The sequence below is a fragment of the Eschrichtius robustus genome, chromosome 3, assembly GCF_028021215.1.
Source record: "Eschrichtius robustus isolate mEscRob2 chromosome 3, mEscRob2.pri, whole genome shotgun sequence".
NCBI lineage: Eukaryota > Metazoa > Chordata > Mammalia > Artiodactyla > Eschrichtiidae > Eschrichtius > Eschrichtius robustus.
The window spans coordinates 117,188,055-117,330,256 of record NC_090826.1 but is presented as its reverse complement, the minus strand read 5'-3'; the positions used below and the strand labels follow the sequence as shown (position 1 = coordinate 117,330,256).

General features: G+C 45.8%; 5 protein-coding genes across 6 annotated transcripts; 2 read left to right on the top strand and 3 right to left on the bottom strand.

Moving 5' to 3' along the window:
* Positions 1-9,564: 9,564 nt before the first annotated feature.
* Positions 9,565-18,023, bottom strand: VANGL2 (VANGL planar cell polarity protein 2). Its single transcript, XM_068538309.1, has 7 exons — positions 17,948-18,023; positions 17,686-17,806; positions 15,145-15,752; positions 14,241-14,377; positions 13,592-13,727; positions 10,720-10,951; positions 9,565-9,902 (listed from the first exon to the last, which is right to left on the bottom strand). Exons 1-7 carry the CDS (start codon positions 18,016-18,018, stop codon positions 9,642-9,644), a joined length of 1,566 nt encoding a protein of 521 aa, XP_068394410.1. The 5' UTR covers positions 18,019-18,023; the 3' UTR covers positions 9,565-9,641.
* A 35,564-nt stretch (positions 18,024-53,587) lies between these two features.
* On the bottom strand, positions 53,588-53,977 carry NHLH1 (nescient helix-loop-helix 1). Its single transcript, XM_068538308.1, has one exon. It carries the CDS (start codon positions 53,975-53,977, stop codon positions 53,588-53,590), a length of 390 nt encoding a protein of 129 aa, XP_068394409.1.
* Positions 53,978-65,025: 11,048 nt separating this feature from the next.
* NCSTN (nicastrin) lies at positions 65,026-79,841 on the bottom strand. Its single transcript, XM_068541107.1, has 17 exons — positions 79,676-79,841; positions 78,339-78,443; positions 74,443-74,566; positions 73,892-74,013; positions 73,317-73,462; positions 72,398-72,548; positions 71,994-72,103; positions 71,582-71,734; positions 70,805-70,909; positions 70,544-70,621; positions 69,503-69,675; positions 67,947-68,049; positions 67,738-67,833; positions 67,342-67,429; positions 66,923-67,077; positions 66,472-66,684; positions 65,026-65,827 (listed from the first exon to the last, which is right to left on the bottom strand). Exons 1-17 carry the CDS (start codon positions 79,758-79,760, stop codon positions 65,705-65,707), a joined length of 2,130 nt encoding a protein of 709 aa, XP_068397208.1. The 5' UTR covers positions 79,761-79,841; the 3' UTR covers positions 65,026-65,704.
* A 35-nt stretch (positions 79,842-79,876) lies between these two features.
* COPA (COPI coat complex subunit alpha) lies at positions 79,877-130,683 on the top strand. Its single transcript, XM_068541105.1, has 33 exons — positions 79,877-80,026; positions 83,082-83,195; positions 83,384-83,457; positions 87,000-87,080; positions 89,126-89,202; positions 89,935-90,044; positions 95,256-95,365; positions 96,753-96,852; positions 97,789-97,924; positions 98,589-98,671; positions 110,588-110,738; positions 111,668-111,734; positions 112,680-112,755; positions 114,654-114,736; positions 115,562-115,701; positions 116,271-116,356; positions 116,472-116,610; positions 121,589-121,751; positions 121,854-122,000; positions 122,762-122,951; positions 123,074-123,169; positions 124,329-124,417; positions 124,611-124,734; positions 125,964-126,053; positions 126,234-126,343; positions 126,747-126,824; positions 126,988-127,056; positions 127,618-127,754; positions 128,020-128,206; positions 128,305-128,415; positions 128,734-128,895; positions 129,557-129,751; positions 130,015-130,683. Exons 1-33 carry the CDS (start codon positions 79,987-79,989, stop codon positions 130,072-130,074), a joined length of 3,675 nt encoding a protein of 1,224 aa, XP_068397206.1. The 5' UTR covers positions 79,877-79,986; the 3' UTR covers positions 130,075-130,683.
* A 3,201-nt stretch (positions 130,684-133,884) lies between these two features.
* On the top strand, positions 133,885-140,775 carry PEX19 (peroxisomal biogenesis factor 19). 2 transcript variants are annotated; one of them, XM_068541103.1, is made up of 8 exons: positions 133,885-133,968; positions 135,389-135,498; positions 135,931-136,096; positions 136,534-136,619; positions 136,835-136,996; positions 137,727-137,903; positions 138,070-138,114; positions 138,283-140,775. In XM_068541103.1, exons 1-8 carry the CDS (start codon positions 133,899-133,901, stop codon positions 138,364-138,366), a joined length of 900 nt encoding a protein of 299 aa, XP_068397204.1. In that variant the 5' UTR covers positions 133,885-133,898; the 3' UTR covers positions 138,367-140,775. The 2 variants fall into 2 exon arrangements, with proteins under 2 accessions (XP_068397204.1, XP_068397205.1); XM_068541104.1 differs by having other exon boundaries at positions 138,248-140,775.
* The last annotated feature ends 1,427 nt before the right edge of the window (positions 140,776-142,202 follow it).

The window sequence follows — 142,202 nt, the reverse complement described above, 5'->3', positions numbered from 1 at the left end:
GTTTCCTCACTGAAGAGAAAGAGAGGCTCTTCCTGGTGAAAAAGTTCTTGCGCCCCACGTTTTCAAGCAGAAGTTTTTCCATGGAGATGAAATAACATTTTTTCAAGGAAACCTTCCCAGTTGGCCCCTCTTGGTTAGGTTCCTATTATAAGGTCCCATTATTCCTTCATTACATTCATCACATTTGATATTATGTGATCAGTATCTGTGAACAAAGACCACATCTATATTATTCATTGCCATATCACCAATACCTAGCATAGTTCCTGGCACATAGAAGATGCTCAACAAATATTTGTTGAATGACTAAAATGAATGGAAAACACTGGACACAGATAAGGCAGCTTCCAGTAACATAATGAACATGATCATTATGATCTCAAAGACTGCATAGTAATCTCAATGACTTTCACAAAGAAACTTGAGAAGGCATGTGTAAATTATTGGTATATTGTTACAGTTTATTTTCATTCTATGCCCATAGCAATTAATATAAGTATTGAAATACATTAAAGAAGCTTATCTGAAACTCTCTAAACTTGGTAAAATTCTTGAATTTCCTCTGTTTTATTGATCATGTTGGCAAGAAATTTATGGTCAGATAATTTTTATTGTAAGCTGTTCCTTTAATTTCTGTGGCCTCTAGTGATAAAGTCTCACTAGCTTGGATCTTTTCTATGTCATTATGAATGTCTCTCTGGGTCAGTTAAGAGGTCCAATGAATTGCTTTGCATAAACTCTACACATAAGGCCATATCACAACATATCATTTAAGAGTCTCATAAATGACAATTTGATGTAGATGGTGCGATTCTATAATATAAGGAACAATGAGTTTACCAAACTATTTATTATACTCATGAAATTTAGATCTCAACATATCTCCTGGATCCAGCATCTCAGTGTTAAGTAAGGGATGTTTGGGCCCCTCAAGCTGTCATAGGAACACAAAGCTTCTTTTAGGGTCTTACTACTTAAAGTAAGTTCTGCAGAACAACAGCAGCAGCACCTGGCACTATGGACTGAATTGTGTTCTCCCCAAAATTGATATGTTGAAGTCCTGACTCCCAATGTGATGGTTTTGGAGTTGGGGCCTTTGGGAGGTAATTAGTTTCAAATGAGGTCTTATGGGTAGAGCCCCCATGATGAGATTATTGTCTGTATAGGAAGAGGAAGAGGCCAGAACTCACTCACCCTCCACCAAGCCAGGAAGAGAGCTCTCACCAGAACCTAACCACACGAGCACTCTGTTCACAGACGTTCAGCCTTAAGAACTGTGAGAAAATAAATTTTTGTTGTTTAAGCCACCCAGTCTACGGTAATTTTTATGGCAACCTGAGCTAAGACACCTGGGAGCTTGTTAGAACTGCTGAATTTCAGACCCTATCTCAGATCTGTTGAATCAGAATCTGCGTTTTTATTAAACCTTCAAGTGATTTTCATGCTTGCTACATGGCACAATTAAAGTTTGAGAAGCTCTATTTTAGGGACCTCCTTCAAGATAGAATAAAAACCACCTGAACATTTCAATTCCAGGTAGCAGATTCCCTGGTATCAAATTCTTCGATATGCTGCCAACCAGAAGCACCAAACTACTGACGGGTCCTGGAAAATGAAATCTTTAGAGTCAGCTTTCCCTGCTTCCTTTTTAACTGGATTTCACTTTTGAGAACAGAAATAAAGTGTTGGGATGTAGGTAAACAGGCAGAAGACAAGTAGTTCTTCAACAACTGTTTTTCAGCTTTATTAAAGTATAATTGACAAATAAAATGTTATATATTTAAAGTGGACAACGTGGTGATTTGATATATGTCTACTTTGTGAAATGATTACCACAAGCAGGTGACCACATCCACCACCTCACATAGTTACCACTTTTTTATGTGTGTAGTGAGAATGCTTAAGATCTTCTCTCTTTACAAGTTTCAAGTTCACAGCACAGTATTATTAACTATAGTGACCATGCTGTACATTAGACCCCCAGAGCTTATTTGTCTCATAAGGGAAGGGGCATACCCTTCAACAACAGTTATTTACTGCAGTAAAAACTATCCCAGTCAACTCTCCCTAAAGTCATACATTCATATACGAAAAAGAACAAACATTAACAGGAACTTGAAAGAACCCGAAACTGGAACTAAGTTAAACGGCTGTGGACGCATGCAAATTTTCAGCTGTCACTATGTTGATGGGTTCCCAGACGCTCCTCTTCCGTTGGCTTTATCAGATTTTCAAACTTCATGGTGACACACTTTGAGGAACCCAGGGGAAATTGCATACGTTTTCACTTTTTTTTTTCCTGAATCACAAGTGCCTATATTATTTCTTTTATTAATAGGCCTGTGTCTAGAACTAAGGTTATGCTTGGTTTTATTTTGTTTTTAATAGGCTTTATTTTTCCTACCAGTTTTATTGAGATATAATTGACATACAGCCCTGTATAAGTTTAAGGTATACAGCATGATGAATTGAATTACACGTATTGCGAAATGATTACCACAATAAGTTTAGTTAACATTTTTCCTCTCATGTAGATGCAAGAAAAAAAAAAGAGAAAAACCATTTTTTTCCTTGTGATGAGAACTTTTAGGATCTACTCTCTTGGTAACCTTCAAGTATACCACACAGCAGTGTTAACTATTGTCATCATGTTGTATATTACATTCCCAGTACTTATTTATCTTTTAACGGAAGTTCGTACCTTTTGACCAGACTTTATTTTTCAGAGCAGCTTTAAGTTCATGGCAAGATTGAGCAGAAGGTACAGAAAGTTCCCATATGGACCCTGCTCCCACACATGCATAGCCTCCCCCACTATCAACATCCCCCACCAGAGTGGTCCATTTGTTACAATCGATGAGCCTATATTGACCATCCAAAGTCAGTAAGTTACATTAGGTTTTACTCTTGGTGTTGTACATTCGATGGGTTTGGACAAATTTATAATGACACGTATCCACCATCATAGTGTCACACAGAGTATTTTCACTACCCCAAAAATCCACTTTCACTTTTAACCACATATTTGCCCCTGGTGAAGCAGCTGCACTGGTGAACTGTGCCCAAAAGCAAGCAGAAGGGACAGGACACAAATGAAGATCTCATACTCCTAACTTTTTTCCACCAAAGTGGTCGCCCTTACAGGATATCAATCGTCCTGATGTCTCTTTTTTGAGTGGTGACGTCAAATAGTTTACCTATCAAGCTCAATGCACTCACCAAGTATTGACTTCAATCTGTCTCTTGCTAATGGTACTGACCACCTCTTGGGTGCCTACAATAGGCGACAAAATAATAAAATTTCCCATGAATCACCATGAACTCCTAGAGGATGGGGACCATGTTTTATCTTTTTATCTGCCTGCCTGCACAGCACACAGTTAAGTATCCTCCTAAAACATGCTGGGATGAAATGAGAGGTCAATGCCTTGCCCAACTTTCCCAAATCTAAATCAGTACCTTCTCCCAATTTTCCATACATACTTCAGTTTGGCATTTGTTATTATGAGCTCCTAGGATGACACGTCTACCCTGTCCTTTGTAACAAGGGAAATGGACACCATTCTCAGCCTACAGAGAAACTGGAGAGCTGGACAGGGATGACTGTTTCCCAACATCTTTCCACTGTGTGGGTGGTCCTGAACTCTCTCTCTAGCATCTTCCATGACCATTTGTCCGCTGATACTGTAATGGTTTTCCAAAGGCTGACTTCCTCTCATAGCAGCCAGCCTTCCCAGCACCTGGAAGAGTATTTCCATTACTGGCTTAAACTAACAAATAAAAAGCCAGGGGCTATTTTAAGCAGCCGGTTTTCTGTTTTGTAGAAGCCATTCAACTGACCCAAACAAAAAAACTTAATATGGAATCACTAAGAACTGGGTCTAAAGATTCTTACGTCTTCTCACCCAGAGCCCTAACCCCTGGTTCCCCCTTGGCTTCATTTCAAAGGCAAAGGCTGGAAATTCACATCTGGGCAGCTATGGGAAGAAGTCCCAGGCAAGATCCTGACTATCCACCAAGTTGAGTCTCTGTCTTCAGTGATAGGCACAGTACTTCCATGAAAAAATATGTCTTTTCGGCTAAGTTACAAATACCCTTTGTTACATGACAAATGGGTGGGATCATCACCTTTACTTTCAGCAAACCCTGAGAGAAAATATGATCCCATGAGATCTGGCCTTAAATCTGTTAATTCCTGGGCCTGGCATTAGAGGAGGAGATTCATGAGGTTAAATACAGACTCCTCCAGGGTCCACAAGGGTGGACTCAGAGAAGCCAGGAACATATCCACTACCTTTACCAACCAAAGCACTTTAGTCCCAGGCTGGGAACGTCATAGGCACTGAATAGAGATTTACTAAAAGGTATTTAAGAACAAGAATAGGGCTTCCCTGGTAGCACAGTGGTTGAGAATCTGCCTGCCCGATGCAGGGGACACGGGTTAGAGCCCTGGTCTGCGAAGATCCCACATGCCGCGGAGCAGCTAGGCCCGTGAGCCACAGCTACTGAGCCTGCGCGTCTGGAGCCTGTGTTCCGCAAAAAGAGTGGCCGCGATAGTGAGAGGCCCACGTGCCGCGATGAAGAGTGGCCCCCGCTTGCCGCAACTGGAGAAAGCCCTCGCACAGAAACGAAGACCCAACACAGCCAAAAATAATTAATTAATTAATTAATTAATTAATTAATTAATTTTTTAAAAAAAGAACAAGAATAATTTCAGAGGCATGGTAGGGTAGAAATTTGGTCACAGTAAGTCAAAAGCTGGCTTTGAGGTGAAATGAAAACAGCAAGTGAAATTAAAAGCCTAGTTACAGAAAGGACAGAGCTATGAGAATGGGGATGCAGTTCCAAGGGAAGGTTTTTTTAATTCATTTTCACATGAGAAGGACCTGAATGCAAATTTAAAGGGAGAAGTAAGTATATGATCTCTTTTATATGCCCCTATTGTATCATTCGTTTTTTATAATTCACTATTCATTCAATAAATTTTTTAACTGAACACCGACTATATGTGAGGAACTGGTATAGATGCTAGGAATACTTAGGTGAACAGAATAGATAAACCTCCCCTCAAGGAAGTAGCGTTACCCAGTCCTGATTCTTAAACAAACTGCTTAAATTTCTTGAAGGGAGGCTCTCTGAGCTCCTCGGAATCCAGTCAGGACTAATCTGTGCTCTGCCTGTGAACAGGCCACACAGTCTTGTGTTAGGTTATCTGGTCTGTCACCTCCCTGTGGCCTGGATCTTCCTCCAGGACAAGGATACAACTCTGGTCTTTGCATCCTCAGAGTATGGCAAAGTATGAAGCAGGGTAGAGGAGGACCAAATCTAGTAAATGGGTTAACTTCACACAGGAAAGTTTACATTTGCTGGTTCATTTGTTTTTAACCTTAGAAAGAGATTTATATGCTAAGAATTTTTCCCAAAGTCACAGAGAAGCTTGGGTCTGGGTAGAGCTGAGAGAAGGGCCCTGATCTCTCAATGATAATTCCAAGGCTTGATGACAAGCACAGTGCCAACAGAATATTTCCATTTTAAATAAATGACTACTGCCAGAAAATTCTTTTGTGCAGTATCTGAAAGATTAGAGAGATAATGGTAGAAATAAGACGATACTTAGTAACACAAGATACACTTCAGGAATGTTTCTTTTTTTTTAGAACCACCATTATTAAATTTTTATTTATTTATTTTATTTATTTTTGGCTGTGTTGGGTCTTCGTTTCTGTGCGAGGGCTTTCTCTAGTTGCTGCGAGCGGGGGCCACTCTTCCTTGCTGTGCGCGGGCCTCTCACTGTCGTGGCCTCTCTTGTTGGGGAGCAGAGGCTCCAGACACGCAGGCTCAGTAGTTGTGGCTCACGGGCCCAGTTGCTCCGCGGCATGTGGGATCTTCCCGGACCGGGGCACGAACTCGTGTCCCCTGCATTGGCAGGCAGATTCTCAACCACTGCGCCACCAGGGAAGCCCAGGAATGTTTCTTAATAAAATGTGATGAGCCATCACTATTGAATGAAATCATCAACTGTTCTCTGAAACTCCTATGAACCCACTCAGACAGGAATCTTTCCTTCCTCCTTAACCATCCCAGAGAACAGCTGAGTCCTCACGTTCCCAAGTGTCTCTCTTCTCAGAATAAGCAACTTCCTTTTTCATTCATCCTGAAAAGAGTGGAGCAATGATGAGCTCACGCTGCCCCCTCCTGGCCCACCCACTCCCTAACAAGGAGCATACATTCACTCTTTCCTGACCCTCTTTGGCTCTTTTTACTCCTGTGAAAAAAAAAGAAAAAAGCAACAGAATGCCCCCACAAAAGTCAAATGTCTTTATTTTATATAAAAAAAATTTGTACAGTTTTAGTTCCTATGTTTAAGAAAAAAAAAATCCCTAAAATTGTCATAATGTTTAGATCCACTGCAAACTGTAAAAACAAGCTTTTTATATATTAAAAAAAAAGAATTTACATTTTACAATTTTCTACATGCATGCACAAGGTCTCAGCTCTGTAACCCAAAAAAAGGAAAAAAAAAAATCTAGATCCAACAGTGGAAAATTCTACATTTACAATCTCACTTGGAAGGAACTCAAAAATTCCTCTTCCTTTCACACACAGAAGAACAAATCACAACAATCACACACCAGGACCATCAGCAGAATGCTGCCCCATGGGGAGGGCAGAGGAAAAAGAAGACAGACTGACAGACACTACAGAGGGGCAAGGGAGCTCATCCAGGCCCAACAGAGAAGAAGAGAAGCACAAACTCTGGGAAACAAACGTTTCAGATGAGAAAGAATCCCAATGTCTCATGACAGGTATTGTGTCAGGGTTTGCAACAGGACTGAGGTGGGGATGGGGAAGTGAAAAGGTAAGGGTTGAAATGGAGGGGGTTGGGAAGAAAAAAGGAGAAGCTAAAGGGAAATAAACAAGAATAGAAACAGAGAGCATGAAGAGTAGTTTAAGAGAAAGGGACGAATGGGGACGGCGACAGAGTGGCGAGGTAGGTGAAGGACTGAGGCGCAGCTTCCTGGTGTGGAGGGAAGGAGGACCAGCCTTCCAAGGTGGTGAAAAGGAAGGCCTGAGAGGTGTGGTGGGGATGAGCTAGGATGCCATGTAGTCATAGAAAACAGCACTGGAGAGACCCAGCCACAGCATCCCTGATGGTGGCATATGGGGCGCGGGTGGTAATGGGTGGGCAACACCCCCACGGGGGAAGAACGAGCAAATCCAGCATGTGATGGGACAGGCAAAGTGGGGGACACTGCTCAGAGGGACTGAGTCAGCTGCACACCCCACAGCAGTTCACAGCATGAAGACAACTTCCCATATAGGAGAAGCAAAAGACAAACACAGCCATACACTTGACAATTCATCCTGACATTTCAAAAAATAATAATAACAATAATCAAAGAAGACAAAGATACCACAGTTCTGATGCAAAGGACCAAAACACTACCATTCTCAGTCACAGCCCTTAGTGCTTACAGAGAGAGTCGGGGGGGTGGGGGGCGGGGGGGGGAATGTCTTTTTGTTTTAGGAAAAGGGAATGAAAAAAATCACAGTGATTAAAAACATGGCAGGTTCTTACAATAAACATTCCCCCGCCCCTAACCTAGGGCAGCGACTCTGATCCCAAAGACTTTCCCTCTCCCCACCCCAACTCCTCCTCAAACCACACCACATCCCACTCCTGCCCACAAAGGCAGTGACCCCAATCACCATCCAGGCCCCGTTTTCCAGGATAGTGAGGTATTTAGAAATGTGACCCAGAAGGGACTCCTCTGAAACCAGGTCTTTGAAGAGAAGGAAAAAATACCTTCCCAGGACCCCCAGGACAGGATGTATCTCACTCAGGCTTCTCCCCAAACCCACAGCCCCGGCCCAAGGACGACCTCCAGGCCCTGCCTAGATCAGCCCCATAACCCACCCAAGTGCAGACAAGGTAAGCACTGGCCGAAGAACCCTTCTCTAGTAAGCGGTGTGTGGAAAGATGTGCTTTTTCAGAAAGGACAGCAGGAGAAACAATCCCCAGGCTCCATCATGCCCAGGGCTGCCACTACACAGAGAAGACTCCCTGGTAAGGGATCAACTGTGATCTTATCCCAGGGTGCACTCTGCAAGGCAAGAACAATGAGTTTTCCAGGGGAAAGACGGGCTTATAAAGGGGCATTTGAGGACTGGCCCAGGGGACTGCTCCAGCCCAGCCACCAGAATGCTCTCCAACATGGGTGCTGGCTGGAGGTATGTGAGTACTTCTTAGTTCTATTCCCCTTGGCTAAAACTACATAATTTAAGGGTGTCTGATTTAAAGGCTCAGATTTACAGTGAAAGTAAGTATTAGAAGGCCAGCAAATTTTGCTCAAGAATTCAGATTGGGTGCAAAGACTAAGGAAGCTAAATGGGGTGAGGGGCTAAGTACCCATCAAAGGCAGCAATCTTGGTCCCTCACCCCAATACAGAGGGAGACCAGAGCCCAGAAAACCAGGCAGTGAGGGAACAGGGGGGACCCTGGCCAGCCAAGGAAAAGAGACCCCTGAGGCAAAGAAGTGGACTTAAGGCAGGGGATGAGGAGGAGCTGCTGGCTCCCCCCCAAAAAGAGATGAGGCAACAGGTCTCTGGAGCTGAGAGAAGAGACAGCAAGACCGGGGGTGGCTGGTGAAGGAAAGAAAAACATTTGGCTGAGACCACCAGGATGGGTCAGGGTCTGCAAGCCACTAATTCTGTATAGGAGTCTACGTGGCATCCTTCACTGGGAAGGGGGAGACCCGTCCCACCGTGGTGGGAACAGAGGTGAAGGAAGTTCAGAGGGTAGGGGTCAGCGATGTTCACGGGGCTCTCTCCCGACCTTCCCCCAGGGAAAGACCCCTTGGAAGAAAGGTACTGTCCCCCAGGGCCCAAGAAAAGTGGTCACAGAGGTTTTCCATCTCAGTTTGCCTGTGGTCACACGTGACCACACAAATCAGAAATGGAAGGTAGAGATTTCAGGGTAAAGGATGGGATCTTCCCTTGCTCTGAATATGTGTGGATGGGGGAGAGAGGCTCAAACAGCTGGAAGCAAATAACCCTGGCAGGGAGGCCCCGGACGCTGGGGCTGTGTGGGAGGATGCAGGAGGATCCTTGCCCAAGAACTCCGGCTTGGGGTGAGCGGGCAGGGGGAGCAGATCCACCTGCCGCCAGGAGGCAGCAGGTAGCGCTGCCCAGGAGTTTGGCACCGTGGCTCTCTGGAGTCAGATCTGCGCCCCCCAGAGAAACCCTTTTGGGGGCCGCTGGATAGAACTGCTTATAGGAACCTGGGTTCGAGAGTGGGGCTCAGGTGGGCCCTGTGCCCTTTCAGAAGAGACTGTCACCCAGGGAAAGGAGAGGGAGAGAGGCACTGATTCCTGCAGGGCCTGGAGTGATACAAAAGTGAGGAGGGTGGGAGAAGGAGAGGGAATTTCCCAGGTACTGTTGACAGCAGGATGGTCTCTCCAGGTTCACAGGGGGTAAATAAGGAAGAGGGGAGGAGACAGGTGGGGGGGTGGTTAATTCAAGTAAAAAAAAAAAACTAGAGCAAGAGGAAGAAGGTGGCAGGAATGTGGCAGGGCCTGAGGGCCACGCCCCCACCACCCTCAGGAGCCCCCACATCTCCCGCTCCCCCTGCTGTTGCACAGTCACACCGAGGTCTCAGACTGCAGCCTCATGACAAACTTGTGCGACTTGGGGTCCACAAATTCCTCGGAGAGTTTGAAGAATGGAACCTTCTTGGTGCTGACCACCAGGCTGAAGTCCTGGCGTTTCAAGAGGAAAACGATGCCATCCTTGAGCCCGTTGGTCACCGGCTCCTCGCTCACCAGTGTCCACTGTTTGGCCAGCCAGCGTTCCTTGTGGTACTGGATGGTGGGTCCAGCCGCCAGGTACCGCTCCAGGAAGGCCTGAGGAAGGGAGAAGGGACTTCACAGGAAGTTCTCCCTCCCACCCACCCAACCTCCTTTACCCCTCGGGGGGTACAGCTTCCAAAGACCACCAAGATGTGCCCAAGCTCACTCTCTGCAAACGATCTCAGAATGTTAGAGCAGGAAAGGGCCTGAGATCATCTGCCTCAGACCCTAGTTTATCAATGAGGGATCGGGAGCCCACGGAGGTGATATGGCTCAGTAGGGTCGGGCCTGGGACTCAGCTCTCCTGACCCCTCATGCCCGGCACCTGCTATGACCCGGGCAAGCCCTCCCTCGTCCTTCCTTCTTCTCCCTTCTGCTCGTACGGGTAGCGTCCAGCAGGGCTGCACCAGCAGAAAGCTAGAGGTGTCACAGTTAAAGTGCAACATCTTTAGTCACCTGTTCCCCAAAGATGGCTCAGGGGATGCAATTCTAGGAAGCTGGCCGTAGAGCTGAAGGGTGGGAATGGCTCAAAAAGAGCACAGTGCAAAGAACATCTTCTGGAGGTGAGGGGGGTAAAGGTGGGAGTTTGGATCTGAAAATTCCGGAACCCCTACAGAGATGAGAAATAGGTCTCAACCATTCCCAAAATGGTCCTGAAACTCCCTCTTCTCCTCACCACTTAAGAACTTCACCCCATGCAGAGATGGAGTGGATGGAGTACGGATGAGAGAAGAGACTATACAGAGGTAGAGATGAGAGAGAGAGGGATGGAGGGTACGGAAGGAGGTGAGAGAATAAGGGAGAAGGAAGTGGAAAGGAAGGGGCCAGAACTGGGGAAAGAGGAAGGATGCCGGGGGCAGAGTGGGCCTACCTTGGGTGTCATGTCGTGAGTGATGCAGAACTCAAGGTGCTGCAGGATGCTCTCCATGGTGTGGTAAGGCTGCTGCTTGGTGGTGCGAAGGTACTTCTGCATGGCACGGGCCATGGATGCGAAGATGGCCTGGGCTGCCTCCCGTGGGTCCATCACCTCCCTGGGGTTCTTCTGTTCCTCTTCCTGCAGCCGCTTAATGTGAGTGAAGGCCTCCTCCACGGCCACCACAAGCCTGGGGGACATGAGGAGTATGGACCAGACGCCAACCTCTCATCTTCCCCCCAGCTTCCGCCCTCCAGCAGCCTGAGCGAGGTCAGGCCTTTGTGCTCTCCCTGAAGCAATACGCACCCAACTGGAGTCAAGAACCAGGCTTTGGGGGCTGTGTGTGTGCATGTGAACATGCATGTGTGCAGCTGGGTAGAGGGGGAGGGTCTTTCCCCCTCTAGGGATAGGAAACAGTTGTAGAGCTCAGTGAGCTCAGCCCAGGGACCCAAGGAGGACAATCTAGTGTCAAACCCAGAGAGACAACTATGGATGAAACCCTAGAAAAAGCCTCCTTAAGACCCCCCAAATCACACTTCAGTGGGTGAAAAATTAATAGCTGTAACTACATCAAAATGACAGATGCCTATTCAACCATGACAGCATGGGCAACATTAACTAACACCTGGGGTGGGCAGAGGTAATGCAAAAAATATGCTGCAAATCAAGAAGGAAAAGGTAAGAACAGCATTGAAAATGGGCAAAGGAGTGAACAAATAATTGGTAAGAGACCTGAAAGGCAGAAAAATAGATGAAGTCGTCACTGGATAGTAATCAGAGAATTAAAATGTTAATAAGATACTACTTATTCATCAAAATGGAAAAAATTAGGAAGATGACCATCATCCAAATATTGGTCAGGATGGTGGAAGATTTCTCTGAGTACTATGCAGCGATGAGATGCAACAAACCAGATATACAGACAAGGGTGAATCTCAAAAATATACTGTTAAGGGGGAAGCAGGGAAAAGAAGCCAATTTACATTAAAAGCATAGAGACATACAAAACAATACCAGTATCCGGAAACCCAGGAACCTGGGGACTTCAAGCAGCTTAGGATGGGATTCTGGGCTAAGTAAACGTGTGGATCTGTGTAAGTCTACCATGTCTCTGTTTATTCTTTTGCTTCCCCCAAGTGTCTCAGTAAAGTTTCTTTTGAAAAGATCCTTTTGACTCAGGATCTGAACCAAGGGAAATAGTTTTCTCCTCGTTACAACCAAGGTAATGGGGAAGGAAAGGGTCCCCTATGGTGGTGGCAGCACAGGAGATCCAAAGACCCTAGTCAGGGCAAAGGTAGAGGAGGAAGGGAACATCTCCGGTTTCCTTCCCACGAGGGCCTTTTCTGAGACAACTGGAGACTTGCTGCAATGTCACAGAAATGGAGCTGCTGACCTTCAGTCTACTGCAGCCTCGTGTAAGAACAGGGTCAGGGCTACCTTTCTCCCTGGAAGCCTGGAGATCATGTGGGAGGAAGGGCAGAGTTCCATGACCCTCTACTCCTCCTCCGTGGAAATCCCAACAGACCAAGGTGGGCCCTGGCAAACAGTAAGCACCAAGAAAGAATCTTCAGGCATGACTAGCATTCACATAACAATGTGAACAGGAAAAAAGGAGAAGTGAGGACAGCGTTCAAGAATTTACCAAGATATGGGCACTAGAACCTCATTTTCTTTTTTCCTGGGAAATAAATGGATATTATTTTATTTTATTTTTTTTAACATCTTTATTGGAGTATAATTGTTTTACAAGGGTGTGGTAGTTTCTGCTTTATAACAAACTGAATCAGCTATACATATACATATATCCCCATATCCCCATATCCCCTCCTTCTTGCCTCTCCCTCCCTCCCACCCTCCCTATCCCACCCCTCTAGGTGGTCACAAAGCACCAAGCTGATCTCCCTGTGCTATGCGGCTGCTTCCCACTAGCTATCGGTTTTATATTTGGTAGTGTATATATGTCCATGCCACTCTCTCACTTTGTCCCAGCTTACCCTTCCCCCTCCCCGTGTCCTCAAGTCCATTCCCTAGTAGGTCTGCGTCTTTATTCCCATCCTGCCCCTAGGTTCTTCATAACCATTTTTTTTTTTTTTTTTTAGATTCCATATATATGTGTTAGCATATGGTATTTTTTTGCAGGTAAAAATGTACCATCTGCTGAGCAAGCCTACAAGATCTACTGGAAGGAGGGCTAGTCTAGCCTCAATCCCTGCCATTGCCAGGGAGGCTCACATCCTTTAATAGTCCCTGCTCCACTGTGTAGGCAGAATCAAATGCCCCGTCCACTTCCATCAGATGCCCATCCCCTGGTTATCCAATAATCTCGGTACGTTTTGCAGATGCAATGAAAGTGCTGAGTCAGTTGACTTTAAAATAAGGAGATTATCCTGACAGGTCTGGTCTCATCACATGAGCCCTTTAAGAGCAGAGTTTTCTCTGGCTGGTGGCAGAAGTCAGAGAGAGACCTGGTCTTGCTGGCCTGGAGGAAAAGGTGAACTGCCTATGGGTCCAGGTGACAAGGAACTGATTCTGCCAACAGCCAGTGAGCTTGGAAGGGGACTCGGGCTCAAACGAGAGTCATCTTGATTTCAGCCCATGAGCCCTGAGTGGAGGGTCCAGCTCACCCGTGCCTGACCCATGGGACTGTGAGACAATCAATGTGGGGTGTTTTGCAGCACCGGGTTCACGGGGATCTATTAAGGCAGCAACAGAGAGCGAATGCACACACCCCACCCATATCATTAGCAGTTACAGAAGCCGATGGTCTTCCTCTCCCCAGCCTATCCACACCCCACAGCCCCCAGCACCCCCTCCTCCCCCAGGGACCCACCTGGCCCTCCTCTTGCGCACCCTCCGCTCATGCTCGGCCTCCTCGTAGTAGTACTCGTTGTGGCTGTTGTCCCGCCTCCGGGCCGCTGCTGCAATCACAGCCCGGGACTGGCCCGTGGAGTTGTTGATGCTGTTTTCTGCACAGGAGCAGGAGAGAGAGGGCATGGCCACTTCAGAGCGTGGCCTCCTTTCTCACTCCAGGAAGTCTGGAGCCAGCAACCCGACGCATCCAGAGGAAGCTGTGTCCACCCCCCAGCAACACCTCCCGTTCCCAACCCTCCTGGCCGCGTCTGGGAGAGGCCCACAGAAAAGCAACAAGGAAGGCACCGGAGGGCAGGAGTCCCGCACACGTTCCTCCCCAGTGCAGGAGGTTCTGGAGCTCAGAGAGCGAGGGCTTAGGACCAGGGCTGATGAGCAGACGCAGAGGAGCCAGATTAGGGGGACGCACCATAGCATAAAGGGACAGCAAGTAGAGTCAGCAGCTAAGACCAGCCACCTGGCGTTAAGGGAAATGACAGAACAGAAGGGGCTGGGACACGGGCTGGGGAAAGGAGAAAGCAAGGCAAGAAGGGGGAAAGAGAAACAGGAGGCAGGAACTTGGGAATCCTGCTTGGGAAGAGACCAGGAGGCCGAGGAGCAGGGCCGCTCACCCTCTCCGAGGGAATACACCTTGAAGCCAGACACTTTCTTGGCCAGGACGGACTTGGGCAGGTTGAGGAGGGCAGGGTTGTAGACAGGGAAGTCATGGTAATACTTCTCCAGGATCCACACTGCCACGCGCTGGATGCTGTGGGGGACACGGCAGGAGGGGGAGGGAGAACGGACAGACAAGGGGCGCAGGGGGAGGGACACATCAGGGCAGGTTGGCAGGGCAGGAGAGGACAGAGGGCAGGGACAAGCTGCTTCCAAGGAGCCTGGCTCTGGGCCTGAGGTCTACTTACCAGGCTCCCAAGCCTTCCCCAGGGAGAGAAAGCCCAGGGGAGAAAGGGCATCGGGCCAGGGTCCCCAGCCAAGGGTCACCTCCTCCCCTCCATCATTCCCCCCCAAGATTCCCTGCAGGACCAGGAGGTGCTATTGATACTCTGGATGGCCAGGGCGGCCATCCTGCCCACAAGTTTAGGGGGGGCTGAAGAACTTTCCTCATTATCTTTTCCTCTGGGGAGGGGAGTCCCTCCTCTGGCCAGCTCATCTCAGTGACCACTGACTAAGTGTCCTCAAGAGGCTGTGCCTCCAAGAAAGAGCTAGAAACGTGATTCCAAAAAGCCCCTGTTCATGCCCCAAACCTTTTTCCTCTTTGGTCCATCCCTCTCTAAGATCCCCGATCTCTAATTGTCTGTTCATCTATTCACTCCCAACTCCTAACTCCCGCCTTACCTGCTCCAGGACCCTTAGCCTGACAAACGCTGTTGAAAACCTAGGATGTGCAGAGTACGCAACTCCGTCCCACACAGCCCTCCTAACCCATCCCTTCCAGCCCCACCATCACACCCTCCTACCCTACGGTCCCCTCAGCCTCCTCCCCAGGCCCGTCTGCCTGCCCCGACGCGCCCATACCTGAGATGGCCCACGTTGTAGAAGCGGCTGGCCCCGTCGGTGGAGCGCACGACCTTGAGTGTGAACTGAGGCTGGAGCTGGCGCAGCTCCAGCAGGACCACAGCCAGGTAGTGCACGAAGAGCAGGGCATCTACCAGCGACACGGCAAACTGCACCACGCCCTGGTAGCTGCGCTCGCGGGCGTCCAGGATGCGCACGCCGTAGAAGAGCCAGTAGGAGACGACGAGCAGGAAGACGAGCACCATGAGCAGGGCACGCAGCACGAAGACACGGGGCAGAGAGGCCTTGGGCCGGCGGAAGAACAGGGCCCAGCTGCCCAGCAGCAGGATGAGCAGCTTGAAGGCCACGGAGATGAAGAGGCCCTCGCAGGCTGTCCCGCACGGCTCCAGCTCCTCCCGCCACAGCAGTGGGGGCAGCAGCAGGAAAGCCAGCGGCGTGAGGAAAGAGAGCAGGGCCAGCGTGGCCCCCGCCGCCACGCCCAGGTGCCGGGAGCAGTCCAGCGGGACGCTGTCCTCCATGTCCTTGGCGATGCGTGTGAGGTCATCGTGGGAGATGCTGTGCTCCGAGGTGCCCGTTACTACTGTGGTCGTCTCCCCCCAGTTGTCGTCCTGCATCAGGAAGGGCCGCAGCAATGTGGGGAGAGGAGGAGGAGGCGAGGACACAGGAGAAAAGGTGAGCGGAGAGAAGACAGAGAGCAAAGCAGGGAGAGGAGAAAAGAGGGCAATCAACAAACATGCAGCCATCAAAGTATTTACTGAGCTCCACTGCATGCCCAAGCCTGGCCTCTGCAGGGATGGGACATCTGAGACCTGGGCCCTGTGGGAGCTTCATGCCATCAGCCAGACAGTAAAAAACTACACATGTACCCTCAGAGCAGAGGGTACAAGACAGATGCCAGGGAGCTGCTCAGCCAGAGACTGGGATCCGAGGTCAGACTCTCCAGGCAAAGCGGGCAGGCTCGAGCAGGCCACCTGCAAGGCCAGGATAAGCAACAGGTACCTATCCTCCAAGTATGGAGAGCCACTCAAGGTTTCTGGTTAAGGGAGTGACCTGACAAAGGCAGCATGGTGAAGAGAAGAGGACACCGGGAGGAAGGGTTGGGGAAGGTGAGTGACGAATGTGGGGCATGTGAGACACAGTGCAGACTCGGGGCCACTCTGGGTCTCTGGTCTGCCTGGCTGGCTCTACTGGGCCATCTGAATGCCCACCACACAGGGGCTGCCTGTTCCTGGAGGCAAGTGGGTGGACAGGCTGAGGTCCCCTGGTGCCCTTCTGAGTGTGGTCCACTCAAGCTGTTCCTCTGCAGGGGCTGGACGCCACCCCTCAGAGGAGCCCCAAGACCACCAGTGGTCATTCGTGCCTACACCCTTAACTCGTGGGCAGCCTGGGAATATGGAGTCACATTTTGACATCCAGGGGATTCAGGCTACAGGACAGAGATAGAATGGGGAGTGTAGGAGACTGCCTGGCAGGGTCATCGACTAGGGGGTGGAAGAATCTCCTCGCCGAGGAAAGGAGAAGAGTCTGACCAGAAGATGAAAAGTGGAGGCACTGCCTGCTCTCAGCTCAGGGAACCCTAATATGACCCTCAGCCACACTGCCTAGGCGCTCCAAGCATCAAGGGCCTGGGCACTTGTCAACAACAAAGAGCTGATCAGGTCTCAGGGTCGCTTCAAGAATTCAGGAGGCCAGGTCTCTGGGAGAAGATGGGATTGGGAAAGAGAGAGATAACATTTCCCTCAGGTACTGATCTGCTCCCAAGACCCAGGAATCCCCAGTGTCAGTCACAGAGATGTCCTGTGAAGTCTCCAGCTCCCTAAGATGCTCCCAAGAAGAAAGAAAAGGAGGAATGAGACACGGACAACCTCACAGTCAACTCAAATCCTGCCTCTGCCTTCTGCCAGCACTGGGTTCTGCCCCCTGACCTCCCTGCCAGGTGCACACAGTGGGCTAGAGAGGCTAGACCAGGAGCAACCTGCTCAGCCCTGTCCCAGAGAACTCTCTTCCAGAACCTCCTCCGTCTCCCCAGGCTCACTTCTTCTCCCTCCCCTTTCTCCCTCGACTCCTCCCACCTACCCTAAGACCAGAGGTGCTATTCTATAGTCCGACACCAGAGAGCGCTGGAGTGCCCATGCCTTTAGGCTCAAGGAAAACTCAGGGCTGCCACACCCCCAGCCCCTCCCACTCCAGATTCCCAGCCCCTCCCACTCCAGATGCCCAACCCCCTAACTGGCTGGCCTGAGCCCAGAGGAGTCAGGCAATTCCCATTACACAGCCCAAGTCACATGGGTCATAAAGACGAAAGAGGCTGCTGCTTCCAAAGGGATCTCTGAATTCTACTGAAATTCTACTGAATTCTACTGAAACAAGGTCCTAGCTTGGGACACTTAGCAGACGTATGACACAAGATGCCCTCCCTGATCTGGTTGCTGTTGGAAGAGACCAGGTTTCCAGGCCCTTCCCCTTTCTGATGGACCTCTAACTTCTCCAGGGATCAGTCTGGAAAACACCTGGCCTAGACCTCATCCCCCTGACGCTCACCCGCTCATCCCCTCGCGTGGACTCATTGTCCAGCAGGGGCTCCCCTGGAGCCTGGATCGTCACCGACTTGTCCCCACGGCTCCCGTCTCGGCTCTTAGAGCGGTGTCGGTCCCGACGGTCCCTGCGGCAGGAGGCCAGGGGAACAGGCACAGGAGGTCAAGGGGAGGACCCGGGTTTCTCAGCAGCCACCCCCAGTCCACCACCCCTGTGCATGCTTCCACCCCTCCCCCCCCCGCCTGCGTCGCGCCCCACGCACACCCACCTGTGCTTGCGGGAGCTGCGGGAGTGGCCCGACTTGTAGGAATAGCCCGAGTACTGGGACTCGGTGTCCATGGCGTCTGAACGCCGCGCCTTGTAGCGCTCCAGGGCCACAGGCTGGGGCCTTTTGGGGGGCCCCACTGCCACCTCCTTTAGCACCGACTTCTTCAGGCCAAGGGGCACCTTTAGAAAATCAACCGTCACCCTGAGGGACTCTATTTTGCTGGACGGGTGGGCTGGTCTCGGAGAAAATCAAGCGGCCCTCCTGAGGAGAGGAAGCAGCCGGTTAGGGGGAGCTGGAGCTTTCTGTGGGGTCAGAGTGGAGAGGCAGGCCATCCCCAAAAGGCAGCTGCAGGAAGCTCAGGTGAGCCTTGCCACTACCTGAGAATATTCCACCCAGGTTCCTGCTCTGTCCAGTGGGCCCAGTTCCTCCTGCCCTGCCTCCTAGAAAGAGCACCCCCAGACTGTGCCAAGGGCTCAGGGGTGGGGGATGATGGCCAGCAAAGGCCACCCAGAATGACCCAACACTGGACCCCCTGCAGGGGAGAACCAGGCAATGCTTTCCTATTCTCAGCCAGGAAAACTAAGACTCGGAGAAGGCAGGTTCTGGCCAGGCCAACTGGTTGGACCAGTGGAGACCATAGCAGGAGGCAGCTAGCTCTGCCCAGTGGCTACCCCAAGCCTCTCCTTCTCTCCTCTCATCTCCTCCCACTCATTAAGTTCTGAGTGGGCCCACAGGGGACTGCCTATGGCTGCTTCTCTTGGCATCCGGTCCACAGCATCTACGTCAAACACACCCCTAGTTACTGCCAGGTCAAGTTGGCGGCTCCCCCTGAGGCTGTGTATGTGTGTGTGTGTGCTTGTGTGTGCGCACAAAGCAGGGGTAAGGAATGGAAACTACAGATCACATGGTGGGGGGCAGGAGGGAAAAGCGAGTAGAAACCATTCTCTAAAAACCTAACATCCTGAACTAGGCAAGGTCATGAGCTTATCTGGCTATTTGTGGGCTGAGGGGCAGCATCTTTCTTCTATACTTTCACCTGCTAATTCTGCAGGGAGAAGGACCTCTTCCTCTCCCCTCCTCTCTCACTCTCAACCAAATCCTGCTCATTCCTCAGAGCGCAGCCCCTACCCCCTCACGAAAGCCCCCACCTCCCCAGGCACCCAATGTTACATCGTCCCCTCCAACCCCGACCCCACCGTCATCATCCCCGTGCGCTGAGCAGTCATTTCCTACCTTCACTCACTGAGTCGTCAGCTCTTGCTTAGGCTCCTTCTAGGAACCATGTACCCTGCTAGGCCCTGGGTACAGTGGTGAAAAGACACTGAGTTCACAATCTAGCGGGGCAGGTGCACGCTAAGCAAGTAAACAGGTGAGTATAAACGACTAACTACATCAGTGATGAAAGGAGAATAACGAGGACAGTATGACAGACAAGTCTGCGGAGCGGGGCTCCTTTAAACTGAGTGGTTCCAGAAAGTCTGAGAAAACAACAGCTAAGCCTGAAAGAGCACAGGAGTTAAGCAGGCAGAGCGGAGGGAAAAGCCTGCAGAGCTCAGAATGCCCCGTGGAAGGCCAGCTGCGGAAGGGAGAGGGCAGTGGAAGGTGAGGCTGAAGAGGTGGCCGGGGGCAGGGTTATTGCAAACTCCATGGGTCAGCGGAAGAGCTCATGGGAAGCCTGCAAAGGGTTTTAGCTATGCAGGTACGGACTGGAAAGAGGAGAAAGCAGAAGTAGGGAGATGAGTAAAGAAGCGACTACTGGGCTTCCCCGGTGGCGCAGTGGATAGGAGTCTGCCTGCCAATGCAGAGGACACAGGTTTGATCCCTGGTCTGGGAAGATCCCACATGCCGCGGAGCAACTAGGCCCGTGTGCCACAGCTACTGAGCCTGCGCTCTAGAGCCCGCGAGCCACAACTACTGAGCCTGTGCTCTACAGCCCGCGAGCCACAGCTACTGAGCCTGTGCTCTAGAGCCCGCAAGCCACTGCTACTGAGCCCGTGTGCCACAGCTGCTGAGGCCCGCATGCCTGGAGCCCGCGCTCCACAACAAGAGAGGCCACCGCAGTGAGAAGCCTGCACACCGCAATAAAGAGTGGCCCTCTCTCGCCGCAACGAGAGAAAGCCCGCGTGCAGCAACGAAGACCCAACGCAGCCAAAAATAAATAAATAAAATTAAAATTAAAATTAAAAAAAAAAGAAGCGACTACAGTGGTGAGGCTTGGATGGGGCAGAGCAGCAGAGGAGATGGGGAATAGTCACTTTTGCGACATACGTTGGTGGTAGGACCAACAGGACTTAACTGGACTGCGTGAGGGGGAGGGGAACGTCAAGATCTCTGGCCTGAGCAAGAAAGTAGGTGGTAGTGCCATTATTAGGTGGGAAGACTGGGGAGGAAGTTGGTGAGTTCAGTTTCCAGTGTGCTGAGTTCATGGCTGTGAGACAGGCTGCAGAACAGGCACCTGGGTGTCAGAGGAGCTGGACTCAGAAAAGAGTCTGAGCTAGAGGTATGGATGGTGTGCAAGGTCAAGGGAATGGATGAGATCACCCAGGGAGAGGGTTAAATAGGGGGTCCCGAGAACCCCAATATGTAAACGTGTCCGAGGAAAGGGATCAGGCAAAGGGGCTGAGAAGGCAAGGCCAGAGGAGCCTGGAGGCCAGAAGAGTGGGCTCTCATGCAGCCAAGAATTAGAGTGTTTCAAGGTAGGAATAAAATCAGCCAGGTGCTGCCAGAGGTCAGTTACGTTAATTTGCTTTATGTAGTTGTTAACTTTTCTCCAACTGAACTGAACCATCAGTAACTTGAGAATAAGAACTATGTTTGATACATATTTGTACCTACCACCTTCCCACGGGCAGATAGCAAGTAACTAATACCCACCTGACTCTCAGGGAAACTGCAACGACTGTAGGGAGATGAAATCAATGCTAAATCCATTCATTTATCCTCCTAACAGAGTTATGTGGAGGCACTCCATGGCCTAGTGATGTCTGTCAATAGCCCCGTGTCAAGGCAAATGTGTGACATTACATACATACTCAGGCAAACACGACAAACATACTTAGGAAAACAGAGACACAATATCTTAACCCACCCTAAACCTTGCTAAAAACTTTTGCTACAAACAAGGCCCTGTTCATCTCCCTGTCTGCAAATTACATGTTGGGGTCCACTACCCCGTCTCCCCCAAGAACCCATTCTACTGGTCTAGTCCCTGATACAGTTCAGACACATCACCTGCAGCTCTCTTGCTGTGGTTCAGCTTATTCTTTCTAGTCATCCTCCTAAAAACTGAATTTCACCAGGAGGTTCAAAGAGAACAACGGGGTTACAGAGTGAGAGAGGTGGAGAAATAAAGACGAAAAGGACTGCCATGGACTCCAGTCCAGACAGAGACACCAGAACCCAGACTCTCCATCTCCCCAGCCTGAATTCTCATGTCTGCCAGAGCCAACAGCAAAAAGAGCCTGGGATTTGCACCCGAGTAGCTGAATTCCAAGCCTAACTCTCCCACTGATGAGCTGTGTGACCATGCGCAAGTTACTTAACTTCTCTGTGCTTGGCAGCCTGGTAGGCTCATTGGTAAAATAGGGAAAATGATACACACCTCGCGGGGTTGCTGTATGTATCCTGGGGGGTAAAAGAAGTACTTTAATAAACTGCTCAGCAAGTAATAAGTTAAGCAATTAATACACTCTGGCTTCAGGATCATTCCTACTCCAATCCCCAGATACTTCCTCTGAGACTTGGGGAAGAGGTGGTATAAATAAATCCTGCTGCTTGTACAACTAAAGTCACACACACACACACACACACACACACACACGCACACACACACCAGACCAGAACCACCACTTCAAACACACCCAGGAGGGAAGCTGATGCCATTGTGCTTCCCCTACAGATACATTTCAAACCAGACAAGGGTGCCAGTCCCCTCCCAACCCTTTGTTCTAAGCTGCCCTCGCCTAAAGCTCCCTACTTTCCTCCCAGCTACTTATTGAAGACCCAACATAAACCCAGCTCCCCTGGCCTGCTTCTCCCACCCCTACCTAACAGAGGGGCCAAAAATGAACCCAATTTCTGAGGCCCTTGCCTGCTGTCCCCTCAAATACCCCAGGGAACTAATCCAAGCACTGGAGAGGCTGTGGGGAAGGATGGGAGGTGAGCAAAGAGAAGGGCAGACGTTCCCCTTGTTTAATCGGTCTCAGGAATCAGGGGTTTGGAGGGTCTCCCGGGTGGGCAGCGTTCCCAGGGAAGAGAGTGGGGGAGGGGATCGCTGGATGAGATCAACAAGTGGAAATGTGGGAGGCATGACAGGACCGGGAGGGAAGTCCGGACTTGCTGCAGGGCAGGGAGTGCCCTGCTTTGGGGGGTGGGAGGCTGTAAAAGGGAATGTGTTCCATTGCTTTTCACCTTGCCCCCACCCCACCCCAGACACACAAACACATTCACCCGGTCCCCTGCTCAAACCAACCATGGATCATCTGGGGTTGGCCAGAGAGGAGAGTGGGAGGGAAGAGAGAGGCCGTCACAAAGAGGAGACCCTTCTCCCCTCCAAAGGTCTTTCAGAAATAAAATTAATGGAATGTGTCTCAGTATCATCCCAAGAGGATTGGGAGGAGGGCTGGGGGGGAAATGTGGGGGCTTTTGTCCCTGCTGCCCAGCTTCTCCCACATTGATCACCATGGCAACCAAAGCCCCCTGTTGCCTAGGTGATGGCAGCCAGGTCCTGGAACCCATACCCAGCATCCCAAGCGAGAGAGGTTATGGAGGTGGGGGGGTAGGGACAGAGGGGGAGAGAATGGGGTTTCTCCTCTGGCGGCCCCAGCTTTTGTATGAGCTCTGGGATCGGGTTTCTTCAGGAAACAATCAGAGGCCTCTGGAAAAAATACACTCAAAACCCGGCAACAGGCAGAGGGAGTAAGGCTCTTCTGGGTGGGGTGGGAGGCATCGGAGGGGTTTGTGTTGGCCAAAAGTCAGACGAAGACTAGACCCTTCCTCACTGCCCCACTCAGAGGAGCTACCTAGGCAGACAAGGCCTTGGACACAGACACAGGCAGCCCCACGCGAGGCGCGTGCTGAGGACCGATGACCAGACGGCAGGCGGCCGTGGTCACCACCTCCCCCTGCTGCTCTAGCCCGGGGCCACCACACCACCCGGCCCCAGCTCCTTTCAGGCCTGGGGTGGGGAAAGGAGGCAGAGACAGGACCCAGATGGGGCTGGGGTAAAGAACTGTGGGAGCAGGGCAACCAGGTAGAGAAGAAGGTGGGGAGGTGACAGAACACAAACATGCACCCAGGAAGGGCGCCTGCAGTTCCTCGTCCCTACCGAGGACAGGGCTGGGAGTTCCAGACCCGAGGCGCAGCGGAAGGCGCTTGTGTGGGATTTCAGAATGCACTTCCAGCTGGAGGGGGGAAGAGGATGAGAAAGAGGACAGGAAGCCAAAAGTTTTCATCCTACAGGAGCAGCGCTCCGATAGGACCATTTTTTAAACAAATGGCCTTCCTCTCCTCAGGCCAGGATGGGGGAAGGGTGGTCCTGCCTGGACGCAAGGAAATGGACATGATCACCTCTTTAGACCCCTCCTGCAGAGGAGTCTGTGGACCCGTGCCCATTAAAGGTCTCTGATTCCTATCATCTTCAAAAATACTGAATCACTATGCTGTACATCTGAAACTAACACAACAGTGTAAGTCAACTACACTTCAATTTTTTTAAAAAGGTCTCTGATTCCTACACAAGAGCCTGAGTCTTACTGCATGTGCCCTGCACCCTCTTCCCCACTACAAATCATGGGAGGTGTGGACATGTGGGCCCCCAGCCCCATGGCTCCCTAAGCTTCACCTACCACTGCCTCTGTCCAAGGATATCAATGTGAGTTCCACCCAAAGTGCTGGATGCCCACCCTCCTGGGGGGCACCAGAAGTCCCATCTCCCAGCCCAGTATCCAAGGAGCTAGATGTCTGCCCAGAGAGACCAAGCCCCTTGCCAAGACATCAGCTAGTGTGAGGCAGAGCAGATTCCAAGTCACAACTAACTGTCCCACTTGGTTTCTCCTCTTTACCACATCACTCCCTGAGCTTCATGGACGTGCTCAATCCAGGCCGCCCTGTCAGACACTGGTAGAGGCAGGAGGTGTCCGATGTGGGGGGGAAATGCAGCACCTAACAAGCTCCCAGGGAGGAGAGGGAGGTTCCAGAACCTCTGACTGTGCCCACATCGTTCTCCACGCACCCCCACCACCAAAGGAGGAGACAGTGGATTGACCCACCCAAGTCTCGGTAGGTCCCAGCACTAAGATAGAAGAGGCCTTCCAGGTGCAACCCCAAGCTTTACAGCTAAAAAGGTAGGGCCCAAAGAAAGAAGGGTGCTAGCTCATGGTACTACATCCGAGGCAGCCCTTTCTGGCCTCCGTTGTTAGAAAGACCTCACTAACGCTGGGACTCTGAGGCGTGCTCCTCTTGGAGTGAGGCCAGGTTCCTCCACGACACTCCTCCTGGACTCTGGTTCCTGGAATAGCCAAGACTATAAGATGGCCAGGACAGGAGAGAATTCACTGGCTCCTGCCCTACCCCTTCTTCCTCAGTGACAAAGGGACAGAGACTAGACAGGCCTAAGCTTGTTGAGACAGTTGAGACTGAAGAGCCCCTTCCCCTGTAAGGGCTGGTTTCTGCCTCCACCTACCGACCACTCCTGACTGAGGATCTCAGTGTTCCTTCATCATTCCCATCCAGCCTTGCGCCACGGACGAGCCCTCCATCCCAGGAGGCCCATGCTGGGTTCTCCCTACCACGAAAAGAACTAAGGCACAAAGTGGGCCAGGACCAGCCCCAGGGCCTAGACCAAAACTGGGATTTTTGCACCCCCCATTCCTGTACCCTGAAAAAGGCCCCAATGTCCTTAAGTCACAGTGCTGTCCAGGAGGCCAGAGAGAACAGCTGGATCTCAGTGGGCTGAGGGGGTAGGAAAGAGTCGGATGCAGAAGTCCGAAAGCTGGCACCAAGCCCCGCTCCCGCCCTGTTAACGGGCACTCTCCCAGGACGGCCCCAGACATGAGCTCACCCTCCTTAGAGCCCTGGGGCAGGGGGCAGGATCCTTCTCCTCACTGGGCTGAGTAGCAGGGGAAGAGCCGTGCTTGGGTCATGCAGACAGTCTATGCCTCCAGAGCAGCTGTTCACCACCAGACCCCAGTGCAAGGAGCACTGCAGGGGAGGGCCCATGGATTGGGCTCCCGGCCAGGATACCTGAGCTTGCATGCTAACTGAAAAGGAGCTAGGGAAGCCAGAGCCAAGCCCTTCTCCACCTACTTCCTTAATTCCTCTCGATCTAAAGCAGGGGGGGGAGACTGAGGACCCTCCAAATCCACAGACACACTTAAGCACAGACACAGGCACATGTGCACCCGTACTCGTATTCCCCCTCTGAAACCTGGAATGGCTCCTGCCTGCCCCGCCCAGCTCCACCCACCCTGGCCAGGCAGGTTCTGTAGAGACCTGCTCTGCTTTCTCTCCAGCACGCCCACCCCCACCCCAGCTCTCAGAAAGTCCCTGCCCCCAACGCACTGCACACAAGTACACGCATGTTGCACACACACCATAGCGCTGCATTCCCTGCCTCCCCCAGACCCATTCCCAGTCGGTCTGGAAAGGAACACTGGGCGGGAGGAAGGAGTGCGTGGTAGAAGGGGCCAGTAATCCCTCTGGCATCTGTCCCAGGTGGAGGCCAGAGGGGAGACAGGATGCTACGCTGGGGAGAAGGTAACCGGGGCTTCTAGATGCCTGGATGCTCTGTTAAATTTGCACCAATGAGCAGGCCCCATAACTCCCACCCACCAGGCTCTGAGCTTCCTCCTCCCTCAGCTAGGGCAAAGGACTGGCCCCTACGTGCCCACCACTAAGCTGCGGAAGAGCCAAGAAGGAAAACAGGCACCTTGAGTTGTCCTCAGGGACAGGAGAAGGTGGAAACGGGAGGCGGGCAAGCCACATTGTCCCAGAGGCCAACTTCCTGTGCGCTCCACATGCCCACCCTTACGGAAAACAAAAATGCCTCCCCCTCTTCTTAGCCTACTGTCCTAGGTGGGCCCCAACTGTCCCTGACCCCAAGAGACCCTCAAAGCCTGCTCACCCAGCCCCCACCTCGGGGGGAGGGGGGGACTAGTAGAAAGCAGATGAGGAGTCAGCCAACCTTAGGTCTGCACATGGATGGGGAGAGCTGTGACGTGGGGACACTGGCAACAAAGGTCGGTTTGTGTGGGGAAAGCAGTAGGGAGGGCCGAAGGGTGCAAGACGCAGTGTGACTAGGGGTGCGGGTGGCAGGCCTGGCTCTCCCTGGGTCTCCCCATTCTGAAAACCTTCTCCTCCTGCTTCACTCCAGGGCCTCTGACCTGGTAAATCAGCCAGTTCTTATCTAGGAAAACCGAGCCAGCTGAAAGGCCCAAGCACCAGCCAACCTCCACTGTCTTGACAAACCCACCACCTGAGGTTTCCACTCTTTCTGAGGAGCCTCACATCCCCCAACCCTTATATCTGCCACCCTAATCCTGCAGTAAAGCAGGGGACAAAAATAAGTGTTTCTGTTCACACCCGGTTGCTTTCTAAGTTACTGCATTCACACCTCGGGCTCAGCACCTGTTCCTGTGTACCTCCACTCACCCTAACAAGCCAGAGCCCCCTCCCCAGACCCTCACACACACACACACACACACACACACACACACACACACACTCTCTCTTCTAGCCAGACTGGGGGAGCCACGAACTCTCTGGTGAAACTCTCCGGGGTCGGAGGGATATTGTTAGGGGGTTGCTGGAAAACTCTACAGACAACGAGGGCCAGGCCCTTCCAATCAAAACAAGACTCCATGGGTTATGGTGGCCGGAGCCCCCACATGTGAAGTGACCCAGCAGACAGGAACAGGCCAGCCCCCGGGGATGTTCTGCCCAGGTGGCAGGCCTGCCCCAGGCTGTGACAACAAGGTGCTCCTCCTAGGAGACCCCATTCCTCCAGCAGACTGACACCCTCCCTCAAGGGTAGACTTCTCTACTCCTCAGGCTGACATCTGGACTCGTGTCTGCTTTTCAGGAGATAGGGGAATTATTCAAGTTTGAGATTAAAGGCAATAATGAACAAAACCTGAACTAAATGAAACGAGAGGAGGGAAAGGTGGAAAGAGCACTTTGGAAAACAGAAGAGAAATGACATCAGATAGACCTAGCATAGCCTCTGAGGAGCTATGTAATCTTAGATGAGTTGCTTGCCCTCTCTAAACCTCAGTTTTCTTATCTGTAAAATGGGGATAATTGTGCCAACTTCAGAAGGTCGAGTGTTCAATGAAATAATGTATACAGAATATCACAGAGTCAAACACGTAACAGATGCTCAATAAAACGTTAGTTTCCACCTCTTTCTCCTATAGAGGGTGCACAGCCAATCCCCTTCACTCCCTGTTCCCATAACCTCATTGTGAGAAGTAAGACCCCACCTGGAATAAGACGGAAACAACACTTTGGCTACAGTGCTGGCCCCAGCCCCCAAATGACGGCCCCTCTCTAACTTAGACCACACCCAGGTCTGAGAGAGCAGCCAAAACCCCTCATCCCACGCTCTGCCTCTTTCCTCAGGGGCTCCTGGATCCTCCAGCCTCTCGCTTCCCCTCCCTCCTTCCACATTTACAGTGAGGCAGGGCCTGGGCTGTAATCACCTCCTTCTCTCCTGCAGGCACTAAGCTCAGCTGTGTGTGGAATGGCAGGAGACGGGGGCCCCAAGCCTCCCGCCCCACTCCAGCCCCCAACTTCTTCCCACTCTCCCCTCTCACTGCCCCACCCTGATTACCAGGATATCCTCAGCTCTGCTGATTCTAAGCCTGCTTCTCCCAAACCCGTTCCCAGCTGTCATGTCTGTAATTACCAGCCTTGCCAGGGGCATCAGACAAGCACAGCAACACCTAATTTCCAAAGGGCGCCACCACACAAGGCCTCTGCCTCCTACTCTGAACCAAGCAGTGTGGAGAAAGGGATGGAGAGAGTCTTCCTGACCCACCTCATTTCTCTCCACATCACAAGAGAAAAGGTGACAGAAGGTTGCCCAAGTCAGATCAGCAAGAGACAGGATATAAAGAGTAGGATTTACTCCCAGGCCTTTTCCTTCACCTCTGCTACCAAAATCTCCCCATGAACCAGGTTACCCACCTGGAGAGCGTGAGAGAAATTTCAGGTCAATTCAGAGAGAGGGGAAGTCAATGCCCAGTAAAACAGGAAGATGGGTACCCACAGGGATGAGGGCAGATGCATACTGGAGGGAGCTGCCCAGGAAAGAGGAAGAAAGAGCAAGTTTTAAAAAGTCCCACCTGCGACCCAGACTCTGAGAAGAGGCAATAATATCCCAGCCTCTCCTCTCCCTAATACCTCCATCCCCAGCCAGTCACACAGGACTTCATTTTATAGGCAGGGAAACTGAGGCCAAAACCCCAGTTAATACTTCAAGGTCCAGTAACACCAGCAGCATGTGGCTCACCAGCACCCCCGGTTCCTTCTAGCTCATGCTCAGCCTCTACCTGCAGCACCCTCCCCAGGCCCCTCCCTGCCTGCCTAACTCAGCCTTTAAATCCAGCTAAGGTTGATCCACACAGTGGAATATGATTCAGCCACGAAAAGGAGTGGAGGTGTGATTCTACAACATGGATGAACCTTGAAACAATTATGTTAAGTGAAGGAAGCAAGACAAAAGGTCACACATTGTATAATTCCATTTATATAAAACATCAGAATAGGTAAATCCATAGGGACAGAATGCAGATTGGTGGCTGCCAGGGGCTGGGAGGTAAGGAATGGGGAGGATATATTAACCTGTATCCTTAACGGGTACAGGTTTCTTTTTGGGGATAATGAAAGTGTTTTTAGATAGAGGTGGTAGTTGCACAACACTGTGGGTGTACAAAGTGCCACTGTTCACTCTAAAATGGCTAATTTTAGGGAATTCCCTGGCGGTCCACTGGTTAGGATTCCGCACTTTCACTGCCGAGGGTGTGGGTTCGATCCCTGGTCGGGGAACTAAGATCCCACAAGCCGCACGGCGTGGCCAAATAGATAAATAAATAAATAATAAAATGGCTAATTTTTTTTTTTTTTTTTTTTTTTGGTCACACCGCGTGGCATGTGGGATCTTAGTTCCCCGACCAGGGATCGAACCTGCACCCCTTGCAGAGTCTTAACCACTGGACCACCAGGGAAGTCCCTAAAATGGTTAATTTTATGTGATGTGAATTTCATCTCAGTTAAAAAACATCCAACTAAGGGCACATCTCCTCCAGGGACCCTCCCTGACACCCACGCCAGGACCAAGCACTCTTGCTCCACATTCCGGTGGCCTCCTGAACACACCTCCATATACTACTCACTGGGTTACAGTGAATCGGCATGTTTATGCACATTTTCCCTACGAAAGCTGGTCTTATTCACCCCTCCATCCCTTGTGCTTCACACAGCACCTGGCAAATAGTAGGCAGTGCCCAATATGGTCTGCCAGAAGAAGTGCAGAACCAAGGCCTAGCTCTCCTCCCCAACCCAGAACTCACTCCTTTAATTATCATCAATCAGAACCCAAACCATTCCAGCTAACGTTTACTGAGGGCTTCCCAAGTGCCAGGCACCATGTGAAGTACTCTCTATATATTACTTCATTTAATCCTCATAAACCTAAGAGGTAGGGCCTATTATTAACTCCATTTTACAGGTGAGGCTTCAAAAGTTATCTACTCTATCTGAGGTCTCAGAACTAGGAAGTGGCAAAACCAGAATTTAGGAGCAGGCTAAAACCCAGGGAAGGAGACCACTAGAGGTTCCTGGAGGAAGGCCCAACCTGGGGAGGGAGGATAGTGCCTTTTTTTTTTTTTTTGGTAAATATTTATTTATTTACTTATTTGGCTGCGCCAGGTCTTAGTTGCAGCAGGCGGGATCTTTGTTGCGGCGTGCAGGATCTTTTAGTTGTGGCATGTGGGATCTAGCTCCCTGACCAGGGATCGAACCCGGGCCCCCTGCACTGGGAGCACAGAGTCTTAACCGCTGGACCACCAGGGCAGTCTTGAGGATAGTGTCTTAAGACATCTAAGAGGCTGAGGAATAGGTTTTAAGAACCTGCCCAATGTCACAACACTCTTAAGTACTAATTCCAGCCAACTCTGCTGGACGCTTCCCTTTGGCCTCACAGTGTGGGGAGCTGCTCAGGGAGGAATAGCAAGGAAGACTGGAGACCCTCAAACTCAGCGGATGAGGGGCATCCCAGATCTCTTCACTGTTCCCCACAAAGCTTCTGTAAGTCAAGTTGATCCCCCTCTAACTGAAAGGACCTCTTGGAAACCAAGTAAGCAGATAAAAGTCTGTCCTGCTCTAGAGACAGGGAAGGGGGCCCTTCCTCAGATCTCGAAGGAGCAGAGGGGGCACACCAGAGAGGCCGGCCCCAGAAGAATTAGGGGGAGAGAGGGCAGAAGCAAGACAATGGGGGAGGAGGGGGCAACGCGGCCACTAGTTCCAGTATGAAGTACTTTCAGAGGCGGCCTTTCCTAATGTCTGACCACAAGTCCTCTCCTCCTTGGAAGAGCCCCCCAACACACGCCAGTATAATACATCATGCATGCAGTGAGAGGACAGGAGCGAACAAGGTACCCTGGAAGGTACCCCAGAGCACACCATCCTAGATGCAAGAGCCTCGCTCGCCCTGGGAACCTTACCCATCAGATAGGTGTCAGGTTTGGGGCAATCATGCATTTTCTTAATCCAGTCTTTTCCTTCTCTGCCCCACACCTAGTCCCAACATTTTCTGCTCTTATCCTGGGGGCTTAAGAAAGGTGGGGAGCCCTGAGGGCTAAAGAGGGAACATTCCAATTGCACATGCCCATTAGGAACTCCCATTTGGGAATTACCCAGAGACCCTAATGGGCCTGTGCATTCACAGCCTCAGCTCCTAAAACTGGGTGCCTCGATCTAACCTCTGGCAGCAAAAGGAAAATGACTGAGAGTGAGATGGGCAAACAAGGCATGCATCCCAAAGATGGCCAGCCCCTTCCCTTCACCCCAAAAGAGAAAGAATGAGAGAGAGAGAGAGAGAGAGAGGGAAAGAGACAGAGAACGTAGATGCTGCTTCTCTGGGGACAGATACATCCACTTCCCACCGCACCATCATGACGGTGAGTTCAGCCCTCAATGGGTGCCTGCCCCTTCCCCACCACAGGGACAACTGCCCTCCTGGCAAGCTCAGCCCTTATTCCTCACCCTGAAACCTGGCCCCAGACCACAGCTCCATCCCAATCATGCTTCTCACCAGCGAAAAGAAAAAGTGTGTGATAACCCACACAGACACACCTGCAGAAACTCCTGAAGAAACACCCTCCACTGCTCTCCCCAGAGCTCCCATGCTACCTTCTCAACCCCATGGGAAGGGAACCCAAGATGTTAAGCACCGGGTCTCATCCCTCCAGGCATGCTCCTTCCTCCGGCCTCCATCCCATACCAAAATCCCAGACTCCTCGGGAACTATAGGATCCTAGAGGCAGGGCAGAGTTAGTGGGCTCTGAAACAGCAAACTCCAAGGTGGCTTTACAAGAGAACTGTGGCCTGAGGGGGCTGAACTTGGGCTGGGAAGCCAAGAATGTAGCCTCTCCAAGCACTAGAACCCTACTATAAGGTGGAATAAGAGGATGTCCCTCTTATTCTTCTCCCTGACTCCTCCAATCCCCCAGATTCCTCTAGGACTACCACCTGAACCCCTGTTCCCTATTCCCCACAACACACACCCTTGTTCAAAACAGGCACCCCATAAAATGGCCCACTCACTCCCACCGACAGGTCTCAGATACTTAAGGCACTACCCTCAAAACCAGGGCAGGGCCATCCAAGAAGCCTCAGAATCCTCCAGGCAGCCCTCCTTTTGGGCTCTCTGCCAGGAAAATCTGCTTGCAGAGGCAAGTGGCAGTACCCCCAATACACACTCAGAAATGCACACACCACCTAAGGCAGGCACACGCTGGTACTTATCTATCAACACAGGTTACACACAAGAGAACACATTCACTAGCATCCCTTTCCAGTACACAGGTGCACACACACCTATCCAGGTATGCCCCATTCTGCTCTTACACACCCACCTTCCTCAGTACCTGTCTATCTCTTTCCCATAAACCCCTACCCAGTTCACACACATAGACACACACCCCTTCCCCAGAGTAAGCCCATAAATACATATCCAAACACACCACAGATACACGGTCAGCTCCTGCTTGGGTGCACACACACTCAGGCACAGAAAAACACCTTCATCTCCAAACCCACCTGCAGGAACACGCAGCACACACACACAAAAACAAAGAATCATGCACACTGATGCTCCACCAAGCCTTTAAAACTCACCGATGCAGAGCCCACAGCCCCTCAAATGGGTAAATGTGAGTGGAGAGAGAGATGCCGGCGCCTGTCCTCTGGGCCCCGATAGATAACACAGTGCCCGGGTCTCTGGCCTCCATCCCCATCCTCGACCTGCACGAACACCCCCTCTACTCTCCTCGGGCGGGTCTCCCCAGACTCCACATCACACCCTCAACGCATACCTGCCCCTGGCCCTCCCCACACTTCTGAGGGGAAGTGTGTATGCACCCCTAAACACCCTCGCCTTCCAATACCTCCAGATTTCGATCCTTCCACTGCCTCTCCAACCACCTCCAACACACACTCCCAGCCTCTGACTTCAACCGGCTCCCCCGGTAACATTAAGGTCCCCGCCGGGCGCCGGGCGCCGGGCCCCCGGGCCCAGGAAAGTCCCCGGCTCTCCAGGCCCGGGCTCCGCCCCCTCCCCACGCGCCCCTTCCTCTCCCCAAAGTTAGGGGGGCACTCCGCTGTGCAGTGGGGGAACGGACCGGAAGGGGGTTACCCCGCGCCCCCCTTCCCCCATAAGCCACCCCGCTCGCTGGGGGACCGGGCACCCCCTGACCCCTTGCATGATTGTCCCCTTTTCTGTTTCCTTTTTTTTTGCAAACTTTGCCCGCGCCCCCTCGGCCCGGCACTCACCAGCCGCTGCGAACTGCCGGGTGGGCTCCGCCGGCGCCCCACTCGACCCGGCGCCTTTGTATCCGCAGCGTTCCGGGTCGCTACGAACTCCGCGCTCCCGGACGGGCAGCGCGGACGATGGGGGGGTGTAGAGGGGGGCTCCTGAGTCTGGTCGCCCCCTCTCCGTCCCAGATCGCAGTCTCTTCCCCCTCAGGGCCCCAGGGGCAGGGGGCCGGGGGGAATGCGGGGCGCTTAAGCTCCCATGGCGGGACCAAAGATCAAGGAATCAGGGATCAGGAATCAGATCGGGAACCGGCGGAGGAGGGGGAGGGGGCGGAGGGGGAGGGGACGAGAGCCGAGGGGGTGCAGGGGGCGGGGGAGCGCGCGCTCCCGGGTGCCGCCTCCCGGCTGTTCCCGCAGCCGCCGCCCCTCCCGCCGCCGCGTCCATTGTCTGCGGCCCAGCTCTTCCACGAGTCGCCGCCCCCCCAGCCCTTCGCCTCCAGATTCCCGGCGGCCCTCCTGGATCCTGGGAATTGCCGGCGGGACTGTGACCCCGGCCCCGAAAGGTGGTCTGGGGGATGCCTCGATTCCTGGCCTGGGCCCACCCTGCAGCCACTCCTGCGGCTGTTTTCCTCCAGCCGCCTGTCGGAGACCGAGCCCCCCGACCCCGAGGGGTGGCCGTGTTCAATTCTTTAGGGCCCCAGACCCGGCTACACGAAATCCAGTGGAATCTGGGACGTGGAAAGATTGAGTTTTTGCCCCCTCTAGGGCTGCGAGAAGAGAAAGTCATCCCTGATTTTAATTAGTGGCGAGAAATGCTCCCTTCTTCCCATGCATACGGGGATTTCCCTGACACCGTCGCCACCATATCCCCCGGCTTCCAAAAATAATTTAATTACTTGGTGTTCTAGCTGCGAGCGGCGACCGCCCAGTCAGTCTGGGACGCTCTCTTCATTAACACTTTTTTCCTCCCCTCTGGTTTGAGCGTTGGGATTAATTACAAAGGAAACCCTGCCCTGGGGGAGTGGGGGAAGGGAGACGACGAGGGCGCCGGGAAGTTTGGATGGCAGGGGAGAGAGGCCCTTCTCCCAGGAAACCTCCAAGTGTAAAAATGCGTTAGCCTATCGGGTCCTAACCCCAAGTAGGCAGGGCTCTTGGCCCCAGGGTTTCACAGACACTGGAGTTGATGGCACTACACAGGGATTGTAGGGTACCACAAGTATCCGACATAATCGGGCATTTCTGCTTTAGAGTATGCCAAGAAACCAGTTGAGTTTCATGAAGTGGGGCAATAGCTTTGAACCCAGCAAGACTGACCCCTACTATAAAAGTCTAGGCTTGTGAAAAGTACATGTACTCCTTGGAGTGAGTGAAAGCAAAAGTATTATTATAATGTCATTAGTATTGTGTGCAACCCGCACTTACCTAGAATAATAATACTTCAAAAGCACCTTTGCACACTTCATCTCTGGCAGGGCAAGGCTCTCTCAACATCTCAACATCTTAGGGCTTCCAGTCCTGATACCTTCTCACCCAACCCTGTGATTAAAAAGTCTCAGGGTAGGAGACTCCCAGCCTCTCTGTTCCTGACTTGTTGGGGATTTTTCTCCTCTCTGATGAAAAAATTTTTTCTGAGACTTAGTGTCAGACTTTTTGGTCATCCATTCTAACCTGACCAAAGATGAGAACAGAGTCAACTTCATCTGCACTGTGACCATTCCAATATGTCATTCTTTAGGTCTTAATAGAGCCTTAAGACAGACTTCCCTTCTTGACCCAAACCCTTGCCTTTCCTCATACAGTACTCTCTTCCCACATCATGGGTCAGCAAGTGACTGAGCACCAAGACTGCATGAAATACGCAGAATCATCATTTCAGGTACCCAAGTCTCTGCATGCATTCAGGTGCTCATTTGCTTGGTGCCTATCATGTGCCAGGCACTGGGCTGCACTGGAGGTCCTGCCGGTGTGGCGGACGGTTGGCAGGAGAGCTGGGGAAGGGTAAAGCATGGTAGAGAGGGCTTAGGGTGCTCCCAGCCCACCCAGAGCACACCCCCGGTGCTGGGCAGCAAGTGTGTAATTTGACACAGTGTTGGGAATGTCCTAGCTGCCACAGCCCCACCTGACTATCCAGCAGATTTACTGTGAACTGTGTTCACATGATGGTAGCCTGTTTCACAGACCTCAAAAGGGCCCAAAGAATAGGAAACACTGCTTCTGATGCCAGAATTACAGATAGCTATGTAACCTCTCCCCACCTAAAGCTTGAAACCTAAGTCAGGATGTCAACAAATGAAGCGTCAGGATTAACAGAGATCAGGCATCAAACTGCAGTAAGCTACGACCCTCTTTTCTCTCTCTGAGGGTGAGATTGGGGGCTTTCCGTTATATCTCTGTAACAAAAACACTGGATTTCAGAGGAGAGGTCCAACATTAAATCTGATTGGTGTGGTGTGTCCCATGCAGCTATTCTCTGAACTGTCCTCCACCCTCACGCCTAGGATGGAAACCCATCTGGACTTCACACATCCTTAATTCACAGAATGAAGAAATGGAGACACAAAGAAGAGGCCCATGTGCCCTGGGGCCCAAGGGAGCTAGCCTAATTCTTTAGGAGGGAGGAGAATGCTGAGGTGACATCCAACCAGGATTTTCCCAAAGAGGCCAACCTACAGTGACAGAGGGAGGTCAGGAGCCTGAAGGACAACAGAGTAGAGCAGGTTGAACTTCAAATGCACAGCTCTTGGCTTGGAGCACATGGGCAAGTTTCTTAATTTCTTCAAGCCTCGATTCCTGCATATAATATGGAACTAATATGGTAACAGAAGGAACCCCCTCTGCATACCCATAGTGCCCCAGTCAATTCCCAATCAAACGTCCCCTCTCTGTTATATGACTTGGGGATTCCTGGCGCTTTGGGGAATCCTGATCAAGGAAGGGGGCGCCCAGCCAAAAGCCAGGGTCCTCAGTAAAAGCTCTTTCAACTCCTCACCAGCTCATGGGCCTGGGGCAGCAGCGATGGAACAGGCCGACCACAGGCCTCTCAGGAGCCCTGGGAGGTTGAGTCTCCCAGGGAGATGCAAAGGGCTCAAGACATGGCAGTGGACACTCTCCAAGGGAAGGTCCCAGCTCTGAAGAATTGCCTGCTTCCCATGCACAAGAAGCTGTTCCTGGAAGTAAGGCCCATACCAGAGTGTCAAAGGTTAGGTCTTCTAGTCTGGTGAAAAGTAGGGCCCTTTCCCAGCTCCACTGCTGAGAAAGAGGAATCCTTAGTATCTTGCTCAGACATAGAAACTTCACAGCCTACGGGATGGCCATGAAAGGTTTCCAATGTGAGTGATTAGCAATTTCACCCACCTCCCAGGTACAGGGGACCCCAGTAATGAACCCCCCATGTGGGACAAGAACCACCATCTTCTTGTAACCCTGTTGATAAAACTGGGGACAGTTCAACCTCTCAGGATAACTAGAGCTCTCTCCCCAGCACCCGCTTTCCTAGAAAGGCTGTTCTCAATGCTTACAAAAGTATTCCCAGACCCAGTTTGTACTGTGAAATAACTGGATTTTTTTTTTTCACTTTTAGCGGAAAAGGATACAAAATAGAAAAAACAAACAAACAAAAAACCCTTAGCTGGTTAAGAACTGTAGGATGGGGCTTCCCTGGTGGCCCAGTGTTTGAACCTGCCTGCCAATGCAGGGGACACGGGTTCGAGCCCTGGTCCGGGAAGATCCCACATGCCGCGGAGCAACTAAGCCCGTGCGCCACAACTACTGAGCCTGCGCTCTAGGGCCTGTGAGCCACAACTACTGAGCCTGAGTGCCACAACTACTGAAGCCCGTGTGCCTAGAGCCCATGCTCCGCAACAAGAGAAGCCACCACAAAGAGAAGCCTGTGCACCGCAACAAAGAGCAGCCCCTGCTCGACGCAACTAAAGAAAAGCCCGCGTGCAGCAACAAAGACCCAACACAGCCATAAATAAATAAATAAATAAATAAATATTTTAAAATAAAAAACTTAAAAAAAAATTTTAAAAAAAGAACTGTAGGATGTAATAGGTTTGTTTTGAGGTGTCTCTCTCAGATAAGCTGCTGATCTCTTTGAGAACAAAGACCAAGCCTCACTCATTTCTACATGAATGGCACAGAAAAGTCACTAAGTTAGTATTAGTCCCCTTCCCTTCTAACTTCCTTCTCTTTCTCTATTCCTAACCTATCCCCAAACTTTACTACTCCCTATTCATCCAATCTTTATCAAGCGTGAGCTTCCTCAGATCCCATCCTATTATCACCAATCTAAAAAGTCACCTACAACTAAACCAGTGGTTCTCAACCTTGACTGCAGATTTTAATCACCTGGGAAGCTCTGAAAACATACCAATACCCAGGACCCATGCCAGACTAATTAAACCAGAAACTTCTGAGTTGTGGCCCAGCTATTAGCATTTATTTTTTAAGTTACTTCAGTGATTCTAATGTGAGAACCACTAAATCAAACTCTTTTTTGATAGGCTTCCTCCTTTCTTGACACAAGGAATGCCCCCACCTCCCTTGCCTAGGACTAATCCCCCCAGGTTTCATTAGATCTTATCCTTTCCCAACTCCATTCGTTATCCCCAGTCTCTACTGTATCTAACTTCAAACTCTTATAGCAAAATAAAATACCTCCCTCCACCCTGCACCCTCCTCTTGCTTCAGCCCTCTCTTTTCTTTTCTTATCATCCAGTCTTCTCAAAAGAGTAGGTTCCTCACCACTATCCTTCATTCCTCAGCTCCTTGCAACCCAGCCATCCTCTCAATATCTTTCCTCTTCCTGACTTGGAATATCGATATTTCCCAGAATTCAGCCTTTGGCCCCTTTACTTCTCACCCTACATCCTCCCCCAAAGTAATGTCATTCTCTCCCTTGCCTTCAGTCAGTGCTTACTTATTAATGCTTTTAAATCCAGATCTCTCTTCTGAACATCAGACTCAAATTTCCAGCTTCCTACTGGACATTTTAACTTGCCTATTCTTTTGGGTACTTTAAATATAATAGGTTTAAAGGGAACATATTATCTTCCCTCCCCCATCCCAAATCCCTTGGCTTATTCAGACCTTTCTCACTTCCAAACTTGTATCATTCCCTTCCAATCTATCTTTCTATCTGTTGCCAGTGTGATTTTTCTGAAAGAGAAATCAGACTGTCCCTCCATTGCCTGAAACAATTCAATGACTCCCCACTGTCTACAAGATGAAATCGAAACTTCTTGGCACTCTATGTAAGGACTTTGAGTCTCCCCCTCCAGCCTTATCTCCTGTTGCTCCCTGGGCATTCAAAGCCCAAACATGCAATACACATACGTTCCAACTAGACCTATCTACTGGTTGTTCTGCCAGCTTAGGGCTTTATTACTGCCTCTTCCTTTCTGAGGCATTTTCTTTGCCTGAAATCCCATCCCCCTCCTCTCTGCCTAGAAAATTATGTACATCCTTCAAGACTCCACTGTGGTCTCCTCTTTGATTCCTCCCCAACTTTCCCAAGCAGAGTTAGATGCCCCTTTCCCCAGAGAGCCTCCTTTGTGCTCCCAGAGTTCTGCATTTTATGGTATTGTATGGTAATTTCTTATTTACATATCTGTCTGCCCAGCTGGTTCTGTGAGCTTCTGAAGTGAAAGAAACAGTGCTTTATATATCTTTCTACCCTCAGAACTTGGCTCAGTGAGTGGGACACAACAGTAAGTGTTTGTCTAGTGAAACCTAACAGAGGAGAAGAGACTGAGAGGAGATAAACTGGAATATTTGATGTCAAAGGAATCTTTCTGTATTTTACAGATAAGGAAACAAGGGCGGAGCAGGTAAACCCACTGCCCCAAAATCATACAGCTAATTAGTTGGCAACACCAAAATTCCCTAAGTCTCCCGATTTCTTGTTCAGTAGTCTGTCAACTATATCTTATTAACTGAGCATTAATTGTTTCGCTTGAAATACAGATACAACTCCTCACCAGCTCATGGGCCTACCAGCCTATTATAGAAAAGAAAAAAGCCTTGAGTCAAAGATATAAGCTTCCACTTTACAAAATTAGGGGAAGAGTGCAAATTAAACCCCAAGTAAGTAAAAGAAAGGAAATAATAAAGATCAAGTAGAAATCAATGAAATAGAAAACAGAAAATTAATAGAGAAAAATCAAGGAAGTCAACAGCTAGTTCTCTGAGGAGGCAGGTAAAATAGATAAATCTGGCCAGACTGATCAGAAAAACAAGAAAAAAAATACAAATGACTAATATCAGTAATGAGAGAGGTGACATCACTACAGATTCTAAAGATATTAAAAGGATAATAGAAAAATATTATGAACAGCTTTATGCCAATAAATCTGACAATTTAGATGAATGTAAAAATCCCATGAAAGTACCAAAATGTCAAACTCACTCAAGAAGAAATAGATAATCTGAATCACCCTATAGCTATTAAAGAAATTGAAGTGTAAAAGATTCCCACAAAGAAAACACTAGGTGTAAATGGCTTTACTGGTGATTTCTACCAAATATTTTAAAAAGAAACAATGCCAATTTTATACAAACTTCCAGAAAATTGAAGCACAGGGAATACTTCCCAAGTCATTATATAAAGCCAATGTTACTCTGACACCGGAATAAGACAAAGAAATTACAAGAAAACTACAGACCAATATCCAGTATGAATAGTTGCAAAAATCCTTAACAAAATTTTAGCAAATCAAATCCATCACTGTATAAAAAGGATAATACATCATGACCAAAAATGCAAGATGGATTTAACATTGAAAACATTTTAAAAGATTAAAAAAAGAAAAAACAAAAAAAAAGGAAAACACATGGTCATCTCAATATCTATCAAAAAACATTTGACAAAAATTCAATATCAATTTCTGATTTAAAAAAAAAAACTTTCAGTAAATTTGGAACAGAATGGAACTTCTTCAACTTGATAAAGGGCATCTACAAAAAACTATGGATAACATCATATTCAAAGATTGATTCTCCTAAGATGAGGAAAAAGGCAAGGATGTATGTTCTTACCACTTTTACTCAACATTATACTGGAGGTTCTAGCAAGTGCGATAAGGAAAAAAAAAAAAAAAAAGGCATCCAGATTGGAAAAGAAGAAGTAAAATTGTCTTTATTCAGAAACGACGTAATCATCTTTATAGAAAATTCAATGGAATACTTTTTTAAAGTTACTAGAACTAATAACTGAGTTTAGCAAGTTTTCAAGATACGAGATCAATACGCAAAAATCAATTATATTTCTACACACTAGCTTTATTAGTTTCCTAGAGCTGCCCATAACAAAGTATCACAAACTGGGATGGTTTAAAACAGCAGAAATGTATTCTCTCACAGTTCTGGAGGCTAGGGATCTGATATCAAGGTATTGACAGGACCATGTTCCCTCTGAAGGATCTAGGAGAGAATCCTTCCTTGCCTTTTTTAGCTTCTGTTGTTTTCTGGCAAGCCATGGGTTCCTTGGCTTGTAAATGCATCATTCCAATCTCTACCTCTGTTGTCACACAGCCATCTGTTCCCTGTGGATTTTTACATCATCTTCCCTCTCTGCATGTCTGGATCCAAATTTCCCTCTTCTTATAAAGACATCAATCATATGGGATTAAGGCCCCACCCTACTTAAGTATGACCTCATCTTAACTCTAATTACATCTGCAAAGACCCTATTTCCAAATCAGTTGACATTCATAGGTACTGGAGGTTAGAATTTTAACATATCTCTTGCAGTGGGGGGGACACAATTTAACCCATAACATTAGCAACGAACACTCAAAAAATTAAATGTAAAAATACCATTTATAATAGCATCAGAAATATAAAATATTTAAGGTAAGTCTGACAAACGATGTGCACTGAGGGACTTCCCTGGCAGTCCAGTGGTTAGGACTCCACGCTTCCAATGCAGGGGGCGTGGGTTCGATCCTTGGTGCGGGGAACTAAGATCCCACATGCTGGGCGGAGCGGCCAGAAAAAAAAAAGATGTGCTCTGAAAACTACAAAGCTTGGCTCAGATGAATTAAAGAAGACCAAAATAAATGGGGAGGTATACATTGTTCATGGATTGGAAGGCTCAGTATTGATAAGATTTCAATTCTACCAAAATTGATCTAAAGAGTCAATGCAATCCCAAACAAAATCACAGCAATCTTTTCTTTTTTTATAGAAACTGACAATCTGATTCTAAACATTATATGGAAATGTAAAATACCTAGAACAGCCAAAACAACTGTGAAAAAGGAGAATAAAATTGAAAGAGGTATGTTATATAAATTCAAGATTTATTACAAAGCTACAGTAATCAAGACAGTGTAACATATGCATAAAAAAAAGATAAGTAGATCAATGGAACAGAATAGGGAGTTCATAAATAGATCCACATACATATGGTCAACTGATTGTTGACAAATGTGCAAAGGCAGTACAATAGAGAAGGGATAGTCTTTTTAATATAGAACAGTTGGATATCTACACGCCCAGAAAAAGAATGTCAATCCACACCTTGCATCATACACAAAAATTAATTCAAAATTGATCACAAAGCTAAATGTAAAATATAAAACTTCCAGGAGAAAACATAAGAGAAAATCTTTGTGACCTTTGGTTAGAAAAAAAATCTCTTAGACGTGACATTAAAAGCATGGTCCATAAAAGACATAAAATGATAAATTGGACTTTACCAAAATTAAGAACTTGTGCTTTCAAAAGACACTTCTAAGAGGTGAAAAGACAAGTCACAAACTGGGGGGAAGTATTTGCAAATCACGTATTTGATAGAGAACTTGTATCCAGATTATATAAAGAACTCTCAAAACTAAAGAAAAAAAAAAGTAATATATGAAAATATTGCAAAGGAAAAAATAAAATTGCTCTTTTAATTTAAAAAAAGATGGATTGTTCAATGAATTGTATTGGGATAATTAGGTAACCATTGGGAAAAAGCAAAGTTGGATTCCTACCTCATTTCTTATATCTAATGAAATGCAGATAGATCAAAGGACCAAAGGTAAACAGCAACAACACCAAAACAATAATAATAATATAACTACTAGAAGAAAGCAGTGGAGTTTCTTTTTTTATCTTCTGATCTTGGAGCCGGGAAGGCCAAGGCCCAAAATACAGAATCCAGAGAAGAAAAAAACTATAAATTTGACTAAATAAAAATGTTTTGCATGGCAAAAGAGTTAGTATCCATAATCCTATAGATTTTACAATCCTATAATCCTAGAGATACTGCAATCAATTAGAAAATTCCCAACAATCAAACAAAACAATAAAAGAATACTTAAGACTTTACATTTACCTGAACAGCAAAACTTATAAGTTGGATAATATCAGGTGCTAGTGAGGCGGTAGGAAATAGAGATCATCACAAGCTGCCAGTGCAAAGATGAGTTGATATGTTTTGTAGCACAATTTAGAAGTATCTCATAAAATTGAATATGTGTATATTCTATAATCCAGTTCCATTCCTAGGTATGTATCACAAAAATGACCCTGCAAAGGATAAATAAATTGACATATTCAAGGATATCCATTGCAGAAAAAAACTGGGGGAGAAAAATCTTATATAATAAATACATGGTATTGATAGAATGTACATATGGCATATGCAGATAAAAAAAGAACTATATATTCACCATATATTGTGTTTTAAATTCCATCTCATAAGAAAAGCAGAATAGAATTTTAAAACACAATGCTCAGTAGGAATAAAAAAGAAAAGAAAAAGTAAAAGAAACAGAATGAGATGTACATCACAATATTGTCCTGAAATATAAAAACATGCAAAATAATGTAATGTACGGATCATGGATGCATACGAGTCAATAAAGGGATGAAAGGGAGATTCAAACACATGCACTAAATAAATGAGTAGATTCCTATGGGAGGGGTGGCAAGGAAAATAGGGTCAAGGATGGAAAAAGAGGAAGCAACAAAAAAGGAGGCATAGACGAATTATTTATTGTGCCACAAACTGAGGAATTAACTTGATTATAGCAGTTAAACAAAAGAAGAACGAAAACATTTTTGTTTTCCTTAAAATCAATTGTATTTTTTAAAAGAAAAAATATTGCATAAAAATTTTTTTAAGTAAACAGTGTTTTTCACTCGAGAACCAGAGAAGCTCATGAGGAGACCACCTGAGACTAGATTAAAAGAGTGCAGGTTCTGCGTGCACCCTGATCCTTATCAGCAACCCCACTCTTGAACTATTGCTATAAAACTCCTCACCAAATCCCCCCAGGTTGGGGCACACAGTTTTTCAGGGCACGAGCCTGCTGTGTCCCCATTTGCCTGGCAAAGCAATAAAGCTGTTCTTTTCTACTTCACCCAAAAATTTAAAAAAATAAACAGTTTTTTTCAATAGGCCAATGATATGAACAGGCAATTCACAGAATAAATACAAATAAGCATAGGAAATTATTATAAGCATATGAAATTATTATCATATGAAATTATCTAATAAGCATATGAAATTATTATCATCAACCTCAAATAGGGAAAATTCAAATTAAAGAAAAATTTGATATTTCTTTGGCCCATAAAGTTGGAAAAAATAAAAAAGAATGATAATACCCATTGCTATGAAGGGTGTGAAGGAATGTAGACTCTCATGTATGGTTGGATATAGTGGAGGTCGATAAAGACTTTTTGGAGGGCAATTTGGAAGAATCTATCAAAATTTTAAATGTTCATTCTCTTGAATCCAGCAGTTCCATTTCTAAGAATCTACCCTCCAAAAATGCTCACATTTGAGTGAGCAAATACATACATAAGTGCACAAATGTATGAATAGAATAATATACACTGCAGCATTATTAATAACAAAAGATTGGAATTAACCTAAATGTCCATCAGCAGGAGGATGGTTATATGAATTATCATACATATGTCCTATGCAGAAGTTTAAAAAGTGAAGTTACGGCTTCCCTGGTTGCACAGTGGCTGAGAATCTGCCTGCCAATGCAGGGGACACGGGTTCGAGCCCTGCTCTGGGAAGATCCCACATGCCACGGAGCACCTAGGCCCGTGAGCCACAACTACTGAGCCTGTGCATCTGGAGCCTGTGCTCCGCAACAAGAGAGGCCGCGATAGTGAGAGGCCTACGCACCGCGATGAAGAGTGGCCCCCGCTCGCCGCAACTAGAGAAAGCCCTTGCACAGAAACGAAGACCCAACACAGCCAAAAATAAATAGATTTTTTAAAAAAACAAATAAAAACAAGCCATTCAAAAGGTTGGCATTAAAAAGTGAAGTTAGTCTGTATGTATAGATAAAAAAGATTTTTATAGTGTGTTGTTTAAAAAAAAGTAACAGTGCATATTAAGTTAAAGTCTAACAGTAAATGTACAATATAATTTTAAATGTATGCACCTATGTATTTATATATATTTGTAATGTAAAGTTTGGAAAGATGGTTCAGACCAAATGGTTAATACAGATTACTTTGGGGGAGGGGTATGTAATTCATACCTACACAGTTGGTACATCTACTTTTAACTCTATGTATGTATGTTAGTATTATTTGAATTTGTTACAATAGGCATATATTACTTTGGTAATTTTTTTTAAACTTGCCTTTTTTTTTTTTTAATTTATTTTTGGCCGCGTTGGGTCTTCGTTGCTGCGCTCAGGCTTTCTCTAGTTGCGGCGAGTGGGAGCTACTCTTTGTTGAGGTGCGCGGGCTTCTCATTGTGGTGGCTTCTCTTGTTGCGGAGCACGGGCTCTAGGCACTCAGACTTCAGTAGTTGTGGCTCGCAGGCTCTAGAGCGCAGGCTCAGTAGTTGTGGTGCATGGGCTTAGTTGGTCTGCGGCATGTAGGATCTTCCCAGACCAGGGATAGAACCCGTGTCCCCTGCATTGGCAGATGGATTCTTAACTGTTGTGCCACCTGGGAAGTCCAGTAATTTTTTAAACGCTTTTTAAAAATGAGTAATCCTATGGCTTCCAGTGGAGTGAAAAGATAAGACACAGCTTCCAGAGGAAAATAACTTAACGAGAACCCCGTCTGAAATGTCAAATGGACTGGAATAGATGAATACGTATTCTCAAGGTGAATGGTAACAGGTAGATGTTGGGACAATACAGAAAACTGAAGTGGAAGATAACAAAAGCAATAATTTGTCTTAATATAACCACCATTTATTGAGCTTTGTTATGCACTAGCATGGGGCTAAGGGCTTAACATGTTATCTCTATTAAGAAACAGATGTTTGGAGATTTCAAGTAACTCACCCAAGTCGCACCAAAACCCATGTGATGGTAGGTAAATGATCTCAGTACCATTCAATGTGGGGAGGGCAATCATAGAGATGTGCATAGAAAGCTAAGGCGGAGCAGGAAGAGCCAACTTGAGGCTATAGGAGGGTTTCCTGGAAGAGGGGACATCTTTGTTGTCTTGAAGGTCGAGTAGGACCTACATAGGTGAAGTAGGAGCAAAGGCACAGAAGTCAGGAACAATGTGGGGCGTGCCAGAGAGCTCCTTATAATGTTAGAGGACAAAGTGTGAAGGATGCAATAGCAGTCGGGGTGGAAAGACTTGCAGGAGCTGCACCATGAAGTGAATTTCATGCCATGTTGAAGAATTTGGCTTTTATTCTAGAAATAATGGGGAGCCATTAAAAGGATTTGAATCTAGAACTGTCGTGATTAGATTTCCACTGGAGGTAGGTCACTCTGATGGCAGTCTGGAGGGTGGATTTAAGGAGAGGAAACCAAGAGGCAGGGAGACAGCTTGGCAACTGTGCTAGTCCAGGCAAAGGAAAGCAGGGGTGGCACTCGTGGAAATAAAGAAACGGTTCCAAGTCTCATTTAGAAGGCAAAATGGATAGATGTTGATGATGGGTTGGAGGTGGGAGCCAGGGCAATTGAATGCTGATGGTGCCATTTAGTCATATGAGGAGCAACAAGGGAAAAGTCGGGATGAGGGGGGGAGAGAATAAGGAGGCCAGTTTGGGGATGTGGAGTTGGAGATTTCTGGGACACGTCCTAGCAAAGAGGTCCAACTCTTTAGTCACAAACCCAGAGAGCCAACTTCCTTCTGGACAGCTCCATGGGAAGACTCCTCAACAGTTCTTGTTCAGTGTGTCCTTAGTATGTCACCACTACTGCCACCATCCCCACCACAATCCCCCACAGTTTCTCCTCCTATTTGGTCTATTTTGGAAGGCAGCACCACTGTTCATCCAGGCTTCCCAGCCAGAAACCTGGGAGTTCTCTTCTAGCCTCTCACATTTAATAAATCGCCAAGTTCTGTTGAATCCACATTTAAACAGCTTTTCCTAAATCTGTCCTCTCCTCTCCATTCCCTCTGCCACTGCTTAAATAGACTCTCTTTTTCTCTCAGCTGACCTTGCAATAGCCTTCTAAAACTGTTCCCTGCACAGATCTTACCCTTGCTCGTCTGTCTTCAGAACTGTCCTTAAAGTGACATTTCTAGAATGTAAGCCTGATGGCATTTATCTACCCTACTCGACAACATTTACTGGTTTCCCATCATTAAGTGGCAAAGGACAAGCTCCCTAGGATAACACATAAGGCCTCTCCTGCCTGGCCCCTGCTTACCTCTCCTGCCATTCTCCATCACTCTCCTGTCCCACCAGCCCCTCATATTTTATGTCCTAACAATACCAAACTGTTTATGGTGTGCTCTTGCTCACAAAGCCTCCTCAGGCCTCCATGCCTTCGTACCTACAGTGCGTTCTACCTGGAATATCGCTGTCTCAGGCAGAGTTCCCTGGGAAAGAGATTCTTACACACTGAGGTGTATGCAGGAGGATGCTTTCAGGAGAGAATACCTGTGAGGTGTGAGAGAGGCTGTATTAAGCAGGGAGCTAAACTGAAATGCAATGGGATTGCAGGAGAGGCCTCTGGCAATCCCATGGGGGATCTCAAGCTGGGACAGCCCTTCATGGTTGTCCCTGGAATGGGGCTGTGTAACCCCATGCACCAAGCAGCCCTTGCATGTACACTGCCTAGGGAGGGCGTGCAGCCTTAAGCAAGGCAGCTTTCCTCCTCCAAAGGCAATTCCTGGAGAAAGACTCCTCGGCTGTGAGTCAACACTCCTGCATGTGGGAAGGTGAATGGCCTGTCCAGTGAAGGAGGAAATTTGCAAAGGGGGTTCCTGACAGCACACGGCAGAATTTTCCGCAAGCACCTTCACAGACCTGGCAAATCCCTTTCAGTCTTTGAAGCCCAGCTCAGGTTTTACCTGCTCCCTCCTTCACCAGCACTCCCTCTGAGTTCATACTGACTTCTGATCCTTGCATATGCTTTTCACCCTCAGGAAACTGATGTGTTTCCATGTCTGTCTCCCCAGTAGATACTGAGGGGAGCCTGGGCCTGTATTTCAGAACCTAGAACAGTGTCAGGCACACATTGGCTAGTTAATAAATGCATGGTGCACTGAATAAAATGGGATTGACTGGTGAAGGAGACAGCTACAAGGTTATAAAAGGAGAAGGCTGGAGTTTAAATGCCAGTAAGGACAGCAGAGAGGTGGACGGCAAAGAGGTGGTGATCTCAGGGTTCTCCCTCTCCTCTCACTTCACTCAGGGACCAGGTTAAACCCAAGAGTCCCAGGTGAAAGCAGAACAAGGCTCTGCTCTTGGAATGATCAAAGCAGCGCAGAAGCCAGCAAAAGCTGTCACTTGTAAATAACCATGTGGCTGATGGAGCTGGAAGGCAGAGGTAAAACCTAGAGGGAAGGATGTAATGGTCTATATGGGAAGAGAATCTTAAGAAAGAGTAGATATATGCATATGTATAACTGATTCACTTTGCTGTATACCTGAAACTAACACAACATTGTAAAAATCAACTATACTCCAATAAAAAGTAAAAAACAAGACAAAACAGAACAAACAAAACAAAACAAAACAAAACAAAACAAAACAAAAAACCTAGAGGGAAGGCGAGGAAGTTAAACAGCTTCAGGTCTCTGTCCCATACCTGACAGTTGTCACTCAGATTCCAACATGAAAAAGGGCACAAAAACAAGCACACCAATGTATACGCATACAGAGACCACAGAAGCAGGCAAGCACCCTCGGAGTAGAAAACACACACACACACACACACACACACACACACACACACACACACACACACACACCCTGAATGAAATGGACACAGGAAAAAATCAATACGAAAATTATAAACCATTAATATATGTAAATGAAACACCATTTATCCCTAGACAGCAATCAACCCTCATCCACCTTCCAGAAACCTCTGACAAGAAGAGAACTTTGGATTGCAGGTCCCACCACATCTCCTTCACCCTTTGTCCCCAGTCTAGCACCATCTTCTGATTTCCCATTTCTTAGCAGCTCCCAGCCAGAGAGGGGGAAGAGTGAGAACATCTCTAATCACGGACAGCAGGGGGCAGTGCTCCATAAGCAATAATCAGACCTGGTTGCTTAAAGGAGGGAACAGGGGAAAAGGAGGAGCAAGAGGTCCGCCCAGCACAGCGTTCTGACCACATTCCCCCACCCAGGTCTCCCTCCTTTTCTGTTTCTTCAGCACCCACCCCCCTTTTCCTCAGCTGCTATGTCTCCATCCTCAGTTTATCAGATTTCAGAGTTTGGCTCTACCCAACTCTCCAGAGAAGCCTGAGCTAAGGGATCCACAGCCTCTTGTCCCCTCCCACTCTATCTTGGTTTCCAAGGTGGTCAGGATTCCTGAGTTTTTGGTTGGACTCCTGACTGATGCTCAGGAACCCACATGAGGGGCTTGATTCTAAGGCCACCTCTTGAAGGATGCATGCATCCTCACTGGCACCAGTGGCACAACTGGTGTGGTGGAACAAGGGCTGGATATCAGGCCCCTTCACTGCCATGGCCTGGCACATTGTACAGTGCACAGACTGTGCAACAGTACAGGTTGGTCCTTTTACTTGCTGCCCCTGAGGTACCCTAAGTGAGAACTTATCATGCTAAGCACTGCCACGATGATCTCGTTTAATCTTCATAACACCCCTTTGAGGCAGGTCTTATTATCTTCCCCTTTTTGCAGATGAGGAAGTTGAGGCCCAGGGAAGCATGTGCTTTGCTCATTATGGCACAAAGCGTAAAAGGTAAGTATGGAGCTGGGACACGCATCCTCCAGCTGCCAGGTATGAGCTTTCTCTCTCCTCTAGCACAATGCTGCTGCTTCTGCTGCGGCCACCACACTGCCTCCCTTCTCCCCAACTCCCTCTCTGCTCTCTTCCTTCTTCTCTCTGGCGAAGTAGCATTTGAGGACTAACCTTCCTGTTAGCGTCTTTCTTCTGTCCCCAATCCTTACCCAGTTGGATTTCAAGAGCTTAGGAAAGGACAGAAGAAAGCAAGAAAGACTCAGAAAGATGAAGGAAGGGGGTGGCCTAAGGGGCCTTCCAGAAAGAGGAAGAAGAGAAGGCAAAGAAGTCAGGCACTGCATTGGGAAGGAAGGAAGGTGGGTGAAATGAGGGAGAGGAGCCCTGTGCCCAGACTGGAAAGGGGCACAGGCAGGGCCTCCATTGTGTGGGCACAAAGGGGCCATATGCCTGGCAGCCTACACAGTGTGTGTGTGTGTGTGTGTGTGTGTGTGTGTGTGTGTGTGTGTGTAAGGGGAGGAGTGGGAGGAGTGGCTAAGAAGTCCCCCCCATTCTCTCAAACCCCTGGGGCCCTGCTGTCTGCTCTGTCACTGAGGGTGGGGTTTTCTGAGAAAAAGGGCAGAGGGGAGCAATTATGACAGACAGCATGGGAGGGTCAAGGCCAGCGGTAACTGGGGATGGAAGAGGGCATGGAAAGCTCGAAGGGGCATGATGGGGAGGGGCTAGAGGAAGGAGGGGTGAGGTGCCAGAGCCTCACTCGCCAGGTGCCCCCAAACCGCCCCTCCCCCACCCCACTGGCCCACTTGCTGGGGTTTGGAGGTTGTGAAACGAGGGCCCCCAGATGCATCCTCTTCTAACCTTCCGTTCCTCCCTCCTCCCTGAGTGCTAGCCCCGGAGCGCTCTCTTTTCCCCTCATCCAGGGACTTCCATCTCCCTGACAGTCTCCTCTCCCAGGACCTGGTCCCTTTCTCCCTTCCTCCTCCCACTCCCCACCTCCTTCCTTTCCCATCCTGTGGAGCAGAGCGGCAGCCGAGGCCAATTGATTATCTGAAGAAATTCGGAGCTAGCAGTAGAGCAGCTGCAGCTGCCCCCTCTCACCACCCCCAGGCCCTAAGGGATCCCTGAGGGGAGGGGCCCAGTAACCCCTTCTGCTTTCCAGCGGGGCAAAGTGATGAGAGGGAGGCAGGGCGCTCAGTGGACTGAGGCAGCTGTGCAGTGGAAGGCGCAAAGCACTCGGGGCCAGGTAACCCCAGTCCACCATCAAGGGTGAGTCCCATCATTTCACCTGCCTTTCAAACAAAAGTGTTGGATTCAGCAATTTCTATGCTCCCTTCCCACCCTGGTCCCTTGTAGTCCTCAGATTCTCCGTGGTCTCTGTTCAGCCCTCCCTCTTGCCAGGTTCTGGGCAGAGTACATTTCATCTAAATCAGATGGGGAAGGGAAGATGTCAACCTCTTCCTGTACGGAAGTTCTTCCCTAAGTCTAACTCAAACCCCTCTTGCTGCTGATGTCATTCTTTGCCCATCAGAGATGAAAACAGCACCCTTCAGAGACTGAAGGACATCTCAGCATCTTCCTCCCAGTGTTGGCCTTCAGCCTTCTCAGATGACCTAAAGTTTGGAAAGGATCTTCAAGTTCACCTAGCCAGGATTTCATCTGGCAGGAATGGCTCCCTGGCAACTCTGCCTACAGTGTTTTCTTCAGCCTGTCGATTTGGACTCCTCCTCCTTGAGGCAGGCGCTTCCATTGCTGGACAGCTCCAGATGTTGCAACGCTTTTTGGAGTTAAAAATCTGTTTCCTATCACTTCCACCTACTGGTCTTTGTTCTGCCTCCTGGGACCACATAGAATGTCTGTTTTTGTTTTTCTTTCAATATTTGAGGATGGGTATCATCTTGTCCCTAAATCTATTCTTGTAAAGACACATATCCTCAGTGTTTCAACTATTCCTTCTGTGAAGTTGTTTCCAGACTTTTTGCCTTCTTGGCCACACAACTCTGAATACTCTCTAGTTTATCAAAGTTCCTGTTAAAATAGGGAGTCCATAGAATGTCACCTGTCAGGCTGGCTCATTTCAGAGAAGCAGAGGGGCATTGGCAGCATAGGACAGAAAGAACCTGGCTTTGAACCTTCTCTCTGCCCTTAACTAGCTGTGTGACCTTGGGCAAGGTCCTTCTCCTCTCTGGGCTCTAGTTTCCTCATCTATAAATTGATTTTAGAGTCCCTTCCAGGATTCCTTTGATATTCCTTCAGCACTACTTTTTATCCCTTTCCCTATTCTTCTCTTAGTACCAGGTCCTCCACTGTGTTCTCTCCAGTATCTGAAAGTTGGGGAACACAAAATGGGCCAAGAACTGTGATTGCAAGGAATTTTGATCCAGCTCAGAGACAATAATGGGGAAGGCCATGTTTCATAGCCATGGCATGAAATGTTTCATAACCCAGCAACATGGACCCACAGACACATGTTTAACTTGGGTTCCACTGGGACACTCAGCTCCTTCCCTGATCCATAGGGGGCAGGAGCAGAAGCACATCAGAGGGGTCAGAAAGTTTCACTCAGTGGGTGCCAAGACGGAAGTACATGGCACTTTAGGTGGAGAGGCCTGGGACCTGTTACACCCTCCCCTTGCACCTCTTTACTGTGACCCCTTCTTCTCTCTTTTTTCATTTGCTCACCATAGTGAGCTCTCATGATCCCATCAGGAGAGCCTTCAAAGCTTAGGACCCTCAATGCCCACTCTATCATAGCCTGCAGTCCAGCTTCCCAACCCAACTGAATGATCCACAGCTGTACCTGGTGCTAGAACGAGGTCACTTTAATTTTTCTTTTTGTATGAAATCAGAACTGCAACAGGAGGAAATCACACACAGGACACAGGACACAGACCTTTAGGGCCCACTGTTGGGGGTCTTAGGAAGAAGTGAGGGTCATGGGAGAGAGCTAGTGAGAGAAAAGGAGCAGGCAGGACTGGGGTGGGGATGGAGGGAGCTGAACAAGGATCCAGGAGCCCTGGAAGTGGGGGAGGGGCGCCATCCCAGAGGACTAGGGTGTCAGGACAGATGGATCCCAGGAAGGGATACGGGTGTGGTGAGCAAAAGGGATCCCCACACACACCTGGAGTTACAGAAGGAGCAAGAAAGGGAAGGGAATAACTAGGGAGGAAGCAAGAGAGACCTGGCTAGGACGGCCAGGAGCTCCCTCACTCGACCCCAAAGTGCACGACTCGGCAATAAATAGTAGTATTTATAAATAAATAAGTAAATAAATAGATGAATAAATAAATAAATACGTAAATAAATAATATCCTTGTAGAGCTAGGAGTTTGGTGCGAGGGAGGTGGGAGCATGGGAAGTGCGGTGAGCTCATCTCTTCTACACAGGTCCTCAGGCCCTTCATTCTGCCACGGACCCTGGGCTAGTGAGCAGGGGGTGCTCAGCAACATGGGGGTAGGGCAGAGAGCCTCGAGGTGGAATGGGCTAGGGGGGTATCTTCCCTTGCTAAAGGCAGCTTAAGGAAGCAGAAAAAATATAATAAAGAGGTCCTAGGGCCGGGAGAGCTGAGCTTTCCCAGAGGGCAACAATAGGGCATCCCCCCTGCATCCGAGGGAGAAATCAGTGTGGGTTTTGCACATCTTTGTGGTGGACTGGGATGGAGGAAGCAGACATGAGATTTGGCCCACTCACTGCCTGGGCCTTTTGCAGATACTCTGGGCTGATTTGGGGGACATCACCCCCTACCCCAAGATCTAGGTTCCCTTTCTCTAGCTGCACACAAAGAAGAAAATTGGGGTGGTTGGGGTAGGAGGAGATAGGGAGGGGGCCAAATAGCTCAGAGAGGGCAAGGCACTCACTACCAAGTAAGATCCGAGGTCTGTATATGCTAAGCCTCAGGAACAAGATAGAAAACAGGAAGAGTTTTTCCATAATCCCCAGCTACTGAGATTCCCCTCACAGGAGTTACCTCACCATGCCCCTGCCTCCCAAGGGCCAGACTGAGATGTCTAGGAAAAAGCCCACCCCCTCTAACCCCAGCCTTCCCCTTTCCTGTTCCCATGCCCCCTCTCTACCACGGGTAGGAGAAGCTGCAACAGGGTGCAGACAGGATGGGAGACAGAGTCGGGGTCTGGGGAAGAGGGGTGTGTCTCTGAAAATTTGGATGTAGGAGTAGAAGAGGCAGCAGCCCATGAGCGAACCAGGGGGAGACTCCAAGACTGTATACCCACCACCCAAGCAAAAACATTTCTAACCGGCTGGGTCCCAACCACAAACTGTAGAAGGTACCCACAAGAAGAGCCCTCCGGGTGCCTGGGCAAGTAAAAGGAAGTCGCCTTCGACCAACCGACCAACTGGTGGGCACTCTGCCTCGGCCCGGGGCCAGTGGGTACATGCTATGCCAGGGTACAGGGGCTCAGGGAGGAGAGGTCGTTCTAAGCAGTGAGCGGTGAGGAGGGACCCCAGCGAAGCCCCGGGGAGAGGAGTGAATCCAGGGCGGGAGGCAGGCAGTGTTCAGACGTCCAGCACGTGGTTCAGGTAGGAGATGTAGCAGATGGCCAGGCGCAGGATCTCAATCTTGGAAAGCTTCTTGTCGGGGGGCAGCGTGGGCAGCAGCTTGCGCAGCTCGGCGAAGGCCAGGTTGAAGGCTTCCACGCGAATTCGCTCCCGCGTGGCGTGGGCCGTGCGGTACTTGGCTGTGGCGCGCCGCCGGCGCCGCCGCTCCTCACGGCTCAGGTGCTGCAGGTCTTTCCGGCCCGGCTCTCCCGGCTCCAGACCCCCTCCCGGCCCCCCCGGCCCCGCCCCGTCAGGGCCCGCCCCGCCCCCACAGTCGCTGAAGCCGGACTCGGTCTCAGAGTGGGTGGGAGGCAGGTCCAGCTCCATGGTGTCTGAGTTGAGCATCATGATGGATGCCCCTCGCCCTGTGAGATCAGGATCCCCTCCCCACCCCTCCCTCTGGGAGCCTGAAAGCTGGTTGCGGGAGGGGCAGGAAGGGCCTGGGGTGGTGGGGTCTGCCACTGAGCTCAAGGAAGTGAGAGCCACTTCAGGGTTCCATGGTCAGCGTTCTGGTCGGGAGCCTGGAAGAGAGAAGGGGAAATCGGTAAGGGCAGAGGGAGGAAGGAGGGGACAGCTCAGAGATGGGGAGGGGTGAGGAAGGTTTAAGATGGGCTGGGAGAGGGGGAGGTACTGTAAGCTTGGGGAAAGAACAGCAGAAACATGGGGAGGGGTGGAGGCAGTGAGGCAGGAGAGACAGGCAGGAGGCCATGGTGTCAAGGAGTAAGAGGAAAGATGGAGAGAAGGGAAGAGATCCAGAAAGTCGGCAACTGGAAAGGAGGAGCAATGAGAAGGACAGGGTCAGGATACAACTGAGCAAGAGGATTAAAGACCTAAATGTAAGAACGAAAACTGCAGCTCCTAAAGAAAACACAGGGGGAAAACTTCATGACATTGGACTTGGCAATGATTTCTTAGATGTGACAACAGAAGCACAGGCAACAAAAGCAAAAATAGACAAATGGGACTACATCAAACCTACAAACTTTTGTGCGTCAAAGGACACAATTAACAGAGTGAAAAGGCAATGGGAGAAATTATTTGCAATTCATATAGATGATAAGGGGTTAATATCCAGGCTATTATAAAGGACTCCCACAGCTCAACGACAAAAAATTAAATAACTTGATTTAAAAAATGGACAAAGAGCTTGAAGACATTTCTCCAAAGATGATATATAAATGACCAGCAAACATATGAAAAGATGCTCAACATCACTAACCATCAGAGAAATGCAAATCGAAATCACAATGAGATATGTATGACCTCATACCCATTAGGATGGTTACTATCAAAAAAACAAAACAAAACAAAACAAAACCCCAGAAAATAACAGGTGTTGGCAAGGGTGGAGAGAAATTGGAACCCTTTGCCCTGTTGGTGAGATTGTAAAATGGTGTAACTGCTATGGGAACAGTATGCAGGTTCCTTTAAAAATTAAAAATAGAATTACCATATGATCTAGCAATCCCACTTCTGTGTTTATGTCTAAGGAAATTGAAATTAGGATCTTGAAGATATATCTGCACCCCCATGTTCATTGCTGCATTATTCACAATAGCCAAGATATGGAAACAACCCAAATGTCCATCAATAGATACACAGATAAAGAAAATGTGGCATATACATACAATGGAATATTATTCAGCCTTAAAAAGGAAGAAAATCCTGTCACAATTCTACAACATGGATGAACCTTGAGGACATTATGCTAAGTGAAATAAGCCAGTCACAAAAACACAAATTTTGTATGATTCCACTTATATGATATATCTAAGTATTCATCTTCATAGAAGCAGTATGTAGAGTGGTGCTTACCAGAGGCTGAGGGGAGGGTGGGGACGGGGAGGTGTTGCTCAAAGGGTATAGAGTTTCAGATTTACAGGATGAAAAAGTTCTGGAGCTCTGTTTCACAACAATGTGAATATAATTAACACTACTGAACTGTACACTTAAAATAGTAAATTTTATGTTATATGTTTTTATCACAATAAATTTTTTTTAATAATTAAAAAGGGGGGGGCGGAAACTGAGCGAGACTGGAGCCACAGCTCCAAGAGAGATTGGCTGTGGCTCTAAACCTTTCCCAGTTGTGAGGGGAGCATTGCAAGCCTTGGCCCTGCCATCCCTTCCCTCCCAGGGCCTGTCTCCACCCTGGCTGCTTCTGTATGTGTGTGTGGAGGGTAGGGGATGATAAACACGCAGATTGCCCTTTGTAGAGTGGACTGGGGCATATGGAGCTCGGCACAGCTGCCCAGTTCAGTCCCTCCCAGCCCCCAAACCCCACAACAGGACCCTTGCAGACACCAGATCCTACCACCCCGACCACTAGAATCAGGGGGAGGTATCTGATATACAGATATCTCCCCTGTATCTCCACAATCCCCCTGCTCAGGACAGTCCCTTCCTCCAGCTCTGTCCTCAACACCCTCAACCCTTGCCATTCCCTGGCCCTTTCGGCAACTCTGCAAGGAAGACTGGGGAAAGGGAACATAATCAGCTTTCCACTCCACATCCTCCCCCAGCCCAAGGCCAGTTCAGATGTGGCCGGCAGAGAAGGATAGGGGTAGCTTTTGGAGGCCACCATTTGGGGCTTGGCGAAGCTTGCTTGTCCCTGGGACCAGAGGAAATCAGGGAGAGGCAGCAGGAACATGGTCTGGGGAAAGGCTGGGGAAAGGGCTTTGCTGTGGGGGAATGTCAAGTGGGAACAGTGGGCCACTCACTGTGAGCTCGGCTGGACTTAAGTGGCAGAAACAGAAGCACAGAGGCTCCTTCGCAATCAACATATCCCCTTCCTCACCAGTCCGGGTTCTCCTGCCTGATGGACACCTTCACAGGGGTCAGGACTCCCCAGCCTTGCCCCGCCCCACCATGCAGAAAACAGGCTCAAATGAGTAGTCCACTAACAGTAAGCTCTGAGGTTGGGGGTGTGAGATCATCAACATCTGACAGCATGTACACACACAGCCATAACACAAAACAGAAGGGGGTGAGGGCTGAAATTTAGAACACACCGCATATTCCAGGGTCCAAAGGAACACGAGGAGATGGATGGCAATAGCGTGGGAGGCCCCGAAGTCAGCACCTCCCAGTATGTGTTTAGTGCACCAACTCCCCACCCCCATGATCCAGGAGTTCAGCTATGGGGTTCTCGGCACATCTATCACAGCCCGATTCTCCCTCTGCCTGGTCCCCATGTTCCTTCATCCCTGGTCACTTGGCCCTCCTTTCCCCCCTTCTGCTCCCAATCTGACCCCAGTCCCACTTCCACCTGGACCCACTGTCTTCCCCAGCTCCAGTCCTGGCAGCAGCTTCTATTCACCCATCAAGTCAGTCCTCACCCCAAAATCCACTTCCGGTTTCAAAGTTGCAGGCTCCGAGGATCAGAATTCCAAGCATCCAGGATAGGACTTCCTGCCCCACTTCTGCCATCCCCAACCCGACTGAGAACAGATAGGCACAAAGAGTCAAAGGGGAGAAGTGGGGAAGAGGGAGGTGCAGGGACAGAGAGAGACACAGCGTGAGAGAAAACTAGAGGGAGGCTCTGGGAGGGGACTTGAGCCAGAGAGTGGGAGGGACACGCCCACCCCTCCCCAGCCTTTGGTTCCCCCTTTACCTAGGAGGAGCCTGTGAGGGGATCCAAGCTGGCAGGACAGGGGGGCAGCGTTGACAGCCCCAGTCTCCTCTGGCTGCTCAGAGCTCATCCGTCTGCAAAGTTATTGACCAGCTTTCTAGACCTCTCCGGGGCAGCGTGGCGTGGCTGTACAGGCTCCGGGGCATAGGAGAGGGGTACACATGTTGGGGATATAGGACCCAGGTGGAGGGGGTGAGCTTGGCCAGGTACTGGGGCCACCCACACTCACACGCACACACACACCACACGCTCACAGACACATACACACCTGAGCTGGCCCAGCCCTATGTATATATATGGAGATACACACACACCCCCCCAGCTCTCCATTGGCTGGCCCAGCCCCCCCCCCGCCTTATCAATATTAAACAGTAAGGCCAGGCAGCCATTGGCAGAGGGATCTGGGAACCCCCCTGGGAGCTGGGGGTGGGGCTGGCCCTGGGGGGGGGCGGGGAGTGGGGGAGCAGGGACATCTGTTCTCCATGCATATTTCATAAGCAAGAAATGGAGAGCTGGGGAAGGGGTGGGGCTGGGGCGAGAGCCAGGGCAGGATCACAGATGAAACCCCTCAGTCTCCCACACCAGAGGTGGCAGGGACAGAGGCCCCCAGCAAGCCAGGTTTAAGTGCCATGGTCCCATTCTGAGTCCCAGCTGGGCTTTGACAGCCCCTTCCCACGTCTCCTTTTCCCTGGGAAAAAGGCTCTCCAAGGTACTAACAGGGAAATCAAGAAAAGGGCAAGTGGACAGCACGAAAACGCAGAAGAGGTCCCTAGAGTCCTTGCCCTCACCAAGCTCTCATTCTTTGTAAAGCTGGTTCCCACCAGCCCCTTTGCCAGGCTGCCTGTGACTACTGTTCAGGCCCCTGCCCTTGTCACCCTGGGACTCAATCACCCCACACCCTCTTATCCCAGCCTCCAGCCTCCCACCTACCCCATCACCAGGGGAGGAGTGGGGTCAGATTCCTGACACAGATCCTGCAAGGAGTTTTTCTAGGCTGGCTGGCCCAACCTGACCCACTGGGAATTGGGGGCTCTCAGGAGGAAAGAGGTAAAGGCTAAAAGGAGCAGGGTACAGGAGCGCCGGGAGAGGAGGAACCAGGGTTGGAAGGACACTGGGGGAGGAGGGCAGGGCACCCAGGCAGGCTTCAAGCATGCTGGGGCATCAAATGAGCAATAAGAAAACTAGCTACAAAATCATATGCAAATGGGCATTGATTAAGTTCACATCAATAGCTCAGCTGCCTCCAGCCTGTGTGTGCATGTGTGTGCGTGTCTGAGTGTGTGTGTGTGTGTGTGATACAGGGTGGCAGGAGCAGGGAGCAAGGGAAGCACAGAGGCAGTGGGCTACATTTCCGTATCTGAAGTTCTCTTCCCCACTCAGCTGTTGAATGTCTTCATTGAACCTCTGTGAATATCCAGAATGAACCATGGCTGGGAGGACTCCAGAGACGGCTACAGTGCTACAGTGAAGAAAGCTTTGTCGGCTAGAAAGCTTTGTCGGCTGTGTGACCTTGGATGAGTAACTCAACCTCTTGAGCCTCAACCTTCCTTTTCTGTAAAATGGGATTAAATATAGCTGCCGCTTAGGTTGCCATGGAGATTAAGTGAGATAATGCATGTAATGTGTCTGGACCTTAGTGGGAGCACAGTCCACATGCAGGCTTTTGGAAGCATTTGCCATTTCCCTGTTGCTGATCAAACTTTTCTGGGCTTTCTCCAGGGTAAGGCATTCCCTAAGGGGAGTCCTGTAATTCTTCCCCAAGCTCCCCCACCCCCAGGTCTGGGAGGTGCCAACTCCCACCTGGGCAGGCCCAGACAGGTGCCCAGGCGCCAGCAGATTGGCTGAGCTGGAGGGGAAAGGAGGCTTGAGGAGGGGGGCTGGGGGGCAGGGGATCAGGTGGCATCTCAGTTCTTGCATCATCATTGCCATGGTGCTGATTAAAAACCAATCTCTACCTAATGAGCCCCCAGCAACAACAATCCTACCTCCCCCACCCTCTTGCCCTCCACCCCATCCAAGAAAATTGGGAGACAGAGAGGGCCATGGAGGAGAGGAGAGATACGGAACAAATGGGAGGTGGAGAAGAAGCAGAGGAAATGAAGGGGGAGACGTGGGGAGATGTCGAGACACACACAGAGAGGAACAAGATGAGAAAACAGAGTCATGAGGTTACAGACATGGGGAAGATGTAGAGAAATGGGAAGACTCATTACGGGGAGATGGAGACGTAGGGGAGACAGAGAGATAGAAGAGAGAAGATGGGAGCAGAATTGCCACGTTGCCAAGGCTTTGTGGAAGATTCGGGGATGCAAGATACAGGGGGATAGAGACATGGGGAGAGACATGAAAAGAGGAGATGGTTAGGGAGACACAGACCTGGGTGAATTATGGACGTGGAGAAAACATGGATATTCAGGGATGGATAGGTATTGATACTGGCAGAGGGTCCAGAGGGAGGCCCCAAGACAGGGCGGAGATATACAGACATGGGGGAAGCAGAGTGCGGACAGTTGTGAGGAAACAAAAAAATACTGGAGACAGGGAGACAAGGAGGGGAGACACGACAAACAGCTAGAGAGATGAGGGACTGTTACTGAAATGGGGAGGCCTGGTTCCCCAAGGGTGAGACATTGAGAAAAACAGAAGCAGAACCTGGAGAGACCGTAGAAGCAGAAGGGAACCATGGTGGGGTGGAGATGGGAGAGAGAAACCAAATCCTTGTTCCCGGCCTCCCTGCTTTTAGGCAGTTCGGCTCAGATACTTCAACCCTGCAACCTCCATCCTTGAAGCACCCAGCCCAGGCTGTGCCCAGTGCAAGCTGAGGGTTGATGGTACATGGGGGTGGGAGAGTGCTCTGGGACCACCTCTGTCTGCCTCCTCTGCATCTGTCATTCCAGGGTCCTGGACTCTGGGGCCCCCAGACCCAGTGTTCACTCAGGGATTCAGTTTTTGCACCTAGGGGGTGTACCTAAAAAGGACATAGCATGTGATAAAGAGGAGGAGCTAAAAGCATGGAGTGGTGGGAAGAACTACTAATTCTACTGAACTTGGGGCCAGTAGACCTGGGTCCGAGTCCTGGTGACCTTGGACACATCATTAACCTTTTTCTTTTGGCTGCGCAGCTTGTGGGATCTTAGTTCCCCAACCAGGGATCAAACCCAGGCCCTTGGCAGCGAAAGCATGGAGTCCCAACCACTGGACCACCAGGGAATTCCCTGGACACATCATTAACCTTGACTGAACCTATTTTGTCATCTGTGAAATGGGAAAAAAATTGCCTTCCTCGTAGGGCTTTTGTCCCACCGTGCGTGGGAAAGTGCTAGGTACCCCAAACCCTTACATTTGTGCAGTGATTCAAAGGTGGCAAGAAATCGTCCGTGTGTGTATATGAGGCATGATGATTGAGGGAGGCTGGGGAGAGCTCTGAGGTCAACTCAGGTTGCCGGCAGCTCCAGGCCCCGCGGGGGGAGGAGAACCCTGGGAGTTGTGTTGGGGTCTTTGCTGTAAGCAGGGCAGGAGGATGGGGAGGGGGTGGGAGGATGAGTGTGGCTCTGTGGTTTATTGTTATTTTGCATTTGATAGGTGTTCAATTTTTCAGATTGTTACTCCCCATCTTTTTTCATCGCCACACTGCCTGCCTGTGAGGTAGATGGTGGGGGAGGGAGGTTGGGATGTAGGGAAGACATGGGGGCAGGGGGCCTGGTCCTTGAGGGTGGGGGCAGGGCCTGGAGGAGCTGGGAAGCCGTGGGTTTGGCAGGAGAGGGGGTGACATATGTGGGGAGCCCTGGGGACCCAACCAGGCAAGCGGCTGGCAGAGAGAGCAGACGGCATTAACCCTCACTCTGCCACACTGCGCGGACCCGTCCGGGGAGTGGCCCGGGGCGGGGGTGTTATCATGTGTGTTCTGGGTCACAGGAGCTCCTGGGCAGGATCTGTTATATTCCTGGGAAGCGGTGGCTCGTCTTGGATCTTCTTCCCTCTTTGAAGTTCCCTCCTCGTCTGCTTCCACGTGTTCTCCCTCAGTCTGTCTTTCCCTGTCTCCACCTCTCTGTGCCTCTAGGTGACAGCGGGTCTCCACAATCTGTCCCCCTCTCTGCCTCCAGCCCGGCTGGAAGCCCCTTTTCAATGCCAGGCCCTGAGCCCTCTCTCACCCCTGGCCCCCTAGGCCTTGTCGCCTTTGTCTCCTAAGGCAGCCTCTCCTTTCTTCTCTCCTCTCTGCTCACCTCTCCCCAGCTCCAAGCCCATCCCAATCTCATTAGGCCTCCTCCGACCACTGCCCCCCCACCTCTCCTCCTCCCTCCCCCATCCATCTGTCTTCCCCGAAGCCCTCCTCTTTGTGTCCACCCATCTGTCACCACCAGCTCTGGGCCCACTCCCCACCCCACCCCCCACACCCGCCTGGCCTCTCTCCCCTCAGGCTCAGCTCCCTCAGAGCGCTCCCAGCCTCCTGCCCTCCTTCAGCCCATCAAGGATTGCCTACTTCCGCTTGCCCTTCACTCCTTTATTCTTTTTCCAGATACCCTCTTTCATCTCTGTTGTTCCTTTTTCCCCTCCAGTTTCTCTAACTCCTCCTCAGTTGATGGGGGGAGAGACAGGGGACTCTAGGGTCCTGGCCCCCAGCCCCTGAGCAGCCAGCCAGCCAGAGCCAGAGGCTGGTAATATTTACTCACAGTTGCATCATCTCCTCAAGCCTCCTGAGATGCCCCCTCCGCTCCTGCCCCATGTTCTTCCTGGTTGGAAACAGGGGCTCCAGCTGCCCTTCTCAACAACAGGAGTGTGCCAACCCCTCTACCTTCTGAGTGTGGGACTCAGAGAGGAATCAAAATCTGACCTGAGCCCACATGGACCCTGACCTTCCAAGGCTCTCTGCTTCCCAAACTCCCACCAACTCAACAACTCCCACCAAGCTTTTTTGAGGATGGGATGCTGAGTTTCAGGATGGCTTTTCTACCACATTATGCCACTACCCGCAAAGTCTACTGTCCTTGGGTTAGAGGGCAATCAGTGCCCCCCAGGCCTCCCTCTCCAGTGGGAGAACTTTCTAACTACCTTCAAAAGCTCACAAATTGGCCAACCCTTCAAGCCATCCCCCGCCCTGAGGGGTTTAAGGTGAAAGGGAGAAGGGAAGAGAGGCTGACCGTCAGAGCAGGGCGGAGCCTCAGACAGCAGCCTCGGTCTGACTCCACTTTGTGCAAATGAGAACACTGGGGCCCAGAGAGGGGAGCGCCCTTTCCAAAGTCACACAGAGCATTGGAGGCACTCCAGAAAATCTGGTCCTGACTCTTCCCACAACAACATGAAGCTCTTCCTTACCGGCCCCACCCAAAGCAAACCCTCCATCCTCTGAACTCGGGTAGAACCTTTTTATAGCACTGATTTTGCATGGAACATATGCTGCCTGGCCTGGTTATTTATCTTGTGTCATGTCCCATCCTGCCATCTAGACTCTGGATCCTAAGTCTCTAAGGGAAGGTGCCATATCTCATACCCTTTTACGATGCTGGGACAGAGTGCCTTGCCTGTAGTCAGGCTCAATAAATGTTTATTACCACTGTAGCTGCCAGTGCAGATATAAGAAATGTTCCAGTCTCTGCTCTAATATGCTGTGTAACCTTGAGCAAGCCACGCCACTCCTCTGGGCTACTGTTTCCCCCATCTATTGAATGAGTTAGACCATACACACAATTTCTCAGGGCTTATCATATGGTCCCTGGAAGAAACAAAGTCCTCTTGAAAAAGGTGAGATCTTGGTACAGAACACCAGACTCTGGGTGAAAATATCTCCTCCCAGGATGTGCCTCTGGGATGTGGGAGACAGAAAAGAGTAAACCCTTTACTCAGAGAAGCTGGGAAAGAGAAACCAGCTAATAGGAAAGCCTTCGGTGCTAGTCTCGAGGGACCAGGTGTCACAAGAGGTAGAGACATGACAGACTGGGTCCTGGAGCAGGGTGGTCTGTTATTCAACAGTCCACGTGGGTTGGGTGGAAGAGAAGGTGCCATGAGAACTAGCAGTGGGTAGGAGTAGGGAGGGAGGGAAGCCCTGTGGGCAAGGGAGGAGCTGGAAAATGACAAATTTCAGAAGGCGGCACAGAGGCAAGCAGGGCCTGGACCAAGCAGGAAGAGGGAGGCTAACGAGTTAAGTCTGTGGCCCTAAGATGCTGCTAGCCAATCGCATGCGGTCTCCAGGACACAGGAGGTGGCTGGGGAGGAGTTAAGACTGTGGTCTCAGAAAGAGGGCCCCAGTGGGTCATCTGGGGGTCTATTGCCCCTTCCATGGAGCCTGGTCTCCTCAGGAGACATGTTTTTTGGTTTTGCAATTTCTTTTGGGGCGGGGGGAGGGTGAGGTAGGGGTAGCATGGAAGGCGGAAGACAAGCTGGTGCTGAAGATTCCTCCCTAGGCGGAGGAGACCGGAGGACAGAAAACCCTGCATCCTGTACCCTTCTTTTGCCCACCCCATCTACTGATTCTGCCTAACCCTCCGCTTCCCTGTTCAGCCCTCTCACTGGTTCTCAGCCACTTCCCCGCTTCCAGAAGCTGCCAGCAGGATGAGGGAGCTTAGCGCTCTGTCCACTGGGAGACCTGTTGGCCGAGGGAGGCATGGAGTGGGCCCAGGCGATGGTGGCAGCTGTGCTCAACTCCCGCCAGCACAGTGCACAGCTTCTCCAGCTCAAACTGGGAGGGGTGTGGTGGAGGGGAAGCAGCGGGGTATATTTCCACATCCCAGAACCCCAAACATGCCCCTGAGGGAACTTGGAGAGAAACCTCGAGAAAAATCACCTCCTCTCAGCAGGATTTGAAAAAGGTAAATAGTCCAATCAGGAAACTAAGAGGAGTGCTTGGGACTCTGAAAATGGCCAGTTCTTTTCCATCGCTGCTGTCTTCAGGCACATTGGAGACAGGCCCTTGGCCAGCAGCAAGGGGAGAAGGCTGGCTTCAGGCGCCACTCCTACCGGTTCGCGTCCCCCCTTCAGCTGACTCAGCCCCTGCCCATCATCTAGCAGTTCTGCTATCCTCCAGAATTCTGCCTCCGTGAAGACCTGGGGAATTAGAGTATCGCCAAAGAGCAGAGATTCTCTTTCTAGAAGGGTCCAAAACTACGCTTGTTTTGGTCTACAAAATGCCCACTGACAGCACAAACCGCTTAGCATGCCACCCAAGGGCCTTTGTGACTTGGGCCCAGCCTGCCTGCGGATCCTTACGGCTCAGGAACACTGAACAACCTACCATTCTCAAGCGTAAGCCATGCCTTTTCTTGGCTCTGTGCTTCCATACCTGGTGAGCTCTAAATCACCACCCAAGTGCCTCCTCCTCTCTGCAGCCTTTCCAAATGCCACCCCCACTGCCCTGAACCCCTCCATGTGCTACCAGAGCACTCTGGAGAGGCTGCGATTTCTCCATTTACTACACCTAGTTGTGAGTGTATGTTTCTCCCTTTACCCCAAATGTGAGCTACTCAAGGGTCAAGGCTGCTGTATTCCCTTCATCTCTGGACCCCAGCCCAGGCCTCAGATAAGGAAAGAAATGTCTGTCGAATACAAAGTGGGAAGAAACCTTGCTAACTTCGCTCTTACAAGAGGGAAACCAGGATTTCAGGGCTCCACAAGGAACCCTTCTGCCAGAACTTCCACTGTTTTTGACACAGCCTTACTACTCGGGCTCTCTGGGGACTCAGAAGAGAGCATGTGAGGTTACGGTTCCACGACTCCAATCTGGGATCACTGAACAAGGGGGCTCAGGAAGAAGAACAGGTAATGGTACAGGACATGTGGGAGAGTCTGTTTTAATGAGACTCGTTATTTATATATTTATAAACACGTACACATACACACACAAAAGGAAAAAAGAAAACAAAAATAGATATTACAGCTTAATAAAAATTACAACTGAGCACTGTGGGCTGGAGGTGGGATACCCACCCAGCAGCACACCCACCCTGATGTGCCATCTAAGGGCCTTGAGACAGGACAGCAGGAGGGAGACAGGAGGCTCAGCCCACAGATGGCTCCTGTCCTCCTCAGGGCTTCCTTGCAGTTTGTTCCTGGCATTCACCCCTTCATGTCCTTCCTGGTCAGGAAGGGGGCGAGGGGCGGGGAGCAGAGGGAGGTATAAGGTGGGACGGAAAGAGAAGAGGGATCCTGAAGAAGGGAAAGTTAGGGTAGGTAGCTAGGAGTCAAAACAGGAGCAAGAAGCTTCTATTTGTCATCCCAGGATTTGGCAGGGGTGAGGAAGAAGACACGGGGAGGGGAGATGGGAAGGGGAAGATGTGGGCGGCAGGTAACTCGTTTATCTCTCACTGTCTCTTTTGGGCAGTTCCACTTTATGTTAATGTCAGTCCGAGCCAGGCCCAGAGAGGTTCCAGTGACAAACTAGTGGTTTATGTCCCAGTGGGACAGATGATCTAGGAAGTGAACTGCAGAGCTGGCAGGAAAAGCTGGGGTCCTCTTCAGTAAGACACAGATCCTGGTTCCCGGGGAGCAATGAAAAGGACATCGGCTTTGGCATTGATGCAGTAGGTGACGACAAGAGAGAAGACGAGGACGCCGAAGCCCACCATCAGGGTGATAAACTGCAGGAGGAGATGGGCAGGGAAGGAGAAAGGTGCTCTCAGAACTCAGTGCAGTTGTGGATAACTGCTTGGGGCTGGGAGCCAGGGCACTGGAATTCCAGAGCTGGCTCCAAGCACCAAGTACTGAGCAATCATAGGCAACATCTCCCCAGTCTGGGGACTTAGTCTCCCCATTTGAAAAGAGAAGTACCTCTGTCCTTGCTTCTGTCTTTTTTCCTTAGATTTTAAGCATCCAGAAGGTAGGGCCCATAACTTTGATTCTCTTGTGGCCAACTACGTGACTGACTCACTTGTGACAGGTGCTCAATAAGTTATTAGATTGACTCGTCCTAGCGATGGCTGGTGGACATACCGGATGGGAGTGGAGCTGCGGAAGGGCTACATAGGGTCCACAGGGGAAGGCTTATCTCTTTGGGTCTCCATGGGAACATATGTCCAGAATGAACACATATGCAAACTATCAGTGAAGACAAGCTTCCTAATGGCGCATGCTGGCTGACCAGGGACAGATTTGCAGCAGGTTTTTGTGGCAAATCTGGGGCAAATGGGAGATGGAAGGGGTAAGAGACGAGAGGCAATAGAAAGAGGTCAAATCGACCTCTGCCACCTCCCCCACGCCCCACCCTCCCCAACCCATGTCTCACCTCCAGCTCTTTGCTGGCTATCAGAAATATCCGGGCGCGGATGTCTTTCCAGCGGCTCTCAGTCCATGTAGAGTATTCAGTAGAGCCCCATTGCTTCAATTCGAAGGCAGGGGACAAGGCCCTGGCGAGTCGTGCCGTGGAACGCACACACCGGGGAAGCCGGTCTGTCTCATTGGAATTCAAAGGGCCCTGAACCCAGGTGTACTCATACAGCTGCACAGAAGACAGGCCACAGCAAACGGGCTGACAGGATCCTCTCTCTCTCACTCCCTTACCCTCTAGATGGTCCGTTTTTACCCAGGCTACTGCCTCTTCAATACTCAAGTGCAAAGGGCTGCATCCCTCTACCTCTCCATCCCAATCTCTTGTGTCCAATTGGGCCTAGGAGATCCACCAACTTTCCCAAGGGAAGGGGACGCTTGGGGCGCCTCCAATGTCCACTACCACTCACCTCCTTGTTTTCAGTGGGGACTTTACTCGGATCCTGGCACTGCTCTCGGGTAAGGTCGATCACCTTGCCAGTCAAATTTGCCAAGGCATACTGTACAACGTAAGTGGTGTTGGTGGGGCTGGAGACGGCGATGTAATGCTGAAGAGGCCCGTCACCTGACCGGAGACCACAAGGGAAGGGAGGATTTGATGGGTGGAAGGTGGGGTGCAGATGGGCAGGGATAGGAAGAGCCCAGGGATAGGCAGGAGCCAGAGAAGAGAAAGTTAAGAGAAAAGGATCCAACAAATATCAGGAGGAAGAAAGGAAAACAGGGGGGAAAGAAAATAGGAAAAAGGAGAAAGGAAAGATTAAATCAAAATGATGACTTTTTCTCTATCCCTTCCCTTCGTTAAGGGTCCCATCGCACACCAGGTGCTTACCCAAGTAGGACCTTAGGTCCGGCCTGAGGATAGACTGGAACCACGAGTTGTTGGCTCTAACCAGGAACCCATAGAGCAGGCGGGTAACCTAGGATCGGGACAGGGAGAAGAGAGACCCCTGTGACTTGGAGCCCAAGGAAAGAATTATTAGTGGAGATCCAGTCATGGGGTAGGAACCAGACTGGCCAGACACTGGGGCTGGGGAGACGGTGGCTGGCCACAGGATGCAGATGAGGCTCCCCCGAGAGCTCCCTGGGGCATCAGTGATCCTCACCTGCACATCCAGGGCCGCTGAATGCCAAGGTTTGGGAAACTAGGCAAGGGACCAGGATAAAGGATGGGGTAGCCTGCTGTGTAAACAGAGACAGAAGGGAGCCAGGGCCCACTTGCTCTTACCGTCTGGGGATCGGCCTGAATGGTGTCACTGAAGTTGGTTCCTCCTGCGAGCTGGTACAGTGCACGTCCCAGCACCGTGGCCACACCTGCCAGAGCCTGTAGTAGGTGAGGAGGGGGCTGAATGGCCCAGGTTCTCTGACCTCCAACACTAACATGCTAGCCGTCTGCACTGTGTTCCCCATGCTCCCACCCAGCCCGGGTGGTGCTACCTTGGCAGCGTCTGTCACAAAGTTCAGGTCCTCTTCAGGGCTCTGCCCTTCAGGGTAGGTCACATTAATGTTCTCAGCAGTGTCGTAAATGCTCTGGTAATAGCTGCCAGGAAAGCCAGCATGAGCCTTGGCTGCACTCAGCCAGGGCCCTGCCCTTTCCTCCCTCAACTGTCCCTTCTGCAGGAACTTGGAATCTCATTTTTCCTCATACAGGGAGGAGGGAAGAGAGAAAATCAGGATTCCATATTGAAGAAGGTGTAGAGAATGGCGAAGTAGGAGTGAGCGTGGGAGTGCTTAAATACAAAGACTCGTCTGACCGACAAGATAGAAAAGGTAAATAAGATCGCAATGCAGGAACTGTTCCTTCCTGGGAGATCTTTAAATGTAAGAGACACTTCCGTGTCATTTGGGTCGGAGATACAGGAGGGTGGCTAAGATGACTCTCAGAGAACCCTGCCATACGTTATCAGAGCAATCATATGATTGTTTCAATGTACATTCATATTGAAGGTGGCTGGGAGTAGAGGGGGACGAGCAGGTCTGTCCACAAATATGTAACACTACACTGGGTCAAACCACCCTGATGCTCCTTGGGAAGCCCCAAGGAGACAGATCTTAGAAGAGCAGCTACGAGGAGAGCACTCCCAGCCTCTACCATCACTGAATGCCTGCCCCCCACAGAACCAAGTCAGCCTCATGGCCAAGTCCAACATATGTTCAAATGATGAATCACCGCTCACCACAAAGTGATACAGAAGACAGGTTTGGAGAAGAGAGCTGACCCTATGTATCAGAACCGTCACCGCCCTAAATAAATGAGAAGGTGCTACTGGGTGGGGGCTGGAGAACCAGAGCTTATGCATTTTGACTCAGAAACTCACTTGGCCTGTTTTGAGAAGGGAAGGGAGGCTGGGGGCTTAGCAATCCAGCGTGAGTCAAGTCCCCTGTTACCCTAGGCCTCAAGTTAGGGGCAGTTTAGGAGTGCCTAGGACCAGGAGAGAGGTGACTACCAGGGCCTCACCCCTTATTGCTGGAGCCCCCTCAGCTGTAGGGACATTTTTACACCCACACTGAACCACGTGCGCTTACCACATGGCAAGAACATGTCACATTTCACAGAGTATGAGCACTGTCTGTGGCACCCTTGGGTGGGTCATAGAGAGCAGGGACAGCTCTCTGTGCTCCAGCCAAAGAACCCCCAACATCATTCCGCCGCGCGTCTGAGATGATGCCCTCTGCTGGCAGCCCTGGGGAACTCAGGCCCCTGGAGAGCTTTGGAGAGGTGGAACCACAAATGAGGAGGATTGTGCTAGGAAAGGGCTCAGGGTGAGGACTGTTTTCTAAGATGAAATGTCAAGTCAAACGAGGGGACCAGGTTAGATGTGAAAAAGACACTGAGCAAAGAACACAGATTGACCTGAGATTTTGGTGAGGGTCGTATGGGGACGGGCGAGCAGTGATCTCTCTTGACACAGAGACATTTCTCTCTATGGACCTCTGGCTGCAGAATAGATTCTCTTCGGGAACAAAGAGGATGCAGGCTAGGTGACTCTTACTGGTTATGGAAGACAGCAGAGTGGTCAGCAAGAACAACGCCAGAGATGTTTCGAGCTCGAAGAAATCGCTGCAGAGAAGATGGTGGGAGAGGCTGGGACCGACTCAGCCTCCTGAGGACTACAGTAGGGACGCCAGCACCGCTCTTCTCCAGGGTGGTCAGGAGCTCCTCCACCTGGGGGATGAGGGGCATTAGCTGATGGGACGCACTGGGGAGAGGAAGCAGGAAGAGGTCTCTCTTAGACCTGAAACACTCTCTACTTCAAGTCCCCAACCTGTTGAGCAGCCCTAAATTCTCCTAGATCTAAATCCTTCAAGCCTTTTGGGATCAAGGCTCTCTGAATTTTCCTGCAGCTCCCACCATCCTGTTTAAGTTATGGCACAGAGAACTAAGAGGCCTGTAGGTTCTTTTTTTTCATATTTACAGGTAAACCCCACTGTCCTCAGGACACTGTCCTATCCTCAGCCGATGTTTTACTTATTATTTGCTGTATAGAACTGGAGGAGCAAAAAATAATACAAAACAATGCTGAATGCCACACCAGTAGTCCACTCTGTAAGGGCTGTAAGAAGCCAGAGCAGGGATGACACTGAAGCTGGCATGGCAGGAAGAGGACCTCAGGGAAAAAACAGACCTATTTTGAGGGAGGGAGGGTCTTGAACAAGGAGTGAGGAAAGTGGAAGACAGTTTGGGTAGGGAGTCTTACACAGCCAGGATGAGGAAGGGCAGCCAGGACAGCTGGGCCCCTGGGGCAGCAGGAGAGAAAGGAGCCACTCACACCCTGTCCTTAATGGGCAGTGATAGTTCGCTAGGCACCGAATGATCAGAGAACCATCCATCCCAGGGAACCAGTGACAGGAGCTGAACTCATGGTTTTTCCCAGGGAGCTGTAACAGCTGGGGTGTTCACCCTTTGGCCAACACCCAACCTAAGGTCCTGTTTCACAGGCCCTGGAGGCTGGTGCGGATAGGGCCAGGGCGAGAGGGTGCCCATATTCTGAGCTGTTGAAACACAAAGTGAGGGGAAGAGATGCTCAGATTACCTGGTTCTGTACAGTTTCATTTTTCTGAGACATGGGGTCTGTGTGCATCCAAAGCTCTAGTGAATTTCTTAAGGCCACCTGAGGGGAAGATGAAGAAGCAACATTTATAATTAGTCTCCCATTCTGGCCCATATCGGGGAGAAAAGAGTGGGATCAGAAGTCAAGGGAAGAGGTGGTGGCAGCTGCAGTGGGGACAAGAGAACAGCAGAGGTGAAGCTTTAGGAGGTAAGAAGGAAGGGGTGGAGGATGCATGCTGCACACCTGTCCCAGCTCCACGAATGAGTCAATGTTCTCTAACTGCACAGGAAACTTGCCGTTCTCCATATCGTAGACCATTCTTGAGCTGCCAATGTAGTCAAAAGTTTCCTGAGGGATGGAGACGGGTGGGAAAGGGAACAGAGATTCCAAAGTGTTAGGGCAGCCTCAGTGCCTTGGGGCCAGATCATCAAAGCTGTAGGTACAAAGGTTACTGTCTGTGTCATCTCAACTGCTGGCCAGCTTAGTCACGTGACTCTGCCCTCCTCCCTACCCCAGCTCCCAGCTGTGGCTATGCCTCACATGTATGTGTCACAGGACTTCTCGAGCCCAGACGTGGGGAGAGCAGCCTAAGTGGAGGCCCAAGGCGAACATCAGCTGTTAAGTGTCTGCTTTTTGCTTCTCCCCCACCTCCGCCGAATGAGCCACGGCTGCTGTTCCTTTACCCTAGGGCCAGGCTGTGGTGGCAGTGGGGAGAGGCAGGAGCCTCAGGGCTCCTGGGTGGAGGTGGCAGGGAAAGGGTCCAGAGAATGTAAAAGAATGTCTCAAATAGACAGTACCCGTGGGGGAGTGAGGGAGTTGGCAGTATACCAATTCCAGGTCAGGGTGCAAAGGCTTCCTACAGTGGGGGAATCTGAAAGGGAGACACACATAGACACATCCAGAAGCTCTCTGCTGAATAACAATTAAGTCAAGTGCTGAGATCTTCCCCAAACAACAGCCACTCCCATCTTTACCACCCACTCCTTCCTGGCCATCCCACCGCAGCCAAAGAGCCCTCACCCCTTGGAAGAAGACAAACATGACATTGCGGGGCAGGGTGGTCACGTCGGGTGCCTTCTGCAGAGCTTCAGCTGCAGCCAGCTGAGTGACGAAGGAGGCAACGGCACTTTCAGCCCCTGGGGCCACATTCCAGAAAAAGGAACGACTGTCCAGCTGGGCACGGCAGACAAGGCAGAGGAGGTACACTTTGAAAATGGAAATTCAGGGCAGGCCCCAGTCCCCCTCTCCTGTTCTGGCCAAGAAAATATTCATGTCCTGCGGCGATGGCTAGAACCCCAGAGTCCCACAGCCCAGATCCCTCTCCGTCTGAGGCTCCCCACTGTAGCGACTCAGACACCTGATATGCCCAAAACAGCCCTGCCTGCCCTTTCTGTGCCAGCCCTGCCCTCCCTGATGAGGGGCCAACACTCACCCGGGTGGCAGCCACCACAACCTTGTCATCGGGCTCCAACGTCTCAGAGGTGTTTACAGGCTTTAGCATGCTCCATACGTTGTAGTCGGACAGGGGGTCACAGACGATTTCTGAGCAGGACACAGACAGTGAGAGATCAACAGGTAAGGAAGGAGGTATCTACAGAGAAGGCCCGGAAGACCTCTCTGTAAGTCACTTTCTGTCTCCACTCTTCCACGTTGGTTTCTCTGCCACCGTCCACTTCGGGCACAAGCTGCCTCGATTGTGTAGAACTGTTTCCACTTCTCCCACCCAGTGCTCCCTACCTGTGCCCACTCTGTCCCGATAGTGGTCTCACCCACGTTCCCTGGCCTGACCCCTCCTCCCCACCCCAGGGCACCCAGCTCGCCTCGGATCTGTCCTACCTGGGTTGATGCTGAAGGAGCTCTGGATGAAGCTGCGTCGCATGCAGGTGACGGTGCTGATGACGGCGTGCATGTGTGAAAAGAGCTGCATGGCGCACAGTGGGAAGGCCGGCGCTGAGCCGTTCTGACTCAGGTTGTGATCGCGGTAGCACTACAAGGGGAGACGAACCCCGATGAGGCAGCTAGCTGTGGAGTCCACCCCATACTTCCCAGAAGGAGGAGGGCCCAGCACCATCCTTAGGCCATTCCCACATCTGTCCCTGAGCTACAGTTGTCCTGGTACAACCACAGGAGCTATAAGGTCAAAGAGAAAAACTCACCAAGAGGTGCCAAGGGGCACAGAGTCAATGACTTAGTTGGGGCAGATGAAATTACCCTATACCAAATGGCCTGCCCCAACGTGGAGCTTCAGTCACTGTTCCTAATGTGATTTGCTGTGAAGAGCACCAAACTGGGAGATCAAAAATGAAATTCAAGACAGCTTGCACATCAACTCACCATGTAACTGTGGACAAACCTCTTAACTGCTCTATGTATCAAAATTAGAGAACATTAGATTAGAATTAGAGAACATTAGAGCTAAAAAGAATTTCAGAAATTACTGAATTGAATCTCTCAATTTCTAGTCCAATGCTCTTTCTTACCACACTAAGGGTTCTTATAATCTGGGTTCTATACCTTATCTCATATTAAATATTCTTTATGTTTTCTTCCAGTCTAAAAGCCTTTAATGCTATAATTTCAGGCAGGAGAGAAACAGGACAGGGGAATGTGAGAAAAATAAACCTCTTGGCTCTTCCTGCAGCAACTGTCTTTCAGAGGGTGTACTAGTAGAATGAGACTCCCTCTAAACAGGAGAACAGCCTAAAAAATAATTCTCTTTCTAAGTGGAATTGCTAGGAGCTGGCAGAGTCATTACCTGCTTAATGACATTGGTTTCATTTTCATCTTCAAGAAGGAAGATGGGGAAACTGAAGTCCTCATAAGCCAAGCCATCGCCCAGGGAGTTCCATGCTATCTCTCTGCAGTGAGCAAACTCTGGCCCATAGGAGTTGGAGTAAACACCTGAAAGGGAGGACAGGGGATAGGATGTTGGGACACCAAGCACTCAGGGACCAGGTAAGGAAGGAGGGCTAGGATATCATAGGATTGGGACTAAGAGTTCTGAAGGAGGGGGTGACTCAAAGAAGCAAGTATCAACCTATCACCACCTAAACTAAAACAGACACTGGTATCAGGGAGCCCTAAGCTGGGCAGTTAGGGATCTGAGCATGTGACAAAAAGGGAGGATGGAAGGTAAGCAGAAAAAAGGGGAGCAGGAGAGAGAAGGGATAAGTGGTAAAGACAAAGAAACGAATCTTTTGTTTGGGAGTCAGTTGCTCACACTATACACAGACAGACGCACACCTCTTCCCAAGCCCTCCAAGATGTGAGAATGAAGCAACAATGAGGCTTGGGTGACAGCAGGCTCCCCTGATCCCTTGGGGCTCTTACCAAACCCATCATTGGGACACTGCACACTAGGAGAGAAGCCTGAGGCAGGACTGGGCTTGGCTAAAGACACTGCAAGACCAGCAATTCGGCTGGTTCTCCCCTTCATCTTCTCCATCAGATTCCTGGAATAGGGTGACAATGCCATGAACGAAGGCAGGGAGGTTATCAGGCAGCCCGACATCCTGCCCCCTAGGATGGAAACAAATGGGGAGTTAGGGGAATCAACACTGTCGGCTCATTTCTTGTCTTTTCGGTCTCTTAGCTTCTGAGTGAGAACCATGACCTGATCTGAATTCAGGGCTTAATCTCATCTACCCTGTCTGTGCACCCCTTCTTCCTCCCTGGGGTCCTTATTCAACTAGAGCTCTACTTACAAGGTCACCGAGATGATTCCTTTTAATGGCCCAAGTTTTCTTCGGACGATCACTCCACCCCCTGCCCTGATCGGACCAGGGCAGCCAAGGGAAGTTTTCACTCACAAGTGTGAGGACTGTTCACTGACTCTTCCCCTCTCTGGATGCATTTCCTCCGCAGGAACACAGAGTTCTTACCTGGTAAAGAGCGTGCCCTCCAGCAGAACCACATAAGGGGGGTTAGGGCCATCGGTCAACACCCACTGTAGGTCTTCTTCCTTCTGTACTACGTGGATAACCCCTGTGTCCCCACTAACGGAAGCTGCCAGAACAGAATAGGTCAAATTAAAGCACCCACAGCTGACCATTCTGACTTTGCTTCACTGACTCTGCAGATCATTTATCCCCCCGACAAAATGTCACAAGACATTGCGTTAATGCAGCCAACTCTGGACTGGAACTGAAAGGCTGAATTGCCCTGGCTCCATTTGAAGGCTACTAGGAGGGAATGGAGGACAAAGGAGGCCCGAAGTCTACTCATTAGAGGCCTTGTTTGTTCAATGTCAGAAAGGCTCTACGATCTTCATTTTCTTGCCCTCTTCCCTCAACCTCATTTAGCCATATATACAAGATTCTGTAACAGCAGACACCAAAGTCTTTACACATGCATTTTCTCCATGAAACGGCAGGCTCTAGATCTCAAGCTTAGAGTTCTAGCGCTGAATCTTCCTTTGTGAAAACATATGTGTAGATTCCCTTGGCCTTCATAGCCTCCTTGGATCTCCATTCCTTTGCCTTATTTGGAAATGACTTTACTTGCTTTTGGCCAGTCTTGGGAAAGGTTAATCAAGAAGTTCAAGGCGTTCTGTAGAACAGTTTCCCAAATGATGGGTCTTGAATAGATTAGGTGTGCTGATATCGAGTCCTCTCATTTCTGGGGACCGAGGGTTTCCAAAAACCCTACACTGGTCACCCCAGGCCAGGAGCAGACTCATCCATTACCCCAGGATGCTCTACAAATAACATTTTCTTTTATTTTAAATGTTTGTTTATTTATTTGGTTGCACCTGGTCTCAGTTGTGGCAGTCAGGCTCGTTAGTTGCGGCATGCACGTGGGATCTAGTTCCCTGACCAGGAATCGAACCTGGGCCCCCTGCCCTGGGAGCTCAGTGTCTTAACCACTGCACCACCAGGGAAGTCCCAAATAACATTTTCTATATGTTTCATGACAAAGACTGGAAGGCACCGCTCTACAGGATGGACGATCCAGTCCAGAATGCCTTGAGTTCTATGTAGCAATACCCCTCAAGTCCCTAGTGATCCATGTAGAGACATCCTAGGGTCTCCCCACAAGTTTTCTCCCCACTCAAAACTGGATGTGTTATTCATAAATTGTTTTAGAGCAGTATTTCTCAACCCTGGTTACGTATCAGAATCACTTTGGAGTTTTAAAAAATAGAGATGCTTGTGCTTTACCTCAGATCTACTCAATTTAAATCTCTAAAGGTGAGACCCAAGCATGTGTATTTTCAAAACACGTCACATGGTCCTTTATTAGGCGTAAGAATTATGTCTCTAAACCAAGACACTGGAATACTTGTAACTTGCAAGAGACAAAAACCACAGGTACTTTTCAGACTGCCAGCCATGTAGAATTTTTCTCCCATGGGATCTGGTAAAATCTAGATAGAGAAGCAGGTCCCCAACATTCAACTAAGTCATATATAGCAAATACTTCATAAGTTCATGTTGATAGTGATAAGAGTAAAACATACGAGGAAAATCAGAATCTGGAATAACTTTGGTAAAGATTTGGCTACCAAATGGCAGTTCTAAGTAAAACAATAGACAACAGTGCGTGCCACAGCATTTAAAACACAAGAAAAGGAAAAGCTCATCTGGCAGATAAAAAATATATAACTTCAGCTCCAAGGAGGACAGGAAGAAGACAAGCTATAACACAGGCCTGAAAAAACCTGGATTGGGCACTGGGTTCCCACTGGTGACTGTGTAGTCTTAAATAACTTGCTTACTTTCTCTGGTCCTTCAATGAGGAGGAGGTTTTCCACCCCTATTCATCTCATACTGTAGGAAAAGAGTAAAAAAGGAAAGAAAGGAAGGAAAGTAAAGAAAGCTACAGATAGCCCCTTCTGAGCACTTTTAAAAGGGTCCAATAGAAACAGAGCATCAGAAGCAGAAAATCAAATCTAGGTCTTTCTCTCCAAATTTAAGCAGGTGTAGCTTGCTCAGGATGGACAGATATGAAGTAAGACTTAGAAATAAGTAGGTTGAAAAGGAAACGAGATCTTAATGAGGAAGTGGCCAGAGTCCAGCCCCTCCCCTTTCATCTCTCTGTACTGGCACCAGGCTTTATCTCTAGAGGCTACTGCTTTGCTTCCCACAGGGCTGCTCTAAGAACATGCAGCAGACTCATTCCCAAAGGGGATATTTTAGAGCTCAGCTTCAGGAGGATGGGGGCCTAGCCTTTTGCACTAGAATGGGGTTCTAGCAAGACCAGCAGTCTCATCTCAGCCCACACTGGACCTGGCTCCCTTCTACTCACAAATCTAGTTTAAGAACAAAGTCCAGGGACTTCCCTGGTGGTCCAGTGGTGAAGAATCCGCCTGCCAATGCAGGGGACGCGGGGTCGATCCCTGGTCAGGGAACTAAGATCCCACATGCTGCAGGGCAACTAAGCCCGTGCGCCACAACTACTGAGCTCACACACCTCAACAAGAGAGCCCGCATGCCTCAAACTACTGAGCCCATGTGCTCTGGAGCCTGCGCGCCACAACTACAGAGCCCACGTGCCTTGGAGGCTGCACGCCACAACTAGAGAAGAGAAAACCCGCAGGCCACAACTAGAGAGAAGCCTGTGCGCCACAACAAAGACCTGACGTGGCCCCAAAAATAAATAAAATACATAAATAAAATAAATAAATATTAAAAAACAAAACAAGGTCCAACAAAAATAATTTGGGACTGTTTGGAACCAGTTAACCTACTCCCAGTATTTCCTGTAGTAAGGATATGGACAATTACTGTAGAGTATAGCTAGGGGAAGGATGGCTAGAAAACTAGTAATTGCCACCTTGAGCAAGTCCTTCACTTCCCACTGTCTAGTTTTCTCCAACCAAACTGGAAGGTTTCAGACAATCACACTGTCCTGTTGAGACCGCACTCAGCATCATCAATAAACACCTATTAAAGGCAGTCTGACTTTCAGCTTTGTGCACTTATATTCTAACCATTTTTATAGGAGTAAATAAATTCGGAGGTAACCAATTTGATGATGAAGAAGTCAAGATCTGACTCTAAGTTTCCTGCCTCCCTGCGAAACTGCATTCTGACAAAGCTACCATCCACAGAACAAAATCTGAAGATAACAGGTTAAGCAGCAAAGGAACTAGGGATTCAGCCTTCAGATTACAACTTTTTTCCCTCTCATAGTTTTATAACCATACCACGTTGATAGGGTAGCCTGTTTTGGAACACATTTACAAAACATAAAGACAAATCTAAATGCTTTACAATTTCCTTTTGTAACTATTTGGCTTTCTCAATGCCTTCTTCTTCAAAGAGTTCACTGCCTTAAGGAAGCCCATTTCGGTTCCAAAAAGAGCATTCAGAGTGCAGGTGATGAGTGGACTTCATAGAATAAGAGGCTTTTACTCCTTAGAAAAGACTATAAGTTTCTACCTAACCAACTGGTTAAGAGTCCTGGTTTAGAACTTAGACCACTGGGGCTCAAAGCCAAGCTTCATCACTTAATAGCAGAATGATCTTAGAAAAGTTACTCAACTTCACTAAGTCTCAGTTTCATCATTTGTAAAATGGGGATAATAACAAGACCTACTTATGGGGTTGCTGTGATGGTTAAATGAGATGTACAAGTAAGAACCTTGTATGTAGCATTTCCTAAATGTTTGCTCTTATTAATTATCTCACCTGGTTTGACAAATGGTTCTCTATCACCTACTACCCACACCGCCTAATTTGTGTGCTAAGACTCCCAAGCGGGACTTGGATTATTATACCTAGGGTACAGACTGAAATATCAATGGCCACGAACACAAATCCCAACCTCAACTCACACTGGCAGCCAATCTGATGAGTAGCATTGAGCAGACGGACACAGGGAGCTGTTTTATTTAAGGGGATGTAGATCTTCTTCTCCACTGAGTTTCCTTTGCACAAACCTGATCAGAAGATAAAAAGTGTAAGAAGAAATTGAGAGACATTGGTACTAGCCTCTATCATGTCACAAATTTGTTGTATGGCTTGAGTATATCATACTTTCTAAAATGGGACTAATGCCTATTCTTCTCACCTCTTGGGCACATTATTGGAACAAATAAATGCACCCAGCTATGTACCACAGAGGGTTACTACAAATCATAAAGCAACTGACATTGAAGCTAAAAGACAAAAAACTTGATTTGTCAAAGGAGGTATTTAACCTCAGGTGTACCTGCTTCTGGTTGCCTGGACAACCACACTTCTGCTTTTCTTTTCTGTATGTACATGACTAATTAGTTAATAAATGGGTGCCAGTCTAAGAATATAGAGCACAACAGCAACAAAATCTTCTTGTGACATTTTTCCAGGGGTCTGAACAGAACTGGGAGAAAACTTATGCCAAACACGCTGTCAGTTAATCTAACATCAGTAAGTCGTTTGTGTGTGCCCACAGTGTGAGGCAGGTAGTTTCTCCTTTGGGGATTTTTAAAACAAACAATCTCAATTTGGGGGAAGGTATCGTCGTGGTTATAAACAGGCATGTTTGTACTTTAGGGCTTGACCAACTAGAAAGCCATATACCAGAAAATAAATGGGTGTAAGCAAACACCTGTGCACATTATAAATGGCTAAAGTTTCTTGAATCATTATTTCACGGCATAGACAGTTAAGAGAACTAATATCTTACCTTAGTTTCACTTTATTGATGGGACAAACTGAGGTGAAGGACAGGGACGCGGGTTTACGGTGGAGTAAGAGAAAGAAAGAAGGCATTTACCTTCCTAAGCGCCGCAATGAACCCACAGAACCAAGCGCTTTGATCTTAAAAGTCTAAACGCACTGGGAAGAAAGCTGAACGCTAACTAACACCTGTCCTTTCTGATTGTGCGTGGGGTGGCTGGGGCCGTGGGGGAAACGAGATACCCGGGCAAAGTAGGAGAAAGTGGGGCTGGAAGTCCAGGAAGAGGCCTGGAGGAGGAAATGGGGCTACACGACGTGCCGCGGGGGAGAAGGGACCTTCAGGTCCAGGCAAAGGGGGAACTTCTGTCGTGGGAACGAAAGAGAAAGAGGATTTACAGGGTGGGGGGACGGAGGGGCTGCGGGGACCAGAAGGGAGACGGCAGCACTCGGGCCGGCCAGATCCGGAGGATTCTTCTTACAAACTGGAGCTCACGGGCGGGGTAGGTCTCACCTGCCAGTAGGACGCAGAAAGACACAAGGCGAAGGAGACTCCGATTTCCCAGGTCGGCCACACAGCCACCCCCATCCGTGGCCATCTTGCGTCTCGGTTGAGCGGAAGCCCTGGTTCCCTCCTTGTCCGGCAGTGGCCTCTCTAGGCCAACAATGGAGCCGTCTCTGTGGCCCGGAGCTCCTGGGGCCGGAAGTTCGTGTCTGGGGAACTTCCGGGAGTCGCGGCTGAGGGACGCTGACGTGGAGGCAACCAAAGGACGGCAGGGAGTGTCAGGGGCTCGGATTAACAGGTCGAAGCCGGAGATCTGAAGGATGCTAACCAAATTCGAGACCAAGAGTGCGCGGGTCAAAGGTAATGGAGATTAAAAGGGGGAGAACGGAGGCTGGATGACAGGGGCGGCGCTGTCACCGGGGAAGAGAGAGAAGGCAGACTTAACGGGCTGAATTGGGCCCACCGTGCGAACCAGAGGAAGATGGGACCGAGGGAGGTTAGGCCTGGCGGGCGGTTCACCTGCAGTCCTGTCTCCTTTGCGTGTCCTCGGGATTTGATTTTCCTATAGTGGTTAACGAACCGCAGGAGGTTCCTTAGCTTCGTTCCTCCTCCCCTCCTCTCCTGGGGCCTGTGCCGCGACTTTTATTCTGCTCCCAAGGCCCTGTGACCTGTTGGTTTTTTTGATGACTGTGTTGTAGAGAGTGGCCCTGGGGATCGAGTCTCGACCTCTGCTATTCGTGTCCAACTCTAGGTTTTTCGGAGACGAGCACTGGCTACCTCTCTTAAGGAGGCCTTGGGCTGCACCATATCAACATCCAGTGCCTCCATTGGGCTCTATTGCCTACCTGGAAAGAGGACATTGTTAAGTCTTAGTTTGCACAGGCTGCCGGATAAAATAGAGGATGCCTAATTGGATTTGAATTTCAGGTAAAAAGCGAATAACTTTTTAGTATTGTTCACTTTTTATCTGAAATTCAAATTTAACTGGGCATCTTTATTTTTATCTCCTGAATATGACAACTCTAAAACTTGTGCATCAGTGGATGGAGGTGGAGGACAAACAACTGAAATTGCAATAGTAGTCTCTTAGAATGTTAGAATGAGAAAGGCAGAGACTTGGGGAAAAGATTTGTATCTTGAATATTTAGTAATATAAAATAAAAAAAAATTTAAATGTAGCATAGCAAAGTGGTTAGAAATTTGCTGTTTGGAGTCAGGTGGGCTTGCTTTGGAATCCTGAAACATTCGGTAACGAACTGCACAACCTTGGGCAACTTAACATTTCTAAATCTATTTCCTCATCTGTAATATGTGAATAATTAACATTCTTTTATAGACAGAATTAAAATGAGAAACTATATGAAAGGTGACTGGCGTAGACTCGATAGCTCAGAAACTGGATGCCATTATTAATGTAAGAATAGATTCTGAGCAAATTCTAAGTCTCTTGGGAATCTTGGTTATGAAGAAGAGTACCATTAAGAATTCCTGGATGGCTGAAATGGGTCTTTAGAATCCTGGAGTTTTCTCTTCTGCTCCTGATTTCTTATTGGGCAGTAGGGAAGGAAAGTGTTGGGGGGGAAGGATATCAAAATATTTGAGAGTAAATATCCATTAATGAGTGTTCCTGTATATAACGGGGGCGGGGGCGGGGGAAATGAACAACCTAATGGAAAGTTTAGAAGAAGAAATAAAAGTGTTCAATAAATAAATGAAAATACTCTTTATCTCACTAATAATGAAAAAAGTGGTCTTAGATTAGTAAAGCAAGCAAAACAACAAATAGCTGATAGCATCCCATGTTGACCAATGTGTGCAAAATGGGTACCTTCAGAAATTTGGTAAGACTGTATGTTGATACAGTCTTTTTGCAATCAGATAGTATCTACCAAAATGTTAAATGCACATACCTTATTCCTGAACAATCTCATTTCCAGTCTTTAGCCTAAATCAGTAATAATGCAAATAGGCTAGATTATGTGTGGAAGCATCTTCATTAGGTCCTATTTTCTGGTAGATAAAAGTTAGGAGAAAAAACTTAAATGCCCATGAGTAGAATAATTTTAAAATGTGGTGCATTTATACCTTGCAGTTGTTAAAAAGAATGAGTCTACATTTATATGTACTTAAATGTAATGAGATCCATTATATATAGTTAAGTGAGGAAGAAGTTTGCAGAACATATAATGTTATCTCCATTTTCATAAAATGATATGGATTGCATTAAAAACCTGAAAGACTACAGTCCAAACTGTTAGCAGTTGTTACGTCTGTGGACTTCCATTTCCAGTCATGATGGAATAAGAGAGACCAGGTTTATCTTCCCACCTTAAATACCTGCGTAACTGAACAAAATGTGTGAAACAGAAGTTTTCGGACATTGGACAACAGGCAGTGTGAGAGTGATTCTTGAGAGAAGGGAAATAAACAAGATGAGTCCTATGATTGTTTTAGCTTACTACCTGGAGAGAGTTTCCAGGCTGCAGTACAGGGAGGGGGGAAGAGCCCCGTGGTCTCACTGAGGAGACAGAGTTTAGAGTTCAGGGAAGTCAAGACAGCTAGAAGTTGCTGGGCAAAATACCAGAGAAGAGGGAGCTGCACAGAGAACCCTAGAGTTCTGCAGGGGATCCTGTCAGGCCTTTGAGTACTAATCTGCACATGCATGTGAGGAAATGACCCAAAGCCTGGGAAAGAACCACTAGAGAGGAGAAGGCAGAACAATCCCATATTGAGCTCACATACTGGCCAATATAGACCTCCTGATACTATAGGGCATGATATAGAGATTTCAAATGGGTATTGCTTTAATAGTGGTGCCAAATTAGACCTAAGCTAAAGGCTGCTATGGACCCATCCTAACAAAACTTAAAGAGCAAGCCTCAAAAGGATCAACTAATTCCAAGTAACTGCATCCTAAACTAAAGCCCAACAGTATCTAAAGAAATATAACAGTAAGCTGTGACAAAGTGAGGGAGTGGCATGGACTTCTATACACTACCAAACGTAAAATAGATAGCTAGTGGGAAGCAACCGCATAGCACAGGGAGATCAGCTCTGTGCTTTGTGACCACCTAGAGGGGTGGGATAGGGAGGGTGGGGAGGGAGGGAGATGCAAGAGGGAAGAGATATGGGAACATATGTATATGTATAACTGATTCACTTTGTTATAAAGCAGAAACTAACACACCATTGTAAAGCAATTATACTCCAATAAAGATGTTAAAAAAAAAAAAAAGAAATATAACAAAAAATCCAGCACGTAATACCATAAAATTCACAATGTGTGGCATCCAATCAATGAATGTATGAACCTAGGATCAACCTAGCTGTCCTGTTTTCTTATCAGAGTTGGCAGGAGGTGACATCGTGGGGCTTATTTAGCTCATTGGATCATTGTCTGTTTTTTTTTCCTCAGGACTCAGTTTTCACCCCAAAAGACCCTGGATCCTGACCAGTTTACACAATGGGGTCATTCAGTTATGGGACTATCGGATGTGTACCCTCATTGACAAGTTTGATGAACATGATGGTAAGATAACAGTTTCTAGGAGGAAGCTAAAAGAGATATAAATATTTATTGTCTTCTGGAGTAGTTTCAACTTTCTTTAGGATTATAGAGCATGGGAGGGATAGAACTGGAAAATTCTGAATAAGAATCACCTTAGAGACTAGGAAGCATAACTCTCTTTAACGTGTATTGCCTGCCTTCTTCCCCAGGTCCAGTGCGAGGCATTGACTTCCATAAGCAGCAGCCACTGTTTGTCTCTGGAGGAGATGACTATAAGATTAAGGTATAGAGGGTCTGTCATGACTGGGAGTAAAAGACAGGCAATGTGAAGTTTGGGAATTACGGAAGGGACTGAAAACCCAGACATCTCATGCATACAGAGCTCAGGCTTTTGACATTATCCAGAGCACTTATCCAGCAGACACTTATTGAATGCTTACTGTGTAGCAGGCACTGTTTTATACTTTTGGAATTCAAAAATAAATAAGAAATGGTTTCTGCTCTCAAGGAGCTTTTATTCTAATGGAGGAGTTAAATATATACCCAAATAATAGCATGTACAGTTTAGTAAGTAATACAATAGAGAGATAACCAAAGTGAAATAGGGAAGGACAATCTAGGTACAAAGACAAAAAGGTATGACATAGCTGGATACATTTGAGAAACTATAATTAGTTTTGTGTGGATAAAATCTGGACAAAAGGTGAGAGAAGGAGCAGAAGATGAGAAGGGCCAGATTATGGAGTACCTCCTTGTAGTGCTCAGAAGTTTGGATGTTATCATACAAATAACAATGAGTCATTAAAGGCGTTTAAGTAGAGGAGTGACATCAGATTCCCATTTTTTTGAAAAGGTTACTTGAGTGGCAGTATAGAGAAAAGATTGGATGAATTGGGCAAGACTGGAGGCAGATACTAGTTAGGAGACTTTTATAAAAGTCCATGTGGGAAATGAACAGAGCATGAGCTTAGGCAGTAACATTAAAGATGGGGAGGAGATGGGGGACTTCCCTGGTGGCACAGTGGTTAGAACTCTGCATTCCCAATGCAGGGGGCCTGGGTTCCATCTCTGGTCAGGGAAGTAGATCGCACATGCATGCCACAACTAAGGAGCCCGTGTGCTACAACTAAGGAGCCGGTTAGCCGCAACTAGGGAGCCTGTGAGCTGCAACTAAGGAGCCCATGAGCTGCAACTATAAGGAGCCTGCCGGTCGCAACTAAGGAGCCCACGTGCTGCAACTAAGACATGGCACAACCAAATAAATAAATAAATAAATAAATAGGACTTCCCTGGTGGTGCAGTGGTTAAGAATCCTCCTGCCAATGCAGGGGACACGGGTTCTATCCCTGGTCTTGGAAGATCCCACATGCTGCGGAGCAGCTAAGCCCGTGTGCCACAACTACTGAGCCTGCGCTCTAGAGCCCACGAGCCACAACTACTAAGCCCACGTGCCTAGAGCCTGTGCTCCACAACAAGAGAAGCCACTGCAAGGAGAAGCCCACGCACCGCAACAAAGAGTAGCCCCCACTCGCCGCAACTAGAGAAAGCCCGCGCACAGCAACGAAGACCCAACACAGCCATAAATAAATAAATGAATAAACAAACAAACAGATAAATGGGAGAGGAGATGGATGTATCTAAGTAAACCAGAAAAATTTACTTCATGAAAAGAAATAGTCTTCAGAAGCTACCTCAGGAAGTTACAAATTATACAGTAGAACTTAGGTAACAGGCGTGAAAAGTGACAGCTGCCTGTAGGGAAAAGAGGCATTAGAATTATAGGAAGGACAGTTCTTTCTGGTTTCTAGGTTTTAGGCACTGATCCTGGGGGCAGTTAGTGGAAGCTCAAATCACCTGATAGGCCTCAAAAGCTCCTAAGGATATCACTTCCTTGTAATATTTCTAGTAAAGTGATGACCATTAAGTATTAAGAATGGTTAACTTGGGTTCCTTATGATCTGTTTTAAGAAAAAGACTGAGTGACATTGAAGAAAAAAAATTTTTTCCCCAAATCATTAAATTTTTGAAAAGGAGTTATCTTTCATTTGTACGAAATATCCAGATCAGTAGAGCAAATCAGTAGAGACAGAAAGTTGATTAATGGTTGTCTGGAGTTTGGTGGGGGGTTGGGAGAAAATGAGGAGTACTAATGGGTATAGTCTTCTTTTGGGGGTGATGAAATGTTCTAAAATTGACTGTGCTGATGGTTGAACAACTATGAATGTATTAAAAAAATACTGAATTCTATACTTTAAATGGGTGAATTAGATGGGATTTGAATTATATCTTAAAGCTGTTATTAAATAAAGGAATTAGCTAGCTGTTGGGTGTGTACTGCTATTATGCTGTGGTATAAATTCTCTAATGAAAGTGGGATTATCTCGAAAAGTCATGTTTATGGACCATCATATTGTTTGCTATACCCAGATAAATGTAGTATTAGTATAATCCTGATTTACAAAGAGTAAGACAGGAATCACAGATGGCCAAGGCCTAAAAACCCTATAGGTCTTTCAGAATTCACAGTGCTGGAATTTGATAGAGGACTATAAAGGAGTCAAGACAATTTGAAGCTAGAAATATGAAAGTTTAAAATGCTGACCTCTATAAGCGGACAAAAAGCTAGTTACAGAATAGTATTTATGGTATGATCTAATTTTTGTGTGAAACTCAAACTCCACTGTGTACATGTATATTTATTTATAGATGACTCAACAGATGAAGGTGAAGGTATTGGAATATTTTCACTTTTCGTGTTATTTACCTTTTCTCATTTCTGCTGCACATACCTTTTGAGCATGTACTAAGTGTTAGCTGCTATGTTAGGTGCTAGGGGTATAGTGTTGAGCATGATGGACAAGGATCCCACCTTTAGGGAGCTTACATTCTTTTTTGGACAATCAGACTTAAGGGTTATTCAAATTTGTTACAGGAAATGGGATTACCTTTTGTGATTTATGAAAGAAAATTTAACAGTTTTTAAGTAAAAATAGGAAAGAATAGTAACAACCTGGCCTAGATAGATTATAAACAAGCGTTAAATGTTATAGCAGAAAAAAAAGGCATCTGACCTCTTATTTTTACATTTTTGGGAGTTTTTCTGGATGGGAAGTGTGAGCTGTCGTACACTTATGGTCCTGGTTTCAGCATCTTCCTCAATTGTGTCCATTGATGCCTGATACTTTGGTAGTTGGCTTAACTTCTTATCTGAATATGATGTTTTTCTGCTTAGCTCAGCCTAACTGAGCAATGCAGTATTTTCCATAGTGATGAGCTAAAATATGTTTGCATGATAGATGAGTACAGACCATGAATGTGTGGGCATCATTTGCCATCAAATTAGGAGTCTAACAAAAGATGATGCTATATATTATACCATTCTTTCCTTTGCAGTCATATCCATCCTACTTTTTTTTATCCTGAGCTAAGGTGATAGGTAAGCACTAAGTAAGGGATCTGTATTCAAGCTAAGAACACAATAATGCAGTAGAAAGAAGAATTTCAAGTTGAGTCTTAGATAAGCATTTTGTCTTATGTTATCAAATACAGGTGGTTTCTTCCCAGAAAAAAAGGAAAACCTTTCCATAATTTTATCTTTAGGTTTCCCTAGCCTTGCCCTTTTTCCCTCCCTACACTTTGTTTAGCTGACTTATATTTTCATTCATGGTCTTTTCTCCTCCAACCTTAAACAAGATGCCCTATCAAGATTCTTACCTATTTAAAAATGCCAAAATATAAATCCAAACTTGTTTATTGAGAAACCTGGGGCTTATAGAGGTGCAAGACCTTACGTCCTATTCCTTAGTTGAATTTTTCTCTTTGCAGGTTTGGAATTACAAGCTTCGGCGCTGTCTCTTCACATTGCTTGGGCACTTAGACTACATCCGCACTACGTTTTTTCATCATGTAAGTAGCCATTGTGGCTCTTGTTTTAGAGCATTCTTCAGTTTCCCTGTAGGAATCTTCTACTTGCTCCTCAAGAATCCGTGCTTTGATAACAGAATTATGTTACTGGTTCTTCTAGGATCTGTGAGGTGTTGACCTTTCTGCTTTGTTTCCTTCTGCAAGAGGAAGCACTCAGAGTTATATTTGAATTTAATTTAATTGGATTCAGTGGGCTTTATGAGGAAGGCATTGATTCTCTGTAGGGAAAAGCAGAGATTTGATTTTAGGTTTGCTGAGCTAGCACACAAAAGTTTGCAGGCTAATCACATGTAGAGTATTATTAAATAGTGTGTCTAGAAGAAGGTCAAGGTAAGATGCCATTTTGATGAGCTAACAAATGTTTTGAAACATTAACAATCATGTGCTTTTATCCTAGGATTTTAGGGTCTGGTAGAGGCTATTCCTTTAGCCAAGCTTACTACCTTTCTCGATTTGTTAGGTATCACAGTAGACAGATACTGAGTTACAGATTAGAGACGCCCAACCTCTTAATCTAGTCCCAACCTGACTGGATTTCTCTGTAATTATATGCTATTAGAATTCACTTCTACTATTCCTTGACTCTGAGTAAACTAAGTCTCTTGAATTAAGTAAGAAAGAATATAATGAAATAAACAATAAATTCCTGGCTAATAATACTTTATCCTTTTTTAAAATTAAAAAAATTTTAGGATAGAATAGGAGACGATGAATGCTAAAATTATAGCTGAAACATTTGAAAATGAGGGCCATTCAATAAGATAATTTACTCAGAAGGAACTAATTGTCATTGCCATTCAGGACTTGCTGAAGGCTCTTGCCTAGAACAAGTTGCCGTTCAGCTGGAAAGTTATGAAAAGCTTATTTCCTTTTATTTTTTCAGTTTAATAAGTATATGTGTACCTTGTGCTTATTAAATTCGTTGCTAAACACTGGAGATACAACTGTGACTAACAAATAACTTCCTTTTCTTAAAAAGCTTGAAGACTCTAAAAGGGCTGAATTGTTTTTACACGTCACTTTCTGCTTTGTTTACTGAGACTTGGGAATTTTTTGAGACTGGATGGTCTGACAGGGAAAAGTCAGACTTTAAAACAATATTCCAGGGGCTTCCCTGGTGGTGCAGTGGTTAAGAATCTGCCTGCCAATGCAGGGGATGCGGGTTTGAGCCGTGGTCCGGTAAGATCCCACATGCCGTGGAGCAACTAAGCCCGTGTGCCACAACTACTGAGCCTGTGCTCTAGAGCCCGAGAGCCACAACTACTGAAGCCTGCGTGCCTGGAGTCCATGCTCCGCAACAAGAGAAGCCACCACAATGAGAAGCCCGCGCACCACAAGGAAGACCCAACACAGCCAAAAAAAAATTTTTTTTTTAATTTATATTTTATTTATTTATTTTTGGCTGCGTTGGATCTTCGTTGCTGCACACAGGCTTTCTCTAGTTGTGGTGAGTGGGGGCTACTCTTCCTTGTGGTGCACATGCTTCTCATTGCGGTGGCTTCGCAGCATGTGGGATCTTCCCGGACCAGGGTTCGAACCCATGTCCCCTGCATTGGCAGGCAGATTCTTAACCACTGCGCCACCAGGGAAGCCCCAGCCAAAAATTTTTAAAAATAATAATAAATAAATAAATTTATTAAAAAACAAACAATATTCCAATCTTAGGGTTAAAGAGAAGAGATCCTTTCACAAGATCTTAATTTACAAGATTAGTTATAAATATAAATCATATATACATATGCACATATGTAAAAGTAAACGTAAATATGTGTTATACTCTTTGCCTCTGAGAATCTACTATGTCTGGCTTCTACTCTTAAACCTTATAGCTGAAAGTGCCAAAGTTGGGAAAAGTTGTTAGAATGGTAAGGAGGAATAGATAACTAGCCTGATAAATCAAAATCGTTTAGAAACTAGCTGAGACGTTAGGCAACGGAATATTTCCTCCAAAGAGAGAAATGGGTTACAGGAGCCTGGAAGAACACGTTTGTTTCATGTTCAAACCCTTTGTCTGGAATATTTTTCAGGAATATCCCTGGATTCTGAGTGCTTCAGATGATCAGACCATCCGAGTGTGGAACTGGCAGTCTAGGACCTGTGTCTGGTAAAGCAGGAGACAGAGAGCTGAAAAAACTTTCATTTCCTAGTATTTTCATAATCAGCTTCTCTTCAGAATAATCATCTCCCTTCACTAATGGGCTATGTCCGCTGATTAATTACTGATTATATTTGTAAGACACTCTTGTGTATAAAATGATAAATACAGAAGCAATCTCATTAGTAATATATGAACCTGGATTTACTGGTCATTTCTTACCAGGCAAAGGAGGTCATATAGCTAGGCTTCTAGAATAAAATTTTTGGCTGGTTTTCAGTTCTGTTCCCGTGAAACCTGAGTCAAGATCTAGACTTCTGTCCTGCTTTGTATTTGGCTGTAGAGCTTTCCATAAGTATGTAAGGACTATTTAAAGTGATGGCCTTTAAGAGGGATACCCCACTAAAATCTAACATAGCTTCCAGTATGAGTTACTAAGATTTCATTTATTTTGGTATTTTACTGCATCTTTAATCTGAGAGGAAAGCTGTACAGTCTCAGTTCTCCTGAAATTAGTAATATGTAAATACTAAAACATTACAGGCAAGAAGAGAGCCACTCTTGAAACAGCTGACCTTGCTTATTATTATTAGTTCAGAATTGTTAGGATGACTTGCCTTTGCCTCCAAAAAAGTATAATTGGACCTGCATCTGCTCAATATGGAACATGGTATTTAGCATGTAGGAATCTGTTGATTCCTGCCTCTGATTTGGTATTGTCTTTCTTTTTTCCTCTTGCAGTGTGTTAACGGGGCACAATCATTATGTGATGTGTGCTCAGTTCCACCCCTCAGAAGACCTGGTTGTATCAGCCAGCCTGGACCAGACTGTGCGTGTTTGGGATATTTCTGGTGAGCTGCCCAAGTTCAGGGGACAACCTAGTGGTGTCTGGCGCAAAACTGCAATTGTTTAAAATAGTGAGGGTAGTTGGCTTAGAACAGGAAAACTGAGAATATTCTGTTCTCATATAATAGTGTCTTTGATTTTGAGGGTATTAAATCTGCTTTGATGGTTCTTCATGTTAGAGGTATTCTAAGAAAAGTGGCTGCTCTAGAAAATTTATTTTAATTTGAAGAAAATTTCACCTTTTAGTTAGTTCAGTTTTAGGGAGTATTTGATTAAGAATCAAGCTTTCCACTAAAATAAAAAAAAAATCTTTGACAAAAATGAATTTTGGGAGTAGATTAGTGCAGGGAATCAGGGCTCTTGGATCCTGTGGCTTCATTCAGAAACAGGAAAATCCTGCTATTATATATCTTCTAGTGTAAGGAGCATGAGGGTTGGAGGAGGGATTTTCACATCCAGAAAGCCTTTTAACTGACAGACTTCTAGGATGAAAAATAACTTGTAGATTTTGGATAGTTGTGATAATCCCTCCTTTCACAGTTTGTATACAGTGTCTTGATTTTGGGATAAGGATTTAAATTTTTAGTGCTTTATAGAGGAGAACTGAGAATTTAAATGCAGAGGAAGGACTGTACCTATGAGATTGACATGCTGGAAAAATGGAAGTGCTTTGTTGAGAAATGGAATAGGGAAATGAAATTCTAAATGCTATGGTTCTCTGCCCAGTTAAATTTACTTGTCACTTCCTGAATTGTTTCTAGTTGTTTGTTGCCTTAGAAATTCTTAGAGATTGGATTCTCTGAAATGTCTGTGACTAGACCACAGCACACTGTTTTCATTCTGTAAAAGGAAGGACTCCTCATAGGTCCTTGCCTAGTTCTTTGTGGTAATAAAGAAAGCTGATAACTTTTCCCAACTCCCTTGTGGCATGGTGGGCTGGGGCAGTATGATACTTGCTGTTTTAAAAAGCAAGTTAGTCAATTTGGATTCCTGGGTGCAGCATTTGAAATGTTATAATAGCTGGTGTTTAAGATTCATGTAGTATAGAGACAAGCCAAGGGGAAGATGAGGACAGTTGGAAGTAGAACCTCTGCTGTGTTCTACATTCTACAGTAGAATCATGCTGTGTCTGCAGTTTCAAAGGTTCAGAATTAGAAGGGAGTGGTATAAACAAGATTGTCTTGGAGATAGGGCAATTGTCCTCTCTTCTGCTAGGGCTTTTGCCATTGCAGTTTTTCGTCAGACTGGCTAGGCTTTTTGAAGTACACCCAGATGTGACCAGCCATGCCAGCAGAAGGTGTTAGGCACAGGCACTGTGAGCCTGTGGCTTCTCCTCACTGCTAGTACCAGGGAGCTTACTCTTCACTCCCGCAGTAACCTAGCTGTGGCTTTCCATGGTTTTTCACGTGCACGCATTCAAAGCACCCTCTCTGTCTCAGGATATGGGAGCCTGATGGGGTTCGATCCCAGGTCATGCTGTTCCAGCTAATCAGGGGCAATTACTTAGAATAGCCTTTCCCAACTGGGGATCTGTGAGAGAATTATGTGCTACTCAAATACTTTGAGTGACTGTTTTCTCAGTTCTTCTAAGAATGGTATACAAGTAATGCCATTCTAGATCATAGAGAAGTTAATTTGTTACATGCATAAACTGGTGCTTTGGCCACTGGGGCTTAATTCTTTCGTAGTGCATCGGGTTGGAGGGGCCTTATACTGCTCCACTCTTAAGAGTACTGTTTATGCCACCTGATTCTGGCAGAGCAAGGTTCCCTGTGGCCTAGCTAAAGCAATTTGGGGCACTTAGGTGAATGGATTCTCTTTGGTCATCATGAAATGCCCAAGGCAAGAAATCCTTTTCTTCACTTTTGTAGGAAAACATATTTGCATCAGAATCAAAGGCCCTAAATCAGAAAAGAGAGGGAGAGGGTCTGACGCCATTTTGGTTTATGCTTGCTCTTGAATGTGTAAAGTGCATGAATTACTATATAATAACATTACAATTGCTATACTTAGTATATGTGATACTGAAATTTTGTACTAATGTTACTAATGTTAATTCTCTCTTTACCGTTTCTAAGTGTTTTTCTGTACTCACAACTCTCTTGATTTCCAGTAACCCCTTAACCAGAGTGGAAGGAGATGCTTTGGTATTTAACCAAGTGGAAGGAGCTTTTGGGTTAGACTTACGCATTCTTTCCTTTTCTGGAAGTCAGCATACTCTTTTTAGCAGAGTTATTTTGCCTGGGTTCAAATAAATCTGAACACAGGAAGAGAAATTAGCAGTCAGCTCTGTTAGGAACCAGAGTTAATATTTCCAGTGTTTCCAGGAGGGAAAAAGTTAGTTCTGAGTCAGAGAACAAAACCCCTCAAATTTAGAGGACTGGTGAAAATTCTAATCTTTCTGAGTGTCTCTCTTTGAAGGGGGACACTCTGAACTAAGTAAATGATAAGGAAACAGAGGTCTTTAAGGAAAACCTGTCTTCTTGATACCCCTTCTATTAGGATTAACCCACAGGGCTTAGCTTAACTTGATCTTTTGTATTAGCCTGGCAAAAAGTATTTGTTTAAAAGGGAATATATTTACCACCTAGATTTAAAAGATAGGTTACTTTTTTAGCTTGATCTTCCAAGTAAACTGACAGTGAAATTATTTTAATGTGCTTATACTTTTGCATGTCAAGCCCATGTAATTCAGTCTTAATCTTTGAAATGACTACTAAAAAAGTATTAATTTGCTGCCAAATCCTGTCCTCATCCCTCTCTTTTTACTACTTCCCCTGGTTCCCACTGGGAAGTGTGCGTCAAACTGGTCCATTCTGAGAGTGTCCTCCCCTCCCTCTGGATCTGAGTAGCTGCTGTAGAAATTTTCCATCTGTCGTTCAGTCCTAGTGAGTAGCTTGTCGAAGGCTCAAATATTTCTTCTCTAAGTATCTTTTCACTGCCTGTCACTATTCATCTGTCTGTTTTTGCTCTTCCCCTTTTCCTGGATCATTACAAGCAAGTGCAACAAAGGCTTCCATTCTGTCATACAGCTTTCCTTTTAATGTGTTTGTTGAAGCTTATTGGAGGTGAAGTTCCTCACAGCTGTCTGTCTTTGTATCTTCCTTTGAATCTTGTTTCCTACGCCAGACTCATTAGAAAAAGTTGACAGATCCCATTAAAGGGATAAATGAAATAAGTGAAAGGAGGCATCCCTGTGATGATGTATTTATGAAGCCTTAGGAAAATGAATTTTTTTTAAAGCATTGGTTTTATTTCTTTCTACCTGTTGGCTAAATGCTTATCATGGACAGGGTACAAGATAATTAAAACTGTCATGTCCTTTTAGGCACTTGCTTCTCTGATGCTGATGTTTAGGTGCCATTGTACTAGAAGAGATACATTGTAATTTTAAAACAGTGAAGATAAATACAATCATTGAACTTAATATTTTGTATTTTCTTACAGGTGCCAAAATTTAGGCTTAAAACTACGTAGGTTTTATTTTAAGTGATAGCTTTTATTTCCCCCCTATTACAGATATTTGGTTTTTTTACTTTATAAGTGCCAGGTAGTTTCATCTTCCTCTCCCCCCAGCCCCCAAATACTCCAAAAGATAGGATTTTAGTCCAAATTCTATTTTCTCATCTGTAAGCTGGTATAATTATCCCTGCTTGCCCACCTCAAAGCATCATTACCTAGATCAGCTTTGAAAACCACAAAGTGCTTTTCACCTGTAAGGTAGTAGTGTTACTGTAATTTTGGTTCTGACTATAGCACAAAATATCAAATTTTAAAGACAGGTTGTGGTTGAGCCATAAATGTGGGCCCTATACAAATAAGACTCTCCTTATCATGGTGTCTTTTTTGTTTTGTTTCGTTTTGTTTCTTCCTATCTATCTATCTATCTATTTATTTTTGGCTGCATTGGGTCTTTGTTGCTGCACGCGGGCTTTCTCTAGTGGCGGCGAGTGGGGGCTACTCTTTGTTGCGGTGCGTGGGTTTCTCATTGCAGTGGCTTCTCTTGTTGCAGGGCACGGGCTCTAGGCGTGCAGGCTTCAGTAGTTGTGGCACATGGGCTTAGTTTCTCCACAGCATGTGGGATCCTCCTGGACCAGGGATCAAACCTGTGTCCCCTGCATTGGCAGGCGGATTCTTTTTTTTTATTTTTAATTTTCTTTTAACATCTTTATTGGAGTATAATTACTTTACAATGTTGTGTCAGTTTCTACTATATAACAAAGTGAATCTGTTATATGTATACATATAGGCAGGTGGATTCTTAACCACTGCGCCACCAGGGAAGTCCTTTTCTGTTGTTTTTGAATTATGGGCTGATTTCTCCCTATAGTCTCCAAAAGTTTTAATGGCAAGATACATATATTCAGATCTATAACCAGTCTTTTGAGCAAGTGTTTAAAGGGATATGACAGTTTTAATAATTTTTGTCCCCTGTCCAAGAGTCAAGAAGAAGATATGAGTATACTTTTTGCACAATTTGTAGTTTTACAATATCATCCACCAAATAAGCTGTTTTATATTTGATAGTTTTAGTTTCCTTAACTCCTTTGGAACTTCCCCATGAGTTGCCTAGAAGCTTCTAGTTTGAGAAACACTGAGCTGTGACCTCCCCAAATGAGTTTTCTTTAAACATTTTTTGAGATGATAGAAGAAAAGTTGCTATAGATTTCATAAAGTTGAAAGTAGAAATTGAATGTTTACCATTTGAGGCCACATTTCAAAAATATTGAAGAATGGAAATGGGTGTTATCTCAAGTAGACAGCTCTTGAGATGAGGTTTGTTGAAGAAATTAGCTATGTCAGAAGTTTGGATTGTCCTCCTCTGGGAAGAAGTCCCAGTAATGGGTCTGTTAAGGGAGCAGAAGAGAAGATAGTGAATGTACTTCACTATTTTGAACTTTTTTGTTTGTTTGTTTGTTTTGGCTGCACCGCACGGCATGTGGGGGATCTTAGTTCCCCAATCAGGGATTGAACCCACACCCCCTGCAGTGGGAGCGTGGAGTCTTAACCATTGGACCGCCAGGGAAGTCCCTCGAACAGTTTTAGAAAGAGATAGATAGGAGCTCTTGCATCTTTCTTTAGTCTCTCTAAATTTCTTTTTCCCTTCTTTTTCCTTAATGTTAGTCTATCACTGTACCTTTCTGCATTTCTGTCACTGTGCTCTTTTTGGTAACATTATGTTTACATTTTTCATCCCACTCCTTACCCCTTCAAAGGTCTAAGGAAAAAAAACTTGTCCCCTGGTGCAGTGGAGTCGGATGTGAGAGGAATAACTGGGGTTGATCTGTTTGGAACTACGGATGCAGTGGTGAAGCATGTACTGGAGGTACTTATCACTATAGCTAGTGGCTAGATGTGGGCTCTTCTCCAGGGAAACAGTGACAATATGCCGTTCATTTATTCATTCTTTCAACAAAGACTTATGCAGGGTTTACTGAGTGCCAGGCACTGTTTGAGGCACTGAAAATAGAATAGTGGGTGAACCAACAGAGAAATGAAGCTTATGTGCTACCTGAGGGAGAGTCATGTTACCTTATAAACATGAAAGCTGGCACAGGTTCCATCACCGTCCCAAAGCAGAGCCCATTGTCAAGCCTCTTGAAGGGGAAGGGGAGGATGATAAATCAAAGGTACTGAGAACCAACCATGTGTAAATAACTTGCATGCATGGTAGGAAAATAGAAAAGCATAAGGGAAACAAACTAGATGTTTTAAAAATATCTAATCCTTACCGCTATCTACTGGTAGAGATATTATTAACCTCATTTTGCAGATGAAAAAATTGAGATTTACAGAAATTAAGTGGTTTACCAAAGTCTACACATGTCTAGTAAATTGAAGAACTAGGCTTTGAACTTGGATCTATCTGACTCCAAACCGAGGTGCTTTTCACCGCAGAATGGTACCTCTCAAAAATACTGCTAATTCGAAACTACCTTATCTGTGATTCTGTTATGATACAGAGTGTAAACTTATAAATAGGGTAAAAGATATCTTAAAATCAGCAGTTCTTAAACTTTTTGGTCTGAGGACCTTTTTATACTCTTAAAACTTATTTAGGACCCCAGAGAGTTTTTGTTTATGTGCATTATATCTGTCAATTTTTATCATATTTGAAATTAAAACCAAGAACTCTTAAAACATGGACTATATAAGGATAAAGTCTATTAGCCATCAAAGCAGTGACGTCATCACATGTCATGTAACCTCTGGAAAACTCTACAGTCATGAGAGAATAAGAGTAAAAGGGGCAAATAACATTTTAGTAGTATTATGAAGATCGTTTTTGACCCTGCAGATTTCCTGAAAGGTTCTTGGAGCTCATCTAAGAGTTTCTTGAGCACACTTTGAGAATTTCTTCATTAAGTTATAAAATTGGTCTTTATTCTTGAGATGCTAATAACTAGTTGGAGAAATAAAATATAAGTAGACAAGTAACAAAACAAGGTAGTATATCCCAAATGCAAATGAAACTGAATTTGGGAGTAGAAGAATTGGGGAATTCCCATGAGAATTGGGAATAATATTAGATAGATTGATGTAGTAATTCTCATGGTCAAATCTTAGAGCAGCAGTCCCTTGAGTCTTTTCACATGAAGAGTAAAAATCAGAGACATCGTTTATAACCACTAGCATGGTCCATTGGTTTGCTTTGAGTAACAGATATAAAGAACGACTTTTTTAGTTTAGAAGAACCACCTGTTTTTGTACAGGGTCATGATCGTGGAGTTAACTGGGCTGCCTTCCACCCCACTATGCCCCTTATTGTATCTGGGGCAGATGACCGTCAAGTGAAGATCTGGCGCATGAACGGTGAGTGAACCAGTGACAGTATCACCATACCTAAAATATTGGCTGATGGCCAACAAGGTGAAGTAGCCAGGTTTTCCAGACTTAATGACCCATTTTCCTACCTTAGGTTGTTAGGCTAATCCTGGGAGCATGACAATTGCCTTATTCCCTTTTTTTCCTTTGATGGCATCCTGATTTTGAGGAGTATGAACATAATTAAAAATAAGAATTCATTTATTCAACAAATACTTATTGAGTACCTACTTTGTACTAACCATTGTTCAGGGTTCTGAAGATAACAGTGGTGACTGAACCAGATTACATTCCTGCCATATGAAGATTCCATTTATTCTATAGTGGCAGCTAGTGACAGAGCAGGGTAAGGAGATAAAGAATGACAGAGAAGAGGTGTTATAATTGATAGGGGGGTGAGAATGAAATAACAAAGAAATATGTAAAGATTCAGAGTCTTGGGCTTCCCTGGTGGCGCAATGGTTGAGAATCTGCCTGCCAATGGAGGGGACACGGGTTCGAGCCCTGGTCTGGGAAGATCCCACATGCCGCGGAGCGGCTGGGCCCGTGAGCCACAATTACTGAGACTGCGCGTCTGGAGCCTGTGCTCCGCAACGAGAGGCCGCGATAGTGAGAGGCCCGTGCACCGCGATGAAGAGTGGCCCCCGCTTGCCACAACTAGAGAAAGCCCTCACACAGAAACGAAGACCCAACACAGCCATAAATAAATAAATGAATGAATGAATGAATAAATAAATAAATAATAAAAATTAAAAAAAAAAAGATTCAGAGTCTTAAATGAAGAAAATTGCCCTATTAGAAAGGAGTTGGTAACTTTACATTTTGTAGTAGTACCTAGCATTTGGTTAGTGGATGTCGTAATTTGAAATCCCAAACTTAAAGTAGTAGGGAGTTGTGGTGACCTAATTCTTTTTTGTTCTTCAGAATCAAAGGCATGGGAAGTTGATACCTGCCGGGGCCATTACAACAATGTATCTTGTGCTGTCTTCCACCCTCGCCAAGAGTTGATCCTCAGCAATTCTGAAGACAAGAGTATCCGAGTCTGGGACATGTCTAAGCGGTAAGGGGGTTACAATGGTGTGTGACCAAACCCAGGGGAAAGCCCCTTTCTCTCTCTTACTCTCTCTCTTTTTAAGAATTAGATTAGAACACTTTTTGTTTCTCATCATCCTCAGCATGTAGAAAAATCAAATTATATATTATGAAAATGTGAAGGGACCTAGTGTTAGCCAACATTTACAAATCTTCCATGAAATAGAAATTTCTGTGTATGTTCTTTTTCTCCTCTAAATTTAAGCAGGTTCTTCTGTAGCTATAGAAATAAGAAATATTAAATGAAAACGGTACAGTAGAAAATTATGATGAGTGGGGGAAGTTGTAATATCAAAATAGTAGAGTCAGTTTGAAGTCCTCTTTTTTTTTTTTTTGGTCATGCTGCACGAGGCATGTGGGATCTTAATTCCCAGACCAGGAATTGAACCCAAATCCCCTGCACTGGAAGTTTGGAATCTTAACCACTGGACCACCAGGGAAGTCCCTGAAGTCCTCTTTCTGTTCCTTGGTAGAATTTATCATGACTGTCTTTATTTAGAATATGCAGTTCACTGTCCTTGATTTAGCTTTTTAATCAGTGTGCTGGCCTACCACTTAATGCTCTTGTATGTGATAGGCTGAAGTTTCCTTGGAAATTAATATTTTTCTTTGTGTACCTTTTACTTTCCTAGGACTGGGGTTCAGACCTTCCGCAGGGACCATGATCGTTTCTGGGTCCTAGCTGCCCACCCTAACCTTAACCTCTTTGCAGCAGGTAAAGGCCATTTCTTCTCTTTTTTCCTTTGGTTCAAAGTTTATAAGAGTTGAGAGTGATTCTCCATTAGCTTTGTCTCCAGCAAGTATATAGTAGGATGACAAGGAAAAATAGAAGTCTGAGAGCCACCTAGTTGAAGCTTTTCTCCTTTTTAACTCCCTTACCTTCTTGGTATAGTGTTCTTTATCCACCAAAATTCATTTAATAATAAAGCCCATTCTCTCCCTTTTTTTTTTTTTTTCTTTTGTCCATGCCACACGGCTTGTGGGATCTTTGTTCCCCAACCAGGGATTGAACCTGGGCCCTTGTCGGTGAGAGAACTGAGTCCTAACCACTGGACCTCCAGGAAATTCCCCTAAAACCCATTCTCTTTGATTAGTTCCTAGGAGACTTAGAGGCTAATGCTGGACACTTGAGGTTCCTAGACTGAGGAGCTAGAAGCTGAGTTTTATTCATTCATTTAGCAAATACATACTGAGTATCAACCCTAGTCTGGGTGCTGGTATTCTAGCAGTGCATAAAACAATGTCTCTTACTTTATAGAACTTTTTTTGAGTTATAATTAACTTAAAATATTTTATTAGTTTCACAACATAGTGATTTGATTTTTTTTTTTTTATAAATTTATTTACTTATTTATATTTGGCTGCGTTGGGTCTTCACTGCTGCGTGCGGGTTTTCTCTAGTTGTGGCGAGCGGGAGCTACTCTTGGTTGTGGTGCGCGGGCTTCTCATTGCCATGGCTTCCCTTGTTGTGGAGCGCAGGCTTCAGTAGTTGTGGCACACGGGCTCAGTAGTTGGGCTCACAGGCTCTAGAGCGCAGGCTCAGTAGCTGTGGCACACGGGCTTAGTTGCTCCGCGGCATGTGGGATCTTCCCGGACCAGGGCTAAAACCTGTGTCCCCTGCATTGGCAGGCGGATTCTTAACCACTGTGCCACCAGGGAAGTGCCGATTTTTTTTTTTTTTAATTTTAATTTTATTTTTTTGTCTTTGGCTGTTTTGGGTCTTCGTTGCTGCACGCGGGCTTTCTCTAGTTGCTACAAGCGGGGCCTGGTCTTCATTGTGATGCGTGGGCTTCTCGTTGCAGTGGCTTCTCTTGTTGCGGAGCACGGGCTGTAGGTGCATGGGCTTCAGTAGTTGTGGCTCACGGACTCTAGAGCGCAGGCTCAGTAGTTGGGACGCAGGGGCTTAGTTGCTCCACGGTATGTGGGATCTTCCCGGACCAGGGCTCGAACCAATGTGTCCCCTGCATTGGTAGGCAGATTCTTAGCCACTGCGCCACCAGGGAAGCCCGATTTGATACTTTTATACATAATGAAATGATCACTACAATAAGACCAGTTACTGTCTGTAACCATACAATGTTCTTACAATATTATTGACTATATTCCCTATGTGTACATTACATCTTCATGACTTATTTATTTTATACCTATTTTATACCTGGAAGTTTGTACCTCTTAATCCCATTCACCTATTTCATCTGCCCCCCTACCTCTCCCTTCTGGCAACCACCGTTTGTTCTCTGTATCAAAAAGTCTGTTTCTATTTTGTTTTGTTTGTACATTTGTTTTTTAAATTCCACATATAAATGAAATCATACAGTATTTATTTTTCTCTGACTTATTTTGCTTAGTATAAATAATACCCTCCATGTCCATCCATGCTGTTGCAAGATTTCATTCTTTCTTATGGCTGAGTAATATTTCATTGTATATGTATACAACATCTTCTCTATCCATTCATCTATTGATGGACACTTAGGTTACTTCCATATCTTGGCTGTGTAAATAGTGCTTCAATGAACATTGGGGTACATATATCTTTTTGAATTAGTGTTTTTGTTTTCTTTTGATAAGTACCCAGGAGTGGAATTGCTGGATCATATATGGTAGTTCTATTTTTAATTTTTTTGAAGAACCTCCATATTGTTTTCCATAGTGGCTGCAACAATTTAAATTCCCACTAACGGTGCACAAGGGTTCCCTTTTCTCCAAAGCCATGTCAACACTTGTTTCTTGTCTTTTTGATAATAGCCATTCTGTTAGATGTGAGGTGGTATCTCATGGTTTTGATTTGCATTACTCTGATGATTAGTGACGAGAACCTTTTCATGTGCCTGTTGGCTATCTATATGTCTTCTTTGGAAAAATATCTTTTTGGGTATTCTGCTTATTTTTAAGTTGGCTTATTTGATTTTTGATATTGAGTTGTATGAGTTCTTTATGATTTTTTTTTTTTGGCCACACCACATGGCATGCGGGATCTTAGTTCCCCGACCAGGGATTGAACCTGGGCCCCCTGCAGTGGAAGTGTGGCGTGTTAACCACTGGACCACCAGAGAAGTCCCAGTTGTATGAGTTCTTCAGATTTTGGATATCAACCCCTTATTGGATATATTGTTTGCAAATATCTTCTCTCATTCAGTAGGTTGCCTTTTTGTTTTGTTGGTGGTATCCTTTGCTGTACAAAAGCTTTTTAGTTTGATGTAGTCCCATGTGTTTATTTTTGTTTCCCTTGCCTGAGGAGACATACCCAAAAAAATATTGCTAAGACTGATGTCAAAGAGGTTACTGCCTACACTTTCTTCTAGGAGTTTTATGGTTTTAGGTCTTACATTTAAGTCTTTAATCCATTTTGCATTTATTTTTGTACATGGTTTAAGAAAGTGGTTCAGTTTGATTCTTTTATATGTAGCTATCCAGTTTTCCCAACACCATTTATTGAAGAGACTGCCTTTTCCCTATTGTATATTTTTGCCTCTTTTGTCATAGATTAATTGACCATGTGAGCATGAATTTATTTCTGGGCTCTCTATTCTGTTCCATTGATCTATGTGTCTGTTTTTGTGCAGTATCATACTGTTTTGATTACTATAGATTTCTAATATAGTTTCCAGTCTGGGAGCATGATACCTCCAGTTTTGTTCTTCTTTCTAAAGATTGCCATGGTGATTTGGCAACTTTTGTGGTTCCATACAAATCTTAGGAGTATTTGTCTAGTTCTATGAAAAATACCATTGGTATTTTGATAGGGATTGCACTGAATCTGTAGGTTCCTTTGGGTAATATGGACATTTTAAAAATATTGATTCTTCCAGTCCATGAGCATGGTATATCTTTCCATTTATTTGTGTTGTCTTCAATTTCTTTCATCAATGTCTTATAGTTTTCAGAATACAGGTCTTTTACCTCCTTGGTTAAATTTATTCCTAGGTTTTTTATTCTTTTTCGATGCAATTGTAAATGGGATTGTTTTCTTCATTTCTCTTTCTGATATTGCAACAGATTTCTGTATATTAATTTTGTTTCCTCCAATTTTACTGAATTAATTTATTAGTTCTAATAGTTTTTTTGTGGAATCTTTTGGGCTTTCTATATATAGTATCTTGTCATCTGTAAATAGTAACAGTTTTATTTCTTCTTTTGCAATTTAGATGCCTTTTCTTTTTCTTACCTAATTGCTGTGGCTAGGACTTCCAATACTATGTTGAATAGGAGTGACGAGAGTGGGTATCCTTTTCTTGTTCCTGATCCTAGTGGAAGAGCTTTCAGCTTTTCACCATTGAGTATGATGTTAGCTGTGTGTTTGTCATGTATGGCCTTTATTGTGTTGAGGTATTTTCCCTCCATACCCACTTTGCTGAGAGTTTTTATCATAAATGGATGTTAAATTTTGTCAAATGCTTTTTCTACATCTATCGATATGATCATATGATTTTTACCCTTCATTTTGTTAATGTGGTGTATCACATTGATTTATGGATGTTAAACCATCCTTGCATCCCTGGAATGAATTGTGCTTGATCATGGTGTATTATCCTTTTAATGTATCATTGTATTTGGTTTGCTAGTATTTTGTTAAGGATTTTTGCATCTATGCTCATCAGGGATATTGGCCTATAATTTTTGGTTTCTTATGGTCTTTGCCTGGTTTTGGTATCAAGGTAGTGCTCTCCTCATTAAATGAGTTTGGAAGTGTTTTTTCCTCTTCAATTTTTGGAATAATTTGAAAAGGACAGATATTAACTCTTCTTTAAATGTTGGTAGAATTTACCTTTGAAGCCATCTGGACCTGGACTTTTGTTTTTTGGGAGTTTGTTGATTACTGATTCAATTTTGTTAGTAATTGATCTATTCAGGTTTTCTGTTTCTACATGACTCAGTCTTGGAAGATTGTATGTTTCTAGGAATTTATCCATTTAGGTTGTCTAATTTGTTGGCATATCATTGTTTGTAGTATTCTCTTATAATCAGTCCTTTGTATTTCTGTGCTGTCAGTTGTAATTTCTCCTCTTTCATTTCTGATTTTATTGGGGCTCTCTCTTTTTTTTTTTTTTTTTTAAATTCCACACCTCATTTTTTTTTTTTTTTATTTAATTTATTAATTTATTTATTTATGGCTGTGTTGGGTCTTCGTTTCTGTGTGAGGGCTTTCTCTAGTTGTGGCAAGCGGGGGCCACTCTTCATCGCAGTGCGTGGGCCTCTCACTATCGCAGCCTCTCTTGTTGCGGAGCACAGGGTCCAGACGCGCAGGCTCAGTAATTGTGGCTCACGGGCCTAGTTGCTCCGCGGCATGTGGGATCTTCCCAGACCAGGGCTTGAACCCGTGTCCCCTGCATTGGCAGGTGGATTCTCAACCACTGCGCCACCAGGGAAGCCCTCTCTTTTATTTTTTAATGAGTCTGGCTAAAAGTTTGTAGATTTTATCTTTCAAAGAACCAATGCTTAGTTTCATTGTATTTTCTGTTGTTTTTTTAGTCTCTGTTTCATTTATTTCTGCTCTAATCTTTATCATTTCTTCCTTATACTCACTGAGCTTTGCTTGTTCTTCATTTTGTTTTTTTTTAAATCTACTTTTAGATTGCTTGAGATTTTTCTTGTTTCTTGGGGTAGGCCTGTATCACTATGAACTTCCTCTTAGAACTGCTTTTGCTGTGTCCCATAGATGTTGGACACTTGTGTTTCCATTTTCATTTGTCTTCAGGTATTATTGATTTCCTCTTTGATTTCTTTGTTGACTCATTTGTTGTTTAGTAGCATGTTGTTTAGTCTCCACATGTTTGTGTTTTTTCTAGTTTTCTTCTTGTAGTTGATTTCTAGTTTCATATTTTTTGGTGAAAAAGGCACTTGAAATTATTTCAGTCTTAAATTTATCAAGCCTTGTTTTGTGGCCTAGCATGAGATCTGTCCTGGAGTATGTTCAATATGCACTTGAAAATAATGTATTTTGCCACTTTTGGATAGACTGTTCTCTATCTATTAATTCTATCTGGTCTAATGTGTCATTTAAGGCCAGTGTTTCCTTGTTGATATGATCTGTCCATTGATGTAAGTAGGGTGTAATGTCCCCTAGTATTATTGTGTTATTGTCAGTTTCTCCCTTTATTTCTATTAATATTTGCTTTATATATTTAGGTACTCCTATGTTGGTTGTATAAATGTTTGCAAATGTTATATTCTCTTGTTGGATTGACCCCTTTATCATTATGTAATGCCCTTCTTTGCCTTTTGATATGATCTTTGTTTTAAAGTCTATTTTGTCTGATATGAGTAACGTCCTAGCTTTCTTTTCTTTTACATTTGCATGAAATATCTTTTTCCATCCCTTCACTTTCAGTCTATGTGTATCTTTAGATCTGACTTGAGTCTCTTGTAGGCAGCATATAGATAGGTCTCATTTTTTTAATCCATTCAGCCACTGTAAGTCTTTTGCTTGGTGCATTTATTCCATTTACCTTTAAAGTAATTATTGATAGGTATGTGCTTTTTGACATTTTGTTAATTTTTTTCTGGTTGTTTTTGTAGTTATTCTCTGTTCCTGTCTTGTTCTCTTGGTTTCTTCCCTTGTGGTTTGATGGATTCCTTTAGTGTTACATTTGGATTTGTTTCTCTTTATTTGTTGTCTATCCATTGTAAGTTTTTGTTTGTGGTTACCATGAATTTCATAAATATTGAACTGTATATATATATTTGTCTATTTTAAGCTGATAGTCACTTAAGTTCAAAGGCATTCTAAAAGCACTACATTTTTACATGTACCCCATTTTATGTTTTTTATTTCATATTTTATATCTCTTTATTTTGTGTATACCTTAACTATTTTTTGTAATTATAGTTGATTATACTGCACTTGACCCTTTAACAACGTGGAAGTTAGGGACACTGACCCTCTGTGCAGTCTAAAATGTGCGTATAAGTTTACAGTTGACTCTCTGTACCTGTGGTTCCGTATCTGCAGATTCAACCAACAGTGGACTGTGTAGTATTATTGTACATATTTAGTGAAAGAGAACTGTGTGTAAGTGGACCAGGGCAGTTAAGATCCATGTTGTTTAAGGGTCAACTGTTCTCTGGTCTTTTAACTTTCATACTAGCTTTTTAAGTGGCTGATCCACTGCCTTTGCTATGTATTTGCTTTTATCAGTGAGATTTTTCCTTTGATGTATTTTCTTTTTTTTTTTTATCTTTTTAAATGTTTTTTAAATTTATTTTTGGCTATGTTGGGTCTTCGTTGCTGCACATGGGCTTTCTCTAGTTGTGGTGAGTGGGGGCTGCTCTTCATTGTGGTACGTGGGCTGCTCATTTCAGTGGCTTCTCTTGTTGTGGAGCATGGGCTGTAGGTGTGCAGGCTTCAGTAGTTGTGGCACATGGGCTCAGTGGTTGTGGCTCGCTGGCTCTAGAGCGTGGGCTCAGTAGTTGTGGCGCACGAGCTTAGTTGCTCTGCAGCATGTGGGATCTTCCTGGACCAGGGCTCGAACCTGTGTCGCCTGCATTGGCAGGCGGATTCTTAACCACTGCACCACCAGGGAAGGCCCTCATATATGTTTTTATTTCTAGTTGGTGCCTTTTCTTTTCTGCTTGAAGGAGACCTTGACATTTCATGTAAGGCTGGTTTAGTAGTGAACTCTTTTAGTTTTTGCTTGTCTGAGAAACTCTTTCTCCTTCAGTTCTGAATGATAACCTTGCTGGATAGATGCTAAGTGGTAAGTCTTTTCCGCTCAGCATTTTATATGTATCCTGCCATTCCTTTCTGGCCTATAAAGTTTCTGCTGAAAAATCAGCTGAGAGTCTTATGGGGTTTTCCTTGTATGTGATTAGTTGTTTTTCTCTTGCTGCCTTTAACACATTATTGACCAGAGATGTATTAATACATCTTTTGTTACCTGAATGTTATTGACTGGAGATGTATCAATACGTTTTTAGAGAGATACAATTAACATCACCATACAAAGTTGTTAGAGCTTAAAATTGATCAAGGGTTCATTATACAACTTATGAATGTCGTTATCATTTGCATTTTGCTCCATTAGGTTTTTGTTCCAACCTTGTGTATATTATAAACACAAGTTTGTTACCATAAAATTTTCAAAAATGATGCATCGCGAGATTTTGAGTGAAGAAGAATTTTTCAGTGAATTTTATGCAGATACTTTCTCTGATTGTCCAAGTGACATATATACTAGTGTCTCAGAAGATGATAGTTCTTCAGAATATAGTTCTGATTCAGACAATGTGAATGTTAGACCAACAAAAAGACAAAAAAACTTAGTGATTGATTCTGATATGGAAAGTGAAAATGAAACTCATGGTGCTGGAGAATGCTCCCTTGCTTCTGCAGAAGAGTGGATTGCAGACAACATTTCACAAAAATTAGAAGACTTTACAGGTGTGTCAGGTGTAACTATTGAATGTAATAACCTGCAAAGTGTTAGTGAAATAACAGAATTAATTTTTGGTAATGACTTTTTCGAGTTGGTTGCTTCTCAAACAAACTTGTATCACCAACAGAATGAAAAAGCATATAAAAAGTATGATAAGGCTTTAAAATGGACTGATGTAACCAATAGTGGTATGAAGAAGTTTCTTGGATTAATATTTTTTTTTAAGAGGTATGAAGCTTCCTTTATTTTTTTTTGAATTTTATTTTATTTTATTTTTTTATACAGTAGGTTATTAGTTATCTATTTTATACATATTAGTGTATATATGTCAATCCCAATCTCCCAATTCATCCTACCACCGCCCCCCCGCCCACCACTTTCCCCCTCTTGGTGTCCATACGTTTGTTCTCTACATCTGTGTCTCCATTTCTGCCTTGCAGACTGGTTCATCTGTACCATTTTTCTAGATTCCACATATATGCGTTAATATATGATATTTGTTTTCCTCTTTCTGACTTACTTCACTCTGTATGACAGTCTCTAGGTCCATCCACATCTCTACAAATGACCCAATTTAGTTCCTTTTTATGGCTGAGTAATATTCCATTGTGTATATGTACCACATCTTCTTTATCCACTCGTCTGTCGATGGGCGTTTAGGTTGCTTCCATGGATTAATAATTTTGATGGGACAAATAAGAAAGTCATACTGGAAAGAATATTGGTCGACTGATCCCTTACTTGAAACACCTATCTTGCCAAAGATTATGACGAGAAGAAGGTTCGAAAAAATAATGACGTTTCTTCACTTCAACAATAACTCAGAAACTCTACTTACTGCAGACAGAGAGGTTCAAAAGTTAAACCTCTTTTGGATTATTTTCTACCAAAATTTCCATCGATCTATATACCCAAACAAGAGCTATCACTTGATGAGGCAATGATAAAGTGGAGAGGATGACTCAGATTCAAAACCTATAATCCCAGAAAACTTACAAAATAAGTTTGGTCAGGATGGTTAACGAAAGTGAAACTGGGTATATATGCAACCTTGAGATTTACATGGGTGAAGGATAGAAACTGCAAGAAACAATTTTATTGGTCCTACAACCTAATCTTGGTTCATGGCACTGTATTTACCAAGACAATTATTAAAACAGTGTGTCCACATCTGAAATATTGTTGAAAAATAAAACCAGAGTTTGTGGGACTATAAGAGAGAATCATGGTCTACCAAACCAATTAAGAGAAATCTAAAAATCTACAGAGGGGAGAAATGACATTCTTATGGAAGGGAAAAGTGATTTTTCTTATACGGAAAGACAAAAGGCTAGTCTGCATGGTGACAACTATTCATTATGCCTCCATAGCATCTACAGGAAAAGAAGACAGGAGGACTGGCCATCAGATGACTAAGCCCACTTGTATATTAGAGTATAATAAATGTATGAAAGGAGTTGATTGATCCAGTCAATACCTGGCAAACTGCAATATCCTCTGGAAAACTCGAAAATGATATAAGAAAGTGGGTTTCTATTTGAGTAATTGCAGTTTATTCAATGCGTTTAAAATTTATTGTAGCCTTAATGCACAGAATAAAATGACTTACAAGCAATTTTTGTTAGCAGTAGCTAGAGAATGGGTAATTGACCATTCTGGTGAGTATAGTGGTGGTCCCGCACCTGGTCCTTCTTGTGGTGTTTCTAAAAGAGCCCCCCACAAAGATCCACCTTGTCGACTATCAGGTAAAATAAAAGAACATGTTCTAGAGGAAATAATACCCACAGGACTAAAAAAAAATGCCACGGGGCTTCCCTGGTGGCACCGTGGTTAAGAATCTGCCTGCCAGTGCAGGGGACACGGGTTTGAGCCCTGGTCCGGGAAGATCCCACATGCAGAGCAACTAAGCCCGTGCGCCACAACTACTGAGCCTGTGCTCTAGAGCCCTCAAGCCACAACTACTGAGCCTGCGTGCCACAACTATTGAAGCCCAAGCACCTAGAGCCTGTGCTCTGCAACGAGAAGCCACCTCAATGAGAAGCCTGTGCACTGCAACAAAGAGTAGCCCCCACTTGCCGCAACTAGAGAAAGCCCGTGTGCAGCAATGAAGACCCAATGCAGCCAAAAATAAATAAAATTTTAAAAAAAAAATGCCGCCAGAAAGTGTAGAGTCTGCTCTTCCAGGGGAAAGCACAGTGAAACACGATATATTTGTAATAGATGTTCTGTTCCCTTGCACAGAGGTGCCTGCTGTACTGCCTATCACACTCTAATGAAATATTAGAATGCTTTAGTTAGACATGTACAAAGTTTCAAAGAAATACATTAAGTGCAAAAACAGTTGTTAATAGTTATACTCAAACGCGGGTGTTTCAGTATTCACTTATATAACAAATCGCTGGCCACAGGCATCAGTTTCTGCAAAAATCCCCTGGCCAATAATGTGTTAAGATTCTCTCCTTATCTTTAACTCTTGCCATTTTAATTATAATATGTCATGGTGAGGATATCTTTGGGTTCATCTTATTTGGGAATCTCTGTGCTTCTTGGACCTGGATATCTACTTCCTTCCTGAGGTTAGGAAAGTTTTCAACCATTATTTATTCAAATAAGGTTTCTGTCCCTTTCTCTCTTCTCCTTTGGGAATCCTATAATGTGAAAGTTAGTATGCTTGATGTCGTCCCAGAAGTCCCTTAACTCTCATTTAAAAAAAAATTCTTTCTTTTTGCTGTTACGATTGGGTGATTTCCACTATTCTGTCTTACAGATTGCTCATCTGTTCTTCCATATCATCTAATCTGCTGTTGATTCCCTCTAGCATATTTTTTCTGTTTTTGTATTCTTCACTTTTGATTGGTTCTTTCTTATATTTTCTAAGTCTTTGTTGAAGTTCTCACTGAATTCTTCCATTCTTCTCCCAAGTTTGGTGAGCATCCTTATGACTGTTTCTTTGAACTCTTTATCAGATAAATTACTTATCTCTGTTTCATTAGGGGTTTTTTCCTGGGGGTTTATTTTGTTGTTTCTTTTGGAACATATTCCTCTGTCTCCCTTTTGTTTGACTTTTGGTTTTTGCTTCTATGAATTTAAGCAAAACAGCTACCTCTCCTGGTCTTTTCAAGGAGTGGCCTTGGGTGAAAGCTTTCCTGTGTAGATTGTTTGCACCTGGCAGCTTTGACAGGCTTGCTGGGGCTGGAGTGCATCTGGGCAGGCATAGTCCCTGGGGAGTGTGGTCTCTTGGTGGAGTGCCTGGGGCTGGAGTGGGCGTGGGGCAGTCCCTGGAAAGCGCTACACCTGAGGCCATGGAACTTTTATTTGTAGTGAAGGGAGGTAGACCCATAAAACAATAAATATATAAAACAATGTATGGTGAAAACTGCTTTAAAGGAAAGTTAAGCAAAAGTAAGTGGGTAGAGAGGGACGAATGTGGGGACTGCTGCTTTATACTGGGTGTTCAGGAAAGTGAAGGGGAATGATAAATACATTGACAGTGGGAACAGCAAATGCAAAGACCGTGATATGAGAAATGTTTAACATGTTTGAGGAGCATCAAAGTGGCCAGTTGGAGCACAGTAAGGGGCTAAATAATAGGAGGTAAGACCAAGCCAGATTGGGCATTGCCTTGTAGGCCATTAGAATTTAAGACTTTATTCTGAAAGAATGGAAAGCCATTGGAAGGTGTTGGGTGGGGAAGTGACATGATCTGATTTATGTGTGGAGTGTATACTAGGAGGACAAAGATTGAAGGTTTTTCTGAGTGATGGATAATGTTAGTAGGGAAAAGCAAAACATTTTTAAAAAACAGAACCAGAAAGGCTTTTTAAACTAGCATCCATTTGTTCAGCACTTACTTTTTATGTTTGTTATTTGATAGTGACTGGGGAAGGATGGAAATTATTGTAATTTCTGTTTTCAGGGAGCTCAGTGTATACTGGGGATGATATACCTAAACAATTACAGTGCAGAATGGTACGTGCTGTGACGGAGGTTTGTACAAAACAGTTAGGAGAACACAGAGGAGGGTTTGTCTAATGTGGCAGTATGATAGAGTGAGTATTGGTAAAGGATTTACAGGTGTTTACTTGAATAAAGATTCCAAGAATTGTGAGAATTTAGGCAAATTAAGAATGCATTTAGGTGTCTTAACTTTGTTTTTAGCATTCATATACAGTCGTCATCTTTATGTATCTCCTGTTTCCAGTTTTCTTTCTTGCCTACAGCTAATTCTTTCCTCCTTTTTCCCTGTGGCCCAGGCCATGATGGTGGCATGATTGTATTTAAACTGGAACGGGAACGGCCAGCCTATGCTGTTCATGGCAATATGCTTCATTATGTCAAGGACCGATTCTTACGTCAGTTGGATTTCAACAGCTCCAAAGATGTAGCTGTGATGCAGTTGCGGAGGTAAATCAGACTTGTTTCTTCCCTCCAAACTGTCTCATCTGTTACCATGAAACAATACTCACAAACTGGAGTCTGTTCTGTTAACAACGTTTTGGATCTTATCTCCTGTCACAGGTAGAATCCCCAGGAGCATGGTGGTGGCCATGAGGCCAATGGGGGCTTCCCTGTTGACAATGCTAGAGACGCTTTGGAAAGGAAATTATACTGCCAAGTTTGCCAGGTGTCTTGAAAACCAGGGAAAGTTTCCTGGTTGAGAGTAGCCCAGCTTGGTGACAGGCCTCTTTGCCTTTATTTAGCATTTCTTTTCTATACCTCTCCCTTTGCTTTTCAGCAAAATGCATGCAGCTCTAAACCAGAATATATGTCTCTGGAAACTCTTAACTCGGAAGATATGATAATATCTAGGGTGCCTGGCAAAAGGAACTATCCTCTTGGAAAGCCAGATGTATCAGCATGCTGAAACATTCATGGTGGCAGGCTTTGGCATAAGGGTTTGATAACCACCCTCCAGCATTACTACAATAAAAAAATGGGTTTATGTTATCACTCCAAGGGACAGGAGAAACTAGCCAGAGACAAATCACATCATGTTACTCTGTGGTATCCACTGCAATTATGTGTAGGAATTTGTACCCAAGAAGAATCAATCCCACTCACTACAGTGAGTGCTAACTATACCTTCTGTTGAATAAGTAGACTTGTACTAGGTGTGCTTTTTTAAAACTCTGTGCTCAAAGCTGAAATAGGGGAGTCCCTAAGCCTTAAAGGAAGGAAGAAATAGATGCAACATTCATTTATTTTTATTCCAGAAAAATGATAAGTGTATCTGTAAAGATGAGGTAAGTAGGAGGTGTAGTAGTAATTCCTTTTTTCCTATTGTCATTATGTCTTTTTACTAATTTCTCTGTTTTTTGTGTATATATCTCTAGTGGTTCCAAGTTCCCAGTGTTCAACATGTCGTACAATCCAGCAGAAAATGCAGTCCTACTGTGTACAGTAAGTAAACCTCCTAGGATCTCCTCATTTCCCATAGCTCTCTTTCTCATGCCCTTAGAGGATCTCTAATGGCTTCTTAGAAACTATTTAATGGTCATTTTGAGAGAGCTGAAAGAGTAAACAGAGGCTCAAACCAGGTAGGCTTCAGCTGTCATAAACATGTTAAGGGTTTGTGTACTTACATCTTTCATAAGGCTAACAACTTCTAAACTTAATGGAGCATCGGGATGAATCACCCAAATCACTGAAGGTAATTTGAAAGAATGTTTGGGACTATATCCTATTCAAAGGAGATGCTTATCTTGATTCCCTCCATTTGGGTGAAAATAGTAGAGCTGATTTTGAGAGGAGTTCCTTTCAGTGGTGTTACCTTTGGGGTCATCAAGTAGCCCTCCTTATTTCTTGCCATACAATTAAAAAAAAAAAAAAAGAAAGAAATGACATTCTAATTTTAGTGCCTTCATTGCCAAGTCAGAAGAATGAAAACCTGTCTTTCCCGATATGACTTCTGGTGTCTGATCCCAGTTCTTCTTCAATATCTAACAGTCCCATATTTTCCTCCTGGCACTTTCCTTTAATGTTTTTTCTTTGATGTCTTTTTTTTACCTTCAAACAGACTTTTAAGTTGATGAATATACTCAGGTGGGGCACTGGAATATTGGGGTCTTAGTCTGTTAATTTGTGGAATAGAGAGCAGTCCTTGCTTTCATTCAAAAGATATCTACATCTTTGGAAGATAAAAGAAAAATAAGGTGACATGAATGCTGAATTCTTTGGCAACGAGCCCTATAATTTTTAGCTGTAGAAACGTTCAAATGCCTTCTGAGTGAAAGGTGTGAAAAGTATAGTTTCAGGTTGCTGTCTGTATAATGGTGCTGTTTTCTATGTCAGAGTAAACTGGTATCTTGGGTGCTCTTACTAACAATTCCTCCCTTTCCTCTACAGAGAGCCAGTAATTTAGAGAATAGTACCTATGACTTGTACACCATCCCCAAGGATGCCGACTCCCAGAATCCTGATGGTAGGCATTCGCTTTGTATACCCGACTCTGCTCCTAGCTCTCCTCACCCAAATCATCACTCCTCTGCAAGTTTTTCACGTTCCGTCCCCAGGCCATGGCCACATCACTCATGTCTGTTGGCAGGTGCTGCTGACAGTTGCATCAGAGGCAACCGTGATGTGAAATATTCATGTTCCTCCTCCATTTTATTACTCCAGCTAGATATATATATTTTATAATTTGGTTATTAGAAACTCTCCATTTTCTCTTTCAGCACAGCATGTTATCCTAGTTTATTGTCAGCTGATGTGACTTTCACCCTGGTAGTTTCATTTATTTAAAAACGTGGTTCCAATCTTGCAGTGTCTCATCCTGGGACTAGGGATTTATGCTCTCCCATCCATATCCAGATCCGATTTGCTTCCTTTTGCATGTCAGAAAGATGAGGCTGTTAACAGCCCCTCACCCCACCAGGGATCCCGGATCCAGCTGAGACCCCTGCCTGCCTCTTCCATCACCAACATCCCTTTTTAGTCCTTTCTGCTAGAACTTGCTGACAAAACATTCTCAGAATAGACTTGAGTCTCACTTATGCTCCTTTTAGTGTACTTCCTCCTGTTGGTTTGTAGGTCAGAGGTTTGTTCCTCAGGTCCCCACTCTTAGTACCATACTTTCATGATATTTTAGACCGAATCAGCAGATTCTGAGAAATATTTTGCTAGCTCTGTCCTATTGTGGGTGCCACTGTGTCATTATTGCTGCTAATATCATCACTCTCCTATAAGTGTGGTCATGGTGAGAAGAGAGAAAACCTGTAGGTCTTTGATATCCATAAATCAAAGTCTCCCCTATAAATTAATCAGTCAAGCCATTTCTGACCAATTTTTTTTTATTTGGTCCTGCTTACCCATCCCCTTGCTTCTTTTCCCCATCTGTTTACAATTCATAGAGTCTAAAATATTTTGGTTTTGTCTTATAAGCACTTTTATTTTACCTTCTCCATTTTTTGAGGGAGATAATAATTATTAAAGGAATAAAGGTACAACACAGAGGAAGAGAAAGAGCAAAGGCTTGAATAGTGTGGTTCTTCGGCCCCTGGAAAATGGGAGTGTTGGTTGTGATAATAATTAATTTTGTAAATTGCCTGACACCCCTGGTTGTCAGGGGGTGGCCTGGCAAGGCTGGCCAGCACGTATTGTCCAGTTTCCTGCTGATACTAATAGATAAAAAAATATTTCCGCGCATCCTTCTGTGTATCTCCTTTGAAGTTTCCCAGAGTGTGGAGTGCCCATTCGGAATTCTAATCAGCCCGTGAAGTGTTTGGGAACTGAGAAACACGTTGTAACTTTGTTGAGTGATTGATTGACACATTTATGTAGCATCAGCTTGGTGCTAAATACTGCCTAGCATAGAGCTGCGGGGATTTAGTTAGGAGCGCTCTGCCCCACCCTGCTCTACTAGGAGGTCTGCATTTGCATGTTAAAAGCAGCAGAGCAGCTGCGTCCTGGAGAGGGGGCTCTGTCTCTACTCCAGCTTGTTGCGATAGGAGGTCCAAGACACAGGCTGCTTGCTTCGTGCTGCAGCTTGGCCAGCGAGGCCCTCCCTGCTCGTTAGCTTGATGGAATGTGCTGTCTCCCAAGATGGGGGTGGTCCTTCTGCCAGTATATGGTGTTGGCTGAAATGCAGTCACTTGGCCTAGAGAAAAGAGGCTTGGCAGGGGTGGAGGTTGGAGTTTGGAGGGGACTGGTGGGGAAAAGTCACTGACAATAGCCTCAGGTCATGGCTGAATAAGTTAGGAAGCAGCTGAACTGGCAAAGCCAACATGGCAGCCAGCAAGACTGGCAGCTTCATGGCACCTGACTCTGTCACCTGCCAGTAGCTTACTACATGCTCCTGCCCTTTGGTTTTGTTCCTCTCAGCTCCTGAAGGGAAACGATCCTCAGGCCTGACAGCTGTTTGGGTTGCTCGCAATCGGTTTGCTGTCCTAGATCGGATGCATTCGGTGAGTTAAGACTAAAAAGGGAAATTAATTTGGACAGTGTGGTGGCAGTGGCCTGTGTATTGCAGAATAAAGAGCATTTTTTTCCCCCTTACTCTCCCCCGGGCAGCTGTGGTTCTCGTGTATTGGCTGCTTTCTCCTTAGCTCTACCCCAAACCCCTTGGGAAAAAAAGGCCTTAAAATTGATTTGATTGGGTGGATGATCACTGTGGCTCTGGGCTTAAGAACCAAGCTAAAGTCACTCTTGATAACACAGGAGCTGAAAAACATCAAATTTGAAATAGGTGAGCTGGGAAGTCCCTGACGGTCCAGTGGTTAGGACTTGGCGCTTTCACTGCTGGGGCCCGGGTTCGATCCCTGGCCTGGGAACTAAGATCCTGCAAGCCACGTGGCAAGCCCCCACCCCGTCCCCCACCAAAAAAATGAAATAGGTGAGCTAGATAAGGAGTAGATCCTCTTCCTTATCCTACTACCTCTGATGGTACTTAAAAGGTAATGGGTCCTAAAAAACTTAAGCAAAGCTCTCTCAAGAAAATATTTAACAAAAATTTAAGCCTCAGAAGTGCTGTATTCTCTCTCTGGTTGATTGAGGAATTCAGATTTTAGTTGGACTTCTCAGGATATTTCAATTGAAAAACAAAAAAGCTATCAAGACCCTTGGAGAGGATCTTAGTTGGAGTGGTCTACGTAGAGTGGTGATTGACCTGGACAGACAGAAAACAAAAATACTTTGTTTATTGAAGCTAAGGAATAATTGCTGAGGGACGTTGTCAGCTGACATCATCTTACATGTATTCCTCTTAACCCCACCTTTTATACTCATTTCAGCTTCTGATCAAGAATCTGAAGAATGAGATCACCAAAAAGGTACAGGTGCCCAACTGTGATGAGATTTTTTACGCTGGCACAGGCAACCTCCTGCTTCGAGATGCAGAATCCATCACGCTCTTTGACGTACAGCAGAAGCGGTAACATGTCAGATGCCCCTAAGCAGACAGGCATATAGTGGGGGAGAGTGGAAATCTTTAGTGGGAGCTTTTCTTCCCCCAAGTGAGTTTGACCTGTGGCTTAGCCACTTCTTGTGCTGTAACTCCAAGACTCTTTCTAACCACTTTTTTTCCTCTGTGATCACTCTCCATCCTGTACATACACACTAGCATTACAGCAAGGGACTTATTTGTTTTCAGAGCATTTATCTGAACAAAGAATGCTCTTGGGACTTAGAATAATAGGGACACAGAAATGAATAACATAGTTCCTGTACTTAAAGGAGCTTATATATAGTCCATTGGTGAAAACAGACATACACAAGTCCCTAATAATACATGGGAATGAGGGGCAGGGAGTTGAGGAAGAGGGAAGTATACAATGTGAGCCAAATGTTTAAGTCACTGAACTGTAATACAGAAAATGTTTATTTGGTATTATTTTAAGAAATTTCGGTTTACATTAATTTGGAGATGAAAAGGAGGTAGGTCATAACCTGGAATAAGGGAATCAGGTCCACTTACATTTTGCCCTTCTCTCTCTATCCCAGGACTCTGGCATCTGTGAAGATTTCCAAGGTGAAATATGTTATCTGGTCAGCAGACATGTCCCATGTAGCACTACTGGCCAAACATGGTAAGTCTTCATTATGTCCACCCTGATTTAGAGACCAGTCCCTCCCTCCCCATCCCTGCCAGTCTACTTCACTCACCCTGTCCAGCAGAGCACTCATGTCCTTTGCCTCTTACAGCCATTGTGATCTGTAACCGCAAACTGGAGGCTCTATGTAACATTCATGAGAACATTCGTGTCAAGAGTGGGGCCTGGGATGAGAGTGGGGTATTTATCTATACCACAAGCAACCACATCAAATATGCTGTCACCACTGGGTAAGTTGATTATCTGAGATACAGAATGGAAGAAAGTGGCTTCTTAAAATCACTGTCCTGTCTCAGGAGACATACTGAAGTCCTCCTTGAACTGTCTTCGTGGAAAAGCTTTGTCTGGCATATATGTGCTAGGAGCATCAAAACATTCTTTTTTCAACTCTTTTAAAATTGTGAAATATGACACAAATATAGAAAATTACATAGGTTATAAATATATGAAATAGCAAATAGGTACATAATGAACATCTGTGTAACTGCCACCCAAGTCAAGAAATAGAACATTTCTGACACCCCAGAAGCCCTTTGCCATGTGGTCCCTATTGATCACAACCCTCTCTCTTCCTCAAAGATAACATTATTCTGACTTTTATGATAATTTCTTTCTTGCTTTTCTTTGCAATTTTACCACCCAGTATGTGTCTTAAAATAATGATTTAATTTTGCCTGGTTTTGAACTTCATGTAAATTAAATCATGCTGAATATATTATTTCATATTTTGCTTATTTTGCTCAATATACTGTTTGTAAGATTCATCCATGTTGTAGCTCTAGATTATTTGTTTTTGTTGTTGTATAATATTCTATTATATAAATATGCCACAGTTTATCAGTTCTATTCTAGAGGGATAGTTGGGTGATTTCTAGGTTTTGTCTATTATAAATGATGTTCTTTTAAACATTCTTCCATGTATTCTGGTTCATATGCACATACATTTCTCTCTAGAGCAGAATTGCTAGGTCATAGAGTGTGCTTATCTTCACATTTGCTAGGTAATGTGAAAGAGTGGTTTTACCAATTTGCATGCCCACCAGCGTTGTATAAAAGTTTCTTTGCTTGTCACGCTGGCCAGCACTTGCCTTTGTCAGACTCATTTTTGTCTGGTAGATGTGCGATGTATCTTGTAATTTTACTTTGCTATTCTCTGATTCCCCAGGAGATTGGACAACTTTTTATTTAGCCATCCATCAGGATTTCCTCTTCTATGAATTCTGTTCAAGTCTTTTACCCTTTATTTAAATGAGTTGTCCTTATTCTTTTGTTATAGGAGTTCTTTATATATTTGAATATCAGTCCTTTGTCAGGGCTATGTGTTGCAAATATTATCTCCTCCCATTCTATAGTATGTCTTTTGATTCTCTTTTGATATCCATTAATGAACAGAAGTTCTTAGTTTAATGTAGTTGAATTTATGAATCTTATTCTTTATGGATATCAGGTTTTGTGTCCTATTTAAGAAATCTTTGTTGACGCCAAGATCATAAAGGCATTCTTTTATATTTTCTTATGAAAACTTTATAGTTTTGCCTTTTATATCTAGGTCTATAATCTACCTGAAGTTGATTTTTTTGTATGGTGTGAGGTGTCGTGGGCTCAGCTTTACTTTTTCCATAAGGACACTCAGTTTTGTACCAGCATCATGTATTGAAAAAAACCAGCCTTTCCCCATAGTTCTGCAGAGCCATCTTTGTGATATATGAATCACGTTTACAAAAATGCAAGGATCTGTTTTTTGTTTTCGTTTTTTTATTTTTGGCTGCATTGGGTCTTTGTTGCTGCACATGGGCTTCCTCTAGTTGCAGTGAGCGGGGGCTACTCGTCGTTGCGGTGCGCGGGCTTCTCATCGTGGTGGCTCCTCTTGTTGCGGAGCACAGGCTCTAGGCACGCGGGCTTCAGTTGTTGTGGCACGCGGACTCTAGAGTGCAGGCTCAGTAGTTGTGGCACATGGGCTTAGTTGCTCTGCGGCATGTGGGATCTTCCCGGACCAGGGACTGAACCCGTGTCCCCTGCGTTGGCAGGTGGATTCTTAACTACTGCGCCACCAGTGAAGTTCCAAGGATCTGTTTTTTGTGGTCTATCTCTAATCGAATTCTACACTGTCTTAAGTATTATAGTCTTGTAAGTCTTTACATCTGGTAAAGCAGTTCCACAAATCTTACCCACTTTGTTTTACTTTTTTTTAAGTTATTAGGCTATTTTCAAATTAGTTTTGCCTTGAAAAGGCATATTTTCAAGTAATTTTTTGTCTTGAAAGAGTATAAATTTTAGATTACCTTGTGAAATTCCATGCCAAAAAAAAAAAAAGACAAACGGGAGTTCCCGGGCCCTGGTGGGGGAACTAAGATCTTTTTTTTTTTTTTAGAAAGTTGATTTTTCTCTCTTTTTTTTTAAATTAATTAATTAATTTTTGTCTGTGTTGGGTCTCCGTTGCTGCGTGTGGGCTTTCTCTAGTTGCAGTGAGGGGGGCACTACTCTTCGTTGCAGTGCACGGGCTTCTCATTGCAATGGCTTCTCTTGTTGCGGAGCACGGGCTCTAGGCGCCCGGACTTCACTAGTTGTGGCACATGGGCTCAGTAGTTGTGGCACACAGGCTTAGTTGCTCCATGGCATGTGGGATCTTCCCAGACCAGGGCTCAAACCCGTGTCCCCTTCATTGGCAGGGGGATTCTTAACCACTGCGCCACGAGAGAAGTCCCGGGAACTAAGATCTTGCAAGCCTCACGGCATGGCCAAAAAAACCCCAAAAAACAAAAGCAAAAAACCCTATTGTGATTTCAGTTGGGATTGTGAATCTGTATGTGATTTGGGGATTTTGGGTGTAATTATTATCTTTACAATATTAAGTTTCCTAATTTGTGAACATGATATAGTAGCTTTTCATTTATTTAGGGCTTCTGAAACATCTTTCAATAAAGGTTTATAATTTTATCCATAGAGAGTTTGCATTTTCTTTGGTTAGATTTATTCTTAGGCATTTGATAGTTTTTAATGCTATTTGTAAATGGATAGTATCCATTTAAGAATTCAATTTTCTAATTTTTCCTGATATTTAGAAATACAACTAAGTTTTAAATTAACTTTATTTCAGAGACCTTGCTAGACTCTTATTAATTCTATTAATTTATTTATATTTTCTTTTCAAATACTCATAGCATCTGTAGGTAATGACACTTTTGTTTCTTCTTTCCAGCACTTATTCCTTTATGTATTTTTCTTGTCTTACTGCACTGACCAAGATCTCCAGCACAGAGCTGAATAAACATGGTGATAGCAAACTTTCTTGTCTTATTCCCGATTTACAGGGTGACTTTTCAGTGTATTGGCATTATGTAAGCTTGCTGTAGATTTTTTATAAATATTTTTTATCTACTGAGGAATTTCTTTGCTATATCTCAAATGAATGTTGAATTTTTTTAGACCCCTTTTCTGCATATATTGAGGTAGTTATGCAGTTTTTCTCCTTTTGTTGATTAATGTAGTGAATTAAATTGATTTTTTTTTTTAAATGTTAGACCAACATTGTATTCCTGATACAAATCTAACTTGGTCATGATGTTTTACCCTCTTCAAATATTGCTAGTTTCAGTCTGCTAATATTTTGTTTAGGATTTTGCATCTTTGTATATATATGTGTGTGAGATTGCCCTGTGATTTCCATTTTCCTTTCTGTCCTTGTCAGGTTTTGGTATTGAGGTAGTGCTAATTTCATAAAATAAGCAAAATAATATACTTTATTCATCTGTTCTCTCATTGAGTTTGTATAAGATTGGAATTAATTCTTCCTTGAATGGTAGGTAGAATTTGCCGGTGGAGTCATTCAGGCCTGGTACTTATAGGAGGATTTAAAAATATGATTCAGTTAATTTTATGTAATAATTACAGGACTATAGGGGTTTTCTATTTCTTTTTAGTCAATTTTGGTAAATTTTACTCTTCTGGGAATTTGATCATTTAAAAACATTTATGCATATCCTCATTCTGCAAGATCTATAGTGTTATCCCTTTTTGCATCCCTATTATTGCCATTTCATCCTTTTTTTCTTTTTTTTTTTTAATAAACTTATTTATTTTGTTTATTTACTTTTGGCTGTGTTGGGTCTTCGTTGCTGCACGCGGGCTTTCTCTAGTTGCGGCGAGCGGGGCTACTCTTGGTTGCGGTGCACGGGCTTCTCATAGCAGTGGCTTCTCTTGTTGCAAAACACGGGCTCTAGGCACGCGGGCTTCAGTAGTTGCAGTGCGTGAGCTCAGTAGTTGTGGCTTGCGGGCTCTAGAGCACAGGCTCAGTAGTCGTGGTACTCGGGCTTAGTTGCTCTGCAGCGAGATCTTCCTGGACCAGGGCTCAAACCCGTGTCCCCTGCATTAGCAGGCGGATTCTTAACCACTGTGCCACCAGGGAAGTCCCCATCCTTTTTTTCTTAATTAGCTTCATGAGAGGTTTATCAGTTTTACCCAGCTTTTGCCTTTATTGAACTTCTCTATTGTACTTTTGTTTTCTATTTCTTAATTTCTACTATTGACTTTAGTTTTTCCTTCTAAGTACACTCTTTGTTTTAACTTTAAAAAGAACCATAAAATTTTTGAGTTGGATGCTTACTAGTTTTTAGTCTTTCTCCTAATATTAAGCATGTAGACCTCATTAATTTTCAGTCTTTCTTCTACTATAGTATATGCACTTAACACTATAAATTATCCATCAAGTATTGTGTTAGCTATAGCCACAAGTTTTAATCTGTAAACTTTTAATTTGTATTCAGTTTAAAATATTATGTGCTTTGCATCATTTCTTTGTACGTCAGAAGTCTTCACATCTACCTCTCTTCCACCTTCACTTATAGCTTATAAGGAAGGATTTAACTGTTCATAGTGGCCTAGTGATTATATATCAGAACTTAAGATTTAACTTTTAGGTCTGGTTCTGATAGCTGTGTCTGTTAGATCCTAGAGTACTAGCTTATAAAGAGAAATCATACCATCTGCCCCATCTTTTCCCACTGCATACAAGAGAATAAAATAAGTAAATTTGGCATTTAGTTCTGCTCTTTTTTGAATCACTTCCCATCTATACCATTGTTCAAATGGCACTTGACAGAAGGGTAATGAGAAGATAAAAGGCTGGGTCCTAGGCTTGTTTTATTTCTTTACAGACTGGATTTACTCCTACACTTGCTTAAAGTTGTGCTCTCTAACTCTTATTCTTAGGGACTATGGGATCATCCGAACTCTGGATTTACCTATCTATGTCACACGGGTGAAGGGCAACAATGTATATTGCCTAGATAGAGAGTGTCGTCCTCGGGTGCTCACCATTGATCCAACTGAGTTCAAGTTCAAGCTGGCCCTGATCAACAGAAAATATGATGAGGTATGAAATGAGGAAGCATATTAGGAGTATTGAGAAGGGCAGCACTCCTTTTTTCTTATAAGTGATCTCTATTTCCTGCCCTAACCCACCCCAAATGTCTAGGTACTACACATGGTAAGGAACGCCAAACTTGTAGGCCAGTCTATCATTGCGTATCTCCAGAAGAAGGGATATCCTGAAGTGGCACTGCATTTCGTCAAGGATGAGAAAACTCGCTTTAGTCTGGCACTGGAGTGTGGAAACATTGAGGTGAGAGAAGTATGGTTATAAGCCCCATATTGTTGTAGAGGAGGTGAGAGGGTTAGGGTGGCATTGGGAAGACATTATTCTGGGCTTGCTTCTTCAGCCAATATAATGGAATTCAGAATTTTTTTAGTTGTTAGATTGAGCCATCTTCCTGTTGCTGTTTGCCCATGCTTCTGCCCCAGCATTTCTATTGTTGTCGCTCTGAGTTAGTCTGAATTCAGTAACTTTTAGAACAGAACAAAGATAGCATAGAATTTGAAAAATTTCATTACTTCCTTGACATTTGACTTGCTAACTGGCAGCTTAGATGAAGGAATACTTATTAAATGTTGAGGCCTAGAGTCTATAGGCATTATTTTTAAATGGGGAGAAGCCTAAGGAAAATTGACTTTCCAGTTCTGAACTTCCTTCTTATTTCTTCTGAGGAGCCCCTGTGGATCTTCAAACCTGGCAAATGGGAAATATGATAGCTAAACAAGAATTGGCCTTATGGAATCAGCAACTGCTAGAAGATGATTTTGTTGTAAAAGTAAATTTCTGAGGAGGAAGATAATGTGTTGTGATTCTTCTATCCATGGATCCTAAGACATCTTATTTGTTGATTGAATTTTCAATAGTATTAGATTGAAAACAAAGCTAGGAGGATTGAAAGTGTAAAGAGTTCCTTGGGATGTTTACTTAGAGACAGACATTTTGACTGTAGTCCCTGGTTTTGAGTCACAATAACCTCCAACCTGTTAACTCTAATTCTGGGGATTCTTTAGATTGCTCTGGAAGCAGCCAAAGCACTGGATGACAAGAATTGCTGGGAAAAGCTGGGAGAAGTGGCCTTACTACAGGGGAACCACCAGATTGTGGAAATGTGTTATCAGCGCACCAAAAACTTTGACAAACTTTCCTTCTTGTACCTTATCACTGGCAATCTAGAGAAACTTCGCAAGATGATGAAAATTGGTGAGACCCCAGAAACTAAGGATGGGAAAAGGGGTCCTCGGGGGAAGGAAGAAGGCAAATAGAGGCAAGAGAGAACTTGAGAGAGAAGACCTAATTTGGTGTCTCTTATTGACTTGGTGCAGCTGAGATCCGAAAGGACATGAGTGGCCATTATCAGAATGCCCTCTACCTGGGAGACGTGTCAGAGCGGGTACGGATCCTGAAGAACTGTGGGCAAAGTAAGTATACAGGACTCACTTCCTTTGGGGCCTTAGGAACTATTTGCTCTTTATGGTGAGTTATTCATGTGTAGTAGTGAGGGGTTTCCCTTCATTGCACATTTTTTCAAAAGAGACTGCATGCTCCTACCGTGCTCAGAGACTTTCTTCAAAGCCAAATGGAGGGACAGCCAGAAAATATAGTTTGGCTAGGCACTCTTAGGAAAATAGTTAATATCTTGGGGGAAATGGGTTTTAGAAGGTCCTGGTGCAGATACCATAGTAAATGTGGTTGGTTGAATGCCATTAGAGTTTTATTCTTTTACTTCAAATCTGGAGGTTTCACCCATTTATTTATTCATTTTATATTTAAGGGATGTTTTTTGAGAACCCAGTATATACCAAGCATTATACTAGCACTTGAGATACCTTAGGGAATAAGAAAGGTGAAAGATGTGGTTTGGACCAAGGTGCTAGCTGTGAATGGGTGAGCAATGGTCAGATTCGGCATATATTTTTAAGGTAGAACCAACATGATTTGTCAAAGGGGACTGGTTGGGGGGATGTGAGAGAGAGGAGAGAGGGATGAGTCCAAGGTTCTTGTTAACACTGATGATAGATCTTAAGGATAAGCAACTGTTTTAGTTATTTATTGCTATATAACAAATTACCCAAAACTTAGTAGTTTAAAACAACAAATGTTGATTATCTCAGTTTGCAGCATGACTTACCTGGGTGCCTCTGGCTCAGTGTCTCTCATGAGGCTGCAGTCAAGGTGTTGGGCCAAGGCTGCAGATATCTCAAGGCTCAAGTAGGGGAGGATCCACTCCCACATTCGCTCTGTGGCTGTGGACAGTCCTCAGGTCCTCACTGGCTATTGGCTGGGAGACCTCAGTTTTCTGCTCTGTAGTCTTTTCCGTAGGGCAGTTCACAGTATGGCAGTTGGTTTCCCTTAGAGCAAATGAGGGCACCCAAGATGGAAGCCATAGTCTTTGTATCCTAATCTCAGAAGTGACATCCCATCACTTCTCCCACATATTGTTGATTAGAAGCAAGTCAATAGATCCAGCCCACACTGAAGAGAAGGGGATTATGCAGGGACTTGACCAGGAGTCAGACATTAGGACACCAGTGTTCACTTGGAAATGTACCTATACCACAAAGTCTGTTTTCTTAACAGAGTCACTGGCCTATCTCACAGCTGCTACCCATGGTTTAGATGAAGAAGCTGAGAGCCTGAAGGAGACATTTGACCCAGAGAAGGAGGCAGTGAGTTTTTATTTACATAAGTATCTCTGATTACAGGATTAACTCTGAGATCTTGGGACTACTTAAACCTACAAATGTCACTCCCCACCTGGTTACCAGGAGAGGCAGAGAAACAAATGAGATCAAAGGAGGCTCCATAACCTTCCCTAGATGGTTCCTGAGAGCTGTTTGCTTTTAACCTTCTATCTTTCAGATCCCAGACATTGACCCTAATGCCAAGCTGCTTCAGCCACCTGCACCTATCATGCCATTGGATACCAATTGGCCCTTATTGACTGTGTCCAAAGGGTTCTTTGAAGGCTCCATTGCCAGCAAGGGTAAGTGCCCGCTTCTTCCATAGCATTTTTGTTGTGTGCTTGTTTTGTGAAAAGCTGTCCTAGAGAGTACCATTAACTATTCTGTCCTTTTCATCTGTCCTTTTTTCTGTGTGATGCTTCATGGCAACACTGAGATGCCAGTTAGAGTTACGGTACAGTCTTGTAAAAACTAAATAAAAGCATTATGACGGGGCTTCCCTGGTGGCGCAGTGGTTAAGAATCCGCCTGCCAATGCAGGGCACACGGGTTCGAGCCCTGGTCCCGGAAGATCCCACATGCCGCGGAGCAGCTGGGCCCGTGAGCCACAATTACTGAGCCTGTGCGTCTGGAGCCTGTGCTCCGCAACAAGAGAGGCCGCGATAGTGAGAGGCCCGCGCACTGCGTTGAAGAGTGGCCCCCACTTGCCACAACTGGAGAAAGCCCTCGCACAGAAACGAAGACCCAACACAGCCATAAATAAATAAATAAATAAAATTTAAAAGAGATAAGCAAAACATTCTCTCTATAAATTTGATCTTTTTAAAAAAAAAAAAAGCATTATGACATCATTAAAATTTGGAAACTAGGAGGGAAAAAAGAGAGATGTTTCTTAGTCCATGGCTCTAACAACCACTGTTAACATTTTGGTGTATTTTCTTAGGTTTTACCATAGATGTAGTCATACTCTCCATTCTGTGTTTTATCATTCATGACATACAATCTTAAGGTACAAACTCAGCTACCTCAATTCTATCATGTGGGTATACCCACTACCACTCCCACCCTTACACTCCTGTTTTCTCGGCTATGTCTACTAGTTTGTTTCTCCCAGCTGAGAGCCTAAATAGACCCTTGGGCATTTCGTGCCCGGTCCTGCTCTTTCTTCCATATCCTCTCATCTAGCCTTTGTCCTCATGCCCTGTACACACTGTAGTGGTGGTAACTTAGCAAAGATCTCAGCAAGAAATGCCAAGAGTTGGCACCAAAGGCTGGTTAGTAAGAAATTATTTGAGGCAGCTTTTGGTAGCAGGAAGGCCAGTTGTTTTCATCTCTCTTCTATTCCCTCTCTCTGTGAAACCTGTGCTAACCAGGTTAGCATAATATAGATATCACAAAAATAAACAAAAACAGTAAGTGGACAGAACATTGGCACCTGCTTCTGTAAGGATGCAACAATTTGCCTGCAGAGGAGGCCGCATCTCAGACTTAGCTGGCTGTAACCAGCTCCTTTCTGTTCCTTCCCTCTGTAGGGAAGGGAGGAGCACTGGCTGCTGACATTGACATTGACACTGTTGGTACTGAGGGCTGGGGAGAGGATGCGGAGCTGCAGCTGGACGAAGGTATGAATGTTCTCCTAGGAGTGTTCTGGGCAGATGGGCTCCCTGGAGTGGGACTGGGTTGTGGGGCAGTTCTGCAGGGTGCTGGACCATAGGACCAACAAAGATCCCAGTGTCTTTCTTTCCTTTGGCTAAAATTGTGTCACTTTGAGAATCTCTGTTGAGCCTGGATTTTCCTTACAGATGGGTTTGTGGAGGCTACAGAAGGTTTGGGGGATGATGCTCTTGGCAAGGGACAGGAAGAAGGAGGTGGCTGGGATGTGGAAGAAGATCTGGAGCTCCCTCCTGAGCTGGTATGTGGAATTTTCACCCTCGTAAGGTTCTCTCCATTTCTCCCTGTGGAGGCCGGTGGCCTTATCACCCCCCCAACACCTGTCCTGAGGTCCCTGAACGGGAGGGGATCTGGATCCTCCTAGTCTGATGCTTATCTCCCATTTGAAAGAAAGAAGAATAAGATTAACTAGGGTTGTGCCAGTGTCATCTTATGAAAAGGCAGAAAGCTTTTTTGCCTGATTGGAGCTTTTGGTGTATCGTTTTGTTACTGGGGAAGCTTCTTCTATTTTGAGAGTCATCTTCCACAACAACCACCCCTCCTCCCCAACAGAGGCTGGGAATAAGGTAGAGTTGTGTTTAGATTTATCAGGGCAAATTGCTTGAATGGCTTAAAAAATGACTCACTCTTTGTTTTTCCCCTAGGATGTACCCCCTGGTGTAGCTGGTGGGGCTGAGGATGGGTTCTTTGTGCCCCCCACTAAGGGAACCAGCCCAACTCAGGTAAGCAGGGAAACAGTCCTGTAGGGATAAGTGTTTCTGAGCTGGCTATGCTTGATTAATGTGTAAAGAATATCAACACTCTTCTATTACAGATACAGGGTAGGATTGTTGGGAAGAGAAAGAGCAAAATTTCACTTGTCTTGGGTTTTCTGTTTCTTGTTAGATCTGGTGCAATAACTCTCAGCTTCCAGTTGATCACATCCTGGCAGGCTCTTTTGAAACAGCCATGCGGGTAAGTCTTAAAGCTACCTTGGCTTTTGTTGAGTGTGCCTTGCCTAGGGTCCCAGGGGGATGATTGATTCATCTTAACCAAATGGAAATTATTATACCCACAAGGGCAGAGATGTATATTTAACATGGAAGTCTTTGGTCTTGCCTAAGGAAACTTGCCTCATAAGGCCTTCCTCTTACGTGCTTTCAATCTGGCTTAGTAATCTCGTAAGGTGGATTCTTCCAGCCATCTTCCACCCATTTATAGCGTGCTTTCTGGCTCACATCAATGAAGTCAGCACCCCTTAATGAACAGGTGTATTTTTTGAACACTAAGCCATGTGCTATAGTAGCAATAACAATAACAACCACAACTGCAACAGCCACTAACATTCAGTGTTGACTGTGTGCCAGGCACTATCATAAATGCTTTATGGGTATTATTAAATGAGGTAGATCCTATAATTAAATATAATTTACTGATAAGGAAACAAGTACAGAGAAGTTAAGTACCTTGCCCACTGTCAACTAGTTTTTAAGTAGCAGAGCCCAAATCTTACGTTTCTTTCCTCTGGTATTCCAGCTCCTTCATGACCAAGTAGGGGTAACCCAGTTTGGCCCCTACAAGCAACTGTTCCTGCAGACCTATGCCCGAGGCCGTACCACCTATCAGGCTCTGCCCTGCCTGCCCTCCATGTATGGCTACCCTAATCGCAATTGGTAAGGCCCCTTGCTCCTGGCTTCTCTCTGTTCCAACTTAGGGTAGATATTTCAGATGGTAACCTCAGAGACAGTCAGAATTGTCCCAGAGCTGAGGTTTCCTAGTAGGAAAAGATCTTTGGCTTGGCACTCTGTCAGGTTTGGTTTACACCTGCTGCATCCATTTCCCTAGCTTTTTTCACAGTAGGGTGTTGTGATGATGTTGCCAGAAGAAAAGGTTAAGTCCTGGTGGGCTCCTGATCATCCTGTCTTCTTTCTCTTTCAGGAAGGATGCAGGGCTGAAGAATGGTGTACCAGCTGTGGGCCTGAAGCTTAATGACCTCATCCAACGGTTGCAACTGTGCTACCAGCTCACCACAGTGGGCAAGTTTGAGGAGGCTGTGGAAAAATTCCGTTCCATTTTACTCAGTGTGCCACTTCTTGTTGTGGACAATAAACAGGAGACTGCAGAGGTAAGAGCAGTCACAGTGTCAGAGTCATACTTGTCATAGTGCTGGGCACCCCCACCTTCTTGCTTCTCTACCATGACCTTCTTTTGCCCCCTCTCCAGGCTCAGCAGCTCATCACCATTTGCCGTGAGTACATTGTGGGTTTGTCCATGGAGATAGAAAGGAAGAAGCTGCCCAAAGAGTCTCTAGAACAGCAGAAGCGCATCTGTGAGGTAAGACCTCTGGGCCTCTAAGCAGTACAGAGGCGTCTTCCCTTTTACCCACTATTAGGTCTGAATTCTTTAGGTCTCAATATGGGGAGTAAGAGAAATTTGGGCCCATTTCTGTGAGGAAAGGATATATTTCTCCACCCGTCTTCCTCATCTCATAAGTCCTCCATAACTAGGAGGCAGAAAATTTCTCTGCTTTATAGCCAGTCCTGTTTTTATTTGGTTGTTTTGCTGTGTTTCTAATGCATATGTTCTAATGCATAAATGACCTATCCCAGCTTTAGCATCAGCATGGCATGTGTTCCTCCTTCTGTCCACCAGATGGCAGCCTATTTCACCCACTCAAACCTGCAGCCAGTGCACATGATCCTGGTGCTACGTACAGCCCTCAACCTCTTCTTCAAGCTCAAGAACTTTAAGACTGCTGCCACCTTTGCTCGGCGCCTGTTGGAACTCGGGCCCAAGCCGGAGGTGGCTCAACAGGTATATGGGAACTCCTTTAGTGAGCGTAGGGGAACTAGATCTGCTGTTACTTGGAGGGAGTCGAAGACCAAGGTCCTTGTCTCTGAAACAAGGTGCTGTATAACAGCATTCAACAAAAAGAGCCAACAAAATACCATCCTCTACTTACTGGCATGGGGACCTCCTTTTGTTCCCGGAAACTGAACTAATATCTTACTCAGACATGGCACCACTGTGAGAGTGTGACCTGCAATATGGAACAGGCCCTCTGTACCTGAAAATCAACCCAGTCCTGTCCTTAAGTTCTAGATTTCCCCTCACCACCACCACTAGCCTCCATATACATGTCCCATTACTTGTGTTTTCCAAAAGCTTTCTATTTATGCAGTGAAAGCCAGTTTTAACCCTTTCAGGGCTAACCCTGAGAATTCTCAGACTTAGTGGAGGAGTATGGGTCTAGATCCATGGAGCCACTTTGGGATCGAGAAGGAGAAAGCCTGATACAACAGGAATGGCAACTGTTACCCCTTCACATGTGACCTATACAGAGGACGTATTCTGTATTCATTCAGTACAATTGCATCTACATCAAAGAAACTACTAATCCATGGTGATGAGATCATTTGAGTTGTGGTGTGCAGCTTTCAGTCCTCTTAAATAAAATATTCCTTCACTCTTTTAGACCCGCAAAATCCTGTCTGCCTGTGAGAAGAACCCCACAGATGCCTACCAGCTCAATTATGACATGCACAACCCTTTTGACATCTGTGCTGCATCTTATCGGCCCATCTACCGTGGAAAGCCAGTGGAGAAATGTCCACTCAGTGGGGCCTGCTATTCGCCTGAGTTCAAGGGTCACATCTGCAGGGTCACTACAGTAAGTACTGTCCTTGAGAAATACATCTAGAATTCTGTCTTGAGGGAAGGACCAACTAGCATGTTGGTCCTTTTTGTCTCCTGTATTTCCCCCTCACACCTTGAGGCAGTGACCCTGGAGAAGGGTAGAACTTCCCACTGTTCCTTCCAGGCAGTAGCAATAACAAAGCACTCTACTGTGCTCATTGAGGTGTGGAGGGAGTAGGCTTTCTAGGCTTCTCACCCTCACATATCCCTAACTTTTTTCTATTTCTTCTTCCATAGGTGACAGAGATTGGCAAAGATGTGATTGGTTTAAGGATCAGCCCTCTGCAGTTTCGCTAAGGCCTGCTTCATGTGTGTAGGGTTAAGCACCATGTTTTCCCGCAGACAGTTAGTCTTTATATCCTTCTAACTCCTTCTTCCTCAGCTACCCTTCATATTATTGATGTCTAGCTCTCTCTACCCTAAAACCTCATGTCCTTTTCTCTTCTTCTATGGCTAATCAAAATGTCTAAACCTGACTTTTTTTTTTTTTTTTTTTTTTTGCCTCTGAGGACCTCTCATCTCAAGGTAACTACAGTTGTCACGATTGGCCTTGCCTTCCCAGCTTAGATCTTTCAAAGAACATTTGTGATGAACATTTGTGAAATAAATTCCTTCCATATTTATTCCTTCCCTCCCCACCACCTTTGTGTACTTTTTGTTAGAAAGGAATGAGATGTAATAAATAAGATAGCATCTTTTACTCAGTCATAACAAGCTGTTAGCCATCCCCATTTTCCTTGGGCATTGAAACTCCTAGGCAGATATCCTCTGTGTGCCCAGAAACTTAAAGTCTGAGGAGAAACTATTTGATTTTCCAGAAATGCACATCACTTTTTGTTGACTTGTCCTTTACTAAGATTGTTCTTGTATTTTGTTTCTCACACTAAATAAAGTAAATTTCTACGAGAGTTTTGTGGCTTGCCATTTGTTTCCTGGACACTCTCATGTTCCTACTTACTCCATGTAGCTGCCCCATCAAAGCAGATACCTTTCCTTCAATAATTATTTTTAATTACAAAGGTAATAAATACCTATTTGTTTTTTAAAGTACATATTTTTCATAGGATATAGTGAAGTGCTGTGAGAATGGTAGAAAGCAAGTAGTTCCCCTATTCCATTATTGACTGCAACCTTCCATCTATTGCTAGTTATAGAGTGTATTCATTGAGCACCTGCCATGTACTTGGTACTGTTCTAGATGTTTTACGTGATATATATGTGGTTAATTAGTAATACATTGTATATAGTACAGCAATTACAATGGCAATACAGAATTTTGCTTGTCATGTACTAAGATTAATTCCGTAGAGGGATGTACTGTGCCTTTGATTAAAATATATACTTTTTTTCATTTTAAATTCATGTTTTCAATAAACAATACACTCATATAGTTCAGAAATCAGTAAATGTAAAAAGCTGTTCTGTAACATCTTCCTCCCACCCTTTTCGTCAGCCACCCAGTTCCTGTCGCCTTCCCCAAAACAGGTAACTGCCGTTGTTAGCTTCCTTATATCCTGCCAGAGATTTTTTGATGTATAAACAAGCAGATATGAATATGTTCTTCCCTATCCCCATGTTATACCTAAATGGAAGCATACTAATGATTTTAAGTTGCCTTGTTATTCATGGATATGTGAGTTATTTCCAGTCTTTGGATATTATAAACAGTGCTGCAGTGAACAACTTGAACATACATTGGACAGGTGTGGAAAGTGAATCTGAGGATAAACTATAAGTGTAATTCCTGCTGTCAAAGAGGGCAGGGCTTTGTATCTTTTTAGCTTTAAAAGATACTTTCTTAAACAGAATCCCCAAATGAAGCCTGCCCTCTCAAAAATTTGCACACTATTTTCATAACACTTTCTCAAGTTATAAACATTCTTTCTGTAACCATAGGCAAGTTGAAAAATTTTGGCAAAATGGCAAAAATTTTTTGTAAGTTTAAAATAAATTATAAAATTAATTTTGCATACCAACATAAACATTCTGAACTGAGGGATATGAAAAAAGTGGACAATCCTCATGAAGCTTATGTAATTGGGGAAACAAAATGGATACATGTGGAATAATTAAATACCAGGCAAGAATTTGAAGTTGGTTAATAAACAGTAGAGAACCATTAAGTCCTTACTTGAGAGAGTGATATAAAGAAAATGCTGTAAAATACTGTTGTGCAACAGTGTTCACTATACATGAAAGGTGGGAGGTGAGTAAATACTGAGATGAGGTGTTAGGCTTATCAATAGTAAAGCAAGTTTAAGAAATAGTGCAAAGGAAGAATCATGCTTATTTTCGACTCCATCTTAATTCTCTTATTTACCATCTGATGTTTTCCTTATTAACATACTTGTATTACCATATTAATGTAAAGCCAATATAAATACCTGTAACGTGTGCTTGATATAGTCATATTAGAGATAACACATGTAAGCAGTTTGGAGTTGAATGAGAAAGTTAACCTGGAATAGATGTTACAGGTGTTTGGGAGAAAGAGATTAATCAGGGAAGGATTAGATTATAGAAGTTTAGAAGTGAAAATGACCTTAGAGTCCCAAATTTAATGTTACATATTTGTAATATGAGTCCTAGAGTGGTGAAGGGTTTTGAACAAAACAGTTTAATGACAGAGTTCGGACTGGAATTTAGGTCTTCTGACTCCAGAATGTTTTCTCCCAAGTCACAGTACTTGTGCCTGGAAGAACACAGTAGGTTTTGCACAGGTATGATTTTAAAAGTCTGTGCCCTATGTGTCAAGGAAAGAGTAAGTACCTAAACTGGTGCTTGACACAAGTACTCAAGTGTGTGTTTAGGAAGCTAAGGCTGAAAGTCATGAAGTAACTTTTTTCATTTAGATGTGATTTCTCCCTTTTAAACTTTATGGTACTTTATCCTTACTTCTTATAAGACACTTAACCTTGTGCCATACTTACTGTGTGTATGTCTAATTCTACCTCCAGCCTAATCCCCAGTCAACTACGTTAACAGCAAGGGCTGGTTCTGATTTCTCTCTCTGCCCTCCACTGTGCCCAGCATAGGATATTAAACAACAGCAGATGCCTTCCAAGTGCTGAGATAGGTTTGTCTCAGGCAGTTGATGCATTCTCACAGATCTGAATAGAACAATTCCAGAGGAGGGAAGGGATGTCTGGAGTTGTCTTTATCTGAGCCTCCTCCAACTACACTCGATTGAGTTCTGCGTAGAGAAAAGGAGATAGATCAGGGAAGGCAGGTCTATTACCACTACATTCCAATTGCCTCCTTGCTTAGTCCAAGGTCCAAGAGTCGCTTTTTCTGCCTGATTTAATTAACTAACATTGAGTTCTAAATTCTTGGCACTGTGACAGTTTTAATGGGATGCAGGGAAATCAGAGACAGCCACTAGATTCAGCAGAGAAACATGCCTCATTAGGGCCTGGGAGAGCAAAGAGCAGCCAATGAGTGCCGAAGTTTTAGTCCCTAGCCTAGGAGCTGGGGATGCAGCAGTGAACACGACAGATGAAAATCCTTGCTGTCATGGTGCTTAAATTCCAAGGGGCTTGAGAGGAGATAATAACGATAAATAAGTAAAATATATAGTATGTCAGATAGTGGTAAGTGTTGAGAAAAAGAGGAAAAGTGGATAGGAAGTGTATATGTGTGTGTCGGAGGGGTTGCAATTTTATTTAGTGAGGCCGAATAAGGCATTTCAGAGAAGATGACGTTTGAGTAAAATACTGAGGGAAGTGAGAGGAAACTAGCATGTTGGGTGTGCCGTTAACTGTCGTTATTTATTACACGTGCACAGCCTCTGGCTGTTCGTAGGCAGTTTGTCCCAATTTGGCCTACCCACAGTTCAGGAAGAAATAATAAGCCAGGTAATGCGGGCAGTTCACAGAAAGGAGGCCAAGCCAGTAAGAAACCTGGCAGAAGGTAACAGTGAATTCCCCTCTGTTGGTTCTACGTTCCTAGAGAAAGAGAGGAAGAAAAGAAAAAAAAAGGAAAAAAAATCGAAGCTTCCTGTCCCTTTAAAAATGGCGGCCCGGCACGGGCCAACAATGCCATTGGTTGCACGAGGCAGAGGGGGCGGGCGCGGGGGGTGGGGCGCGGAGTCCCGCCTCCTACGGCACGGCGGAGGTGGCAAGATGGCCGCGGCTGAGGAGGAAGGTGGTGTTGGGGCCGAAGCCGACCGGGAATTGGAAGAGCTGCTGGAAAGTAAGAGCCCGTAATGGGAAAGGCCCGAAGGGGGCGGGTGTAAGGATCCCTTCAGGGGGTTAGGTGAACCTGAGGTATTTGGGGCGGAGCAGGAGAGGTTCTCCAAAGGTTGGTCGGCGGCGGAGAGTCTGCGACCCCCGAGATAGTCTCTGGGTCACCTTCTCCTTCCTCCGCGGCGGGAGCTGAGGAGCTCGCTTTGGGTCCATGAGCGGCCCAGACCGTTGATCTCCTTGCCGGAGGGGAAACTAACCCAGAAACTAACCCAGAGTTTCACTATCCCGCTCCAAACTCCCCTTACTTTAGTAAGTTCTTAAAGTCTGACTTTCTCCCCGCCGGCAGCAGCCTTCGGTCCTCGGTGGGCCGCGAACCGGACATCCACGGATTGCTTCCATTACCTCTTAGCGAGCCCGAAGTGCGTCCTTCTGTGCACTGTCCCGTTCTCCTTAACACGGAAGACACGCCTTTTCTTCTCCCAGTCCTTTTCACCTTTCTCTCACCAGGCCCCTTTCCAGTTCTTTCATCATGTCAGAGCTCAAACACACTCCCTTCCCAGTATTTTGAAAAACAGGGTGAGACGGCCTCTGGGGAAGACAGTTCACCCTCTTAAAAGAGGGTGGCTGTACTTTTCCTCCTTAGCCCTGTTTCTTGCCCAGAGTGGGGCCGCTGCCCTCCCCTTACACGTAGAGTCTGGCAAGCAGAATGGTGGTGAGGACACAGGCTTTTCAGGGAAGAGGTGAATATTTTTTGTCTCTTGCTCAGTCACAGACAGAGTGGGCAGGCGGAAAGATGAACAGAAATCGTGAGAAGTGCTAAGTGACTGTGTGAGTCTGCGGAGAGGAGGCCAGAGGGAGCTCTAAGAGCTTTGGGGAGGGAGAGTGAATCTGGAAGATAAGAGAGTTCAGTGCCCTCCCGTGGAGTGTAATATGGAGTCTCTCAGTTCGTACTAGTACCAGGACCCATGGGAAGCTGGGTGAAACATCTTGTGGCTTCAGCTCTCTTGCCAAAGATTATTCCCTTTAGGGCTCCAGAATGAGTTCAGGGGGTTAAGGACATCTGTGTTCTCTGCTCCCCTTGGATATCTGTATGGGATTTCTAGGAGTCATTAAAGAATGGCAGGGAAGGCACTGTATAGATGGAGATGTCTCTGCAGAAGTTTTAACTCTCTTCTCCAAGCTCTGAGAGAGATGCTTGTTCCACCTTAAGAGATTTCTTCCCCTTTGATCACAATAAATTAGGTAATGGGGAGGGAAGTGGGAGGCTTATTGAGGGGTGGGTCAGGAGAGGGAGACTCAAAAAAAGGAGAAAATTTTAGGAAAGTTGACAGTTTGAAAGATTGTTCTCTTAATGCTTTGCCCAGAAACCCCCCAGCCTTGCATCCTCATCCATCCCCAAATACGCGCCGTGTTTCTTGTTTCTGAAGGTGCTCTTGATGATTTCGATAAGGCCAAACCCTCTCCAGCACCCCCTCCTACCACCACAGCCCCTGATGCTTCGGGGTCCCAGAAGAGATCGCCGGGAGATACTGCCAAAGTATAAATTCCACCCACTTAAGGGATGGGGAGGGGGGGAATGGGCATGCAGCTCTGAGCAGAGGTTGGGCAGGCCCCTGTGGGCCAGAGGGGAGTTGGGGGAGGTGCCTTGGCCTCACATTGCTGAGTGCTCTTGCAGGCCTCAGTCCTTGTGAAACAGGGACTTGAGATTGAGTAGTGGGATCTCAAGGAAGTTCTTTAAGAAAAGAGCAGATTTAAATGGTTGGATTGGGAATGACACTCCATACCGTTCCCTCAGTGGCCAGATGCCTTTTTGCTGTTCTCAGTAAGAGAGGTAGTCAGAATGTCCAGTGGAGGTGGGTAGGAGGGAAGCACTGCATTTCCCAGAGCCACTGCCTGTGACTTTTGTCAGAGGCCGTGTGCAGTGGGGTGCCAAGTAAGAGATGCGCTTAGGCCCCGTTCTCCCCTGCAGGATGCCCTCTTCGCCTCCCAAGAGAAGTTTTTCCAGGAACTGTTTGACAGCGAGCTGGCTTCCCAAGCCACTGCAGAGTTTGAGAAAGCAATGAAGGAGTTGGCTGAGGAAGAGCCCCACCTGGTAGAGCAGTTCCAAAAGCTCTCAGAGGCTGCTGGGAGAGTAGGTGAGGAGGGGGCCCCAGACAACTGGAAATGTCTGAACAAACCTCTTAGGTCATTGTTGCTTGAGAACACCAAACTTTGTAAAGTTGACAGCAATTATGATACCACTGCCATGGGATGGGGGAGGAGATGGGAGGAGGCATGAGACCCTGTTTAATGAAAGGCGTGAGATAAGTTGGAAAGTAACAGAAAAGATTATTAAAAAGTGACCATTTTAAAGGTCACAGTGTTAACGTGGGTATCATTGTGGAGAACAAACGGACACACAGTCCGTGTAGATTTGTGAAAATAACTATGAGGATAACCATAGAGTATTCAAAGATTTGGAGTGCTACTGATTCACTAATAAACGCTCCATATCCAAGCCGGTAACCAGGTCAGTCTAGGCAAGCAAACAGTTAAAATCCTAAATGACCTTGGCTCTTTTCATCTCTCCTAGGCAGTGATGCGACTTCCCAACAAGAATTCACTTCTTGCCTAAAGGAGACATTAAGTGGACTAGCCAAGAATGCCACTGACCTTCAGGTGAGGGGAAAGAGATAGGGAAACACAAGGGGCCCACTCCCAGACACTTCACCAAGCAGAGTCTCAAAAGGCAGACTCTCTTGGGTATCATCTCAAGTCTGTCCCTGCCTGACTACTTTGCTACAGGCAAGTTTAAATAGTTCTTTCCACCTGAAAGGTTGGTGAGCATCCCAAGAAGGTAGTATACTTGCTCACCTCCCTCCTGTCCTTTCTAGAACTCTGGCATGTCAGAAGAGGAGTTGACCAAGGCCATGGAAGGGCTGGGCATGGACGAAGGAGACGGGGAAGGGACCATCCTCCCCATCATGCAGAGTATCATGCAGAACCTCCTGTCCAAGGATGTGCTGTACCCGTCACTGAAGGAGATCACAGAAAAGGTTTGTGAACTTCTGTTTATGCTTTTCCTCTTCGTTCCCCATTGTATCAACTCCTGTGAGCTGCTTTGTCTATTTAGAGCCTGCAGAGATAGAGTAACTCAAGTGTACAGGTTCATCTATTTTTTTCTCCTTTATTTATTTGGAGGGGGAGAGTTAGGGAGGAGTTGTATCTCCAAGAGAATAAAGCTACCATACTGAGGATGTTTAAGGTAGAAGGGGAAATCCGTCAGCTCTAGTTTTCTGTAAATTGGTGTAAGTCTCTGTTGTTGTCTGATCAACCTTTCTTGCATTTCCAACTTCATTCATTTCTCCAATAAGGTTTCACTGAGGATTTACTGGCTTTATGCTGTGGACAATTTTAAGAGTAGTTTAAATGATGGTCTCTGCCATCACAGAGCTTATGGTGTCACTGAAGAGATTTTTAAAGGTTGTTAAAACAAACAAAAAAGAAGGAATATGTGACAGAGATCATATGTGGCCCGTAAAGCCTCAAATATTTACTATCTGGCTCTTCACAGGAAAAGTTTGCTGTCCTCTGGTGACCGTAAATGCTAGCATAGCCAGGTGATCTGATTGAAGTCAGTGCTACTTCTCATGCTGAACTCGCTTAATTAGCTTTTCCTTCTCCTATGTTCCTGTCCCCTTCATGTTTTACTCTTCCTCATATTTTATTGCCCTTACTTATTCATTGTTCACTTACTTCCTCCCCACCCATTCTCTCTTTGCTTAGTATCCAGAATGGTTGCAGACTCACCGAGAATCTCTACCTCCAGAGCAGTTTGAAAAATATCAGGAACAACACAGTGTCATGGGCAAAATATGTGAGCAGTTTGAGGCAGAAACCCCCACAGATAGTGAGGGCACTCAAAAGGCTCGTTTTGAGGTGGTGCTGGATCTCATGCAGCAGGTAAGGCCTCCTCTTGCCGTCTGCCCGCTGCTGCTGTCTGCTTGCGTGTTCAGTGGAGGAGGTGTCCTGGAAGGATGCCTCCCTGCCCAGCCAGGGTGGAGGAGGGAGCACAGGAGAGGCCACATAGCATGGTCTTATCTCTTGTTCCTCTTTCCTTCTTTTCCAGCTACAGGATTTGGGCCATCCTCCAAAAGAGCTTGCTGGGGAGATGGTGAGTATACCTTCTCATATACTTTAATCTGAGCCCCAGTTTCCAGTATTTTGTAACCTTTAGTGATTCCACCTAAGGTGATAATTGTGGCTGCTGGGGATGGACCTTCAAAAGCTCTAACTTTCTGAAATAGGAGGAGTTATCTGAGTCCCTTCATCTCTTCTCCAGCCTCCTGGCCTCAACTTTGACCTGGATGCCCTCAATCTCTCGGGCCCACCAGGTGCCAATGGCGAACAGTGTCTGATCATGTGAAACACAACATGCTTTCTTCCCTGATTCCCAGCCGTGGGGGAACGTCTGGAGTCAGCAGCACCACTGGGAGCTGAGGCAGGAGTGTCGTCTACAGGAGTGGTCTGCCCACTGCCATCTGTCATCCCACCCAAGATTGTGCCATACCAGCTGAGGCTTTTTCTCTGTCCTTCTACGAATAAGGCCTGTTCTGCAGATCATTTCTGTGAACGCTTTCCATTGTGGTTTCTGCTGCTAGCAAAGGCCCAGCTACCTACCAGGTGAAGGAAGGCGTCCCTTTTGGGGCATGCACCTTCTTTCCTCTCCCAAAATCATGTTATACAGGGCCACACTGAGTTCAGTTTTGTACCCAGGGTCTTCGTGCCTTGTCTCTACTCCCTGTCTTGGACCTGGGGAGCAGGGACAGAGTCCTAGGACTCTATATTTCTATAGTTCTCTTGGGCAGCACCTGTGGGAATGAATGGGGAGAAACTTAGCCTGGGCTGGGGGTTTAGGTCTGTCACCACACCCTCTTGCCTTCAGACTGTTCTGAATTCTCTGAAGGGAAAGTAAGTGGGGGGGCTTTTGCATCTAAAAATGCTCTTTCACAGTAGGTTGAAATAGAAGCCCTGGGATTCTCCTCTCTCCAGGTACAGAGTCCTCAACTCCCTGTACCAGCTTGAGAACTCAAGTAGCTGCCCTGTTCTTTCTATAATGCTATGTGATCTGGGTGAACTCAGCCCTTGACCTTCCTTTACCCCCTGCCTCTCCTCTCATCTCTCTATTTTAAATACCTCTTTATTCCAACCCTTCTCTGAGCCCAAACTGTGACAAAGAAGGGTCCATCCTGTTTCCCCTCATCTAGTCCATCCACCACCCTCACTGGCCCCCTTATCTCCCTGGCAAACGTATATAATTATAGTGTCAGGTCTAGGAAATGAATTACTGTTCTTCCCCAGATACATTTTGGCTTATTTGAGACATCTCATTCGTTTGAATCCTGTTCACTGATTCAGGGAGGTAGCTTGGGAAAGGTGGGGTGGGATGCAGCCTGGGTCCTTTTTCCTGACTAATAAATATTCTGAGTGAGGGATTGTAGCCTGTTTTTCATCCAAGTCTTTTCCTAATCTTCCTCAGCTTCTCTAAGCTGCCGTGTGAGGAATGTTAGCATAACATTGCATTGCTGGGTTCTACCACCATTTCCCTTCCCCAGCTCAGTCTGCACCCCAGTCGGCAAAGGAGACTGAATGGGCCATCTTTCCTCATTTTCTCTGAATATTTCAATTTGGGAAGCCCTTCGATTGGTATTGTATTTTAACATTTCACAGTATTATTATTAATGTTAGTAATATATTGTTAACATGTTTACTAAATTATTTTTCTTTGAGCTGACCTTGCTTTTCTCTGTGGGAACCAGTGAATCTGTAGACCTTGGCTGCCACATGTTGGTGGATACTCTGGTCAGACCAGCTGGCTGTCCTGGTTCAGGACTCAGAAAATAACTTCCAGAGCAAATTCGTACTTATCATTTGTGGCACTTTGAGCTCCTGACATGTCACTTTCCCTTGGGTTAAGACTTTTCACCCCTTAAGATCCCACACATTCCGTGGTATTGGCGAGGAAGGAAATGTTCTTAAGGCCTAAGGCTGTTCGGGAAGGTCCAGCTACTGTACCTTAGAGTACAGAAGAGCCCGGGTCTGAATCTGAGACTCCTCTCCTCTGCAAGAGATGGGAAAGTACAGGCAGAGTTGTGATGATGGTCACAGGACGTGAATGGCCAAAATTCTCTCCTTATAACTCTAGCCAAAAACTGGATGAGGAAAGAGAAAAAGGAGGGAAGAACGAAAGGGCCGTGCGCCTTGAACTATGTGCCAGTTTTCCTTTACACATTCTCACTTCTGCTGGCCTGGCCAGGGCTTACGCCAGGAACCTAAACAGATGCCACCTTAGTTTTGTTCCCAAGCCATTCATTTTCATTTTCATTTTGATTGAACATGAACAAATTGACCTCAGGTTACTCTCTGTTCCAAAAATACTATTTGAATTATTCTAGGACTTGTGGAAAGATGGAGTGGTCCTTCTCAAACTGTGGTAAGGGACCAGGTTTTTTTGTTTTATAAGTATCCTGTCCTTTGTCCACCAATATGTGTTCCATATGCGCAGTTCACACTGTGGGCTACCCACCACGCAAGTTTGACAACACCAAACTGACCAGACCTCTTCTGCAGGATAAGGCCACTGATCATGCATTTGGATATTATAGCAGTCAAAATGCTACGGACTTCCCTGGCAGTCCAATGGTTAGGACTCCGAGCTTCCACTGCAGGGGTCATGGATGGGTTCGATCCCTGGTTGGGGAACTAAGATCCCGCATGCCCCACGGCGCGGCGAAATAAATACATAAATAAATAAAAATGCTAAATGGTTTCTGAACACATTGAATTTCTAACTCATTCTTGTCGCAGACTGGTGAAAAACTGTTCACAGACCAGTACAAATTTCCAACCACCTGAGTAGCACTGCTCTGGGGCCCTCCTCAGTCTCTCCACAGCTGCATCAGCCAAAGGGATACATCTCTATACTTGTTCCATGTGAGGGTTGCTTCTACTGAACCTTTTCTTCAGCAAGAATGTGTCACTGTAAGGACGTTTCTAGTATTTTTCTAGCCTTCCTTTGCTGCTTAAAATAACCATCACAAAGCTTAGGTTTAAGCTGTATGTTAAGTGTTTATGCTGCTCTCAAACTTTAAAGGAAGTGCCCCTTTGTTCCAAAATTGTGTACATTAGAAAACAAATTTGTGATTGTTTGGATGGTTTAATGAATTAAGAATCAAGTTAGTACTGTGATAATCATGTTCCTATGATTCTGGAACATCCTGGCAGGGGCCCCATGAGGTGCTTATAATGTGCTGTTGAGATGGCTTTTTGGGAGCTTGGGAGAAATGATGGCCCACAGTAAATGAAGTAGAGATGACAGACCATATGAAAAATGATCAAAAGGCTTAGAGGAAGTATGCATGCAAGAATGAATGTATATTTCACTGGAAAACCCACCTGCTGACTATGTTTCTCAGGAGGGCCTCAGGAAAATTTTTTATAAAGGAAAGTCACTAATGAAGGGGCCACCAGCATGTTTGAGAAGTTAAGAAGTGGCTGTCTCTGTGGGTGGAGGCTGATGGAAGAGGATGTTTAAGAACTGGTTTCCCTGGTAGTGGTGGGGATAATAGGATCCTAGCATTTGGCCCTGATAGCAGAGGCCAAATGGCAACACTTAACTCTCAGAAGCAGGGTGGGTGAATTTCCATAAGGGCAGCATAGTCAAAGTGGGGGTGGCTAATGGGATGTGGGTGGTCTTAGGGACCATATAGATGGACAGTCAAGTAGGGTATTGATTTACATATAACTACGAGTGACCAAGAATGGTTGAACAGAAGGCTGAGGTCAGTAACTTCAATGAAAAGTCACAATTCCTTTCCTAGTTTATAGACCTGAGACAGTTCTCAGACTCAATCTATCAATTGAATGCACAATTTACTTAGTTAACCATACACTAGGGAAAGAAGACTACCCAAATTTTTTGAGTTGGAAAACCAGGGATACGGGGTCTGAGTTGACACTGATACCAGGGACCCAGAGCACCATCACGGTACCTCCCATTCCTGCATCCCACCCCCCCACCTCACCCCAATTACAGTAGGAAAATATAGGGTCAGATAATAAATGGAGTGCTTGCCCAGGTCTGTCTCACAGTGGGTCCAAAAATCCACTTTACGGTCATTTATCCAGTTTCCCTAGGTAATCAGAATGGACATATTTGGCAGTTGGCAGAGAGCCCAAGTAGAAGTCCCTGAAACTGCACTC

Coding starts and splice junctions, on each gene's coding strand:
- VANGL2 (XM_068538309.1), bottom strand. CDS start 18,018: ATGGACACCGAGTCCCAGTACTCGGGCTATTCCTACAAGTCGGGCCAC. Junction 17,807..17,947: donor CGCAGCTCCCGCAAGCACAG/GTGGGTGTGCGT, acceptor CTCCTGCCGCAG/GGACCGTCGGGACCGACACC. Junction 15,753..17,685: donor CCACGCGAGGGGATGAGCGG/GTGAGCGTCAGG, acceptor TTCCTGATGCAG/GACGACAACTGGGGGGAGAC.
- NHLH1 (XM_068538308.1), bottom strand. CDS start 53,977: ATGATGCTCAACTCAGACACCATGGAGCTGGACCTGCCTCCCACCCAC.
- NCSTN (XM_068541107.1), bottom strand. CDS start 79,760: ATGGCCACGGATGGGGGTGGCTGTGTGGCCGACCTGGGAAATCGGAGT. Junction 70,622..70,804: donor CATTCGTGGAGCTGGGACAG/GTGTGCAGCATG, acceptor TCTTCCCCTCAG/GTGGCCTTAAGAAATTCACT. Junction 67,078..67,341: donor GGACCTAAGGTCCTACTTGG/GTAAGCACCTGG, acceptor GTCTCCGGTCAG/GTGACGGGCCTCTTCAGCAT.
- COPA (XM_068541105.1), top strand. CDS start 79,987: ATGCTAACCAAATTCGAGACCAAGAGTGCGCGGGTCAAAG. Junction 114,737..115,561: donor TCCTAGATCGGATGCATTCG/GTGAGTTAAGAC, acceptor TACTCATTTCAG/CTTCTGATCAAGAATCTGAA. Junction 124,418..124,610: donor TTGACCCAGAGAAGGAGGCA/GTGAGTTTTTAT, acceptor TCTATCTTTCAG/ATCCCAGACATTGACCCTAA.
- PEX19 (XM_068541104.1), top strand. CDS start 133,899: ATGGCCGCGGCTGAGGAGGAAGGTGGTGTTGGGGCCGAAGCCGACCGG. Junction 137,904..138,069: donor TGCTGGATCTCATGCAGCAG/GTAAGGCCTCCT, acceptor CTTCTTTTCCAG/CTACAGGATTTGGGCCATCC. Junction 138,115..138,247: donor AAGAGCTTGCTGGGGAGATG/GTGAGTATACCT, acceptor TTTCTGAAATAG/GAGGAGTTATCTGAGTCCCT.